The sequence below is a fragment of the Sapajus apella genome, unplaced genomic scaffold, assembly GCF_009761245.1.
Source record: "Sapajus apella isolate SASKATOON/1434 unplaced genomic scaffold, GSC_monkey_1.0 scaffold103, whole genome shotgun sequence".
NCBI classification, from domain to species: Eukaryota; Metazoa; Chordata; class Mammalia; order Primates; family Cebidae; genus Sapajus; species Sapajus apella.
Window position 1 is genome coordinate 5,104,398 of NW_022437043.1, and position 141,573 is coordinate 5,245,970.

Sequence of the window (141,573 nt, forward strand, 5' to 3'; positions counted from 1 at the left end):
GGGCAGATTAGGTGCAGTGGCTCACACCTGTAATCCCAGCACTTTGGGAAGCTGAGGAGGGCGGATCACTTGAGGCCAGGAGTTCAAGACCAGCCTGGCAGACATAGCAAAACCTTGTCTCTATTTTTTTTTAATTTAACTTAAAAAAAAAAGACACCAGGGCAAAGATGTACTTTTAAATAACTGGATAGACATTTAGAAAAAAGATTAAATTGGATCTATACCTCACATCATACATGAAAATTGTAAGAGCCCAATAATAGACCCCAGGTAGATCCTAACTTTTGTCTTAAACTAAAACTGAAAAGTGTGTGGTGAAGGAAGGAGGGGAGTTTATGAGATAAAACACCCTCTGATTTTTTTCGGTTGGGAACTGGCCTTCTCCTGACAGCTTGGCCTTGATGTTCTGCTGTTGAACATAAACAATTTCCCAGCACAAGAGATAAAAACAGGACCACCCTGTCATCACAGTGGACCACAGACAAAACAAAAAGGAACTCCAGATGTGCTGGCTCTAAGTCTCTCGTTTCTTTACAACTTAGGGAGTATCTGGAACAATGTCACCTTTTGCTCAGCAAGTCACTCATTTTAGATCAGGGGCTCCCTGCTGTGGAGCAGTTTGAATAAAGCATTTCTTATACTTTTCAGCTCAGTTTCAAATTTGAAAGATTTTAGACAGGATAAATTGTAAATGGATGAGAGCTCTACATGTAAAAATAATGAAATCATACAGGTACTGGAAGATAATATATGTGAATTCCTTTCTAACAGGTGTGCAGAAAGCCCTTCTAAATGACCCCAATCCAGATATCTCATAGATTCGATGTGAGAAAAAAAACTGAATTAATACACATAAAGCACTTGGAAGTGAGTTAGTAAGTGCCCCATGAATGGTACAACTGATCCTTCGTGCCAGAGTTTTTGTTTCTTTTGTTTTTTGAGACAGGGTCTTGCTCTCTTACCTGGGCTGCTGTGCAGTGGGATGATCATGGTTTACTGCAGTTTCGACCTCCAGGGCTCAAGAAATCTTCCTGCCTCAGCCTCCTGAGGAGCTGGGACCACAGGTGCATACCAGAACACCCAGCTAATTGATTTTGATTTTTTGTAGAAATGAGGGCTCACTATGTTGCCCAGGCTGACTCCTGGGTTTAAGTGATTCTTGAACTCTTGGGTTTAAGCGATTCTCTGGCCTTGGCCTTCTGAAGTGTTGGAATTACAGGTGTGAGCCACCATGCCTTGCCTGTTTTGTTTTTGTTTTCTTGTGTTGTCATTTTTGCGTGCTGATTAGTTTCCAACATCTACAAGAACAGAATCCAAAGCAAAATAGAGACTAAGAAAACATCAGTTGTCCATACTCGATATTAATGATAATTGCTTCTATTTTCCTGTGGAGGTTGGGGTGTGCTCTGATGGCTATTAATGAGGGGCTTTTAGAACTCTGCCTCCGTTTGCCACCAGTACAGTTGGAGGGGGCTGTGCTGTCAAAATATCTTCTTCCCCTTTTCCCCAGTATTCTCCTCCAGGAACAGTATGTAATATACTGACAATTCCCCCAGCGTTATCTCCTAGGCTCTCTTTCCCGTCTCTTTCCCTTCCTCTTCTTAGAGGACACCTTGACACCATGCTATGCACTGAGGGGCACCTCTGCTTCTCTGAATATTGCAGTAAGCTCTCAGGACCAGCTCCAAAGACACTTCCCTCCAGAAAACCTGTCCAGAGGAGGACCCCACACTTGCTGCCTGCTGCTCTGGTATAAGTTCACAACTCTGCTCTGTGAGGCAGGAGGTGCCTTTGTCTTCTGTATGGAGTGGACACCTTCCCCAGATAATGATGCCCACACTGAAGGGGCAAGTGAGCACAGCCATATTCCCTGCCCTACAACACTGAAGACACATTTTCATTTCTATTGCAGTGGTGAAAGTTGCCAAAACAATGCTGAGTAATGGTGTTTATGGAGCCTGTCTTATTGGTTTCTTCGGTGGAGATGTCTTCAGTGTTTTTTTTTCAATTCAGTGTTATGTTTCTTGATGACTTTTAGTACATTATCTTTGCTGTATTTAAGGTTTAAATATTCTTGCTTTGGTTTGAATTTTGATTGAGAACGACTGCCAATTTGTGTCCAATGCCTACTGTATATCCATTGATATAATCATGTGTTCCCCTAGGGATCATGTATACTTGATGTAGTACTGTAGGTTCCTTTCTCCTTGGGACCAACCTCTTTTTCAGTTAATGTGTTCTGGGTCTGAAAGTGGCTCAGGTCTGGAAACTCGCCTCTGTTGCATTGCAGTCCTATCACCCTCAAAGCAGTCAGTTAGAAAAAGTCTGTAACAGCGTTTCTATTGCCAGCCCGGGCCTAAGAAGGAGAAACACCACTAAACTTAGTGATGTTGGTATCCCTCTTACCTAAAAATTCTTAATGGCCTTTGTTAATAGCACTTCTTTGGAGTGTAATTATCCAGCTTCTGGCTGTACCTAGTGTATCCAGCAGGTCCACTTCCCTGAGACTTTTCATTCCTTCTCCCACTAACAGCCGTGGCAAATCTGGCATTTCAGCATCACTTAGCACAGACTATTGCTTTCCCCATATTGCTAGGAACCATCTCAGTGGTGAATTACATTGTTTCCTGAAGTCCTTGCCAAGATGTTAAATCCCGTGTTTCTCTTTTACTCATTCTTGTGTTCTTCCCATCCACCACCTCTTGATCCAAAGCCCTCAGAATTCCTCTTGATCAAGTACCCTCAAAATTCTGCCCCATATGCACTGCTCCAGCTCTTGTTGGTACATGCAGCCCAGGTCTTGCATCTCCCTTGCAGAATTGTTTCTTTCGTCCCTTATCACGCCCAGCACATATCTGGCTGGGTTATGCCGTGGCTTAACCTTATTTATAGGTATAGTGGCAAAGAGGGGAAGTGAGGATAGATCCTGATGGGGGCACAGTCGATGGGCTGCACTGTAGTTCAGCATAGGGTGTGATAGTCCTTAACAGGGAGGGATGGGCCACTGTTGCAGGCTTACAGTGTTCAGAGATATGGTAACCAGCATCCAAGTGGATCCTAATAACACTTGCCTTCTGATATTCATGCCCTCGTACACTGGTTAAGGACTTAGTCCTGTATAACCAACTGAGTACACTGGAAGTGATGCATATGACTTCTGAGTCTACATCACAGAAACCACTGCAGCTGTTTCCTTGACCTCTCAGATCATTCACTCTGGGGGAAGCCAGAGAACAGCCCTGTGGAGAGAGCCATATGGGGAAGAACCGAGGCTCCTGGCCAATAAATAATCTGTACCAACTTGCTAGCCATGTGAGTGAGCTAACTTGGAAGTGGACACTCCAGGACCAGATGGCCTTATAGATGACTTTAGCCTCAGCCAATATGTAATGCAACCACAAGAGAAACCCTAAGCAAGAACTGCCAAGGCAAGTCCTTGAATTTTTGACCCACAGAATCTGTAAGCATAGCAAATGGTTGTTTTATATAACTAAGTTTTGCAGAAATTTGAAACATAGCCATAGTAACTGGAATAAAAGGAATCTGGAGATTCGGGATTTTGGAGGTCATCAACCCAGATGTACCCTGTGTCAAGGTTGCTTTCTTTCCCAGTCAGAGCCCTGACCTTGGCATAGAAGATGTGCCTTGGTTGGGAGTTTAGCTTTCCTTGTACTCTGCTGCTTTGACCAAGTCCTGAGACTTGTCCTTAGGGTCCTTCGCCCTTCCACTTCAGAACGTGAGAGCTTCTTCATATGCTGCTGCCAAGGAAGCCCCTTGAGGCTTTTACACTTTGGTTTCATTGCTTGTAACCACTCTCTGCCTTTTATTGTCATCTTCTAGATTGTCAATTGAGCTCAGCAAAGGCACCCAATACTTTTAGCCTGATTGTTACTGTTTCCCCCATGTGCATCCCTCTCCACCAGTAGCCAGCCCAGCTCACCACCTGTGAAAGTTTTAACAATCGATTCCTTTCTTTATTCCAGGAGCTGTTTGCACTCCACCTCCTACTAATAATGATGTCTTCTTTCTCCGGCAGTGAGTGATGCAGTTCCAGAACTCCGTTTCATCCACAGCTTGCATTCTCACAGCACTTCTGATCCTAATTGTTATGTACTGAGTTCCCTAGGAAGCAGACTCTGAGAAAGAGTTTAGAGTTTAGAGTACAGGATGTTTAATAGGCAGGGCCCTTGGGAGAGACACCTGCGGGAAAGAGTGGAAGGAAGCTGGAGTGAACAGAAGCTGAGCTGTGCTGCAGACCAAATGACAGCCTTAGCCAATCCTGCAGGGAGCTTTGGAGCTAGAATGGCTCTTTGCTGTGCTGAGATTTTATTCCCTAGACTTGATCAGCTATTGGATGGGGACTGCCCCAGGAAAGGGCATGATCTTGCTCTGTGCAGCTCAGGCAATTCCTGAAGGGATTTATAGTCCTGAATACCATCAGCTGATAACTGGGAAACCATCTTTCCTTGAAGCGAGATCTGGGTGGTATGTCACAGTGACCATGGGTGTTGTGTTCAACAGACGTTGGGCTGGAAGCACATGGGGTATCATGATGTTACAGGAATCCCTGCTTACTGGACCTCTGATTTAATAAAATATGACTAGACTGAGTCCATTTTGAAGTGAGTAACTAGGCACTCACAAGGCACCTATAGAGTTAATACTTATGATCTGAAAATAGCCACATTCCAAACTGACCACCAATTATAAATACAGAATATTTACTGCCATACAGAGCATCTCCCACCAAGCCTGCAGAATGTCCAGATGTCCTAAGCATGCAGCTCACTTTGCTTAAAGATAACACTAATGAGCAAGGTTAGTTTGAAGGATCAATGGTCATTAATAACACCAATTACTTCTACCTGTAGTGAACACATCTGCACTTTCCAAGTTTAATTCTAGCTCCTTATAGTTTCTTATAAGTAGAGACACTAACAAAGGACAGTGCTTTCCTCTGCTTGCTTTCTGAGGACACCCTACTCTGTAACAGAGTAGTTTCCAGTAAGCTCGCTTCTTTCACTGTGCTCTGTGAATTGCTTCTAATTCTTTCCCGTGCAAGATCCAAGAACCTGCTCTTGAGATCTGGATCAGGACCCTCTTTTCTAACACGAGGCCCAATGAAAGGACCTCATGAGGTTTTCCACAAACACCACAATGGAGGCAAACAGGAAGTTCAGCAAATAGTGTACTGAAGGTAATAGCGGGAGAGAAGACTGCTGGGAGAAAATGGGTACACAATAGGTGCTGTTCAGGGGACAATAGGGATTTGAGGACACTATATGTTCTCCCAACATCCTCTGCGTCCCTTCACTTTTCCCCCAACAAAACCCCTGAAACACTTTGGTTTCATTGCCTGTTAACAACTCTATGCCTTTTATTATCATTTTCTAGATTGTCAGTTGAGCTCAGCAGATGCACCCAATACTTCCAGCCTTATTGTTACAGAATAATAGTGTGACGGAGGCTAATGATGAACTCATTGACACAGGAATTTTCTCTCAGCCCCTTTGCCAGACTTGCAGCAAGGGCATGCTCTCTACTCAGCCCATGGCACTCAACCCTTTGTGGTAGGGAGCACAAGAGCAAGCGAGTGTGGGATAAGCTCTTTTAGTTCTTGCTGCCCAGCAGCATGTTAGAAGCTCAGTTGGCTCCAGCCCCATCGTGTAGGGTGGCTGCCCTCTGCTGGCGAGGGCAAAGAGGCAGTGCAATAGCCTTTATGGGTACCTGCACTAGATGGATCTTGAGCTCTTATTCAGCATCCAAGAAGAATATGGATGCGCTATCAAAGAGTGAGAAAGGCGGGGAGTTTTACTGAGGGATAAGTGGCGAAAGCTTTCTGTGGAGAGGGGACGTGGGGTGGTCCCCCTACCTGAAGGCAGGAAAGCACACCCCCACCACACTCTGCTGCAATATGTCTGGCTTTTATGGGTTCAGAATAGGGGAGGGCAGGTAAACAGGAGCAGAAGTTTTCACTCTGGTCTGAGGTTTTACCTGAGACTGTCCTCAGCTTGAAGGTGGGGTCTCACCAGGGACCCAGCCCTATCTTCCTAGGCACTTGGCTGCCTCCTGTTGCTGTCATCATCAGCCTCCATCACACTATGATTCTGTGACTCCCTGCTAGACCCCAGCACAGTATCTGGGAATCACCAACAGCGCCCAGGGCAACACCTACGGACTCCATCAGCACCCCCTAGAACAGCATTTTCTACTCTACGTGGCCCTGATCAGTGTCTTCTGACATCCACATAGCCTGAATCACAGTGTCCAGTGACTTCACTAGGCCACAGCTCAGTCACAGCTGTTCCACTTTGAGTTTCGATCTTCTTTTTTGGCAGGCACTCTCTGTAACCCAGGGTCCCTGGGTTTTGGAGTATGCAACTGAATTCAGGCCAGGGCCACTCATTATTTGAAAGCCAAAAGCTCAAAAGATGAGCTTTGGTAAAAGGAAAGTTAACTTTATTTGAGAAGCCAGCAACCCAGGGAGGCAGTGAACTAGCATTCAAAGACTACCTCATTGAGTCGCGTCTCTGGATCAAGGACGTTTAAGGGAAATTAGGGGAAATGATCAAAACATTTTTGTGAAACATACACAGTCTCAGGTGGGCTGTTAATCATTGCTTTCTTGGTCAATGTTTTGTGGCCTTCTGCAGGCGCTGTTCTTATCAGGCTGGTCAGATTGTTCCCAGAGTTGTTGGTTGTTTTCTTTTATCTCTGTTGAAGGTCATGTTTCCTGAGGCTGTTTTTCATGAATAATCTGCAAACTCAAGCAAACTAGTAATTACAGTCAAACAAATAAGCTTTTGGCTAACATGGAGTCAGTACTGTGAAAAAGTCTTCATTTGCAACTGTTACACCTTGAGTTCTTATTTCAAAAAGTTCCAGGAAGCTCAGCCCCAGCAAAACAAAAAACCAGTTGGATCCAGAGATGCCTGAGTTAGACATGATTTTGGCAACTCTCCTCATTATCATACTGAAAACCCTGCGCAGGGAGGAGCTTAGTTGCCACCTTCTATGTGGAAGCATGTTCATGACTGCACCTGTGCTGCCCTTACTCCACCTCTACATACAATGACTCAGCTAACCAGCCCCACCAAAGCCCTTGTTTTCATCTTCATTCCAGGAGGTGCTGCTTTGAGGAATTATCCCCAGTGTCCTTGCTGCAAGCAAGAAAATCCTCTTGTTAAATTCTCTTTGGTTGTGGTCATTGGACTGTCACTGCCAAGCAATCAAACCCACTCATGTGGGTAACACCTTGTTGAGATGTAGCACAAGGATTAGTTGGGTATGTACTCTTAGCTTCCTACTGGTTCCGGCCTTCACCACCTTGGCAAACAGATGTGCCAATGCACAGAAATACAGCTTCACCTTGACTCTGGGGACACTTGCACTGCCTCATTGAGTACATGTCAACGTATAAGGTCATCTCCACCATGAGCCTTGCTGATGCGAGGAAGAGGAAAAGTAGGGTCTGACATAATGCCTGTTGCTTCAGGGTGGGAACAGAAGCTCAGCTCTCTATTAGGCCTTGCTGATGGCAAGGGTGGAGGAAAACAGGGCATCCTCTAGCTGTTTCCCCCCACCTCATTCTGCCTCATTGATGCCATGTGGGGCTTGAGGTTCAACTTCTAACAGGGATCCACTGACACCCAAGTGGTGGCCTTGTTCAGTCTCATTCTTTCTAGATGGGCCCCACTGGGCCCTACTGACCCCAGGGGTGGGAGGAAAGTGGAGTTCTGACTGACCCTGACTTTTGCTGCATTGTTCAGTCTTTTCGATACCAGGTAGAGTGGAGGCCAGCTCACACTGGACCTCCTTGATACTACTACCATTGTGGAAGAATTGGAGGACTGCCTGCTTTTTCCAGGCAGGGGAATGTAAGATCAGATCTGTACCCCACTTTGGCAACACTAATCTGTCAGGAGAGTCAGAGTGCCACACGCTTCCACTGGGCAGAGGATGAAATATTAACTCCCTGCTCTGTCCCATTGACTCTACCCCAGCAGGGGATGAGAGCGCTGCCTTGTGCTTTCTGCAAGGTGGTGGGGTGGGGATCAGGTCCCCACTCATCTCACTGAAATGGTTAGGGGCAGGCTTTTCTATTGGTGTTTGGCTGGAGTAGGATGGATCCTGCCAAAAACGTTTTTATGTTTTTGCCTTTTTACTGCTTGTATAGTAACCACATAGCTCTGCTTAATGTTTAGGTTTGTTCTCTCACCCTTCTGTATTCCTTTGCCTTTGGACTCCTCTGAATTTTGCTTACCATGTTATCTGTTTATATCCCCATTTGTTATGACCTCATTAAGCCCTCAACCCAAATAACTGCTCTTGCTGGCAATAGCAACATCAGGGCCAGGACTCTTCTTTTTTTTTTTTTTTTTTTTTGACACAAGGTCTCGCTCTGTCACCCAGGCTGGAGTGCAGTGGCACAATCACAGCTCACTGCACCCTCAATCTCCTGGGCACGAGCGATCCTCCCATCTCAACCTCTCCAGTATCTGGGACTACAGGCATGCACCATGATGCCCAGCTAATATTTTTATTTTTATTTTTTGTAGAGACGAAGTCTCACTATGTTGCCCAGGCTGGTCTTGCACTCCTGGGCCCAAGTGATCCTCCCGCCAGGCCTCTCAAAGTGCTGGGATTGTAGACATGAGTCCCATGAGGACTCTTTTCTGATTTGTCACAAGAATTGAACTACTCCACTGCATAATATGTGTTCGTTTTGGGTTTGGCTGCCTGACACTGGAGTTTGGCAGGGCGATTTAAAATCCCACCAGACTCCATGCAGGGCTTGCATTGTCTCTTCTACCATAGGGTTGTGTAACCATTCAGTCATAGTTAGACTCCTGATTAGGTGATGGCTTCTGCTACCTAAATCCACGTCTCCACAGAGTAGAGTGACAGTGAAATATCCCTGCTGAGGACCAGACTGGGATTTTTGTAAAAAAAGAAGCTATCTCTTTAAGCAAAAACAAAGACAAAGTCACCGTGCAACCCCCAAAATACTAAATATCCCCCTTTTCTTGGCTAAAATGAATGACTTGCACTTTTTTTTTGAGACGGAGTTTCACTCTTGTTGCCCAGGCTGGAGTGCAATGCTGCGATCTTGGCTCACCACAACCTCCGCCTCCCAGGTTCAAGTGATTCTCCTGCCTTAGCCTCCCGAGTAGCTGGGATTACAGGCATGTGGCACCATGTCCGGCTAATTTTGTATGTTTAGTAGAGACAGGGTTTCTCCATGTTGGTCAGGCTGTTCTCGAACTCCCAACCTGAGGTGATCCACCCGCCTTGGCCTCCCAAAGTGCTGGGATTACAGGTGTGAGCCACTGCGCTCGGCAGCTTCTGCTCCTTTACTAATTTCAGCTTTATCTTCACTCTATCTAGTTTGTCTTCTCTGTAGAAAGATTTGTTGAGATACTCAATCATAAAATTGTTCTACTTTCCAACAACTCCTAATTAGAGCTGGTCTCCGCTTCCTTGAGCCATCCAGAAAATTGCCCAAACAAAGCTCAAGTTCTATAATATGTCCTTTTAATATCTTCTTATTGAGATGCTCCATGGTTCCCCAGGATGTGCACTCTCCCCTGCTACAATGAGTAATAACCTAGCTTGCTCAAGTATAGCTGTGTTCTTGGTGATCTTTGATTGGAGGGCATTGACATCTTGTAACTCTTTGGTTAAAAATTCTTGCTTTTCCTGAATTTTCTATTGGTTTTCTCATCTGGGATTTAATAATGGCATTGCAAGAAGCAAAGTAGATAGTCTGGCATATTCCCCTCAAGAAACTCGGCAAGTCAAACAACATGGATGGGAAAAAGTAGGTTGAACCACTGAGAAACAGCTGGTTGTGCCTATGAGATGGGAAGATTCGCAGCATTGTATTTCTGTGGGAGGGAAGATTGTTGCAAATTACTTCAGAATTAATTGGTCTCTGTCGAGAGGTAGATATGAGGGGGAAATTGGCTTAGTACTCTGCAACATGTACCTTCCTCTTATCCTTAGAAACACTATGAACAACAAAGACAGGTAATGTCGATTATTTTCTGACGTTGACTCATTTGCAAACTAATCTGCTATTCCCCTCACTGGAAAAGGGGCTGCAGGTGAGCAACCACTCTTTCCTCTATAGCATCTACCTTCTCTTCATCAGTCTGAACTCACTCCTTAACTTGGCCTGAAATAGCCCACATCCCTTACATTTTATTAATTCTCTTTCCTGGACTTGACTCCAGAAAGTACCTAAGAGGGTGAATACTATGCCAGACACTGTGAGTAGAAATTTAGACTCTCCACCTCCACTTCTTGTTCCCAGCATACCCATTTAACTAAGTGCCCTGGGAACACTGTTAATAAATCTCTGTCCCATCATATGGACATCCTGTATTGTGCCAATAAAGACCCTGGTTAGGGGGCACATTCTTTCCCTTTCAGGCAATCCCAGAATGATTTTACTCTTACCTCGATCATCCCATCTCTTCCACATAGCAAGCCACACTGCAAGATCAATTGGAAATTCTGCATCAAAGTATTATAAGATATTAACATAATTTGAAAACTTTCTGTAATATGTGGTTTATTCAACATAAAATTATGGAAAAACATTGAAGAGGATCAATCAGAATTCCAGTGATACTGTTGATCTCCATGAAGAGCTGCTCTTCTTATTTTCCCAGCCACAAATTAATTTCCTTAAGTGTCCCAAGCAGAAGTTTCACTGGAGAAGATTTCTTAAAGCCCTGGCTAGGTTTTGTCAACTAACAAGTGCATGTATACTTGTGTTACTCCATTTGCATTGCTATAAAAGAATATCTCAGGCTGGGCAATTTACAAAGAAAAGAGATTTAATGGGCTTAGAGCTCTTCAGGGTGTACAGGAAGCATGGTGCCAGCATCTGCTCCTGCTGAGGGCCTCAGGAAGCTTCCAATTATAGCAGAAGGCAAAAGGGGAGCAAGCGCATCACATGATGAGAGCAGGAGCAGGAAAGGGGGAGGATGGGAGTGCCATACTCTTTTACAACCAGGTCTCGCATGAACTCAGAGTGAGAACTTACTCTACCAATGAGGAGAGCACCAAACCATTCATGAGGAATCCACCTCTGTGACCCGAACTCCTCCCACCAGGTCCCACCTCCAACATTGGAGGTCATATTTCAGCATGAGATTTGGAGAAGATAAATATTCAAACATATCAGTACTAGTACAAATTATGTCATATTGTCATGTGCATCTAACAATGATTCAGCTCTGAGAAGGCACTGTAATACATATAATATGTTTGATTACTGTGCAGCTATTCTGTACTATAGTTCTAAGACTTCAGATGACCACTGGAAGCAGACTTCTCTGGTGGCCATACTAGGCATCACTACTACAGATATATAATTCCACTTTTCTCCCTTTCACACACTGACACATTTACATTATAGACACACATATACAATATCATGTCATCAGGGCTTTCACTTTGAATGAGGAAGCTGCGATATTAATCTGGAATGCGGCTTTAAATTTTCTGCAGTCAGTTTGCCTAGGAAGAAATCTCTTAATTTAAAGATTAATAGGCCAGGCACGGTGGCTCATGCCTATAATCCCAGCACTTTGGGAGCCTGAGGCCGACAGATCACAAGGTCAGAAGATTGAGACCATCCTGGCCAACATGGCGAAACCCCGTCTCTACTAAAAATACGAAAAACATTAGCAGGGCATTGTGGCATGTGCCTGTAATCCCGGCTACTCAGGAGGCTGAGGCAGGAGAATCGCTTGAACCTGGGAGGTGGAGGTTGCAGTGAGCCGAGATCGCGCCACTACACTCCAGCCTGGTGACAGAGCAAGACTCCGTTTCAAAAAAAAAAAGGATAAAGATTAATAATGATGATGACGATAATTGTTCCTGGCCCATAAGGATATTACAAAATAAAATAATGGAAAAAAGAAAAAATGTATCTCACACACACACACACACACACACACACACACACACACACACACAGTCAGATCCTGGCTTTTGGATTGAGGTACATAAATTTTTAAATGTTAAGAAAGTATCCATCAATTCCACTTTTCTTGAAGGTTTTTAAATGTTCATACGGTAAAATTGACCTTTTTTGGGTCTGCATCACAGTAAGGATAAAGAACAGTTTCATAACCTCTAAAAGATCCTTCATGCTACCTCTTTGTAGCCAAATTCTTCCTCTTCACCAGTTCCTATAATGACTGATCTGTCCTTGTCCCTACAGTTTTGTCATTTCCACAATGTTATATAAATGAGATCATATGGTATGTAATCGATCATGAATGGATGTTGAATTGTATAAAAATCTTTTTAGCATGTATGGAAATAATCATACAAGTTTTCTTTAGACTCATGAAAAATAGCAAATTATATTAATATGACAACTCAAATTTTAATCACACCCCCAGAATTTACCAGCTATATAACATTAGACCATTTACTTGTTCTATGTTCCTCAATGAAGATGAAATGAGTTAATGCATGTAGAGTACTTAGACATGCCTGGAACATAAATATTATATGGACATTTGCAAGTATAATTGCTTACGTTATTACCTAATACATTTGAGATTACAGAGAGGAGGTTTACACACTTGGAAAGTACCTCAGTTATTTGTTGCTACAAAACAAATTACTCCAAAACTTAGTGGCTAAAAACAACAACCATTTATTTGTTCATGATTGTATAGGACAGCAGCTTTAACTTGGCTCATTTGGAGGGCAGAGTGGTTCTGCTAGTCTTGTCTAATGTCATTAGTGGGGCTGCAGTCATCTGGCAGCTTGACTGGGACTAAATGTTTTCAGATGGGCTCACTCACATGTCTGGGGGCTTGATGCGGACAGCTGGAAAGCTGATACTTCTCTACGCTTGATCTTGCCTCATTCAATAGTCTTGCCCAGATTTCCTCTCATAGTAGTCTCAAAGCAGCAAAAAGATGAAAACCGAAGCTGCAAAGCCACTTGAAGCTCAGGCTCTGGAACTGACACAATATTTCCACTCTATTCTATTGGTTAAACTAAGTCACAAGGACAGCCAGATACAAGGGATAGGGAAATTGATTCCATCTCTTGACGGGAAGAATTGCAACATAATGCAGCCATATATGTCAATGTATCAGAGGGGAAATTTGGAGATGGAGTAATAATAAACATATAGAAAATTAAATAAACAACTAAACCACACAGTTGTTAGTGCCAGAGAAGACAAAGAAACAGAAAAGGAATAGTAATCACAGTATCTATATTATTCAACTCAACTGTGACTACAGTTTACAAAGCCATAATGATAATAATCACTGGCCCTAAGTCTGACCACAATCATGATGCATCTATATTAGGAGGATGGAGGCAGAATTATGTATGTATGCGAGTGATGTGCATATGGGATGAGACAGACAACTACATCTTTTTCCAGTAGGAATTCAGTCAGTAGAAAATCTTTAATATTGAAAAATCAGGGGCTGGGCACGGTGGCTCGCACCTGTAATTCTGGCTCTTTGGGAGGCTGAGGCGGGTGGATCACGAGGTCAGGAGTTTGGGACCAGCCTGGACAGCATGGTGAAACCCTGTCTCTACTGACAATACAAAAAATTAGCCTAGCATGGCAGTGCAGGCCTGTAGTCCTAGCTACTTGGGAGGCTGAGGCAGGAGAACTGCTTGAACCTGGGAGGTGGAGGTTGCAGTGAGCCGAGATCATGCCACTGCACTCTAGCCTGGGCAACAGAGTGAGACTCCATCTCAGAAAAAAAAAAAAAAAAAAAAAAAAGAAAGATAGAAACAAAAATCAAGAAGAAGCAATCTGTTTCTGACAATTATGAAGGTAAATACCAACAGAATCCATGAAAAGGGTAAAATGTGATTGCTTCTGGGATAAGAGAATGGGATGAGAGGTGGGGCAGAGCAGAAGACAACTATTTTTCATAGCAATTCTTGTAAAACCACTTGATTATTTTTAGTATACACACATATAATTTCGATAAATCTACAATTAAAAAAAAAAAAACTCTACCTTAATTAAAATGCAAATGATGGCCAGGCACAGCGGCTCATGCCTGTAATTCCAGCACTTTGGGAGGCCAAGGAGGGTGGATTATTTGAGGTCAGGAGTTCAAGACCAGCCTGGCCAATATGGTGAAACACTGTCTCTACCAAAAATAAAAAAATTATCTGGGTGTGGTGGCACACACCTGTAATCCCAGCTACTTGGAAGGCTGAGGCAGGAAAATCACTTAAACCCAGCAGATGGAGACTGCAGTGAGCTGAGATCTTGCCACTGCACTCCAGCCTGGGCAACAGAGTGAGACTCTGTCTCAAAAAAAAAAAAAAAATGCAAATCACCAAGAAGCAAGAAATAGTCACAAATTTATATATAAGAGAAACTATTATCAAGGTTCTTATCCTTAATATATAAAAAGCTCTTTAAAAATAGATAAGCTAAGTCAATCAACAGAAAAATCATCAAGGTAAAGGAAAATAAATTTTCTAAAAATAATGAAAAATGTAAGTTTTAAAGGTATCTTGAATTTTAAAAAGTAGTGGAAATTTAATAAAAATGGGATACTATCTAACATGGATCAAATTAAGAAAGGTAAAACCTAATAACATCTAAGGTTGGTTAGAGTGTGGGCTAATGGGTACTGCTTATAGTAGCATACAACAGTGTAGGGGCAATTTGGGAAAGAATATAAAAAAGCGTAATAATGGGTTATGCTCTTTTCTCAAAAGTTATAATCTAAAAATATATGCTAAGGAAATAACCAAAGAGGGTAATTTAAAAATCACCTGTGGGAGGCTGAGGCGGGTGGATCACGAGGTCAAGAGATCGAGACCATCCTGGTCAACATGGTGAAACCCCGTCTCTACTAAAAATACAAAACATTAGCTGGGCATGGTGGCGCGTGCCTGTAATCCCAGCTACTCAGGAGGCTGAGGCAGGAGAATTGCCTGAACCCAGGAGGCGGAGGTTGCGGCGAGCCGAGATCGCGCCATTGCACTCCAGCCTGGGTAACAAGAGCGAAACTCCGTCTCAAATTAAAAAAAAAAAAAAAAAATCACAAGCAGAGTCAGCACAATTCTGTTAAGCAAGGCAGGAAATGAAGAAAAACTTAAATAACCAACAGTAAGATCTTGGTTAAAATAAAATATGTAATATTTACAGGCCAGAAGCAGTGGCTCATGCCTGTAATCCCAGAACTTTGGGAGGCTGAGGCAAGTAGATCACCTGAGATCAGGAGTTTGGGATCAGCCTGGCCAGCATGGTGAAACCCCATCTCACTAAAAATACAAAAATTTGCTAGGCATGGTGGCACACGCCTGTAATCCCAGCTACTCAGGAGGCTGAGGCAGGAGAATCGCTTGAACCTGGGAAGTGGAGGTTGCAGTGAGCTGAGATCATGCTATTGCACTCTAGCCTGGGCAACAGAGCAAGACTCAGTCTCAAACAAAAAAATCTATGTAGTGGAATACCATTGAAATAGCGGACACAGAATCATTTCTATTGACATAAAATATTCAATATGAAAATTATTTTTAAGTAATCAAAAAAGATTTCAAACCTTTACATACAGTATAAATTAATATTTGTAAAATATATCTACCTTTCCATCTATAAACACACAGAAATATTATATGTAGATGATAAAATTACTGGTAATTTATTTTTGCTCCTCTTTTAAAAGATATTTATGGAGGGACGGTGGGGAGTGGGGAGCTGGGGAGAGATAGCAAGGGGAGAAATGCCAGATGTAGGTGATGGGGAGGAAGGCAGCAAATCACACTGCCACGTGTGTACCTATGCAACAATCTTGCATGTTCTTCACATGTACCCCAAAACCTAAAATGCAATAAAATAAATAAATGGGGAAAAAAAAAAAGAAAAAAAAAGATATTTATAGAACACACATATTTTCCTTGTTTAATTAGAAAAAAACTAAAAACATAATAAAGATATTCTATAAAAAATTATTGCTGAAGGATATCTACAAAATTGCTAAGATTTTTTTGAAATATATTACTCCCCCACAAATCCCTTTTATCCCCCCATGCCTCAGGTCATCCGTGCTAAACCCTTCCAACCTTGGATATCTTCCATGCAGTAGCACTAACTCCTGCACTAAAAGCCACTGTTACTTTGGGTGCTCACCCCTAGCACCACAGCTTCTGAAGCTGTGGTTTTGCAAATACTTAGGAACATTGACACCACAGTTGGCCAACAGTCAAAATGGTACAGATAGTCTGTGTTTGGTCTCCATAAGTGGTGTTTTCAGGCAGGGAACATGGTACAGTTTATGGTGAACTTCCCCATGGGGGCTGCCCTCTTGGAAAAGTATACATTACATACAGAGAAGGAAGGGGCCTTGCTTGTTTTAACAAAGTGGTCAGGGATTAGAGGTGTTGGTCTTCTCTAGGCAGGATTCTTAGAGTAGCGGTGTTTGGATCTGAGCTACAGGGATCTGTGGTATTTATAGAAGCTGAAGTGTCCCTTCAATTTATGGCATGGGGCAAGGCAGAGAAATGATCTCCTAAGTGATACAACTGTGGGACAGAGGTAAAAATTCAGGATAGAGTCATCCTCTTCCGAAAGATACCACTGGAAGAAATGGGGAAGTCATGGAGGTACAGTAAACTACTGGGAAATACCACTGGAGAAGACGGGGAAGATGTCAGTGTGATATATATCCCTCTAGGTAAATAATCCTCGTGGTTGTGAGTGAGTTCAGGGTAATACAGTCTCCATGTGGGTGTTACCACTGAGGGAGAGAGAAGAGAAGTCAAGGTGGTAAAGTTCCACCCTGAGTGCTACAATAGGGAGATGGAAAGAGAAGTCACGATGAAGGAGAAGCAAACAACCTCTGAGAATCTTAAGGACATGTCCACTATTCATCAAGCATTGACTGATTGCATGCATTCTTCCAAATGCTTTACATCTATTAACCAATTTATTTCTCTGAGATATCTGAACTTTAAGGCGCAGCTAATCTGGGCTAGAAATGAATATACCCAAGTTTTCTTCTAATACTTGTATATTATTTCATTTTTACATTTAAATCTCTGATCCATATGGAGTTTGCTCTCATGTATGGTGTAAGGTATGTATCAAATTTAATATGTTTCTAAATGGCCATGTCTAATGGATTGTTGTCTCCCCAAAAGTTGTGTCCCCAGAACCTGGGTAAAGGATCTTTGCAAATGTAATGAAGTTAAGGATCTTGAGATGAGATCGTCCTGGATTAAGCCAGTGGGCCCTAAATCCAATGACAAGTGTCCTTATAACAGACAGAAGAGGAAAAAGAAACAGAGAAGGTGATGTAAAGACAGAGGCAGAAATTGGAGTGATGCATCTACAAATCAAGGAATTCCAAAGATCACTGGAACTACCAGAAGCTAGGAGAGGCATAGAACAGATTCTCCCCCAGAACCTCTAGAAGGAATCAGCTCTGATGACATCTTGATTTTTGACTTCTAGCCTCCAGAACTGTAAGAGAAAAAATTTCTGTTGTTTTAAGCCACACAGTTTGTCGTAATTTGTTACTGTAATCCTAGGAAACAACACTATTTATGTAAAAGTTCATCTTTGCCTCTTATGATTTGAGATGCCATTTCAATCATATATAAAAATTTATTCTGTATTTGGATCTATTTCTAGACCTTATATTCCATTTCACTGGTTTATGTACTCGTGTGACATTACCACATAGTTTTAATTATAAAGGCTTTACAGTATGTTCTAATACCTGGTGAGGTTAATCACTATCATTATGTTTTTTTTTGGGGGGGTGGCTTATAGTTATAAATCTTTATATTTCTTTATAAATCTTAGGCAATTTGGTTTCTGAGTTGATGCATTTAACTATTATGCTATACTAACTTTCTGGGATATTTATTAGAAAAAAGTCAGGGAAAGGGGTGAGTGACCATTCATTGAGCTTTAAGATATTGAATGATTGGTCCCAATTTTTCCCTCCTCCCTGTATCCGTACTCTCTCCCCCTTGACTTTGTGCTTGTCCACGTGATTTGCTTTGCTTAATTGCATATGAGTAGAAGTAATATGTAATTTCTGAGACGATGCCTTACAAGGCTTTGCCTGTACTGGCTTGCCCTCTTGCCCCTTTGCACCACTATAAGAAGAAATATAGGTAATTGCTGCTTCCCAGTCTCAGCTCCAGAATGGTAGACATGTAAAGCACAGTTGCCCCAGTTGTAGTGCCAACAGTGGGGCCCAGCTTAGATTAGACAAACCTCAGTCAGTTCTCTAGATACTGGAGAATAAATTTGGCACTTACCCAAAGGATAAATAGTTGCAGGGAATGGAAAAAATTCTACCACGGTGGAGTTTTATGTCACTATTTTAAAAGTATTATAGAGCGAAAAAATCAAGTTGTAGAGAATTGAGCATAATATAATGTCACTTTTGTAAAACATCCAAAAAGAATGTATGTGTGTAATATAGAAGTGTGTGTATATTCATGTGTGTATTACAAATATGAAAATAAGAGTGAAACGGTTCAAACATGACGGTTTGCACTGGGGTCTGTAGGGAGGATTGCAGGTATAAGTGGAGGTAGAATAAAAGGATGAGGAAGTTGAGCAAATAAAAAGATTAAAAGTACTACATATTAAAATCTAATAAGAATGATAGTATTGTGGAATACTATTCAGCCATAAAAGAATAAAATGCTGTCATTTACAGCAACATGAATGGAACTGGAGGTCATTATGTTAAATGAAATAAGCCAGGCACAGAAAGACAAATACCCTGTGTTCAGACTCATGTGGTAGCTAAAACAGTTGATTTCCTAGAGGTAGAGAGGAGAATTACAGATACCAGAGGCAGGGAAGGATAAAGCGGATAAATAGAGGCTGGTTAATGGGTACAAACACACAGCTAAATAGAAAGAGTAAGTTCTAGTGTTCAATAGCACAATAAAATGACTATAGTTAATAATTTACTTTATATTTCAAAATATCTAGAAGAAAATGAAAGACTTGCAAGATTCCAAACACAAAAAAAAGATAAATGTTTGAGGTGATGGATATGCCAATTACCCTGATTTGATCATTACACTTACACGTTGTATGCATGTATCTTAAATATCACATGTACTCCATAAGTGTATACAATTATTATTTACTAGTAATGAGAAAGAATAATAGCATTGTGTTTAGGAATTCACATGAATGTCTACAGAAAGAAGAGAAAAAGTACTGTGAAGTAAAAGCTAGTATGATAAGATTGTATTTACACATTTACATAAAAACAGAATCCTATATATATAAGGGAATCAAAATCATGGTTTTATTGTGGAATCTCTTGCTAGAAATACACACTAGGTAACATATTTCATAGGCACAATTATATCATATTTCAAAAATATTTAAAACACATACTATACCTTCTGTTTTGCAGTGTATTACAAAACATAGCCTCTTGAATTCAGGGTATGTCTATATCAGATATACTAGTTAGTTGTCCTATAACTTAGTTTGTTGACACTATAAAATATTTGAAATTTCACAGAAAACAGGAAAAGCATTTACATTATTTTCCATATTCCTTTTTTTATAAAGAGTTTGGTATCGATTTATGTTATAATGCTTTTTGTGGTAAGTCTTTTCCCAAAGGATTAAATTTTAACAATTTCTTCTCTGTTGGGTTTATGAATTCTATGATACTGTCTTAGGTCAGATTCCCTCATATACACAGAGGCTATCTGGAAGCATATGATTTATGTGTTCTTCATGGCGAACCTGTAAGGGAATAAGAGAAAGTTAGAGAAGGAGAAGGAGTCATCACAAGGATGTGGTTTCATGTAGAGTCAAGCCTTGGCTCCATGCAGGGCAGAGGTGTGTGGGGAGGGGGAGGCGCCTCTGGATTGTAAATTACACTGCTAAGTTGTTCTGCCTTGAGGGAGGAACTTGGGCTCTTGTATCCTTGTATAAATCACTCATTGGCTAATCCCCTAGGAGGGTAGTATAACCATCTCCAGGAATGCTGGCACTATGGAAAGCCAAAGGCAATGCTCTGGAAAAAGCTACAGGTATAAGCTGTTTGCTGCAGCACTTGCAGCAGCTGGAAAATGGGTGCCCTGGCCAGTCAAAGGGATCAGGGTGAGGCACCAACAGTGTATACTCCACATAGTGAGGTCGTGCAAATATGGAAAGATGCTGCTCTGATGAATTCTTAGGGCTTCTCTTCTTAAATTCTCTCATGAATATACTCACATGGTTTTTCTGGTGCATGCATTCTATAGCATACACTTAGATCTGACTTCTCTGAGAAGCCTTTCTCATATTCAAGAAACATACAGATTTTCTTTTAGGTAGGGATATTTGGATGCATATTGAAAGCTGATCTGTGGGTGTAGCCTTTCCCACAGTCACTTCATTTATAAGGTTTAGCTGGAGAATGAGTAATCTGGTGCTTATACAAACTTGACTTGTTGGTGAAGGCCTTGTCATACTCAGTACATACACAGGGCTTCTTTCCTGTGTGAATTTGCTGCTGCTGCAGCTAGTTGTGTGTGTGTGTGTGTGTGTGTGTGTGTGTGTGTGTGTGTGTGTATGTGTATGTGTGTGAAGGCTTTCCCACAGTCGCCACACTGACAAGGCTTCTCTCCAGTGTAAATTCTCTTTGATCTGTAATCAAAACTGACTTGCATGGAAAGGTCTTCTCACACTCAGGACATACAGATATGGAATGTATTAGTTTATTCTCTCACTGCCATAAAGAAATACATGAGACTGGGTATTTTATAAAGAAAAGAGATTTAATTGGCTCACAGTTCTGCAGGCTGTACAGGAAGCATAATTCTGGCATCAACTCAGCTTCTAAGGAGGCCTCAGGAAACTTTTAATCATGGTGGAAGGTGAAGGGGAAGCAGGCATGTCTTACATGGTCAGAGCAGGAGGAAGAAAGAACAAGTGGAGAGGTCCCACACACTTTTAAATAACCAGATCTCATGAGAACTCACTCACTAGACAGTACCCAGCAGAGATGGTGCTAAACTATTCATGAGAACTCTGTCCCCAATGATCTAATCACCTCCTGCCAGGCCCCTCCTCCAACAATGGGGATTACAATTCAACATGAGATTTGGGTGGGGACACAAATCCAAACCATATCACGGGATTTCAAGATAATATGAGTTTTCTGATGTGCAAGGAGATGTGATTTTTTGGTGAAGGCCTTCCCATACTTAGTGCATGGATAGGGTCTCTCTCCTACATGACTTTGTTGATTCTCATGGGGCTGTGACTTCAAAGAAAACAATCACTGCATTCATTGAGTTTTTCCCTAACATGAACTTTTTAATGTGTGACTAAATTTGACTTATAGTTGAAGGCTTTTTCACATTCAGTACATACATTGGGTTTCTCTCCAGTATGAACATTCAGATGTATGTTGAGGTGAGACTTCTGGGTAGAGGTTTTCCCACAGTTGCCATATTCATAAGGTTTCTCACCAGTGGGAATTCTCTGATGTGTAATCAAGACCAATTTGTAAGTAAAGGCCTTTCCACATTCAGTACAGACATAAGCTCTCTCTCCAGAATGAAAAGTCTGACGTGTGAAGATGTGTGACTTCTGAACGAAGACTTTTCCACAGTTGGTGCATACATAGGCTATCCTCCCCGTGAGAAATTTTGGATGAAGAATGTGTTCATTCTTCATCCAAATTTGTCACTGAGGACTTTTCTACATTGATTAGGTTCACAACTCACCTTTATGAGAATTAACATAGTATAAGAATCTATAAGTAAAATTTGACTGTAACTAATAATCTCAAGGTTCTTCTTGCATTGCTTCTATTAGGACTTGTAAGTTTTAATTATGTTTAAAATTCTTTTGAAATGAAGCATATTTAAGGAATGGCTTCTGTGAACTAATTAGATGTGGGCTTATGTGAATTGTTTTTCCAATGTACTTAGATTCATAATCTTTTTCCTTATTCAATATGTTACGGTTGATGAAAGCAAATGACTCAAAGGTCTATTTTGGTTTTCGTTACATCTCTTATCTCTTCATGATCTTGCCACAGTTTTTATTAAAAATGGAACCAATGAATTGTTCCTCTTGAATTCACCTACTATCTTATTGTGAAATAAAGCTTTTTATAGAAATTTACTATTATAGGATTTCAATCCCACATTTCCCCCCAAAAGGAGAAAAAGAAGGTGAAATTGAAACACAGAACAGTTAGATTAGTATAGAGAAGCCACATGCAACTTATCCATACTGAAGACAAAGAAATCAGATGATGATGATAATGATGATTCTTATTATATGCTGTAAACTTATACAGCACTTAGGACATGCCAGATACTGTTCTAAGTGATGTATAAGTATTAACACATAATACATGTATTTAAACTCATTTAATTTTCATGGCAACTCTCTGAGGTAGATATTATTATACATGCTTTCGGAAGAAACAGCTGAAGCTCAAAATGGGTAAATAATTTGCTCAAGATTACATGGGTCCTGTGTCAAGCTGGATTTAAACCAAGCCAGCCTGTCTCCATTTACATGGGCTGTCTAGTACCCAGTTAGTTCTTATAGCAGCTCAGTTTTACCCTAAGTAATAAATAAACCAACTTACCCATAAGGGAAAATCACTAATATTTCCATTATTTTTACAGAAGATAAAATATAGCAGGTTTTCAATATTTATAAAATGCATAAATTACATCAGCAGTCCTCAACCCTTTTGGCCCCAGGGACTGGTTTTACGGAAGACAATTTTTCCATATGAACCAAGGATAGGGGATGGTTTCGGGATGATTTGAGTGGATTACATTTATTGTGCACTTTATTACTATTCTATTATTATTACACTGTCATATATAATTAAATAATTACACAATTCACCATAATGTAGAATCAGTGGGAGCCCTGAGCTTATTTTCCTGCAAGTAGATGGTTCCATCTGGGGGTGATGGGAGACAGTGACAGATCATCAGGCATTAGATTCTCGTAAGGAGTGCACAACCAGATCCCTCACATTTGCAGTTCATAACAGGGTTTGCACTTCTATGAGAATCTAATACCCGCCCCCCCCATCTGACAGGAGGCGGAGCTCAGGCGATAATGTGAGTGATAGGGAGCAGCTGTAAACACAGATGAAGCTTCTGGCCCCACTGCTCACCTCCTGCTGTGCTGCCTGGTTCCTCGCAGGCCACGGACTGTCTTCTACTGGTACAAGTCTGTGGCCTGGAGGTTGGGACCCCCTGAATTACACCATTATTCTATTCTACCAAGTTTGAAGATACTGAGTGTGATCTGATCATAAAACCCACTTGTTTTCCTCTTGTAGCTAGGCTAAAATACTGGCATCCAGAACCTTGTCCCCCAAACTCCACTATACTTTCACTCTTATGCTATTGGATATACTTTTATATCCATAAACCTCCTTTCATTTACTCTTACGCATGTCAATTCATAGGCATGGATGGGTAACTTTTTTGAACTTTGTACTTTATTTAGCATACACACACAAACACACATACATACATGCACACACACACACAAACCTTTTACTGGAGCCAAAAATATTTAGTTACAGCTACCATTCTTCAATGTAAAAAGTTCATACCTGTGCTGAAAATGTTATCTTTAACACTCCTGAGTCCACCAACTTCATAGGCCATACATACAGTCATCAGGTCTGAGAAAATATCTAGTATATGTGAGTTTGTATTCCATTAGTAAATATTTACTAAAAAATCCAGTGTATTCCTAAATCCAATCATTATTCACATATTCTTCTCTCATTAAGCTTGCTTTTTCTGCTTTGTGGCAATGCAAAATGTGTATGTGATTCACAGATCAGAGTCCTATACTATGAAAATTAATCTTCACATTTCTAAGGAGACATGGTTTTCTTTGAATTTTAAGAGCAGACACTATCTATGTTACCCATTTTTATGCTTTTTAAATATAGTTGTCCACATTACTAGAATGATTAATGAACAAAGGCTGAATTCTTTTTTTTTCAAACCATGTTTTCCCTTCCTAATAACAATCTGCCTTTGATTTCTTTTCAACACACTGAAAACAATCCTACTGAAACAAAACACCTTGGTTTACCTATCTCCACAAAACCAAAAATTTCAGTACTTGAACTGGCTTATCCTTTTTTTCACTAAAAAATTAAGAAAAAAATATTGCTATTACTCTTATTCTTAAGTATTTTAGAAAAGCTCTAGAGAAAAACCATCCTCTGTCATACAATTTGAAAATATATAATTTGCATATAAATATTTCTGGGGCTGGGCACAGTAGCTCACACCTCTAATCTCAGCACTTTGGGAGGCCGAGGCGGGCAGATCACAACGTCAGGAGTTTGAGACCAGCCTGACCAACATGGTGAAACCTCGTCTCTACTAAAAAAATACAAAAATTAGCTGGGTGTGGTGGCATACACCTGTAACCCCAGCTACTTAGGAGGCTATGGCAGGAGAATTGCCTGAACCCCCAAGGCGGAGGTTGCAGTGGGCCAAGGTTGCGCCACTGCACTCCAGTCTGGCGCCTGGTGAGGGAGTGAGACTGTCTCAAAAAAAAAAAAACAAACAAAAACCCAGGAAGTTCACACAGCAGCTGGGCAGAGCCTGAGGCAGCTCAGCAATGCCTCTGCAGGCAGACTGTGATTAGACTCCCTCCTTACTGGGCAGGGCATCTCTGAAAAAAGGCAGCAGCCTGCAAGGGATTTATAAATAAAGCCCCACCTTCCCGGGACGGAGCACCTGGGAAAAGGGGCAGTTGTGAGTTCCACTGTAGCAGACTTAAAACATCCCTTCCCAGCAGCTCTGAAGGAAGCAACGGAGCTCCCAGCACAGCACTTGAACTCTGATATGAGACAAACTGCCTCCTCAAGCGGCTTTCTGACCCTCATATATCCGAAGAGACACCTTATGCAGGAGAGCTCTGGCTGACATCTGGCGGATACCATTCTGGGACAAAGCTACCAGAGGAAGGAACAGGCAGCAATCCTTGCTGTTCTGCAGCCCCCACGGGTGATTCCCAGGCAAGCAGTGTCTGGAGCGGACCTCCAGCAGTCCTGCAGCAGAGGAGCCTGACTGTTAGAAGGAACATTTAAAAACACAAAGAAATAGCTTCAACATGAACAAAAAGGACATCCACTCAGAGACCCCATCCGAAAGTCACCAACTTCAAAGACTAAAGGTAGATAAATCCATGAAGATGGGAAAAAAATCAGTGCAAAAGGGATGAAATCACCAAAAACCAGAACGCCTCTCCTCCTCCAAGGGATCACAATTCCTCATTAGCAAGGGAACAAACATGGATGGTGAATGAATTTGACGAATTGACAGAAGCAGGCTTCAGAAGGCGGGTAATAACAAACTTCTCTAAGCTAAAGGAACATGTTCTAATCCAATGCAAAGAAATTGAGAACCTTTAAAAAAGGTTGGACAAAATGCTAATTAGAATAACCAGCTTAGAGAACATAAATGACTTGATGGAGCTGAAAAACACAGCATGAGAACTTCGTGAAGCATACACAAGTTAATTGAAAGTAAATCACTCCTAAGCAAATGCAAAAGAATGAAAATCATAACAAACAGTCTCCCAGACCACAGTGCAATCAGATTAGAACTCAGGATTGAGAAACTCACTCAAAACTGCACAACAACATGGAAACTGAACAACCTGCTCCTGAATGACTACTGGATAAATAATGAAATGAAGGCAGTAATAAAGATGTTCTTTGAAACCAATGAGAACAAAGACACAACATACCAGAATCTCTGGGACACATTTAAAGCAGTGTCTAGAGGGAAATTTACAGTGCTAAATGCCCATATAAGAAGCGAGGAAAGATCTAAAATCGAAACCCTGTCATCACAATTAAAAGAACTAGAGGAGCAAGATCAAATAAATTCAAAAGCTCGCAGAAGACAAGAAATAACTAAGATCAGAGCAGAACTGAAGGAGATAGAGACACAAAAAAAAACTTCAAAAAATCAATGAATCCAGGAGGTGGTTTTTTGAAAAGATCAACAAAATAGATAGACTGCTATCAAGACTAATAAAAAAGAAAAGAGACACGAATTGAATAGATGCAATAAAAAATGATAAAGGGGATATCACCACTGATTCCACAGAAATACAAACTGCCATCAGAGATTACTACAAACAACTCTATGTACATAAACCAGTGAATCTAGAGGAAATGGATACATTCCTGGACACTTACACCCTCCCAAGACTAAACCAGGAAGAAGTTGAATCCCTGAATAGACCAATAACAAAGTCTGAAATTGAGGCAGCAATTAATAGCCTACTAACCAAAAAAAGTCCAGGTCCAGATGGGTTCACAGCTGAATTCTACCAGACGTACAAAGAGGAGCTGGTGCCATTCTTTCTGAAACTATCCCAAACAATAGAAAAAAAAGGAATCCTCCCTGACACGTTTTATGAGACCAACATCATCCTGATACCAACATCTGGTAGAGACACAACTAAAAAAGAAAATTTCAGGCCAATATCCATGATGAACATTGATGCAAAAATCTTCAATAAAATACTGGCAAATCGAATGCAACAGTACATCAAAAAGCTTGTCCATCATGATGAAGTACGCTTCATCCCAGGGATACAAGGCTGGTTCAACATACGCAAGTCTATAAACATAATTCATCACATAAACAGAACCAAAGACAAAAACCACATGATTATCTGAATAGATGCAGAGAAGGCCTTTGACAAAATTCAACAGCCTTTTATGCTAAAAACTCTCAATAAACTAGGTATCAATGGAATGTATCTCAAAATAATAAAAGCTATTTATGACAAACCCACAGCCAATATCATACTGAATGGATAAAAACTGGAAGCATTCCCTTTGAAAACTGGCACTAGACAAGGATGCCCTCTCTCACCTCTCCTATTCAACATAATATTGGAAATTCTAGTCAGAGCAATCAGGCAAGAAAAAGAAATAAAGGGTATTCAATTAGGAAAGGAGGAAGTCAAATTGTCTCTATCTGCAGATGACATGATTGCATATTTAGAAGACCCCATCGTCTCAGCCCAAAATTTCCTTAAGCTGATAAGCAACTTCAGCAAAGCCTCAGGATACAAAATCAATGTGCAAAAATCACAAGCATTCCCATACACAAATAACAGACAAACAGAGAGCCAAATCATGAGCAAACTCCCATTCACAATTGCTGCAAAGAGAATAAAATACCTAGGAATTCAACTAATAAAGGATGTGAAGAACTACAAACCACTGCTCAAGGAAATAAGAGAGGACACAAACAGCTGGGAAAACAATCCATGCTCATGGTTAGGAAGAATCAATATCATGAAAATGGCCATACTGCTCGAAGTAATTTATAGATTCACTGCTATCTTTATCAAGCTATCATTGACCTTCACAGAACTGGAAAAAAAAATACCTTAAACTTCATATGGAATCAAAAAAGAGCCCACATAGCCAAGACAATCCTAAGCAAAAAGAACAAAGCTGGAGGCATCACACTACCTGACTTCAAACTATACTACAAAGCTACAGTAATCAAAACAGCATGGTATTGGTACCAAAACAGAGACATAGACCAATGGAACAGAACAGAGGCCTTGGAAGTAACGCCACACATCTACAACCATCTGATCTTTGACAAACCTGACAAAAACAAGCAATGGGAAAAGCATTTCCTGTTTAATAAACAGTGTTGGGGATTCTTCCAAGATGGCCATTTAGGAACAGCTCAGGATTGCAGCTCCCAGTGAAAGCACAGAGGGTGAGTGGACGCCGCATATTTATTGCCCACAGACTAGGAAATTCCCAGGCAGAGGAGCTCCACAGGTCACCAGCGCTGCTGCTTCGGCCAGCAAGGCTGTGCCGGCCAGCACCGCTGCTTTGCCGCAGGGCTGCTTTGTCAGCGCCCCGGAGCAGCGGTTCTCCGTACAAAATACACCGGTCCGGGTGCCCCTTTGGCTGGCGATTGGAGCCACAGGAAGTCGCCCATTCGTCTGTTTACAAAGGGGACTGAGCAGGGAACCAGGACAGTAGATTCCAGGGCAAAAAAAAAAAGCGCCACAAACCTCAGTGCCGCTGTTTAAGCCAGCGCAGTGAGTGGCCGCAGGGGAAAACAAACAGACCCCGGCGCCTCTTCAACAGGCGACTGGAACACCAACTTAAAAAAGGCCCTGAGGCAGGGAGCCAGGCGATCAGGTTCGGCTGGTCCCACCCCCACAAAAGAACAGCAATCAGAAACTCTGGATTGAGAGTTTCACAGCAAGCGCAGCTGAACCCAGGACGGTCCAGCTCTCTGGGGGAGGGGCGTCCGCCATTACCGAGGCAGCCCGCCATTGCCAAGGCAACCCGCCATTGCTGAGGCAGCCCGCCGTTGCCAAGGCAACCCGCCACAGCAGAGACTCCACCCCAACAGAGGCGGGCCACCATCCCCAAAGCAGTTCTAACTACACCCATATAAACAGGACTGCAGGGAAGTTCACTCGGCAGCTGGGCGGAGCCCACAGCAGCTCAGCAAACCCTCTACAGTCTGACAGTGACTAGGCTGCCTCCTTGCTGGGCAGGGCAGGTCTGAAGGAAAAAAAAAAGAAGGCAGCAGCATAACGGAAACTCATAAATAAAGCCCTAAATCCCTGGGACAGAGCACCTAGGAACAAAAAGCAGTTTATGAGTTCTGCTGCAGCAGACCTAAAAGTACCTGCCCAGCAGCTCTGAATGAACAACAGAGCTCACAGCTCACCATTTGAGCTCCTATAAAGAAGACACCATCTCCTCAAGCAGCTCCCTGACCCCTATATATCCAAAGAGACACCTCATAAAGGAGAGATCAGATTGACACTAGGTGGGTATCCTTCTGGGACAAAGATAGCAGAAGAAGAAAACTGGTAACAACGCTTACTGTTCAGCAGCTGCTGCAGGTGAACCCCAGGCAAGCAGGGCCTGGAGTGGACCTCAGCAGACCTACAGCAGAGGGGCCAGACTGTCAGAAGGAAAACCAAGAAACAGAAATAACCTCATCATCAACATCAGAACGTCAATCTGAAAGATTTGAGACTCAATCTGAAAGCCAGCAACTACAAAGTCGACAGGTGGATAAATCCTTAAAGATGGGAAGAAACCAGCACAAAAAGGATGAAAACACCCGAAACCAGAACACCTCTCCGCCTACAAGGGATCACAACTCCTCACCAGCAAGGGAACAAGGTTGGATGGAGAACGAGTGTGATGAAATGACAGAATCAGACTTCAGAAGGTGGGTAGTAAGAAACTTCTGTGAACTTAAAGAACATGTTCTAACCAAATGCAAAGAAACTAAGAACCTTGAAAAAAGATTTGACGAAATGCTAACGAGAATGGACAAAATAGAAAGGAATATAAGTGTATTGATGGAGCTGAAAAACGCAACACGAGAACTTCGTGAAGCATGCACAAGTATCAACAGCCGAATTGACCAAGCAGAAGAAAGGATATCAGAGGTCGAAGATCAACTCAATGAAATAAAACGGGAAGGCAAGACTGGAGACAAAAGGGTAAAAAGGAATGAACAAAGTCTCCAAGAAATGTGGGACTATGTGAAAAGACCTAATCTACGTTTGATAGGCGTACCTGAATGTGACGAAGAGAATGCATCCAAGCTGGAAAATACTCTTCAGGATATTATCCAGGAAAACTTCCCCAACCTAGCAAGGCAGGCAAACATTCAAGTCCAGGAAATACAGAGAACACCACAAAGATATTTGTCAAGAAGAGCAACCCCAAGGCACATAATCGTCAGATTCACCAGGGTTGAAATGAAGGAGAAAATACTAAGGGCAGTCAGAGAGAAAGGTCGGGTTACCCACAAAGGGAAGCCCATCAGACTCACAGCAGATCTCTCGGCAGAAACTCTACAAGCCAGAAGAGAGTGGGGGCCAATATTCAACATCCTTAAAGAAAAGAACTTTCAACCCAGAATCTCCTATCCAGCCAAACTAAGTTTCATAAGTGAAGGAAAAATAAAATCCTTTGGGAACATGCAAGTACTCAGAGATTTCGTCACCACCAGGCCAGCTCTACAAGAGCTCCTGAAAGAGGCTCTACACATATAAAGGAACAAGAAGTACCAGCTCAAGTAAAGGGCAAAACACCCAGCTAGCACCAAACGGGCAGTATCAAATTCGCACATAACAATATTCACCCTAAATGTAAATGGACTAAATGCCCCAATCAAAAGACACAGACTGGCAAATTGGATAAAAAGCCAAAACCCATCGGTGTGCTGTATCCAGGAAACCCATCTCACATGCAAGGATACACATAGGCTCAAAATAAAGGGATGGAGGAAGATTTACCAAGCAAATGGAGAGCAAAAAAAAGCAGGAGTTGCAATTCTCATCTCTGATAAATTAGACTTTAAAGCAACAAAGATCATAAGAGACAAAGAGGGACATTACATAATGATAAAAGGATCAATGCAACAAGAAGAGCTAACGATCCTAAATATATACGCACCCAATACAGGAGCACCCAGATACATAAGGCAAGTTCTTAATGACTTACAAAGAGACTTAGACTCCCACACAATAATAGTGGGAGACTTTAACACCCCATTGTCAATATTAGACAGATCAACCAGACAGAAAATTAACAAGGATATCCAGGACTTGAACTCAGACCTGGACCAAGCAAACCTAATAGATATTTACAGAACTCTCCACCTCAAATCCACAGAATATATATTCTTCTCAGCACCACATCACACCTACTCTAAAATTGACCACATAATTGGGAGTAAATCACTCCTCAGCAAATGCAAAAGAACGGAAATCATAACAAACAGTCTCTCAGACCACAGTGCAATCAAGTTAGAACTCAGAATTCAAAAACTAACCCAGAACCGCACAGCTTCATGGAAACTGAACAACTTGCTCTTGAATGTTGACTGGATAAACAATGAAATGAAGACAGAAATAAAGATGTTCTTCGAAACCAACGAGAATGAAGACACAACATATCAGAATCTCTGGGACACATTTAAAGCAGTCTCTAGAGGAAAATATATAGCAATAAGTGCCCACATGAGAAGCAAGTAGAGATCAAAAATTGACACCCTATCGTCAAAACTGAAAGAGCTAGAGGAGCAAGATCAAAAAAACTCAAAGTCTAGCAGAAGACAAGAAATAGCTAAGATCAGAGCAGAACTGAAGGAGATAGAGACACAAAAAACCCTTCAAAAAATCAATAAATCCAGGAGCTGGTTTTTTGAAAAGATCAACAAAATAGACAGACCACTAGCCAGATTAATAAAAAAGAAAAGAGAGAATAACCAAATTGATGCAATAAAAAACAATAAAGGGGATATCACCACAGATTCCACAGAAATTCAAACCATCATCAGAGATTATTACAAACAACTCTATGCACATAAACTAATAAACCTGGAAGAAATAGATAAATTCCTGGACACTTGCCTCCTCCCAAGCCTAAACCAGGAAGAATCCGAAACCCTGAACAGACCCATAACAAGGTCTGAAGTTGAGGCAGCAATTAAGAGCTTACCACCCAGAAAAAGCCCAGGGCCAGACGGGTTCACAGCCGAATTCTACCAAACATACAAAGAGGAGTTGGTACCATTCCTTCTGAAACTATTCCAAACAATACAAAAAGAGGGAATTCTTCCCAAATCATTTTATGAGACCAACATCATCCTGATTCCAAAACCCGGCAGAGACTCAACAAGAAAAGAAAACTTCAGGCCAATATCCATGATGAACATAGATGCAAAAATCTTCAATAAAATACTGACAAGCCCATTGCAACAGCACATCAAAAAGCTTATCCACCATGATCAAGTAGGCTTCATCCCGGGGATGCAAGGCTGGTTCAACATACACAAGTCTATAAACATAATTCACCACATAAACAGAACCAAAGACAAAAACCACATGATTATCTCAACTGATGCAGAGAATGCCTTTGACAGAATTCAACAGCCCTTTATGCTAAAAACCCTCAATATGCTAGGTATTGATGGAACGTATCTCAAAATAATAAAAGCTATTTATGACAAACCAACAGCCAATATCATACTGAATGGACAAAAACTGGAAGCATTCCCCTTGAAATGTGGCACCAGACAAGGATGCCCTCTCTCACCACTGCTATTCAATATAGTATTAGAAGTTCTAGCCAGAGCGACCAGGCAAGAAAAAGAAATAAAGGGCATTCAAATAGGAAAGGAGGAAGTCAAATTGTCTCTATTTGCAGACGACATGATTGTATATCTACAAGACCCCATCGTCTCAGCCCAAAATCTCCTGAAACTGATAAGCAAGTTCAGCAAAGTCTCAGGATACAAAATCAATGTGCAAAAATCACATGCATTCCTATACACCAATAACAGACTTAAAGAGAGCCACATCAAGAACGAACTGCCATTCACAATTGCCACAAAGAGAATAAAATACCTAGGAATACAACTAACAAGGAACGTAAAGGACCTCTTCAAGGAGAACTACAAGCCACTGCTCAACGAAATAAGAGAGGACACAAACAGATGGAGAAACATTCCATGTTCATGGTTAGGAAGAATCAATATCGTGAAAATGGCCATACTGCCCAAAGTAATTTACAGATTCAATGCTATCCCCATCAAGCTACCAATGACCTTCTTCACAGAACTGGAAAAAACCACCTTAAACTTCATATGGAACCAAAAGAGAGCCCGCATAGCCAAGTCAATTCTAAGCAAAAAGAACAAAGTGGGAGACATCACACTACCGGACTTCAAACTATACTACAGGGCTACAGTAATCAAAACAGCATGGTACTGGTACCAAAACAGAGATATAGACCAATGGAACAGAACAGAGGCCTCAGAGGCAACACAACATATCTACAACCATCTGATCTTTGACAAACCAGACAAAAACAAGCAATGGGGAAAGGATTCCCTGTTCAATAAATGGTGTTGGGAAAGCTGGCTAGCCATGTGCAGAAAGCAGAAACTGGACCCCTTCCTGACACCTTACACTAAAATTAACTCCAGATGGATTAAAGACTTAAACATAAGACCTAACACCATAAAAACCCTAGAAGAAAATCTAGGTAAAACCATTCAGGACGTAGGTGTAGGCAAGGACTTCATGACCAAAACACCAAAAGCATTGACAACAAAAGCCAAAATAGACAAATGGGACCTAATCAAACTCCACAGCTTCTGCACAGCAAAAGAAACAATCATTAGAGTGAATCGGCAACCAACAGATTGGGAAAAAATTTTTGCAGTTTACCCATCTGACAAAGGGCTGATATCCAAAATTTACAAAGAGCTAAAGCAGATTTACAAGAAAAAAACTAACAAGCCCATTCAAAAGTGGGCAAAGGATATGAACAGACACTTTACAAAAGAAGACATACGTGAGGCCAACAAACATATGAAAAAATGCTCATCATCACTGGTCATCAGAGAAATGCAAATCAAAGCTACATTGAGATACCATCTCACGCCAGTTAGAATGGCGATCATTAAAAAATCTGGAGACAACAGATGCTGGAGAGGATGTGGAGAAATAGGAACACTTTTGCACTGTTGGTGGGAGTGTAAATTAGTTCAACCATTGTGGAAGACAGTGTGGCGATTCCTCAAGGACCTAGAAATAGAAATTCCATTTGACCCAGCAATCCCATTACTGGGTATATATCCAAAGGATTACAAATCGTTCTACTATAAGGACACGTGCACACGAATGTTCATTGCAGCACTGTTTACAATAGCAAAGACCTGGAACCAACCCAAATGCCCTTCGATGATAGACTGGATAGGGAAAATGTGGCACATATACACCATGGAATATTATGCAGCCATCAAAAACGATGAGTTTGGGTCCTTTGTAGGGACGTGGATGAGCCTGGAAACCATCATTCTCAGCAAACTGACAGGAGAGCAGAAGATCAAACACCGCATGTTCTCACTCATAGGCGGGTGTTGAACAATGAGAACACGTGGTCACAGGGAGGGGAGCACTACACACTGGGGTCAGTTGGGGGAAATAGGGGAGGGAGGGTGGGGGGTGGGAAGCTGGGGAGAGATAGCAAGGGGAGAAATGCCAGATGTAGGTGATGGGGAGGAAGGCAGCAAATCACACTGCCACGTGTGTACCTATGCAACAATTTTGCGTGTTCTTCACATGTACCCCAAAACCTAAAATGCAATAAAATAAATAAATGGGAAAAAAAAAGAATGCTAAAAAATAAAAAATAAAAAAATAAAAAAATAAATAAACAGTGTTGGAAAAACTGGCTAGCCATGTGCCAAAAGCTGAAACTGGACCCCTTCCTGACACCTTATACAAAAATTAACTTGAGATGGATTAAAGATTTAAACATAAGAACTAACACCATAAAAACCCTAGAAGAAAACCTAGGCAAAACCATTCAGGACATAGGCACAGGCAAGGACTTCATGACTAAAACATCAAAAGCAATGGCACCAAAGGCAAAATAGACAAATGGAATCTAATTAAACTTAAGAGCTTCTGCACAGCAAAAGAAACAATCATTCAAGCGAACCGGCAACCAACAGAATGGGAAAAAATTTTTGCAAGCTACTCATCTGACAAAGGGCTTATATGCAGAACCTACAAAGAACTTAAACAAATTTACAAGAAAAAAACAAACAATCCCATCAAAAAGTGGGCAAAGGATATGAACAGGCACTTTTCAAAAGAAGACATTTATGCAGCCAACAAACATATGAAAAAATGCCCATCATCACTGGTCATTAGAGAAATGCAAATCAAAACCACATTGAGATACACTCTCATACAAGTTAGAATGGTGATCATTAAAAAATCTGGAGACAGCAGATGCTGGAGAGGATGTGGAGAAATAGGAACACTTTTACACTGTTGGTGGGAATGTAAATTAGTGCAACCATTGTGGAAGACAGTGTGGCGATTCCTCAAGGATCTAGAAATAGAAATAACATTTGACCGAGCAATCCCATTACTGGGTATATACCCAAAGGATAATAAATCATTGTATTATAAGGACACATGCACACGAATGTTCGTTGCAGCACTGCTTACAATAGCAAAGACTTGGAACCAACCCAAATGCCCATCAAGGATAGACTGGATAAAGAAAATGTGGCACATATACACCATGGAATACTATGCAGCCATAAAAAAGGATGAGTTCATGTCCTTTGCAAGGACATGGATGAAGCTGGAAACCATCATTCTTAGCAAACTGACACAAGAACAGAAAACCAAACACCACATATTCTCACTCATAAGTGGGTGTTGGACAATGAGAACACATGGACACAGGGAAGGGAACATTACACACTGGGGTCTGTTGGGGGATGGGGGGCTAGGGGAGGGATAGCAAGGAGTGGAGAGATTGGGGAGGGTAAGATTAGGAGAAATACCTAATGTAGGTGATGGGGGGATGGAGGCAGCAAATCACCATAGCATGTGTATACCTATGTAACAATCCTGTAAGATCTGCACATGTACCCCAGAACTTAAAGCATAATAAAAAAAGATGTATAATTGATATGCTAAGAGAGGAGAGAAAATGGAATCATATAAAATGATTCATTAAAACCAAAGAAGGCAGAAAAAAGGGGAAGATTAAAAAAGGAAAAAGCACAAGTACAATAAATAGAAAATAATTTAAAAAATGGTAGATAATTAAACTACACCAATCATCACCTTAAATGTTGTATTAGTCTGTTTTCACACTGTTATAAAGAACTGCCTGATGCTGTGTAATTTATAAAGGAAAGAGTTTTAATTGATTTGCAGTTCAGCATGGTGGGGAAGGCCTCAGGAAACTTAAAATCATGGCAGAAGGTGAAGGGGAAAGCAAGGCACCTTCTTCACAAGGAGGCAGGAAGGATAATGAACACAGGAGGAACTACCACACACTTATAAAACCATCAAATCATGTGAGAAATCACTCACTGACACGAGAGCAGAATGGGGGACACCACCCCTATGATTCGATTACCTCCACCTGGTCTCTCCCTTGACATGTGGGGATTATGAGGACTACAATTCAAGATGAGATTTTGGGTGGGGGACACAGCCAAACCATATCAAATGTGAATCATATAAATACACCAATTAAAAACCAGGGACTGTCAGAATGCATTAAAAAACCAAGATCCAACTACGCCATCTATAAGAAGCCCACTTTACATATAAATATACAGAAAGTTTAAAAGTAAGGGAATAAAGAAAGATATATCATGCTAACGCTAAGTTTAGAGCATTCTAATTTAGGAACATTAAACAAAAACATTCCTAAATGAAACGTAAGCAAATAGAATCCAGGAGTATATTAAAAGAATAACATATCTGCACATCTATTATGTATCAATAATTTATTTATTTATTTTTATTATTTATTTTTTCTTTTTTTATGTATCAATAATTTTTTTAAAGAACAATACATCATAACTAAGTAGGACTATGTTAGGGTTAAAGGGAAGTTTTAAAATTTGGCAGTATATTAATGTCCTATTAACTGAATTAAACATAGGCAAAATTCATTGAGAGAAAAACCAATACACAGGATTTTAATAATATGAAAGCATGCTCAACCACCCTCATACTAAGACAAAAGTAAATTAAAACTACACTTGAGATAGCATTTCCCACCTCCCAGATTGGCAAAATCTAAAACCTTAACAATCCATTCTTTTGGTGAGGTTATGAGAAAACTAACACTCTCATCTATTGCTGGAGTAAGTCAAAACAATACAATCCTATGGAGATGAATATGGCAATATTCAGTAGTCCAGGTGTTTCTCAGCAAAGCTCAAATAAATCCATGAAATCAAGTCATCAGCATGATTCCGGTCACTAGAATCAAGAAGCATGAAGATACTAGATTAGAAGTAAGAAAAAAATCTGGTTTCAGAGCCAAGACAAAGATCTGAGAACCAGTATATCTGACATGCTGCAAATGGGGAAGAAAACTGGAATTGATGAGTACAGATTATGTGTCTAGGAGTTCTAGTAGAATATTATGGCACAACTTATCATTTATTCATTGCACTGATATTTCTTATGCACTAATTGTGTGTTATGCAATGTATCTGCAATCAGAAAAGCAATAAATCCGATGCTGGGATATGACTATAATTATTCTCAAAAAAAATCCCCTACATGCACAGGGAGGGAAAGCTCTTTAACAAAGAATGCCAGATAATAAATACAGCAAAATAATAGAATTAGAAAATCACATTTTGCAACCCTAAAGTTAATAATTATTTTAGGCAAAGATCATCAATGGATCCAAATTAAGGCTGTTGAGGTAGAAATAATTTGGAAAAGGTTTACTGGAAACCAAATGTGAGGATCAACCCACAAAGACACACCAACAAAGTTGAACATGTTCAAGTTTGCTATAGGCTGAAGGGCTTTTATGGAAAAAATTTAGAAGACGGGAGAAGGACTCTTCAGGTCAGAGTTGTCTTTTTTATTGGAGGGTATAATATAGAGGTTATAATCGTTGATTATAGATTATGACACACAGGGTAAAATGTTCTACATGTAAGACAATCAGTAAAACTTTGACTTAGCAAAAAATTTGTAAAACATCATGATTTAGAAATAAATTAGTGTCCTTTTTAGTGTCAGTAGGTTATGTATTAATCAGTTTGTCAATAGTTTGAGGAACTCATGATAAGATCTTTTACTCAGGGACAAGAAGTAAGCCATGAATTCTAAGACTTCCCTAGGTGGGTTAATTTGGAAGCCTGCTAAATGTGATCTGTCGGTTGTAAGTGCTAAATCCATTTTGTGAATGCTTCTTGGGGAACAGATTATTCACAGGGTCCCCAAAGAATGACCCCACAGATACATACAAAAGGCAGAGGTGGCTTTTTTTGCAATGGAGAGATTTGGTGGACCATCCCTTAACCAAGAAGTCAAACTTAGTGTAGTATTACCAACAAAGTGAACCGATAGGTGCCTCCATGTATGGGTTACCGAGAGGGACACACCACCCATGTAGTTTTTTTTCCCAAGTTGTTTGGCCTGAATCTGTTTTTGAGAAAACAGTTAGAAATGCAGAACCATCTGTAACAGAATTGACATAAGCCCTTCAAAAATATTAACATCATGACAGACAAAAAAGGCTAGGAAACTATTATACGTTAAGACTAAAGAAGAGAGTAGAGACTAAGGAGATACGACAACCAAATGCAATGCATGAACCCTGTTTGGATATGGATTTATTTTAAGTTGTAAAAAAAAATTGGAGCTGACTAGAAAAAACTGGAATTTGGTCTGCATAATATTATTGTATCATTGTTAAATTTCTTAGGTGTGACAAGATTTTTTGGCTGGGGGGAGGTGTCATGGAACTGTTCTGTATGCTGATGGTGGTGGTGGTTACACAAATCTATACACGAATTAAAATTTATGAAACTGGGCTGGGTGTGGTGGCTCATGCCTGTAATCCCAGCAGTTTAGGAGGCCAAGGCATGAGGATTGTTTGAGGCCGGGAGTTTGAGGCTGCAGTGAGCCACGATCACACCACCGCACTCCAGTCTGGGCAACAGAGCAAGACCTCCACTCAAAAGTAAACTAATTAGGCCAGGCACGGTGGTTCACACCTGTAATCCCAGCACTTTGGGAGGCTGAGGTGGGCAGATCACTTGAGGTTAGAAGTTCAAGACCAGCCCGGCCAACATGGTGAAACTCCATCTCTACTAAAAAAATACAAAAATTAGCTGAGCGTGGTGACAGGCGCCTGTAATACCAGCTACTCAGGAGGCTGAGGCAGGAGAATTGCTTGAACCCGGGAGGCAGAGGTTACAGTGGGCTGAGGTCAGGCCACTGCAGTCCAGCCTTGGTGGCACAGAGAGACCCCATCTCAAAAATAAATAAATAAGGTAATTAATTAATTAAACTGTACACCAAAAAGTCCATTTTACTGTATGATAATTTAAAAATAAAATTTTAAATTGTTTAAAAAACTCAAATTCCTTCAGGGTGAGAATGGGCTTGTGGCTATGCAAGAAAATGTCCTTGTTCTCAGGAGAATGGAAATATACACGGATAATCCAAATGAGAAAAAGCAGAGACTTTTCAAATCTTACTATAGTAAGGTTTGGGCCACTATCACTTGGCATTTGTCAAAGACTCAATGGCAGGCAGGTGGGAAAGCTTTATACGTAGTAGAAAAAGGGGAAGGCTGCAAGCGTGTCCTGACTGGAGGGTGTTGGAGCGGACAAGCTGGAGGCGGACTAACTGAAGAGGGGCTTCCTATGCAGTTGATTTGGGAAGTAGATTTGGCTTTTTCTGGTTCATCCTGAGTTGCAAATTGGGTTAAAAAAAATGGAGAAGCTGGATTTCATCAGCCAAATACTGACCATCTGGGCTGACCGCTACTGAGGTTTTGCTTTGGCTTCCCAGGCTTATTGCTGCAGAGGTTTTGTGGGTCAGGATTCTATTGTTATATGTGGTCTGGCCATTGCCAGTTTGTATATTCAGTCCCTCAGGAGATACATGCTGAGTATATATCCTTGAAAGAGCACAATATCTGCAGCTTACTATGCAAAGGTATTGTAAAAGAAACACGGTACAGTCCTCAGTTTCTCTGTTGCCTTCTACCTTGCCCCTTACGAAGAAAGGTGCTCTCTCTCCCCTGCCCCCATGACATCCGACTAGGAGATAATCCACAATGTTTGCAAAAACAATCCTCTGAAAATACTGTTCTGAAGGGTTCTGATTGAGCAAGGGGCACAAAAACAGGAACGACCCTGCCACCATCTACAAGTTGTCCTGGGCTCAAGGGATCCTCCCACCTCAGCTTCCCAAGTAACTGGGATTACAGGTACACACCACCACACCTGGCTAATTTTTAAAATTTTTGTAGGGACCAGGATCTCACTTTGTTGCCCAGGGTGGTCTTGAACTCCTCGCTTCAAGAGATCATCCCACCTCGACCTCCCAAAGTGCTGGGATTACAGGCATGAGCCATTGTGCCCAGCCTATATTAGTAGCTTTTAAGTTTATAAAAAGTGTGTTATGCTTTACATAATCTTGTGGGATTATAGTTCCTCCCCCTTAACATTCATCCATACTGTTGGGTGTTGTTCTAGTTCATTCATTATGACTCCTGTTGATGAGCATCCATTTATGTTTCCAGGTTTTGCTGTTGTGAACAGGATGCCATGCTGGTATGGTTTGAATATTTGTCTCCTCCAAAACTCATGTTGAAATTTAATTCCCAATGTAGCAGTATTGAGAGGTGGGGCCTTTAAGAGGTGAGTAGGTGTTGAGGTCTCTGCCCTGCCCTCATGAATGGATTAATTCACTAATGGGTTAGTAGATTAATGAGTTAATTGATTAATGGGTTATCATGGGAGTGGAACTAGTGGCTTTATAAAAACAGGAAAAGATACCTGAGCTAGCATGCTCAGTCCCTTCACTGTGTGATACCCTGTGCTACCTTGGGACTCTGTAGGGAGTCCCTACCAGCAACAAGGCCCTCACCAGTTGCAGTCCTTCAACCTTGGACTTCTCAGCCTCCATAACTGTAAGAAATAAATTGTTTTTCTTTAGAAATTACCCAGTTTCAGGTATTCTGTTGTAAGCAACAGAAAACAGACTAAGAAACAGGCATATCCTAGGTTTCTTGTGCCAGTGTTTTTCTTGGCTACATTCATGAGAGTGGACTCACTGGATTGTAAGATATGTATGTATTCACTGTAGGAGAAAATGCAAAAATATTTTCTAAAGTGTTTGCAATGATTTACATTCCTTCAACAGGGCAAGAAGATCCTGTTGGCCCACATACTCTCCAGCTGTTGGTACTGTCAGACTTTTACGTTTTTGCAATTTGAATGGGTATAAAATGTTATTTTATTATGTCTTGACTTGTATTTTCCTAATGACTTTGAACATCTCTTTATATGTTTGCTGGCTCTATATTTCCTTCTTCTCTGAAGTGGTCTAACAGAGCTTTTTTTTTTTTTTTTTTTTTTTCTTGGTACTATTATCCAAGGAAACTAACAATGATTCTTGGCACTGTATTAGAAGTGTAGGCATGCCAAATATGTTTCCACTGATTCCATTTCTTCTTTCATTTATTCATTCAACAAACACTTGCCCAGACCAGGGATGCAGGGGCAGAATGACAAGCTGGGATAATCAAAGTTCAACTGCCATGATTCGAATGTTTGTATTCCTCTGAAGCTCACATTGAAATTGCCATTGTAACAGTATTAGGAGGTGGGGCCTTTAAAAAGTGAATAGGCCATGGAGGCTCCACTCTCATAAACTGATTAATGCTGTCATTGAGGGAGTGAGTTAGTTACCAAGAGTAACTAACTCAAGAGCGGGTTGTTATAAAGTGAGCCCAGGCCCTCATGCTCTGTGTTCATATGCTTGCTTGCCCTCTCGTCCTCTGCCATGGAATAATGCAGCAAGAAGGATGCTGGCACCATGCTGGACTTCCCAATCTCCAGAACTATGAGCCAAATAGGCTGCTTTTCTTCATAAATTACCCAGTCTGTGGTATTCTGTTATAGCAGCAGAAAATGGACGAAGACACCAATTCTCTAAGAAAATAAAAATGAAATCAGACTATAAAAATGTGCCTTGCCATTCATCAGAATGGAAGAACAGACCCATATAAAGCCAAATGCAAAATTCACAGGAAACATTATTTCTTCTAAGGACACGCTGCAGTTTTAATGCCATAAAGAACCCCTACTTTAAGTGACTATTGCTTCCTTAGTCATGGAGACATTTTGTTCTCTACAATCATAGACTATCAGAAATTGCTGTTTGAAATTACATCAGTAAGAGTGAAACATCAGACTCATATAGGAGATTCCAAGTCACTTCCAGAGAAGCAACACTCAATTTTCAACCCAGGTGCAGAGCTTTAGGCAAGGGTTATCTGGGGACACAAAATTCTACAACTAGATTGTTTCCAAGGAAACAACACTCTGGGTTCACTTCACAGTCCAGACCTGACATTGACCCTTTACATACAGCCCTGCTTTGAGCCCACTAAAACACTGCTTCATTTCAATTTCATCTCAACTCCACTATTCCTCAAAATCATGTAAGAACTCTATCTTTTCCTTTGCTTAGTGAGCTGCCCATGGTGCCCCTGGTATGCAGTCTCCCTTATTGATTGATGGATCTGTCAGACTAAGAATTAGTTTGAGGCTAATTGGACTAGGACACCTCTAACCTTCGAGATTGTTTAACCGAGGACCAGAGGGGATAAGACTGTATTGAGAACCCCTAGCAAGTCCACACTTCAGCCTACACCAGGTCCTCTCAAAAGATTTTTCTCACCTGAGGACTCAGAAAGGCTTTCAGCAGGGCACACAGGCTTCTAGCTCTGTCAGGAGGATTCCCTGGAGAGGAGATACTTGGTTTTGAAGGATGAATAGGCATTCTTAGGTGAAGGACTGCATGACTTCTTCCCCTTCTGCTCCAGTGACATCTCCCACAGGGGAGGGGCATCTCCAGAACTTATACATTGGAGGTCATAAGAGGCAGCAAGCTGGTGGAAGGGTAGAAGCAGAGCCTTGTATTAAAGCTACATTTTCAAAGCAAGGGCATCATGACTATATAGACTGGACAGGGAAAATGTGGCACATATACACCATGGAATATTATGCAGCCATCAAAAACGATGAGTTCGTGTCCTTTGTAGGGACATGGATGAACCTGGAAACCATCATTCTCAGCAAACTAACACAAGAGCAGAAAATCAAACACTGCATGTTCTCACTCATAGGCGGGTGTTGAACAATGAGAACACATGGACATAGGGCGGGGAGCACTACACACTGGGATCTGTTGGGGGTGAATAGGGGAGGGTCAGCGGGGGGTGGGGAGTTGGGGAGAGATAGCATGGGGAGAAATGTCAGATATAGGTGAAGGGGAGGAAGGCAGCAAATCACACTGCCATGTGTGTACCTATGCAACAATCTTGCATGTTCTTCACATGTACCCCAAAACCTAAAATGCAATAAAAATAATAATAATAACTTTTCCTAAAGATTTTTATTGACATACTGCTTTAGACTAAGGACATATTCAAAATTATTAGTACTGGTACACAGTCCCTTTTTAATTGGGGTAGATGGAATGGGAGATCAGGTAGGTTGTTGGAGCATTAAAACCCCGCATCCAAGCCCCACATGCACAGCAGGAGGGAGAACCCAGCGCTCTGAGTTCTCCCCTTTTCCCACCTCATGGCATATCCTAGGAAGGCTTGCACAACTCTGATTTCTCCTCCTCCTTCCCTTGTGGTATGTCCTAGGAGAAGCCTGTCATCAGCCTGACATCTCCCCGCTCCTCATCCTGTGGTATCTGCCAGGAGATAGCCGCGGCCGCCCCTGATTCTTTCCAAGAGGACCTTCAGTTTCTCTGAACGGTTATGAATGGACCCATAGACTACAGATCCAAAGACCCCTCCCCCAGTAAGCCCGCCCAGAGAAACGTCCCCACCCTTGCTTCCCGCCACCAGCGGGACAGCTCCACCTCCCTGCTCTGTGAGTTTAGAGGTGTCCTCATCCTCAATACGGAATGGACACTCCTCCAACATGGTGTACCCCATGGGGAAGCGCGACTTGGGCGCGGCCATGTTCCCCACCTGACCATGTCGCGGAGGGGCACTGAACATCCCAAAGCCTTCACTTCCGTAATTTCTCCATGTTAACTCCTGGCGAATAGCGGCTTCAAAGGTGGTTTTGCGCACGCGCAGACCCCCCTTTCCCTCACTCATGGGAAGTCCCAAACCCCGAAAAAGGGCGGTGCTAGGGGTAGTGACCGGAAGCGGCTGCGGTTCTCGCCGGTTCTCAGCCGGGGTTACATAGTTGTCAGGAGGATTCGACGTTCAGTGCCCAGGGATGTGGAGGTGATGGGGGACCGGGGTGGGTGAGTGCTAGGGGATTCTGTGTGATCAGTGATGGAATCGTTTGTCTAACTTGAGTTGGATGATTCGCTCATCATTTTTCAGGCTTTTCTCTTTTCTAATGTTACCCTTAAGGTCTTAAAGTTCATTCTAAGCCCCATTGGGTTTGGAGCATTATGTTTTTTAAGAGTGTTAACTCGTATTCATTTGTTTTTTACTGAGGAGTTATTCAAAAGTGGGGTTTCAGTGTGCAAAAGTTTATCTTTGTAATGGATCTGTAACCTTAGTTTTCTGTGTTAGAAAAACACCTACGTGGAGCTCATTCCTTGAAATACAAGGAGACTTACGGCCTAGTGCATTTTTAGAAACGTTCTGTATATAACTTGAAAATAGTATTTAATTATTTAGTCGTCAATTGTGTCATATAAAATCTGTCTTTTTTGTCTATTTCTTCTTTTACTTCAGGAGAGAGAAATTCTCCACTGTGATGGTAATTTGTCCGTGACTCCTTACTGCTGTCTGTGATCCACTGTGAGTTACTTTTTGTATAAAGTATGAGACTTAGGTCGAGGTGCATTAACTTGCTTATGGATGTCCAGACTCAAGCACCATTTGTTGAAAAGATTATCTTTCCTCCATTGACTTGTCTTTCACCGCTGTCAAAAATAAGTTGGCCATACTTACGTGCGGGCTTTTTCTGGGTTTGTGTTTCAGTTCCATTGTCTATGTGTCTGTCTCTCTGCCAGTACTACCATGCTGTCTTGAATTGGATAGAGTGATTCCTCGCACTTTATTCTTTTTCAAAAGTGTTTTAATGCCTCTGTTTCCTTTGCCTTTCCCATATACATTTTAGAAAATCTTGTCTCTATCTACAAAGCATCTTGCTTGGATTTTGATAGGAATTACATTAAACTTGTTTACCAAGTCGGGAAGAAGTTAAGTTTTAACTGTGCCAAATCTTCCAATCCATGTATATAATATGTCTCTCTGTTTATTTAAATCTTTTAAAATTTCTGTCAATGGTACATTGTAATTTTTATCATGCAAGTTCTGTACACATCTTATTTAAATTTATACCTAAGGGTTTAATTTTTTTGGAGTGGTCGTAAATGGTATTATCTTTTAAATTGCTGCTTATATATAGGAATACAATTGAGTTTTGTCTGTTGGTCTTGTATCCTGCAGTCTTGCTAAGCTCAGTTATTAGGTTTTACACCTTTTTTGATAGATTCCTTTGGTTTTCTCCATGAGCAATTGTGTCATATACAAACAGGGATAGTTTTATTTCTTTCTTTCCAATCTTTATACCTCTGCCTTTCTTCCTTTATTACACTGGCAAGAAGTTCCAGTACTATGTTGAATAAGAGTGGTGAAAGTGGACATCTTTGCATTGTTTTCAGTCTTAGGGGGAACATATTCAGCCTTTTACCATTAAGTATAATTTTAGCTGTAGGGCTTTCTTTTTTTGGACCCTCTTTTTTATTTGAGGAAGTTCCCCTCTATTCCTAATTTGCCAGTAGTTTTTATCATGAATGGGTGTTGAATTTCATCAACATCATATGAATCTTTATGATCTTGTGATTTTTTTTTTCTTTTTTAGCTTGCCAGTATGGAGGGTTACACTGATTGATTTTTGAATATTGAACTAGCCTTACATTCCTGAAATAAACCCTACTTGGTTGTAATATATAATTCTTCGGATATATTGCAGGAATTGATTAGCTAATGCTTTTTTTTTTTTTTTTTTTTTAGCATTTTTGCATCTAAGTTCATGGGAAATATTAGTCTATAGTTTTCTTTTTTATACTATCTTCATCTGGTTTTATTTTGTATTTTTTGAGGCAGAATCTCACTCTGTTGCTCAGGCTGGAGTGCAATGGTGTGATCACAGCTCACTGCCAGGCTCAAGTGATCCTTACACCTCAGCCTCCTGAGTAGCTGGGACTGCAGGCACACACCACTACACCCAGCTAATTTTATTATTTTTTGTAAACAGGGTCACACTATGTTGCCCAGGCTGGTCTCAATCTCTTGGGCTCAAGCAGTCCTCCTGCCTCAGCCTCCCAAAGTGCTGAGATTACAGGTGTTAGCCACTGCTCTTGGCCTTGTTTGGCTTTAGTTTTAGGGTAACACTGGCCTCACTGGATGAGTTGGGGACTATTTTCTCCTCTTCTACTTTTTTTTTTTTTTTTTTTTGAGACGGAGTCTCGCTCTGTCACCAGGCTGGAGTGTGGTGGTGCAGTCTCAGCTCACTGCAACCTCTCCTCCCAGGCTCAAGTGATTCTCCTGTTTCAGCCTCCCGAGTAGCTGGGACTACAGGTGCACACCACCACGCCCAGCTAATTTTTGTATTTTTCGTATAGACGGGGTTTTACCAGTTGGCCAGTATGGTCTCTATCTCTTTACCTCGTGATCCACCCTACTTGACCTCCCAAAGTGCTGGGATTACAGGCGTGAGCCACTGTACCTGGCCTTCTCTTCTGTTTTCTGGAAGAGATTGTATAGAATAAGTACTGATTTTTATTTAAATGCTTAAATGTTTGGTAGACTTCTCCATTGAAGCCATCTGGGCCTGAAAACTTTCGTTTGGAAGCTTTTTGATCATGGCTTCAATATCTGTAATAGTTATGTAACTATTCAGATGATCTATTTAATACCATTTTAGACTCTTATATATATTATATATATTTAGACTAGTAATTTTATTGTTATAATAGTAATAAAATTTATTATTTAGTAATAATAGTAATAAAATTTATTATTTAGTAATAATACTTAGTAATAAAATTAATTATTTAGTAATAATATTCTATTGTATATATGGCAAATTTTGTTTATCCATCAGTTAATGGACATATGGATTATTTCCACTTTTTGGCTATTATGAATAATGCTGGTGTGAATATTTGTGTATAAGTTTTGGAATGGACGTATGTTTTCATTTCTCTTGCATGGACATGGTCTCCTAATCAAATGGAAGATTTGGGTTTTGATTTGTATTTTCCTAATGACTAATGTTGATGATAATTATGTTATTCCTAATCTACACACACACACACACACACACACGCGCGCGCGTGCACGTGCGCACACTCTCTCTCTCTCTCCCTCCCTCTCTCATATATGCACACATACTTGACTCCTTTATCTGATTTGCTAGAGAGTTTTTTATGACATTGGTCATTTCCATTTATTTATTTATTTTTGAGACAGGATCTCACTCTGTCATCCAGGCTGGAGTGCAGTGGTACAATTATGGCTCACTGCAGCCTCAACTTCCCAGGCTCAAGCAATCCTCCCACCTCAGTCCTCCTGAGTAGCTGGTACTACAGGTACACACAACCATGCCTAATTTTTGTATTTTTTGTAGAGATAAGGTTTCACTGTGTTACCCAGGTTGGACTCAAACTCCTGGGCTAAAGTGATCCTCTCACCTTGGCCTCCCAATGTGCTGCAATTATAGGTATGAGCCATTGTGGCTAGCTACATTGATCATATCAAATGACCAGCTCTTTTTTCTTTAAGCGTCCTATTATATTTATTTGATTTAGCAAAGGTTTTATTTTTATTAATTACTTCCTGGTTTTAGTTTTTGTTTTGCTTAATTTTGTTTTTTTTTACTTCTAATGTTTTCGGTTGAAGACATAGCTCATTTTGGGATTGTATTTATTTTTAATTAAGACCAAAGCTGTTTAAAACAGTAAATTTCACTCTAAATAATGCTGTACTTCATAACTTCTGGTAAATTTGTATTGATTTCCCATTTGGATCCTGGGTTATTTAGGAAGAAGTTTCTTTTCTTTCCCTTTTTAAAAATAAGATTTATTTAGGTTTATTCCAATACCATAAAATTCACCCACTTAAAGTATGCAGCTCGATGGTTTTTAGTATATTAACAGAATTGTGCAGCCATCACCATAATCTAACTTTAGAACCTTTTCAACACCCCCAAAAGAAATGCTGTCCTCATTAGGAGACATTCACCATTCATGCCACCTCATACCCCCAGTCCTAGGCAACCACTCTTTTATTTCTGTCTCTGTGGATTTGCCTATTCTGGATATTTCACATGAATGGATACAAAATATGTGGTCTTTTGTGACTGGCTTCTTTCACTTAGAGTAGCATTTTCAAGGTTCATCCATGTTGTAGTAGGTATCAGTACTTCTTTTGTATTACCAAATGTTGTAATATTCCATTGGTGTGTGTGTGTATATATATATATATATATATATATATGCCAAATTTTGTTTATCCATTCATCAGTTGACATTAAACATTTGGATTGTTTCTCCTTTTTGGCTGCTATGAATAATGCTGCTGTGAATATTTGTGTGCAAGTTTTGGAATGGACATGGGTTTTTTTATTTCTCTTGCAGAGGTACCTATGAGAGATATTTCTGTGTTTTATGGTGACTCTATGGTTGATATTTTGAGAAACTGACAAATTGTTTTTCAGAATGAGTGCACCATTTTACAATCCAAACAGCAATGTATGAGAGCTCCAATTTCTTCATATCTCACCAACACTTGTTATTGTCTTTTCTTCTTCTTAGGCATTTTAGTGGATGTGAGATGGTCTCCTAATACATGAAAGATTATGGTTTTGATTTGCATTTTCCTAATGACTGATGTTGTTGAACATTTTATGTTAATGATCAGAGAATGTAAGCCTGTCAATTCCCAACATGAAAACATTTATCAGATTTTTTGGTAGCCAAGTTATTTGAAAGAATTTGTAAAAGTTCCATGACTATAAGAGAAGAAAGCATATTTTCTCTCTTGCTTTGATATAACATCCTTTTAGTGTTTTTAAAATTTAACTTGCTCATGCCTTTTATTTTACTCTTTATTTATTTTACTTTATTTTTTCCTCTTCATCTCATTCTTACTTCTTGTCTTAAGTTCCTCTTCTTTTTAAGTAGATATTTTCCCTTTCCTAACAAGAATGACTAAATCTACAGTGCCTCTAATAATTGATCAGAATGAAATTGTACCTCAACTTAGACACAGAGACACTCTCTCTTCTCTAGCTAGTTCCCTCAGTGGGGAAACAGTTTTACCTCTGGATATTTTTGAGTTAATTAAAAAACTTTAGTCCCAGGCTGTTACTATTTCCCCTGTAGCATGTCTCTTCTGTTTCAAGAAATTTTACTTAACTTTTTTATTCTGAATTTAGGGTCATATTTTCACTGTCTGTCAAACAGAACCACATTTATTTTGAGCCTACCATGGAAAAGGTATCATATGATACAGCTTTGACAACGTGAACTTTGGAGCCAGGTAGACTGCGTTTGACTTAACACCACTAAACCTCTAATTCTGTATGCATAAAATGGAATAATAATGATCATGACAACACATAGAAGAAAGGATTGTTGTGTAAATTACCTGTTTCTGCACATTACATGGTTCCTTATAACAACAATACTTGCTATCATGTACTAAGTATTTACCTGGGGCCAGTTCAGTGCTAAGTGTCATTGAAACATAATCTCATCTAATTTTCACCTCCACTTGAGATAAATATTTCAAATTCATTTTGAAAAATAAGCCTCAAGAAGCTTTTTCATGTTCTCCTAGCTAAGATTTGGCAGAGCTGGAATTTAAACCTTTATTAATTTTAGTCCAAATCTCATGGTCTTGCTCATATTCTAATTAATAACCAGAATATGTGTTTCCTGGACCTGATCTACCCCACAGTGCCCAGTGCAGTGAACTGTACTTTGGTTCCCCCAGGGAACCAAATGTTCTGTGTGGTGAGTGCTACCTGCCTCTGATCATATGGACACTGTTTTTCCAGGGTTCTTGGAGTCTCTGCAGAGTCCCTGGGCGAGATCTCATAGTGAAGGTTGCAGTATCTTCCTTCTGATCCCAGCAGTTCCCGTTGAGTCCACTGATCCCACTGGAATTCTAGAGTTGTCTGCAAGAAAGCCCGGGGGCTGAAGTCCAAGTCCGTCGGGAACATGCCAGCTGACGAGGACACTCCCCAGCCAGGGGGACATGGCAGTGCCTGTGAGGTGAGGAGGAGGAAGAGGTGCCCAGGGGTTGGAATTCATCCAGAGTCCTGTAGGAAAGATACGATCTCATAGTTTTCATTTGTAGTACTTTTTTACCAGGCAGGCATATTTCCTCACGTCCCCATTATTATTGGTCATTTATTTCCATTTTGTAAATTTCCTTCTCCTGTCCATTGCTGATTTATTTACCTTAGCTTGTGGATTTTAAAAGAGGTTCTTGAAAATATTCAGGTTAATAGCCCGTTATCATTCTTGCATATTTTTATGAATATCTGTTGCCCTTTCATAATTTGGAATTAGCTCTTAGTTTCATTTGCAAGTGGTAAAAGGTATCAAATAGTTCTCTCTCTCTTTTTTTTTTTAAATCTCTTCCATGCTTTGTTTTCCCCAGATTCCAGCCTCCCAGAAGCAAACACCCTTACTCTTTTTAATAGTTTTAAAGAATGTTTTGGGTTTTACCTATTGGCTTTCCACTATGGAAGACAGAGATTGAGCTTTCCTTTACACCCTCACTCACATACACATTTCCTAACCCACCTTGCTAAGATAGGTATATCATTGTTTCGGTGAGATTCATGGTCAGTGTTGATCATTGAATCCCATGGTATCCACGCTGTGATGACTATTTCTGCACAACTTTTTTCTTTTCCCTGGAATTAACAATTTTCTGTCGCAGTCATTTGTTTGTGTTACTATATACGTATCAATCATTCAACTCCAAATTCTTCCCTGGTGTTTAGATATCTTTTCTATATGTTCAAACACATTAGGTGATAATCACAGTGATAATAATTAAAAGCAGCCACACAACGTTTACTGCATGCCAAGCACTGTTACACGAACTCTACATGTGTCCACTCATCTTCACAACAACCTCATGAAGTAGGTGCCATTACTATTACTGTTGTTAGGCACAGGATCTCACTCTGTTGCCCAGACTGAAGTGCAGTGGCACCATCATAGCTCACTGCAGCCTCAAACTCCTGGGCTCAAGTGATCCTCCTATGTCAGCCTCCCAAGTAGCTGGGACTACAGGTCCAAGCCACTGTGCCTGGCTAGTAGGTGCCATTATTATTATTATTATTATTTGAGATGGAGTTTTCTTCTTGTCACCCAACTGGAGTGCAATGGCACGATCTCGGCTCACTGCAACCTCTACCTCCCAGGTTCAACCGATTTCCGACCTCAGCCTCCTCAGCAGCTAGGATTACAGGAATGTGCTACCATGCCTGGCTAATTTTTGTACATTTAGTAGAGATGGGGTTTCACCATGTTGGCCAGGCTACTCTCAAACTGCTGACCTCAGGTGATCCACCCATCTCTGCCTCCCAAAGTGCTGGGATTACAGGCGTGAGCCACCGCATCTGGCCTTAGGTGCCGTTATTATCACCATTTCATAGAAGGGAAAACTGGGGCTTAGAGAAAAACCGTTTGGCCCAGTTTTACACAGTAAATAGCCAGTAATAGGTGGGGCTGCTCTCATTTCTGGGCATCATTGTCTTCTCTTTGAAGAAATCTCTCCTGGAGCTTGACTTGCTAAAGTCTAGGCTGGTGGCTTCCTCAGTTTGACACAGAGCTGTTACTTTGGTGTCTTCCCTTCACCATCTCCCAGGAAATCCCCTTGACTTTTCTCTTGGGTCAGATCTCCTATTTCCTGGAGCTTGTGTCTTCCTCTTTCTTGGCATACCCCTTCATTTTGTGGGGAGCACATCCTCCAGGATATCCTTCAAAATGGATGCATGACAGATACATTTTATGAAACTTTGCATGTCTGAAAATGTCATGCAGAAATGTATTTACTGAATACATATAACTGTATAAATATATGTGTAGAAATGTAAACATGAATGCCATGGAAAATACCTATTTCATTCTGACACTAAATTTGTCTTTTTAGCTGAGAATAGAATTCTAGATTAGAAATCATTTTTATGCCCAATTTGGAAGCCTGTTTCCAAGTTCTTCCTAGGCCTTTTCTACTCACATGTACATTTTCTCTGCTTTTCAAAAACTCTTCTTATTTGGTTGTTGATGCTCCTTTGTAAAAATTATTTTCTTTACTGATTTCCATTCCTGTCTCTTTTGCTCTCTCTTCTAGTAGTACTTTTTAAAAAACTTTATCTTCTAAATCTTCTTTTATATCTCTCATTCATGCTGTTATTTTTTTTAAGTAGCTCTTTTTGTCTTCAGAATATTCCTGTGCTATTTTTGTTTTATGGATGCAGCATCATCATATCATTCTAAAGATATTAGTAGTAGTTTTTATTAAACTTAATTTTTTTGAATAAAGCATAGAAAAATGGCTCAAAAAATTAAAGACATATAAAAAGCTATACAGGTTGAGTACCTCTAATCCAAAAATCCAAAATCCGAAATGCTCCAAAATCTAAAGCTTTTTGAGCACTGACATGACATTCAAAGAAAATGCTCATTTGAATTTTGGATTTTCAGATTAGGGATGCCCAGCTTAAGAATAATGCAGATATTCTAAAATCTGAAAAAAAAAAAAAAATCCCAAACACTTCTAATCCCAAGCATTTCAGATAAGGGGTACTCAGGCTCTATGGTCTAAATTCTCTTACCCATCTTTCTCCTGTCTGCTCAGCTCTCTCTAATACACATAACCAGGTTAATTACTTTTTCTCTGTATGATTAGGATTTCTTTATGCAAATAACAGCAGCTGAGAACACGTTCTTATTTTCTCCTTTTTATGTCACAGAAGGTAGCCTACTAAAGAAATTTTTATCAATTTTTGTTGATTTAAAATATTTCAGTGAACTATAATACGAATTATAAGCAATGCTGCTGGGAACGTTCTTCATGTCTCCTCATGCACGTGTGTACATCCTCTCTTAAGTATATGTGGGGGGGTGAAGTTTTTTTTTTCGAGATGGATTTCTTGCTCTGTCACCAGGCTGGAGTGCAATGGCACAATCTTGGCTCACTACAACCTCTGCCTCCTGGGTTCAACTGATTCTCCTGCCTCAGCCTTCTGAGTAGCTGGGACTACAGGCGCCCGCCACCACGCCTGGCTAATTTTTATATTTTTAGTAGAGACAGGATTTCAGCATGTTGGCTAGGCTGGTCTCGAACTCCAGATCTTGTGATCCACCCACCTTGACTTCCCAAAGTGTTGGGATTACAGGTGTGAGCCATTGCACCCAGCCAAGGGAGGTGAAGTTAATGGGTCGTAGTTATGTCTTTTAAAAACTTTTTTATTGAGAAATGTAACATACATACAGGAAAGCATACAAAACAGACATGCATGGCTGAGTGAGTTATCCTTCCATAGGCCTAGAAAGAGTCCATAGTTAGCATTCCACAATCCCTCTATTCCCAGAGCTACTACCCTGACTTTTATGATAATCACTTCTTTAAGAAGAAAATCGCAGCCAGGCACGGTGGCTCACACCTGTAATCCCAGCACTTTGGGAGGCTGAGGCGGGTGGATCACCTGAGGTCAGTCAGGAGTTCGAGACCAGCCTGAACAACATGGTGAAACCCTGTCTCTACTAAAAATACAAAAATTAGCCAGGCATGGTGGCAGGCACCTGTAATCCCAGCTACTTGGGAGGCTAAGGCAGGAGAATTGCTTGAACCTGGGAGGCGGAGGTTGCAGTGAGCCTAGATCATGCCACTGCACTCCAGTCTGGGTGACAAGAGCAAGACTCCATCTCAAAAAAATAAAAAAAGAAAATTGCAATCCACAGAGTGGAAGAAGGTATACACAACAGAGAACTTATACCCAGAACATATAAAGAACAAGAAAAAGCAGAATATCCAGTAGTCAGAAGCCTTCTTGGACAGATACGTAACAGATCGAGATATTCAGATGGCTAATAGACACGTGAGACAGTGTGCAATCTCATTATTCGTCAGGGAAATGCAAATTTAAAGCACAGCGTAATACAACTACCCCTCACCACTGCCACCAGAATGGCTATGATTTAGAACACTGACAATGACAAGTGTTAGTGAGGAGGAGGAAGAGCACTGCTGATGAGAATGTAAATCAGTACAATCTCTGGAGGACATTTTAGCCTTATTCAGCCATACATATGTAGACCATATGAGGAAACAGTTCTCCTAGAAAAACACCCAGCAGAAATCCTTGGCTGATGTACCAGGACACATGTATAAATGCTCACTGTAGCATTACTTGTAACAGCCATAAACTGGAAATAATGCAAATGTCCCTCAATAATAGAGTGGGCCCTGGTGTGGCAGCTCATACTCGTAATCCCAACACTTTGAGAGGCTGAGGCAGGAAGATCGTTAGAGGCCAGGAGTTTGAGACCAGCCTGGGCAACATAGTGAGACCCCATCTCTACAAAAAAAATTAAAATTAAAAAAACAGAATGGATAAATACATTGAACATAATATTGAGTGAAAGATAGCAGACACCAAAGAATTTGTTGTGTTTATTTCAATTTATATGAAGTTTTAAGACAGGAAAAGCAAGAGCATATAGTATAGGGGGTACATTTGTAGGTGATAAAACTTGAAGGCAAAGCGAGGACGTGCTTACCATCTGAGGCAGAATAGTGACTTCCTTGACCAGGGGCATTGCAGGGAGGGAGCGAAAGAGGCATGAGAAAGGCTTCCAGCAAAGGAGGTGGCCATGTTCTGTTGGTAATTAGGTTGGTATTTGCTTTGAATGATTAGTTGAGTATTTGTTTCATATGTTTTTCTGCATGAATATTATATTTAATAATAATAATCTTTTGAAAAGAAAAAAATGTACCCTCCAATTCTGACCCGAGTAGCCCATATATTCTTTCCTAAGGCAGCTACAGATAGTCTGTCCATACAAACACGTGCACTCAGGCACAGGCACACACATGTGTGCACACACACACACACACACACACCCCAACACCCCTATATCCATTTTTAAACTGAAATATTAGCATACAAAATTTCTAGCACTTGCTTTTCTCCCTTAACAATAAAGCTTGGTGATTATTCAGTGTTACTACATGTAATGAGTTACCTCATTCATTTACAAGGCTAAGTCTTATTCTGTTATATGAATATATCAAAATATGCTAAGCAGTTTTCTATTAATAGACATTTAAAACGTTTCTAATCTTTTGCAATTGTACACAACACTGCAATACTACCCTTATACAAATCTCAGTTAACACAAGACAGAATAGTTTAAAGAGAAATTTCTCCAAGTGGAATTCCCAGGACGGATGATACATACATTTTTACTCTCTTGTTTTGTTTTCACATTTTTATTCTTTTTTTTTTTTTTTTTTTTGAAACGGAGTTTCGCTCTTGTTACCCAGGCTGGAGTGCAATGGCTCGATCTCGGCTCACCGCAACCTCAGCCTCCTGGGTTCAGGCAATTCTCCTGCCTCAGCCTCCTGAGTAGCTGGGATTACAGGCACGCGCCACCATGTCCAGCTAATTTTTTTGTAGTTTTAGTAGAGATGGGGTTTCACCATGTTGACCATGATGGTCTCGATCTCTTGACCTCGTAATCCAACCGCCTCGGCCTCCCAAAGTGCTGGGATTACAGGCTTGAGCCACCGCGCCCGGCCGAAAAATTGCCTGCCTTGTGGGTTGTGTCAGTTGTATGAGTGTCTGTATTCACCATACCGAAGCAACACAGTGTCTTATTTGTTTTTTCTTTTTGGCCGGTGTGATAGCTTACAACACAGTATCTCAGTATAGATTTAATTTGCATTTCTCTTATGGCCAGGGTGGAATATATGTGACTGTGTTTAAAGAGCCATTTATATGATTTTTTTCTGAGACATTTTAAATTTCCTTTTCCCATTTTTCTATTAGGTTTTTGCTATTTACGGAAGGATGTTATATGTGTCCCAATTATTTTTCTCAACTTCCCATTTGTCTTTTAAATGAAAACGTGTTTTCTCTGTGCATTGAGTTTATGAATCTTTTCTGTTCTCCAAGTTTTGTGTCATAACTAGAAAAGCCCTCCTCAGTGCTCAGCTGTATTTGGGGGGAAAAAAACCCCAAAATTCTTGTATTTTCTATTTAATACCTAATTGTTTTTATTTTTTACTTTTACTGCTGTGACTAGCTCGCTGGATTCTTTTTACTATTCTTGTAAAGCCTTAGCCAGGGATCTATCTTAATTTTTCTTCAGGATGTATACACGTTTGTCCCAACCACTTGGTGAATAATCTATATTTCCCCGCTAACATGCAATACTACATTAGCATATAAAGGCATACCTTGCAGGTTCGATTCCAGACCACTGCAATAAAGCCAGTATGTCAGTAAAGTGAGTCATACAAATTTTGTGGTTTCCCACATAAAAGTTATGTTTATAGTATGCTATAGTCTATTAAGTGTGCAATAGTGTTATGTCTAAAAACAGTGTACATACTTTAATTTTAAAATACTACTACAAAATGCTAATGATCATGTGAGCCTTTGGTGGGTCATAATCTTTTTGCTGGTGGAAGGTCTTGCCTTGATACTGATGGCTGCTGACTGATCAGGGTGGTGGTTGTAGAACATTGGGGTGGCTATAGGAAAATTTTTTTTTTTGAGACGGAGTTTTGCTCTTGTGAGTCGCGATCTCGGCTCACTGCAACCTCCGCCTCCCGGATTCAAGCAATTCTCCTGCCTCAGCCTCCCGAGTGGCTGGGATTACAGGCATGTGCCACCACGCCCAGCTAATTTTGTATTTTTAGTGGAGACGGTGTTCCTCCTTGTTGGTCAGCCTGGTCTCGAACTCCCGACCTCATGTGATCCACCTGCCTTGGCCTCCAAAAGTGCCGGGATTACAGGCATGAGTCACCGCGCCTGGCCACAATTTTTAAAAATAAGACAAGTTTGCCATGTCAATTAACACTTGATTTCTCTGTAGTGTACAACCCTATTTGATAGCATTTTATCCACAGTAGAAATCCTTTCAAAATTGGAGACAATCCTCTCAAACCCTGCCCCTGCTTTCTTTAAGTTTATGTCATATTCTAAATCACTTGCTTTCATTTCAATACTGTCCACAGCATCTTCACCAGGAGTAGATTCTATCTCAAGAAATCACATTCTTTGCTCATTCATAAGAAGCAACTCCTCATCCATTAAAGCTTTATCATGAAATTGCAGCAATTCGGTCACGTCTTCAGGCTTCACTTCTAGTTCTCTCGCTATTTCCACCATCTCTGTAGTTACTTCCTCTACTGACGTTTTGAACCCCTGAAAGTCATCCACGAGGGTTGGAATCAAGTCTTCCCAGACTTTCATTAATGCTGATATTTTGACCTCCTCCCATGAATCATGAGTGTTCTTAATGGCTTCTAGAATGGTGAACCCTTTACAAGACGTTTTCAATTTACTTTGTCCAGATTCATCCAAGGAATCACCAGCTATGGCGGCTACAGTCTTACAAAATGTATTTCTTAAATGATAAGACTTGAAATTACTCTTTGATCTGCGGGCCGCAGAATCATGTTGTGTTAGCAGGCATGAAAACATTATGAATCTCCTTGTACATCTCCATCAGAGCTCATTGGTGACCAGGTACATTTGAGCAATGATATTTTGTAAAAAAAATCTTTTTTTTCTAGCAATAGGTGTCAACAGTGGTCTTAAAATACTCAGTAAACCATGCTGTAAACAGATGTGCTGTCATCCAGGCTTTGCTGTTGCATTTATAGAGCACAGAGTTGATTTGGCATCATTCTTAAGGATCTGAGGATTTACAGAATGGTAAATGAGCATTGGCTTCACCTTTTTTGTTGTTGTTGTTTGGTTGAGACAGGGTCTCACTCTGTCACTCAGGCTAGAGTGCAGTGACATTATCATAGCTCACTGTAACCATGAGCCCCTGGGCTCAAGCAATCTTTCTGCCTCAGCCTCCTGAGTAGCTGGGACTACAGGCATGTGCCACCATGCCTGGCTAATTTTCAAAATTGTTTTTTGGTGATAGGGTTTTGCTGTGTTGCCAGGACTGATCTCAAACTCCTGGCCTCAAGCAGTCCTCATGCCTCAGCCTCCCAAAATGCTGGGATTACAGGTGTGAGCCACCATGGCTGGTCAGCTTCAGTTTAAAATCACCAGCTGCATTAATCCCTAACAAGAGAGTGAGCCTATTCTTTGAAGCTTTGAAGCCAGGCATTTACTTCTCCTCTGTAGCTATGGAAGTCCCAGCTTGCATGTTCTTCCAATATAAGGCTGTTTAATCTACATTGAAAATCTTGTTTAGTGTAACCACCTCATCAATGCTCTTAGCTAGATCTTCTGGAGAACTTGCTGCATAACCTGAGCACTTGCTACTTCACCTTGTGCTTTTTATGTTATGGAGATGCCTTCTTTCCTTAAGCCTCATGAACCAACCTTTGCTAGCTTCAGATTTTTCTTCAGCAGCTTCCTCACCTCTCTCAGCCCTCACATAATTGAAGAGAGTTCAGGCCTTGCTCTGGAGTAGATTTTGGCTTAAGGGAATGTTGTGACTGGTTTGATCTTCTATCCAGACCACTCAAACTTTCTCCATATCAGCACTAAGCCTATTTCACCTTCTTATCTTTCATGTGTTCACTGGAATAGGACTTTCAATTTCCTTCAAGAATTTTTCCTTTGCATTCACAACTTGTCTGACTGGTACAAGAAGCCCAGCTTTTCAGCCTAACTTGGCTTTCAACATGCCTTCCTCAATAAGCTCAATCATGTCTAGCTTTTGATTTAAAGAGAGAGACATGCGACTCTTCCTTTCATTTGAACACTTAGCTACCATTGAGGGTTATTCATTAGCCTAATTTCAATATTGCTGTGTCTCAGGGAATAGGGAGGCCCGAGGAGAGGGAGAGAGACAGGGAAAGGGTCAGTAGGTGGAGCAGTCAGAACACACACAGCATTTATCAATTAAGCTCACCATCTTCTATGGGCATGGTTCGTGGTGACCCGAAACAATTACAATAGTAACATCAAAGCTCACTGATCACAGATTACCATAACAGATATAATAATAATGAAAATGTTTGCAGTATTGTGAGGATTACCAAAATCTGACACAGAGACATGAAGTGAGCACATGCTGTTTGTACAAATGGTCCCAATAGACTTGCTCTATCAGGATTGCCACAAACCTGCAATTTACAAATAACACAATATCTCTGAAGTGCAGTAAAGTGCAATGAAACCATGTTTGCCTATACATACATTCCAAGATATAACTCTGGAATATTGGGTGTATTTCTGGACCTTATCCTGTTCCATTGAGCTGTCTAATAGTCATAACCTTTATTCTAATTCCTCTATATTTGTAATTTCTTCTAATAGATGGTAGGGCTGTCTCTGATTACCCTTTTCTTCAGGAATTTACTGTTTTCTTTTTTGTACACAATTTATAATTCACTTACCAAATTTAAAAATAATTCTATTGCCATTGTCAATGAACTTGCATTAAATTTGTATCTAAGATAGGGCCATTTGCTTCTTTATGATAATTCAGATTTCCTACTAAAGAATTGAGTTTGGGCTGGGTATGGTGGCTCACACCTATAATCCCAGCACTTAGGGAAGCCAAGGCAGGTGGATCACTTGAGGCCAGGAGTTTGAGATGAGCGTGGCCAACACAGTGAAACTGTGTCTCTACTAAAAATACAAAAATTAGCCAGGCATGATGGTGCACACCTATAATCCTAGCTACCCAGGAGTCAGGCGCAAGAATTGCTTGAATCCAGGAGGTGGAGGTTGCGGTAAGCCAAGATCACGCCACTGCACTCCAGCCTGGGCGACATAGTGAGACTCCGTCTGAGAAAAAAAATAAATAAATAAAATTGAGTATGTCTGCTTTTTTTCAAGTAATCTTTGCATTTCCCATTCATGTGTTAACATTTTCTTCAAATATGTTTTGACATCAGTTTTTGTTTCTATTTTCTAAATGGAAAAGCAAACAATACAAATATATATGAGTGTATATCATTATAAATGGAAACTAAAATTACAATTACTCCCACACAAGAGGTAGTTGAAAGAAAGTAAATGAAAGGAAAAGCAAATAATCTTATGATTCTCATATTCTTTTTCAGAAGAATATAGATATTGATAGACTTTGTGAGAGAAATGTGCATATAATTATGGCCTTATGTTGGGATGAGTGTTAAGAAGACAAAAAGTAGAATGAATAGTAATTTTCAAACGAGCATTAAGGGGGAAAACACTAAAAATTTGATGTGCCAAGGAAATTAAAGGAAACCAGAAGAAATATTTAAATAGCAGAAATCCATCCTGGTGTTCCAATAATTACATATGGGTTGAAATCATTCATTAAAAGAAAAACATTGTGAGCAGATATGAAAAACAACTGAAAATTCTCCAAGGTCCATCATTATTTTATAAATGTGAGTTACATTTAACATTAAAAGACCCAGCTGGCTGTGGTGGCTCATGCCTCTAATCTCAGCACTTTGGGAAGCCAAGGCAGGCAGATCACCTGAGGTCAGGAGTTCTAGACCAGCCTGGCCAACATGGCAAAGCCCCATCTTTACTAAAAATACAAAAATTAGCCGGGCATGGTGGCGCTTACCTGTAATCCCAGATGCTCGGGGGCTGAGGCAGGAGAGTTGCTTGAACCTGGGAGGCAGAGGTTACAGTGAGCCGAGATCATGCCACTGCACTCCAGCATGGGTGACAGAGACTCCTTCTTGAAAAAAAGAAAAAATTAAAACACCCAGAAAATATGAAAATGAAGGGATGGAAAATTATACACTTGGCCAAAAAACACCAGTAGAAGGCTGTGGCTGCAATTTTAATACCTGAGCAGAGGGAATATAAGGTGAAAAACATTGCAAGGTATGAAAGTAGATGGTTCTTCAAACTGTGAAATACCAAAAATTATAACATTTATCAACACATATATAGCGAATGATATATTCTTAAACTATGTAAAATTAAAAGTAGGAGAAATAGTTAATTCTACCATTAGCCACTTAACCCACCCTTTTCAGAAACTAGATGATGAGGCAAAGAAAAAAAATTTTAAAGCTTTGCTGTAATATGGATTATCACACAGAGCATGAAAGAATGAAATTAAAAAGTAAACAGCCAGTGAAAACTAAATATTCTCTACACACATTAAAATACTTTACATAAATATGTTTAAAGAGAAAGCATAAGTCATCTTACAAAATACATACAAGTAAACATCAAGAGGCACATTTCAAGGTTTATGCAGTAAAGCTAAATTTACAGGTAGATGGACAATTATAGACTTGAATGTCCATTTATTCCTTTCCTATACCCATGAACTTTCCTTCCTGTTAGAAAGAAATGATCTCTCCACTGAACCCTTTCTCCTCCCTTCCAGTTATCTCCCCTCTTTCCTATCATGTCACTTTTCCCTTTCTATGCTGAGCCATTCCACAAGCATGCAACATGCAGAAATATTTTCCATCTGAAAAAATCTGCCCTTGACCCCTCATCCACTCCCAGCCAAGGTGTTTCACCAGAAGAATAAATAATTCCTGCGAGTTCACTGACAAAACTTGTGGCTTGCAAAAAAAGTTTAATGTCTTCTCCTGTTAGGTGGGTTTTGGACCAGGGGACGTGCCTCCTCAAACTGGGGCAAGGCCTGGGATTACTCCCTTATAATCTCTCTGGTACACTTTGTAGGTCCTGGGAATCATAATTATGCTAACCCCCAACCCTTAATTCTTCCCCTTTTATTCTGTAAGCTGCCATTCTCACTACCAAGGGTCCCTCATACTTTTTGCCTAATGTGATATAACAGCCTGCCAAAGAGAACATCAACAATTACAAATCAGCCTCACTCATGAATAGTGATGGAGCAGTTATAAATGAAATATCACCAACCAGAACCCACCAATTCCTTTAAAAGTTACCTAAAATGCAATAAAATAAATAAATAGGAAAAAAAATAAAAAATAAAATAAAAATTTCCTTGGGGGGGGGGAAAAGTTACTCATTCTGACCACGTGGTCCAATATTATAAAATCTATAAGCCACCATATTAACATGTCATCAGAGAAAAGCAATGTCACAAAATTCAACATCCATTCTTGATTTTATAAAGTATCAAGTTCGAGCATCCCACACTTCCAGTTTCTTCCCCAAACTCACCACAGGGATTGTCACTGAAGCAGTGAAGGCTGATTAACAACATTCAGAATTGGTCATTTGGGATTGAGTCCTTTATAAGTTGTCTTCTTTTGCCTTGTCTTATACTTTTCTAGAATTCTTCTCTGATTGATTTAGATGGAGACCACGCCTCCTTTCTGTTGGGACTTCCTTATACATTAGTGATGTTCAGAATCCTTTATTTTAGATTGAGTCCTTTATCTTTATAAAGTATCTTCCTTCGTCTTGTTTCATTCTTTTGCCCCAGAATTCTACTCTGGTTGATATTAAGATGGAGGCCTTGCTTCTCTTCTTTTGGACACCTTTACTTATCCTTTTACCATCATTCTGAATCTTTGTTCATTTTTTCTATATAATATGTGAAAGATGTGTTTTATATTATATTTTCTAATTTTAATGTTTCTTTTAAATATGTTTCACTATATGCTCTATTTTTCTTTGTTTCGTGTTCCTTCTAATAATTTGAAAGAGTTGGCCGGGCACAGTGGTTCATGCCTGCAATCCCAGCACTTTGGGAGGCTGAGGCAGGCAGATCACCTGAGGTTCAGAGTTCAAAATCAGGCTGACCAACATGGTGAAACCCCATCTCTACTACAAATACAAAATTAGCTGGGCATGGTGGTACATGCCTGTAATCCCAGCTACTGAGGAGCCTGAGGCAGGAGAATTGCTTGAACCCGGGAGGCAGAGGTTGCGGTGAGCTGAGATCACGCCATTGCACTCCAGCCTGGGCCACAAGAGAGAAGCTCTGTCTCAAAAAAAAAAGAAGAAGAAGAAAGGGTTAAATTCTTTTTTTGATTCTTTAAGTGGTTAACTTTATAACATTAATTTTATAAATTATAATTAATATTCTAATTATTATAACAGTATCTATTAACTGTCCACCTTGAGTAGTGACAAGATTTGTATATATTATTTCAAGAATTCTTTTATTAGTTTTCCTTCAACCTTGTATTTGAAGGCTTATCAGTTCAACTTGCCTGGGTCAACTTTTTAAGAACAAATTATATACCAATTTTCCTCTCTTCCATATTTCTGTCATTGTCATTTTTTCCTATTTTAAAGTCTGTTGATTTCCGCTTCATTTTGTTTACTGGCCATAATTCTTTATTTGTTCCTATCTGTTTTGACAGGACCTGTTATAGACTTTCATATCTGTATTGATTTTTTTGTTTTTATCACCTCAAATGGTCATGTCAATGTCTTTTCAAAGCTGATGTCTTCAAATCGGAATCCAAATAAGGTCCACACATTTGTTCCTATGTCTCTGTCAAGAACTGTGAAGAGTTTGAGATTTTACCCTACTTGTGAGCTAATACGTTAGCCTGCCACAGTGTCTTGGATGCTGGCAAAAGAGATATGAAACTCTGGGCTAGAGAAAAGGACTTTATTACTCATGGCAGTCTCGGTAGCTGGAATCTTAACATTTGTGCCAGCTCCCCAAGTCCCGATTCCTACAGGGTGACATGAAGAGAGCCAGGTGATGCACAGTGGGTCGCTTAGATATCCTGAATCTTTTATGCTGAGTAGTAAGCAAACTTGTCCTTTGCTCTAGAGGGAGACACAATATATATTTCCAAGGCTGTTTGCTATGCAAACATCCTTGAAAAGGTGGTCTGGAACAAAAGGCAGTGTGGCATAATAAAAAATATATATTTGGCCTCTGCCACTGGTTCCTGGCACAGAGCTCCGAAAACTCTTGTAATTTCCTGAGTGGATAGGGATGTTAGGAACATCTGTTGTTCTAATATTTGGCCTTTGGCCCTGGTTTTGACACAGAGCTCCTAATCCGATGCAATCTCCTGGGTGATAGGAGCATCTTTTGTTCTAATGAGATGACTCTTGATGGGCTCCTGGATAGCTTTAGGAGCGGGGCTGATCACCAGAAAGACTAAGCCATGATTAGAAGGTTGGAACTTTCAGCCTCACTCTCATCCTCTGGGGAGGGAAGAGAGGCTGCAGATTGAGATAATTGTCATGCCTAAGTGATGACATATCCATAAAGATCCCTATAAAACAACCCCTGATTTATAGCCAGTTGGCCAGAAGTATGGAGACCTGAACTTGTGATTGGTGTCTGAAGTGGGACAGCCTTGCGGGACTGAGCCTTAACTTGTGGGTGTATGTGGGGCACGTTGGGAGCCAGATGTATGGCTGAGTGCCCCACAGGGTCATGGGGTGAGCCTTATGCTGTGCTGAGGCGCAGGATCCGAGAAACAAAGAGACAGGACACAGAAGTACAAAGAAAATGCAGCTGGGCTCAGGGAGCCACGCCACCTATAAGCGGAGTCAGGCGAGGCTGGCGAGGTGAGGCGAGGCTCCGAATGTCCAGAAGCATGAGTATTCATCGTGTATAGGTTAGGGGACAGGGCAGTGAGTGAAATCATCTTTAAGGATAGTGATAGGGTCGTGAGCAATAAAACATAGAGTCCACTCCCATTAGGTCACCTAGGCCAGGAGGCAGGCAGTGCGCAGCAAGGGGCCGTTCCCACGAAGGCAAGGGCCGTGTGCAGTAAGGGGTCCACCCCCATTAGGTCACCGAGGCTTGAAGGTGGGCCATGCACAGTGAAGAGGGTGCAGTGTGCAATACTTCTATCTATGGGAAAACTACTTCTAAGAAGATTTATAGGAGGATGCTTTAAGTCACATAGCAGTGACAGAGCTGTCAAGGTTACCGCCACCTTCAGGCAACTTCCAATGGATTCTATGGGAAGATGCTTTTCAAGCAGCACAGTAGCAAGAGCTGATAAAGTTCACAGTCACCAAGGTGGATTGCCGTTCTAAGGGCAGCCTTCCACAAGAACTGGAGCAAGGCCCTACAACTCCTTTATCAGGAGGCGTGGCTGTCGCCCCAAGCCTGCCATACAGCGGGTATGTTTACGATACTGAACGCTGCTGCCTGGGCCATGGATTCTTGTCCTGGTATAATTGTTTTTCCCTTAATTCATGCTCTGCGCTGTGTCTGCTCTAGGCATTCCTCCGATTATAAGCTACTTATCCTTTAATTCATGCTCTGTACTGTGTCCACTCTAGGCATTCCTCCGATTATGAACTAAGATATAATTATAGGTATATATGTAGGGAAATATTCTTTAGGCACTCATACTATCAACTATTATATGATTATATAGAGAGGATTATATAAAGGGAGCCTTCAAGCCCTATTTCTATAAACTAATATATGGTTATGTAAAGGATTATATAAAAGGAAATAGCTGAGTAGTAACACTATAAAGTGAGATATTCCTCAAGCCCTAACTGTGCCAGGGCTCTGCTTAGCTCTCATTCCTCGGTACCTATGTGGGGGGTTGCCCACAGGTGTATTAAACTGTAGAACACCTGTTCGAGTCTGCAAAAGATGTGGTTTGGAGAGCTTCTGGGTTGGTGAACACATGGAAGTGTTGGGTGGGTGGCACGCCCAGAGAGGCCTTAGAAACTCCGTGCTCCTTCCCACATATGTTGCCCTATATGTGTGGATGGGGTGCCAGGAACATCTACTGATCTAATATTTGGTTTTTGACCCTGGTTCTTGACACAGAGCTCCTAATCCCAGGCAGTTTCCTGGGTGTTAGGAGCATCTTCTGGTCTAATCAGGCTGTTTATCTGGCTGTTCATTTGTGTCCTTTGTAATATTCTTTATAATAAACCCGTAAATGTAAATAAGTGTTTTACTGAGTTCTATAAGCTGTTCTAGTAGTTATTGAACCCGAGGAGGAGTTTGTGGGAATCTCCAATTTATAGCCAGTTAGTGGGAAATATAGGAGACCTAGACTTGTGATTGGTGTCTGAAGTGGGGACAGTCTTGTGGGACTGAGCCTTAACCTGTGGACATCTGTTCTAACACTGGGTAGTTAGTTCAGTATTAAAGTGTAGAACACCTGTTAGACTCTGCAAAGAATTGCTTGGTGTGGAAAACCCCACACTTTTGGTGTCAGAAATGTTCTGTGTGAATGTATCCACCTATCCACATACATAGGACAAGGTATGTGGGAAGGAGCACGCAGCTTCTAAATCCTCTCCAGGCGTGCCACCCGTCCAACACTTCCATGTGTTCACCAACCCAGAAGCTCTCCAAACTACATCTTTTGCAGACTCCAACAGGTGTTCTACAATTTAATGCACCCACAAGTTAAGGCTCAGTCCCACAAGACTGTCCCACTTTAGACACCAATCACAAGTCCAGTTTTTTGTTTTTTGTTTTGTTTTTTTTTTACCTTTTTCAGGCAGTGAGTGCCTGTCCTCACAAGATCTGCAGAAATGTGAGAGCCCATAGAGAACTGTCTTGTAATATCTCCCCCTCGTTTCTACACTGTCTTGGATTCTGCACATTTCCTGAGTACGCTACTGCATTGGCTACTTTAATTATTCTGATTGTCAGAGGCTAGGGCCAAATCTGTGCAGTTTGTCTCATGCAGCACTGAATTAAGGATTTATCAGCAGTGCTCCAAGCAACAGTCTGGCCCATACTGGGCCAATGCCAGCAATACTGGGCCAATCCCCAGTATTTTCTTCAACCATAACAGTTATGGTTATGGCCCAACCAGCTGAACAAATCCCATAAACCATAGGTCTGTCTCCCTGATAAAACCAGGTGTTTTTCTCCATAATTTTCTAGCTTGACCTTTCTACCTGGCCTCAGGCACTAATCCAGGTAACAGGATGTATTATTCTTAGCAGTTGCACAAATTCTATCTTGGCCCCAGAGGGCAATTTCATCATCCATAACGACCTTGGACAGCAAGCTGAAGCCGACCAGAATGTTTCCAGGGATAAGGTAGCATTATTAATCACCTTGGCTAAAATCAGGGACAGATTTGCTACCACCTTTTCTAACTGGATGATTCCTGTCATGGGAATAACTGCTCGCAGGGTGCACATAAATAACAAGCCAGTTTATCCCTCTAGGAAGTTCTTCCTAGCAACCACAGGTAGCCTTGTTTTGGCGAGGTCTCAAGAGTCATTTGAGGGTTACGTGAACCCCTGGTAGTGATTCCTTACACACTTGCAGGTCTCTAATTATCCCCACTCAAGGTGCAAATCACCATATTTTGGAAGGGAACAAGTTAATGTCTGACTTCCATACAAAGAGTACAATCTCAGGGTGACTCTGGGAAGAAAGTGTTGTTTACAACTGGGGTGGAGGGCTCACTAAGTAGGAGCCACAGCAGTCCAAGCACACAGGGTGAGAGTACCTACAATGTGATCTCTCAGCCCACTGGTAGTCTTTAATTATTTAAGACAAAATCAAAGCAATGCAAGAAATTGACTGTATTCAAGCTACTGCAGTAGGGAGAGTGCCTGAGATCTGGAGATCAGAGTTTCTGGGAGGGGTGGTTTTGAATTTTATAGGGAAGAGTAGACAGGTTTGTGTGGGGAGATTTCCAGTATTGAGGTGGGTTTTTGTTTTTGCAATCAGGGGAAGTCCTAGTTAGCTGAGCAGGGAAATGTTCATCTTTATGGCTAGCTAGTTTCAGGAAAACAAGCTTCCAGTCTCAGTTAATCATTCATGAGACTCAGAACAGGATGTTAGAGGGTCTGTCTCAGGGATTTTGGCAGGTTCAGGTAAAAGGAGAGTGGTCTGTTTGGCTTTTTCACGGGTAAACCTGGGAGTCATGAGAAAGAGTGGACAGCAAGCCTTATCCAAGCCACGTGGGGGAGACGGGTCCTTTGTAGTCAGTGTTTCCAGAACATGAACGGGGAGGTGTGGTTCTTAACTGTTGCTGTTTTCAGGGCTCAGGTGGAATTCATTGTCAGACCCCTTCTTGTTCAAGGCAGCTATAGGGTTGTCCCTGAACAACTCTCTGGACATGATGCTACTAGGGATACCAGGTCTACACCATTGTCAGTCTAGATTTGATCTCCACATGTGACTTTGTTGGCTCATATTTGGCCTCTGGGCACAAAGTCAGTTGGCAGTCTCAGATCTGCTGGATTGTGATATGTTGAATCATTTGCCAAGACTGGCTGCAGAGTGGCACTAAGACTCTGAGCAGGCTGCATCCCCAATAGCAAAGTGTAAGATTATACACAAGAGAAGGATTAGTAATCCCTGCCATCTACCTCAAAGCTAAGATCTTCTACTTCCAAATTCTGGCCAGGAGAACATGCCCCATAGGCTGTCCATATGAACCTTAGAGAGGCAAGTAGTCTTTCCTGGAGTTTAATGATTGGCTGTTCTACATGCCTGTGATGTTCGTCCAGGACAGCTCCTTGAACAGCTAGGAGGAAGTCAAGAGCTGCATGATTGTACTAATTTGGGCCAGTGAGTTTCAACTTATTTGCTATGTTTGTAGGGTACAGGTGGCATCATATCATTTATTACTTCTTCAAGGGCTTAGGAGAGATTTGGAGTTACTTTTTCTAATTGCATAATTCCTTGAATGGGTAAAATGATCCTCGTAGTGTGCATAAAGAGAAAATTGCTGATTCTCCTGGGGGGTTCTCCTGAATACCCTTTAGTTGCATCATTTTGGGATGATTAAGTCTCCAGAGGGACATGTGGTTGACAGGTGAGGTGGTGGTTTTCAATATTCGGAGGTCCTGGACAAGGATTCCAGACACTGAAAAGATTAATGTGGGGAAGGCAGGTGTAGACTGGCTGACCACATAAAAAGTAGTACTGTAGGGGTCACAGACAGTGTTTATGGTTTAGGAATTCTTCATAATGGTCTCAGTTAGTCAAGGGGTGGACCCCTCAGGAGGGCAGAGTCTCTGTGTAAAATTGAACAAAGTCTATGAGGCTGATTGAAAACTGGTAGAGAGAAAATGATGGATAAAAGCTCTGCTATGTTTTTTTTTTTCCTTTGATTCTGAGGAAGTAGAGTCCATTATAAATAATACACTGGGATATTTTGTCTTTTCCTCTGTCTTATTTCATTACAAATTATTGCTGGAGATTTCAAGAGAAGCATTAATTATGTTGGAAGATATGGTGTCACTAGTATGTGCTGAAAGGTTGGGGTTGGTGAGGTGGGATGGTTTAAATACCCATATGAACCATTAAGGGGAAATGGGATGTGCTGAGGGGAATGGCAATTAGATGTTGGTGCTGAAAGTCAAGTGAGGGTTGACACGTCCAACAATTGGCAAGACTGTGAGTGGTAGCAATAGTTGAAAACCAAACAAGGGGCTGGGCACAGTGGCTCACACCTATAATCCCAGCACTTTGAGAGTCTGAGGCAGGAAGATTACTTGAGGTCAGGAGTTCGAGACCAGCCTGGCCACCATGGTGAAACCCCCTCTCTACTAAGAAAATACAAAAAGTAGCTGGGTGCCGTGGTGCACACCTGTAATCCCAGCTACTGGGGAGGCTGAGGCAGGAGAATCACTTGAACCTGGGAGGTGGAGGTTACAGTGAACCGATATCGTGACATTGCACTCCAGCCTGGGTGACAGGGTGAGACTCTGGCTCAAAAAAAAGAAAAGAAAAAAGAAAACCAAACAAGGAAATTTTGTGCCCCTCTTTGTTTGTACAGTCAGAATATAAAGGAGGGAGAGGACAGAAGGCACTGTGAAGGGCAAAGCCACCTTAGAATAAAGGATCATAGGAGATGGTTGGGTCAGAGGTCAATGGAAAAGAAGGAAAAATATGACGAAGAGCAGACAAACAAGCAAGATGGCAGGGGCTAAATAATTTTAACAGAGCAAAAATCAAATTCTAGTTTTATATCAGTATAATATTCGATACTAAAACTCATTTTGAAAATCTTACAAATAAATTCATTAAACCTTAGCAAAGTTTGTCCACAACAAATAAAATTCTTTCTGTGGCCCTTCTACAACTTTCTATATTCATTCAAGTTTTGCCCTATGTTTTTCTCTTTCTCATTCTGGAACAACCAGTCATTTTACTTTAGGGCAAAACTACTCACTTTTTCCTCAACAAAAACATATCCTGTGTAGCTCACATACAGAGTTCTTCCTTGCTGCTACTGTTGCTTCTAGTAATCTCATTCACATATATAGATTGCAACTTTTAACCACAGTAACTTCTGTTTCACAGAGAAAACTATGAATTGTGAATGAATGTGAATTGTCTGTCATACACCAGCATTTTGTAGCAGACTAGCAGAGCTTATGAATATACATCTCCCAAGTTTTTATAGCCATACACATCCTTTATAGTATAACTTATCAAAATGACAAAACTGAAGATGTTCATTAACAGACCCAAATATGTATAGCCTCTCTGTATCATGTAAAAATAAGACACAGGGTGGGCACGGTGGCTCATACCTGTAATCCCAGCACTTTGGGAGGCTAAGGTGGGCAGATCACAAGGTCAGGAGTTCGAGACCAGTCTGGCCAACATAGTGAAATCCGATCTCTACTAAAAATACGAAATATTAGTCGGGTGTGGTGGTGTGCACCTGCAATCCCAGCTACTCAGGAGGCTGAGGCAGGAGAATTGCATGAACTCAGGAGGCAGAGGTTGCAGTGATCTGAGATCACACCACTGCACTCCAGCCTGGGTGACAATGCAAGACTTGGTGTAAAAAAATATATATATAGACACAAAGGATATATAAACTTAAAATTATGCTTAATGTTTTAGTTTTGTTTCTTACTTAAAAATAACTAGGTATCTGGTGAATAATGATTTATTAACTTAATCTGACATAAATTCAAGTCTTAAAGTTACCTAAAAATTTTGGCACCTGTCTTCAAACTGACATACTGACGTATAATTACTATAGAAATAAAGTTTGTCAGAATAATGATTTGACAGAATATTTGGTCAAATATACATTTACTTTTTTATAATTTTGAACATCTAGTAGATCTAATGATAGCATATTCAACCAGTAAATCTGCATAAATGTAGAAATATGTCCAACTGCAATAGAAATGTATGTTTCTGTTCAGTTTCAATTTTTGATGTAGAAGATCATCCTAAAGGAAGTTTTTAGATCACTTATGGATTTCAGTCTTTTATGCTACAGCCCTGTCTACTCTTACCTGGAATAATCAAGAATTGGTTAGCCTCCAGGGGAATGCAGTGAAGTCAGTAATCTAGTAATTGATGGTATTTTGGAATAAAAAGCAAGATGGTTATTGTCTTTGAAGCACTAACGTGATGAACAGCTCCCTACTATGCTGCTTGATTAATGGAGGAAGATGCTGACTTTGTAGGCTTCAACCAGACATTCTGAATTCTTCAGGCAAATATTTTATCTAATGGAAAATGACATTGCAGCCTGTTGCTATGCTTGTCCTTTAAGGTAAGCTAGCAAATAGAGCAGAGGCTTTCAAACATCTTTTTTAAAGTACCATTGAATTTTTTTCCAAACGTATTGTACTGTGATGCACAGTGAGAAGTACATTTTCCATGGTGATCTGTATGTATGTATACAAACACACACACACACCCCTACACATCGTATATATCATATATATAAAATATATATGTACACGCATGTATATGATGTGTGTGTGTGTATGTGTGTATAAAATCTCTGTACTGTGCATTCACATTTGCAGGCAGATGCACACACACACACACACACACACACACACACATGCACACACACAGACACACACAAATGCAATAGCAACAAAAATTTTAGAAGCAATACTCTTCACAAATAATGTACTGGGATATTTTCTATTTTCCTCTACCCTATTTTGTTACAAATGTATGCTGGCTGCAAAAAAAAAAAATGCTTGTATTATTCTTGATACTAATAATGCAAAAGACATGGCTATTTTTATTAAATAACAACTTTAAACTAGTCTTGTTTGGCAAAGATTTACCTCAATTATGTGAACTTGAATTCTGAAAACATTTGAGTTAGTCTCAGAATACAGTAGTGCCCACTTATCTGCAGTTTTGCTTTCTGCAGTTTTAGTTACCCACAGTGAACCAGGACCTGAAAATATTAAATGGAAAGTTCCAGAAATAAACAATTTCTGTTTTAAATTGCATGCTGTTCTGAGTAGCATGTTGAAGTCTCATGCCATCCCATTCTATCCCACCTGGGATGTGAGTTATCCCTCTGTCCAGCACTTCCATGCTGCCTGCTTTCCCACTTGTTAGTCCCTTAGCAGCCATTTTGGTTTTCAGATGGAAAAAACTTAGTTCATACAGTGTTTGGTAGTGTCTACAATTTCAGGCATCTACGGAAGGTCTTTCTTGGAACATATCTCCCGTGGATAAGGGGGAACTGCTGTACTTTTAAAAAACATATTAAGAACAGGTGTGGTGGATTACACCTGTAGTCCCAGCACTTTGGGAGACCAAGGCAGGCAGATCATGAGGTCAGGAGTTCGAGACCAGTGTGGCCAACATGGTGAAAACCCATCTCTACTAAAAATACAAAAATTAGCTGGGCATGGTGGTGCGCTCCTATAATCCCAGCTACTCAGGAGGCTGAGGCAGGAGAAGTGCTTGAACCCAGGAGGCTGAGGTTGCAGTGAGCCAAGATCATGCCACTGCACTCCAGCCTGGGCAACAAAGCAAGACTCCATCTCAAGAAAAAAAAAAAAAAGCATATTAAAAGTATTAGGAGTTTAAGGGGGCGAATTTTAGGAATATTCATTTTTTTCCCAGAGGTAGGAAAATATTACTTACTCACAGACACAGAAACATAGAGAGACACAAGTAGAGAGCTTATAGCTCACTTGTTCATGTAAAAGAGCTGTTCTCTTCCCAGTGGGCTTACTGGGGCAGTGGAGCTGAGCAGAAAGCTCTGCAGGGTTTGAGAGATCCCAGTGAGACAGAAAGAGGCCTAGAGGAAGGCAGGTCACGTAGTACATTATCAAATTCCAACGCAGGTTGGTTTGTATGCTCTGAGGAAGGATGGTGGGAAAATAAGAGGCATTAATGGTGGAAAGTGTTAGCCTCGTGTCCGCTGGGAAGGTGGTAGGATGTCCATGGCTGGGGATGATTTTCTCCCCTTGCAAACTGAGTCAGTTGTGGGCACGAGGGGGAGGATCCCTCCAAGGAAAGTCACTGGGGATATGGGTTTTTGGATTCTTCTTCCCTTTTATGGTTTAGAGCTTGGAATTCCAAGTCCAGTGTCCCCACCCTATCTGAGGGGGTTGTGGGGAGAGCTGCTTGTTCCCTTCTTAATGTTCAAATCATAAAGCCATGGGTTTGTATTGTGTTGATTTGGACTTTTCTGTAGTGAAGTCCTTACGGTGTTGAACTAGTGTGTGTATTTAGGAGAGAAGAGTATTTCACCAATTTACATTATGTTTTTAAATCATGTGTCTAATTTCTGGTTGTAAGCTATTAAAGAAGTTAATGACCAAGGCAAATGTGATTTCATCTTCAAGAACAACACCAGAGTTGTCCTTCCAAACACGTTCTAATCTCTGTCTGTAGTTAGAGATGTATTTATCTCTTTGTTTTGTACAATCTTGTGTCTTTAACAAATTTCTGAGAGGGAAGACAGTGGGAGTGGATTCTAAAAGCCTCTCCCCTATGGTTTTAACTTGCATGTCAGCCTCAGGGTATTTTCCCATCCAAGTACTAACCAGGCCTGGCCCTCCTTAGTTTCTGAGATCAGATGAGACAGGGTGTGCAGGGAGGTATGGCTATAGATTGCTTCAAGGTGTACTGATTTCTTTGAAAGTCCACCTCTAGGGCCACTAGCAGTAGCACAAGTTGATAGGAGTCAGAGAGCCCAGGAAAATATGCCCTGAGGAACACTCTGAATTGATTACAGAATTCTTCTCCATTCTTATAGGGGTTTGGAAAGTCTTTAACAATAGCATGTAAATATGAGCAAGACCAAGGCCAAAAGAATACTTGGTTCACGTGGGGGCTCAGGTCATTGACCTTCCATCACAGGTGGAGAAAGGCCAATAATACAGGTTGGGAATGGGGCCTTGGTAGCAGGTGAGTTTAATAGAGCCAGAGAGGCGGAGTAGGGGGAATCCACAGGAGTAGGGAAAGGGCTTGGTGGCACACATGGAGGGTTGCAGATTAGAAAAGGGTTTTGAGGTTTAGTTGGAGGTGAAGGAGGAGCAAGAGGAGTGGGCTGGTGGTAAAGAGACAGTTCTTAAGGGATTATACAGTTTGAGATAGACTGAAGACATTTTCTTAGTTTTCAGCCTCCTCATACAAAACAAAACAAGCTGACCATTGGTGAAAAGAGAGTGTAGAGCTCCAAGGTTTGGGGGCATTTCACAAATAAATAAGTTTAGGGAGATCCTGAGGGCCTCAAAGGACCATCGGAGTTCTAAGTTATCCTTAGTAAAATTATGGCATTTTTGGAGATCATGAACTGAATTGTTGCCGTAGTAGCGAAGCGTTCAATCACGAAGAGTGTTTTGAAGTGGTTGAGAATTGGATCAAGAGTTTCCAATGAGTACCAAGGTTAAACAAAAGCTAGCAATAAAACAAAACCAAAAGAGTGCCCAAAGAATGAAAACCACATGCTTACTGGGCTACCATAGACAGTGTGGCCAGAGCACAGGGATCAGGGTGTAGATTTACCCAGATCCCCGAATCACCAGTCAGGGAGGAGCACAGTGGGCTGGAGCCCTCGGTACCTGGGTGGCTTCAAGTCAGGGCACCAAACTGTCCAAGACAAAAACCAAGCAAGTAAGAAAATGGATTTGATTCAAGCTATTGCAATAGGGAGAGCAACTTAGATACAAATAGTAGAGTCTCAGCAGGGTGGTTTTGCCTTATACTTTTGTATGGAGGATAGACAAGTTGTTAAGTGGAGAGATTTCCAGGGGAGATTGTTTTTGCCATGAGGGGAAGTCTCAGTCAGCCAGCTGACCAGGGAATGTTGATCTTTGTGTCTAGCTAGTTTCAGAAGGATAACAATTTGGTTGATCATTCATGAGAAAAGAAGGGGAGTAGAGGGACCGTGTCAGGGTTTGTCTGCAGGTTCAAGCAAAAGGGGAAAGGTGTGTGTTTGGCCTTGTCACAAGTAAAATATGGAGTTGGCCAGGCGCAGTGGCTCACGCCTGTAATCCCAGCACTTTGGGAGGCCAAGACGGGTGGATCACGAGGTAAGGAGTTCGAGACCAGCCTGACCAACATGGTGAAACCCTGTCTCTACTAAAAATACAAAAATTAACCAGGCGTGGTGGCACGCGCCTGTAATCACAGCTACTCAGGAGGCCGATGCAGGAGAATCGCTTGAACCTGGGAGGCGGAGGTTGCAGTGAGCTGAGATTGTGCCACTGCACTCCAGCCTGGGGAAACAGCGAGACTCTGTCTCAAAAAAAAAAAAAAAAAAAATGGAGTCATCTGCAAGTCTTATAGGAGTCATGACAGAGAGTGGAGAGCAAGCTTTAGCTCAGGTATATAGGGAAGAATGGCTTTTTGTGGTAAGTCATTTCTCAAGAAGGAACATAAACAGGTGGGGTGATTTCTTAACTGTCTCTGTTTTCAGGGCTCACGTGAAGTTCAGTGTTGTTGAGTGTTCTCAGTTACGTTTGAAAATTCGAGTCCAGTTCTTGTTATTGGATAGACTGCCTGAGGGCAGTCATCCTTACTGGTTCTACATGCCCATGCCACCAGCCCCATGGCATTCTTCTGTCCCACACAATGACTTAGTGGCAGCTGGGGAAAGGGCTTGGGGACAACATTTGGAGGTGTTGATAGTTGTTCTACATGTGAGATGCAGGAGCTGGGTGGAGGAAGGGTGGGAATTGGCCTCAGTTGACAGTTATTTTTTTCATTTTTAAAAAGTGTTTAAAATTTTTTGAGATAGCATCTCGCTCTGTTGCCCAGGCTGGAGTGCAGTGGTGTGATCACAGTTCATTGCAGCCTTGACGTCCTGGGCTCAAGTGATCATCCCACCTCAACCTCCCGAGTAACTGGAATTACAGGCATGTGCCACCACACCTGGCTAATTTTTATATTTTTGTAGAAACTAGGTTTTACCATGTTGCCCAGGCTGGTCTTGAACTCCTGGACTAAAGTGATCCACCCACCTCAGTCTCCAAAAGTGCTGGGATTACAGGTGGGAGCTACGGCGCCCGGCCAGCAGTCAATTAAACTGAAGGCTCTTGCAGCAGTTTGGGAGAGATTTATGAGGGCATTTTCCTTTTTGAGGAAGGCTATAGGGGTGGTCCAAAAGACAAAGATCATTACAGTTCCTCCCTCTCCTGTGCCTCATGGGGCTGAAGGTGTTTCCTCTTCAGATGCTGAGTTTTTGCTCTCCCTCTACTGATGCAAAATCTTTGTGACCCTTTCTTGTAGCTATCAATCATTCCCTAATAGTTCCTAGACCTTTTATCTGAATGGATCAGGTGCAGGAGGGACAAGGACATTTTTTAAATTTACAGAGATCCATTACGTTCTTCCCTTTGATCCATGTGGATTACTGTAGGGGGACACAGTGAGCAGTGTACTGAACTAATGGTACCTATCCTTATGATCTAAGACAATGTCAGTCCAACCAGAGGATCCAGGTGGCTGAACCAGAATTAAACTTAAATCCCTTCAGTTCCTTCTGGCTAGGCTGCCACGCAGCATGTTACCAAACACCCTAGTCTGGGGTTGCTGTTAAGGGAAAGATAGAAAGATTATGCTCAGGAATGTTCAAGACAGAATCTCAGATTTTTCAAACATGTCCATATGACCCTCAATACTTTTTGTTCTGATCATTACCTAGGGAGAAGCTGAAAGAAAATGATCTCTTTCTGAGGTCAGGCATATTCATTGACCAAACTGCCTTACTAAGGTTTGTGGACCAGGAAGAGGCAAGGGAGGTAGAATCTGAAGTCATTTTGAGTCAGTTTTTGAGGAGGCTTTTCCAATGCTTAACGATACCAGATGCCTGTGGACATAGAGAATATGGAAGTCCATTGAGTACCCTGACATCAGCCCATTGTCACATGGCTTTTGCAATAAAAGGTATACCATTTTCAGGCTGCAAATAGTCCAGAAAACTGAAAATAGCCACAATTATGAGGCCAGAATTGGCTGAGAAGATTGAAATATACACCACTTTAACCTGAGAAGACATCAACAGTGGTGCAACCTCAGTGAAAGCTCTTAGAACGGGCTTGAGTAATGATGCCACCAATTTGCCAGGAGTAAGCAGGGCCGCACCTTGTGTGATGTGACCCTTCTCACCACAACAGGTAATCTTTTAGAATGAGTCACAAGTTTGGCATGCAGTGATAGCTTCTGCATCAGAAACTTAAGAATCCTGTAATTTGTGTCCAGTCTGTGACAATGGATGCATTGCCATGACCAATGGATGATGGATCCAGGCAGCAGTGTCAGTGGTATGCTTAGTATGAAATCAGCAGCTTGATTTCACTCAGTTTCATCAGAGAGTAGATGCTTACCATAGGTATTTATGGGGGTGACCCAGACCATTCAACTAATAGCTACGATTTGTTTCCACAGTCCATGATTCCAAAGAAAGCTGACTGATCTTAGTCTATAGTCTCCCAAGTGGGAGACTGAACAGCTATGCCATTGGCAATAGCTGAAGAGTTAAGAAATATCAAAGAGAATATTGAGCAGAATTATGACAGTGGCCTTGCATTCTGCCTGCTGAGCAGAGCACCCACATTCATTCTCAGTTTTGGCGAGGTTGAACAGCCACACGGCCCGGTGGAAACCATCAGGTTTCCGCTTATCCAGACATTAGCAGATCAGGTCCAGGCTTTTAGGGGAACCTTTGCGAACTGAGGGCCCATTAAGCCCAGTAGCCTTGCTCTAGTTGGTGGAGTGAGAAATAAATTTACCCCCAAAGGGATAGTTGGCCCATTTTCATATAAAACTGAGATGCCACTAGGGACAGGCCAGTTGTACTCTTGAATATACAATTTCCTTCTGACATGTGAGGCTTGCTGGACCCTTCCTACCTTGTTAGTCATCAAGTCTGAATCAACCAACCCCAAAGTGGGAATGTCAGTCAGGCTGGAGAGTCACAAGGCCTCCATTGGTCAGGTGTTCAGTTTCAACAAGGGCTCAGTAGCAAGTTAATAGTTATCTTTCATAAGGGATGTTGCTGGTGACTCTGTAAGGACGATGAAAAATCCAGAACCCCAAAGGGCTCTTCTGGGTATAGGTTGCCTCAATTTGTTAGAGATCCCATTAGGCAAAATCATCCGTTACAAAGACAAGTAGCTCAACAAGGTCACTTAGGGTTTGGGGACCCTGAGGGTAAAGAGCAGAGAATGTGCCACAGCTTGCTGGGCAGCATCCTCCACTGCCTGTTGGGTTGGGTCCCACTCAAAGGACATTGGTTTGCAGTTATCCAATATAAAGGATCTAGTAGAATGTCCAGGTGAGGCACATAATGTCTCCCGTACCCAAAGCATCCAGAATGGTCTCTTTTTGGGCTTCCTTTTAGGTGTGAGTTTCAAAGAGACAGAAATTTTTCCTTGACTGAAAGAGGGACAGAGCATTGTGAATCCACCCAGAGGTCCCAGAATGCTTTACTTGATGAGCAGGCCCCTGAATTTCATCAGAATTTACCAGCCACCTCTGATGGCAAAGGCGTGCTAATACCACAGTCAGAGCTATTGAAATGGAAGCTTCTGACTTGGCAACCAAGAGGACTGATCTCTATAGTGAAAATTATGTACGTCAGAGGGCAGAAGTGGTCACAACTAAAGCCTGACCTACTCACTGGTATTAAATGACAAGATACTCATTGCCCCTAGGAGAGTACTGCAAAACCTGTATTGCAAGATCAGTTTGCAAGAGCCAAATTGAGCTTGGTCCTTGGTGTCAAGACCTGAGATTTTACCCTATAAGCTAATAATTTTACTTATAAGCTAATAATCAGGCTTGCCACTGTTGCAAGAGTGCTGGCAGAAGTCATCAGACTCCTGAGTCAGTGATAAAGGGCCATTACTCAGAGAAAAAGACGTAGCCAGTCAGCTTGGCTGCATGTTGGAGAAAAGATTAAAAATAAAGTCTCCTGGCAACCCAGTAAATCTCTCCACAAATAAAGAATAGAAAGAAGAGTGTTTTTGAATATGCACTAAACCACACTGCAGTATGCATCACAAGAAATCTGCTAATGAAACTGCAGACAGAAGGAAATCTCACCCTTGTATGTAGCCAAGCAGATTCGCGTTCTCAAGATAAATAACTTGTCTTCATGTAAACAGAACTGATGGCACCATTTGCTGTACATTCTTTCGTAATTCATCCTAAGTTTACCTGGTAATTGGAGCAGCCATCTGCGCTAATTAATTGCCTTTGTCCAAAGGCAAAAATCAAACTTCTATCTATGACATGCAGGCAGTTACAGACTAGAGCCAGGCACCTAGGCTAAACTCCCAGGGTGACAGACAGATAGGATTCTTGATGTTTTATATATCAAAGAGATGGCTCCTAAGTTCTTAAGAGAAACATTCTTGGTACATGCACATGTATGTTCATTGCAGCACTATTCACAACAGCAAAGACAGGAATCAACCCAAGGGACCATCAATGATAGACTAGATAAAGAAAACGTGGTGCATATACATCATGGAATACTGTGCAGCCATAAAAAGGAACATGATCATGTCCTTTGCAGGGACCTGGATGGAGCTGGAAGCCATTATCCTCAGCAAACTAACACAGGAACAGAAAACCAAACACTGCATATTCTTATTTATAAGTGGGAGCTGAACAGTGAGAACACATGGACATAGGGAGGGAAACAACACACACTGGGGCCTGTGGAGGAGAAGGGGAAGGGACAGAATCAGGATAAACAGCTAATGCATGCTGGGCTTAATACCTAGGTGATTGGTTGTTAGGTGCAGCAAACCATTATGGCACACATTTCCTATGTAACAAACCTGCACATCCTGCGCATGTATGCTAGAACTTAAAAACATTCTTGGATTGTAATACAGGCAGAAGACTTGTTTAGCTTTTAAAAATTCATATACATATCAAAGGGGCAGAGGAAAGATTTACAAATACAAGTTTTTTTCAGGAAATGCCCTAAGAAAATGGAAGAGGGAAGAAGGTCTCTTTTCCTTTTGGCAATAAGGAAAATTTAATTTTTTTTCTTTATGATTTTCCCTTATTTTATAATACTACTACGGTTTTCTGATTTTCTCCATCACTACCGTTCTCTGGGCAGTTAGACTTCTAAAGATCCAGCAAATCCCTAGTAAAATGCAAAACAAAACAATTACGAAAATTACCATAGGATGAATTTAAAATGTCAGTGTAATATTTGCATTGGGGGGAAATCCTTTGAGTATGTCTTACCAGTGATGAGTTGTTAAAGCACATTCTTGATTAGCAATGTGCCAAAATTCTCATTTCCTGATATATTGCTTTTACAGATTGCTGGTGTTGTCCTTACTGCTTGCTCTTTAAGTACTGTTTTGTAGTTCCTTAGGAAGTCTTACCCAATCCAAGCCTAAGGAGTAGCTTTCCAGGGATGTGATATTCTAATTTTTAATTAAGAGTTTTATAAGACCCAATAAATTTCTCCTGAGTTCTTGTCAATCAATAAGTAACACCACATTTACAAAACATAGCCCTGTACTACTTGCTCTTTCTTCCCAAATAATATATCCAAGATGCAAAACACAAAGATACCCCAGCCATTATCGAGTATATTATTATGAGGCATTCTTTGAAGGGTACAGATTGAACTTCCAGTGTTTAATGTGCTTGGCTCTAATTGTTTTAAATCTTGAGGAAAATCCCAACTGGTGGGTCTCTGCTTGCATTAGTCTAAGTCAAGAGTGATACCAGGCTTGTCAGTCCCCATGAGTAACAGGCATCCACCTGTGTTTATCTGTCCCAGTTTCTCTCTGGGACTGGAGAGAATTTGCATCCTAAATTAATCCAGTGACATAAGACCTATTTTCTGCAGTCTCTATCTGTGAATGCCAGATTTGTTTGTCTATTAAGTAGATACTTTTTTATACTATTCGTCTGTCTCTTCTGGTATAGTCATAGTCTAATACCTATCTGTTTTCTTAAGATGAACAGCCCTGTGCTTCTGAACTAGTGATAGTATCTGGGACTATTTTATAACCAATTGCCTTGGACTATGCAAATGAGCCTCTGAGACCTTCGTGGTGATTTTTGGTTCCATCATTAAATTACTCCAAATAGTTCAATTCTATACTGTTCTCCATTTCCATTCCTATTGAGCTCCCATTGTTTTAAAATGTCTTACATGATGTGATTTATCCAGTTTGTGATTGTATTATATGTTTTTCTTGTTGTCCCAAAGCACTCCGTTTATTATTCAAAGTCTCAATCTCAAAAGAGTTAGGTATATCTGTGCTTGTCCCTGTTCCTCCCAGGATTGTATTCTAATAAGTCTCCTTTTGTCCTTGGATGTCCCCAAACAGGCTCCTTAATAAATTTTATATTGGCAAGGCTGAAGGGATACATGTCTAGCTGTGAAGACTGATAACCGCCTTGGTTATTTAAGAAAAACCATTCACCTATAATCCTGGGGGCTATTAAAATAGGCTCAGGACATTGCCATGTTCCAAACATAGTTGGGGGGAATCTCTATGATATACATCTTTAGGAGTTTGTTGAAAGGATTCCCACCAGTATGGATGTAATTTACCATCGCTGTCTTTACAACTATCAGCAGTTTTATTGAACCAAACCTCTACCATAGCAAAGGTGACAGAATAAATCACAAGGCTTACTCCTATAGGTATTTTGATTGTCGTATAGTTAACAGATTCCTTTTTTTCTGTAAAGATCCTTCCAATCAAACCAGTTAACAAAACATTTTTGTATCACATTTAGGGCTTGAGTATCTGGATGCATATAAGTTATTTTAGTATTATCAAATAGTAATCTAGTGAAGATGGTTCTGCTTTTACTCTCCCGATAATTGGATTGCTGGACTTAAAAGTCCAGATCATGTGTATTCTGAGGATATCATATGGAGTTCATCAGGAAAAACAGGACATGGCATGGGCACAGGACATGGTCTGTATAATTGTGGAGACCATTACTGGGAGTACCAAAAAAGCAGTATAATAAATAACAGATTTGTTTTCTAGTAAAATGTGATTCTTAAGTAATCAAAATAAGCCTATTACAAACAGGACAGCAAGGTAGTCTCTGAAGATAGTAGAAATACATTTTCCAGAATACCTCTTTTCAGTCGAATCTCAATACCAGTATAAGTTACTTGCTAACGCTTTAAGTTTCACGTCTTTTGTCAGTGCTGGCTTCACAAGGAATGCATGGATCCAACTGCATTTTTCTTTTTTTTTTTTTCCTTTTTTGAGACAGAGTCTTACTCTGTCGCCCAGGCTGAAATGCAGTAGTGCAATCTCGTCTCACTGCAACCTCTGCCTCCCAGGTTCAAGCGATTCTTGTGCCTCAGTCTCCTGAGTAGCTGGGATTATGGATGTGCACCACCGCACCCGGCTAATTTTTGTATTTTTAATAGAGACGGGTTTTGCCATGTTGGCCAGGCTGGTCTGAAACTCTTGGACTCAAGTGATTGCCTGCCTCGGCCTCCCAAAGTGCTGGGATTACAGGTGTGAGCTACCACACCCAGACTAACTACGTTTTTCTTTTACTTTGCTAACAGAGTAGGTGATCAGCAGCGCTTTAAAAGGTCAGCGACAGCCCGTCTTTTCCCAGGAACACTTTCATGTAGGTGAAATCTCCTGGTTGATAGCGGTGGCAGACTTCTTCCAGCGGGTCCATGCAGGTCCTTATGACTTTATATCTTAGGGTTCCTAAGGAAGAGAGAAACTCTTTTAAATATTGATTATGATTATAAGAGGATTCAGTTAAGTGAGGCACAGGACATGGTCTGAGACCCACATCATAGGCCTGCCAAGAATAAATTCAAAGGGAGTGATACCATGCTTGCTAGCAGGGGTTGCTCTGATTTTTAACAAGACTAGTAGTAAAGGCATCGGCCGTTTTAATCCAGAAAGTCAGAGAATCTTGGCCAACGAGATTTTTTAGACTTTGATTCATTTGTTCCACTTGTCCAGAGGACTGAAGATGATTGATAGAGCATATAATAGTTTATAGGATTCTGCAAACATTTGCATAATTCTCCTGAACAACAGAAAATAAAAGGTCTTACTCTGATTCAATCTGCTTTTGTTGTTCTGCGCTATGCGGTCTCTACAGTGGGTTATTGCTATCTCACTCAGCAGTTGTGAAGCCTCTAACAACTCAGATATTAATTTACATGAGATATTTTGGTTCCCATGAAGTCAAGAATGCCCTATTTTTTTCAAATTTTCCCTATGATATGACAGACAGCAAACACATATTTGTTGTCAGTATATAGATTCACGTTAATTCCCAAACCAAGAATTGTAGATCACTAGTAGCTGCTATTAGCTTGGCTGCTTGTGCTGATTTAATTCCAGGCAAGACATAAGTGTTCTAGATTTCCTGAGCAGTTGCCACAGCGTTAGATGCCTGAAGGTGGACCTTCTCATCCCAGGTATATGCCCCTCAGAAAACCTTATCAAATATGCATTTTGAACAGGAATATCAGAAAACTCAGGTTGCTTGCTATTACTTCTATTACTGTTGTACACCCGTGATCATCTATTTGACCAGGATCTGGTAAAACAGTAGCAGGTTTTCAGAGATTGCATCTTCCAAGCACAAGATTAGGATTGGGTAATAATGCTGATACATAATTAATCAGATGGTGCACCGATAAATGCTGGGTATTATGCACTTGTAAGATAGTTCCTTTTTTGTTGCTGAGTATTCCACTGTATGAAGACACTACAATCTGTGTAGACATTAATGTGTTGATGAACATTTGTGGAATGTGTCTAGTTTTTTATTATCATGAATCAAGCCTGCTATGGGCATTCTTATAGAAGTTTTCTGAGTATGTATGTTTTCATTTCTTTTTATTAACTACCAAGAAATGGAATTGCTAGATTATATGGTGGATATATGTTTAACTTTATTAGAAACTGTAAAACGAGTTCGGGCTCAGGCCTGTAATCCCAGCACTTTGGGAGGCTGAAGTGGACAGATCACTTGAGGCCAGGAGTTCAAGACCAGCCTGGCCAACATGGTGAAACTCTGTCTCTGCTAAAAATACAAAAATTAGCCAGGTATGGTGGCACATGCCTGTAATCCCAGATACTAGGGAGGCTGAAGCACAAGAATCGCTCGAACCCAGAAGGCGGATGTTGCAGTGAGCTAAGATCACACCACTGTCTCCACCCTGGGTGACAGAGTAAGACTCTGCCTCAAAAAAAGAAGAAAGAAAAAAAGAAAAGTTCAAATAGCATCTCAGTTGAAAAAATTTCTTTAGCTTTTCCTCAAGCATTTCCTGCTAATGCAGAAACATCTTCTAAATCTAAGTGAAAAGAAAAAAAAAAAAAAAGAAAAGAAATTGTTAAACAATTTTCCAAAGTGATGACTTGGTTTTACATTCCTACCAGCAATTTTTGAGTGTCTTTTTAATTTTAGCTTTTCTAGTGAGTGTCTAGTGCTTTCTCAATATAGCTTAAATTGCATTTCCCTTATAACCAATGATGGTGAATATCTTTTCATGTGCTTTATTGGCCATTTGTGTATCTTTTTTGTGTCTGATCAAGTATTTTTCCCATTAAAAAAATTGGGCTATGTGTCTTTTTCTTATTACTTTCTAGGAGTTCTTTCTACATTCTTAATTATGGGTGTTTTGTGTATGTATTGTAAATATTTTCTCCCAGTCTGTGGCTTGACTTTTCATTTTCTCAATAGTGTCTTTTGATGAGCAGAAGTTTTAATTTTGATAAGATCCAGTTTTTGAAGATTTTCTCTTATGGTTGGGGCTTTTTGTACTATGTTAAGAAATCTATGCTTATGTCAAGGTTGCAAAGATATCCTCTTATATTTCCTTCTAGGGTATTTTTAGTTTCAGCTTCTATGTTGAGGTCTATAATCTAGCTCAAGTTAATTTTTTGTTAACTTTTTCTATGGTTTGTTTTCTATTTCTGTTCTTTAGTTCCTTTCTTTTACTTCCTTTAGGTTTACTTGGTCCTTCATTTTCTATTAGCTAATGGCTCCTTGAGGGTAAATTTTAGGACACTGATTTAAACTTTTCTAATATGACTGTATGAAGCTATAAATTTTCTTCTAAATTTGTCTCTTATCTGCTTCTCACAAATTTTGATACATTGTAGTAAGCAGCCTTCTAAAATGGCTCTCAGTGATCCCCACTACTCAGTATTCATGACCTCATGTAATCCACTTCACTTTGTGTGTGGGCTGGACCTAGTGACTTGCTTCTAATAAATAGAATATGGCAAAAGTGATGGGATAGCCCTTCTGATGTTAGGTTATAAGAGACTGTAAGATGGCTTGCCAGCACACTCTCTGGCTCTTCTTGCTTGCTCTGATGAAGCAAGCTGCCATGTTGTGAGCTGCCCTCATCTATTACCTCACAGTTTCTGTGAGTCAGGAATCTAGGTGTGGCTTACATGGGTCCCCTCACTCACGGTCTCTCACAAGGCTGTAGTCCATGGTGTTGGCTGGGGCTACATTCATCTTGAAGATTGCCTAGGGAAGGATCCACTTCCAAGCTTACTCAAAGTGATTGTTGGTAAGATTCAGTTTCTTACAGGCTGTTGTGCTGAGTGACTCAGTTGTTTTAACTTACTAAGTTTTAGAGTGATTTTCTATGCATCAAATAGATAAGTAACACAAATTTTGGCACTGGGAATAGGGCACCCTGAAAATGTGGGAGTGTCCTTCAAACTGAGAAGTTGGTGGAGGCTGGAAAAGATTTTAAGGAGAATGTTAGAGAAATCCTAAATTTCAGACAGATCTATGGGTATAGCTTTTGTCTAATGAAGTAAACCCAGTGAGATTCACAGAAGATAAAATATTACAGCAAACTATATTAGCAGAAATACTACCACTTTGGACTGAAAGGGATATAAACAATAAAAAATGGAAAAATCCGTTAGCCCCAAAAATTCTTCTGGCAGGAAGCAGGCTGAGCAAACTCTTTTGTTGCCTTTCATGAAAAAGGAAGGATGACTCAGATGGTGATGCCAAGAACCCAGTGTGTGGTGCAAAGAGCCATGAAGAATTATTCCTAGGCCTTCAGAACTCCTAACATTTAACCAGAGCTGTGAGAAATAAATTCTAATCAAAGAACTCCTAACATTTAACCAGCCAGATAATACTTTATTTTCTTCAGCATTTTAAAAGTATCATCCAACTGTATTGTAGCCTCCATTTCTTCTGTTGAGCAATAAGTGGTCACTTGAATCACCATTTCTCTATATGTAATATTTGTTGGGGGGCGGTGTTTGTTTTTTGCTGTTCTAGCTGCTTGTAAAATCTTGTCTTCTTTGGTTCTCAATAGTTTGACTATGATGTTCCTAGGAATGGCTTTATGCGGATTATTCTGTTTGAAATGTGCAAAACTTATTGAATCTGTAAATGTATGTCTTTTACCAAATTTGAGGAGTTTCTGCACATTATTATTTTATTTTTATTATACTTTAAGTTCTGGGGTACATGTGCAGAACATGCAGGTTTGTTACATGGTTATACACGTGTCTTGGTGGTTTGCTGCATCCATCACCCCATCATCTACATTAGGTATTTCTCCTAGTGCTATCCCTTCCCTAGCCCCCTGCCCCCCAACAGGCCCCGGTGTGTGATGTTCCCCTCCCTGTGTCCATGTGTTCTCATTGTTCAACTCCCACTTATGGGTGAAAACATGTGGTGTTTGGTTTTCTGTTCTTATGTTAGTTTGCTGAGAATGATGGTTTCCAGCTTTATCCATGTCCTTGTAAAGAACATGAACTCATCCTTTTTTATGGCTACATAGTATTCCATGGTATATATGTCTGCACATTATATTTAAAAATATCTTTTCTGCTCTTCTTTCCTTCTGGGTCTTAAATTACATGTATGTTAGATGTTTTGATTTTTGTCTTACTCATCTGTCTTAGTCTGTTTGTCCTGCTGTAACAACATCCCTGAGATTGGGTATGTTATAAACAATAGAAATTTATTTCTCACAGTTCTGGAGGCTGAGAAGTGCAAGATAAACGCACCAGCAACTTAGGTATCCAGTGAAGGCTGCTGTCTGCTTCCAAGATGGCACCTTGTTGCTGTGTCCTCCAGAAGGGGTGAATTCTGTGTCCTCACATGGTGGAAAGGGTGGAAGGTCAAAAAGGAAGGACATAGCTAGTTCCCTCCAGCCCTTTTAAAAGAACACTCCTAATCCATTCATGAGCCCTCATGACCTAAATACCTCCCAAAGGCCATACCTCTTAATATTGTTGCATTAGGATTTAGTTTAAACATGAATTTTGGAGGTATCACAAACATTCAAACCATAGCATCATCCTTGAGACTGTATTTGTTTTTATTTTCGATTTTATTTTCACTGTTTTTCAGATTGGATAATTTCTGTTGGTCTTTCTTTAAGTTAATTACCTCTTTCTTCAATTATCTCTATTCTTCTGTTAAGCCCATCCAGTGAACTTTTTAGTTTCAGATGGTATTTTTCAGTTTTTTTAAATAGTTTATATTTCTCAGTTGGCCTATCCTATTTATTCATTTATTATGAACATATTTATATGTTTTTGAGCATAATTATAACTAACTGATTTAAAGTGCTTTTCTGCTAATTCTAGCATTTAGATCACCTCTGGTCAGTCTCTGAGTTCATTTTCTCTTGAGCCTCTTCCCTTTCACGCCACACCTTTCTGTCTCTCTTTAAGTTGTTTTGGATTGTGTCTTTGTTGTGAAACATGTATTAGAGATGCTTGATTCTGTTTAATTCCTCTGAATAGTGCTGATTTTTTGTTTTGCTTTGTAAGAAGCACTTAACATGCCTGGATCAAACTAGGAACTAGTTTTCTCTGTGGTATGTGGTAGCTCAAGTTTCAGTTCATTTAGCTGGTCAACTAGAGATTTGGGCGGAGTTCATCCACAGAATTTCGGCACTCTTCTCTCTTTCAATGCCTTTCTGGAAACCCCACTACCTGGATTTTCCAGGGGTAGTGATGACTATAGAACTCCCCTTTGATTCTTCAAGGCAATAACACGTGGTTTTCATTTCTTCTCTGTCTCTTTTTTTTTTTTTTTGAGACAGGGTCTGGCTCTGTCACCCAGGCTGGGGTGCAGTGGCACAATGAGCTCACTGCAGCCTTGACCTCCCAGGTTTAATCAGTCCTTCCACCTCAGCCTCCCAAGTAGCCAGGACCATAGGCATGCACCACTTCTCTTGGAATTTTAGTTACCCCACATGGCACTGACTGGGCCTATTCACAAGCTAAAGTGCCAACCTCTCTTCTAAGTGTCAACTCTCCTTCAAGTACAGCCTGACTTGGATTGCTCCTTAGTATCTTTAGATAGTTTTTAAAATATTTTTTGCTCAGAGTTTATAGTTGTTATCTGTACGAAGGTTGGTCTGATAAAAGCAATGCAGTCATACTGAAACTTAATTTTCATTAATTTTTGTATATGGTGTGAGGTGTGGGTCAAGGTTTGTGGTTTTTTCCTGATACTGATATCTATCCGTTCCAGCACAATTTGTTTAAAAGACTTCCCTTTTGCTCATTGAATCTCATTGGCACCTTTGTCCAAAAAAAAATTGTCTGTATATGTGTGGTTTGTTTCTGCACTTTATTCTGTTCTAATGATATGTCTGTCTGTGCTTACATCATCCTATACTGCTTAAATTACTGTAGCTTTACAATATATCTTAACATTAAGGGGTATAAATCCTTCATACTTTTTCTTGATTTTGACTATTCTGGGTCCTTTGCATAGCCATATAAACATTAACATTTTATCAATTTTTACCAAAATCTTGACAAATAAGTGATTAAACCCGTAGAAAACAAATCAGTGATACAACAGGAAATTTCAACAACATTCAACCAACTTGATTTACATATTACAGAACACTACAGCCATCAATAGCCAAATATATATTCTTTTCAGGGAAACGTGGAAACATTCGCCTAGATAGACCATATGTTGAAATCACACAGAGTGTACTTTCTGACCACCACAGAATCAAATTAGAAATGACCAATAAAAAGGCATCAAGAAAAAAGACCATATTTTTGAAGAGTAAATGAAAACAACAGGAGAGGGAGCTATGTGAAATTTTTAAAAATTGGGATGGAGGGAATATATGTGCTTCCTTCTAAAAGTTATAGAGCACAAATTTCTCATAAAAATGAGCAACAAAATAGGATCAAGGTCAAATCCTTGCTAAAAATTATCATTTTTAATAAATGGAAGACTAAGTGTCATACATAATGAATAGCAGAAATTTATGATTAGATTTTTTATATTCTACATAATATTATATATGTGTGTATATTTAAACTAAGTATTTAATGGGCATACCATATGGTATATTATGATGAAAAAGTATTAAAAACAACTTCCTATCTGTCTTCTCCCCATCCTCCAGTACTGATCATGTTGCCTTGAACAAGACTGTGTTGTTACAGGTATCAGTGTCGTTTGAGGATGTGACTGTGGACTTCAGTAGAGAAGAGTGGCAGCAACTGGACTCTACTCAAAGACGCCTGTACCAGGATGTAATGTTGGAGAACTACAGCCACCTGCTGTCAGTGGGTAAGGACAACCATCCTATGAAGCTGTGAGTAGCCTGTTATGGGTTAAATTGTGTCCCCCAAATAAAATATGTTAAAGTCCTACTAACCCCCAGGCCCCCAGAAAGCACAACCTGGTTTCTCTTGGCTGCTTAAAGACCTTATTTGGAAATAGAGTCTTTAGGGTGGTCCTTAATCTAATATAATTGGTGTCCTTATAAAAAGGGGAAAACTGGGGACACACACACACACACACACACACACACACACACAGGGAAGGCAATATGAAGATACACAGGGAGAAGATGGAATGTGACTAGAATGATACATCTGTAAGCCAAGAAACACTTGAGGCCACCAGAGGCTAAGAGAGATCTGGAACAGTTCCTTCCCTAGCACCTTCAAAGAGAGTATGACCCTGCTAACACCTTGGGGTTTTGGAGTTCTGGCCCCAAAACTGTGAGACAATAAATTTCTGTTGTTTTGATTCCCCTAGTTTGTGGTACTTTGTTTTAACAGCCCTAGGAAACTAATACAGAGTTTTATACTTGAAAATGGGGTACTGCTGTGAGAAATACCTTAAAAATGTGAAAGTGGCTTTGGAATTGGGTAACAGGTAGAGGCTGGAGGAAGGGGCTAGGTTTTGATATGCTTGACAGAAAAAGCCTAGATTGCCTTAACCAGACTATTGGTAGAAACATGAATGTTAAAGGTACTTTTGATGAGATCTCAGATAGAAATAAGGAACATATTATTGCAAGCTGGGAGAACAGCAATCCTTGTTATAAAGTACCAGAGAATATGGCTAAATTGTGTTCTTGTTCTTTTTTTTTTTTTTTTTTTTTGCTTGATTTTTTCCTTTATTTATCCATTTTCAAAAATAATGAATTGGTGTCCTAACATGCTCAAAGACAATGTAATGAAATTTTCCTTTTCCCTCCCTCTCTCCTTCCCCCTCTTTTTTTCTCCTTCCTTCCTTCCTTCCTCCCTCCCTCCCCTTCCTTCGCCTTTCCTCTCCTCCCCTCCCCTTCCCTCTCCTCCCCTCTCCTTCCCTTCTCTCTCTCTTTATTGAAATATAAATTACATAACAGAAACTGCACATACTTAAAGTATACAATTTGATAATAAGTATCATAAAAAGATTGCTACTATTGTTACTGTCTTGACCCAAGGATGGCTCCATAATACCTACTTATTGTAAAAAACTGGTTGGGCGGGGTGGCTCACCCCTGTAATCCCAGCACTTTGGAAGGCTGAGGCGGGTGGATCATATGAGGTCAGGAGTTCGAGACCAGCCTGACCAACATGGTAAAACCCTGTCTGTACTAAATATAAAAAATAAGCTGGATGTGGTGTCACATGCCTGTAATCCCAGCTACTTGGGAGGCTGAGGCAGGAGAATCACTTGAATCCTAGGGGCAGAGGTTGCAGTGAGCCAAGATCATGCCATTGTACTCCAGGCTGGGCAACAAGAGAGAAACTCCATCTCAAAAAAAAAAAAAAAATTAAAAAAAAACAAGGAAAATATAGTAAATAAGTTGCCTGTAATTGACACATAATAGTTGCACATATTTATGGGGTACAGTATGATATTTCAGTACATGTGTACAATTTGTAATGATCAAATCAGGATCATTAGCAAATCTATAACCTCCCTTTTTTTGAGTATCATTATAAACTTAGGATTTTGAACCTATTTGTTTTTTAAATGTATATATATATATTTTTTAAATTGCATTTTAGGTTCTGGGGTACATGTGAAGAACATGCAGGATTGTTGCATAGGTACATACATGGCAATATGGTTTGCTGCCTCCATCCCCATCACCTATATCTGGCATTTCTCCCCATGTTATCCCTCCCCAACTCCCCACCCACCACTGTCCCTCCCCAACAGACCCCAGTGTGTGATGCTCCCCTCCCTGTGTCCATGTTTTCTCATTGTTCAACACCCACCTATGAGTGAGAACATGCAGTGCTTGATTCTCTGTTCCTGTGTCAGTTTGCTGAGAATGATGGTTTCCAGGTTCATTCATGTCCCTACAAAGGACACAAACTCATCGTTTTTTATGCTGCATAGTATTCCATGGTGTGTATGTGCCACATTTTCCCTGTCCAGTCTATCATCGATGGGCATTTGGGTTGGTTCCAGGTCTTTGCTATTGTAAACAGTGCTGCAATGAACATTCGTGTGCATGTGTCCTTATAGTAGAACAATTTATAATTCTTTGGATATATACCCAGTAATGGGATTTCTGGATCAAATGGAATTTCTATTTCTAGGTCCTTGAGGAATCGCGACACTGTCTTCCACAATGGTTGAACTAATTTACACTCTCACCAACAGTGTAAAAGTGTTCCTTTTTCTCCACATCCTCTCCAACATCTGTTATCTCCAGATTTTTTAATGATCACCATTCTAACTGGCGTGAGATGGTATCTCAATGTAGTTTTGATTTGCATTTCTCTAATGACCAGTGATGATGAGCATTTTTTCATATGTTTGTTGGCCTCATATATGTCTTCTTTTGAAAAGTGTCTGTTCATATCCTTTGCCCACTTTTGAATGTTTTTTTTTTTTTTCTTGTAAATCTGTTTTAGTTCTTTGTAGATTTTGGATATAAGTCCTTTGTCAGATGGGTAGATTGCAAAAATTTTTTCCCATTCTGTTGGTTGCCTGTTCACTCTAATGATTGTTTCTTTTGCTGTGCTGAAGCTTTGGAATTAATTAGATCCCATGTGTCTATTTTGGCTTCTGTTGCCAATGCTGTTGGTGTTTTAGTCATGAAGTCCTTGCCTACGCCTATGTCCTGAATGGTTTTGCCTAGGTTTTCTTCTAAGGTTTTTATGATGTTAGGTCTTATGCTTAAGTCTTTAATCCATCTGGAGTTAATTTTAGTGTCAGGTATTAGGGAGGGGTCCAGTTTCTGCTTTCTGCACATGGCTAGCCAGTTTTCCCAACACCGTTTATTAAACAAGGAATCCTTTCCCCATTCCTTGTTTTTGTCAGGTTTGTCAAAGATCAGATGGTTGTAGATGTGTGGCATTGCCTACAAGGCTTCTTTTCTGTTCCACTGGTCTATATCTCTGTTTTGGTACCAGTACCATGCTGTTTTGATTACTGTAGCCTTGTAGTATAGTTTGAAGTCAGATAGTGTGATGCCTCCAGCTTTGCTCTTTTTGCTTAGAATTGACTTGGCTATGTGGGCTCTCTTTTGGTTCCATATGAAGTTTAAGGTGGTTTTTTTCTAGTTCTGTGAAGAAGGTCATTGGTGGCTTGATGGGGATAGCGTTGAATCTATAAATTACTTTGAGCAGTATGGTCATTTTCACGATATTGATTCTTCCTAACCATGAACATGGAATGTTTCTCCATCTGTTTGTGTCCTCTCTTATTTCCTTGAGCAGTGGTTTGTAGTTCTCCTTGAAGAGGTCCTTTACATCCTTTGTTAGTTGTATTCCTAGGTATTTCATTCTCTTTGTAGCAATTGTGAATGGCAGTTCATTCTTGATTTGGCTCTCTTTAAGTCTGTTATTGGTGTATAGGAATGCATGTGATTTTTGCACATTGATTTTGTATCCTGAGACTTTGCTGAAGTTGCTTATCAGTTTCAGGAGATTTTGGGCTGAGACAATGGGGTCTTCTAAATATACAATCATGTCATCTGCAAATAGAGACAATTGGACTTCCTCCTTTCCTAATTGAATACCCTTTATTTCTTTTTCTTGCCTGATTACTCTGGCTAGAAATTCCAATACTGTATTGAATAGGAGTGGTGAGAGAGAGCATCCTTGTCTAGTGCCAGTTTTCAAAGGGAGTGCTTCTGGTTTTTGCCCATTCAGTATGATATTGGCTGTGGGTTTGTCATAAATAGCTTTTATTATTTTGAGATACGTTCCATTGATAACTAGTTTATTGAGAGTTTTTAGCATAAAGGGCTGTTGAATTTTGTCAAAGGCCTTCTCTGCATCAATTGAGATAATCATGTGGTTTTTGTCTTTGGTTCTGTTTATGTGGTGGATTATGTTTATAGACTTGTGTATGTTGAACCAGCCTTGCATCCCCGGGATGAAGCCTACTTGATTGTGATGGATAAGCTATTTGATGTGCTGTTGGATTCGATTTGCCAGCATTTTATTGAAGATTTTTGCATCAATGTTCATCATGGATGTTGACCCGAAGTTTTCTTTTCTTGTTGAGTCTCTGCTGGGTTTTGGTATCAGGATGATGTTGGTCTCTTAAAAAGATTTGGGGAGGATTCCCTCTTTTTGGATTGTTTGGAATAGTTTCAGAAGGAGTGGTACTGGCTCCTCTTTGTATGTCTGGTAGAATTTGGCTGTGAACCCGTCTGGACCTGGGCTTTTTTTGGTTGGTAAGCTATTAATTGCTGCCTCAACTTCAGCCCTTGTTATTGGTCTGTTCAGGATTTTGACTTCTTCCTGGTTTAGGCTTGGGAGGGTGTAAGTGTCCAGGAATTTATCCATTTCTTCCAGGTTTACTGGTTTATGTGCGTAGAGTTGTTTGTAGTAATCTCTGATGGTAGTTTGTATTTCTGTGGAATCTGTGGTGATATCCCCTTTATCGTTTTTTATTGCATCTATTTGATTCTTCTGTCTTTTCTTTTTTATTAATCTGGCTAGTGGTCTATTTTGTTGATCTTTTCAAAAAAAACCTACTCCTGGATTTATTGATTTTTTGAGGGTTTTTTTGTGTCTCTGTCTCCTTCAGTTCTGCTCTGATCTTAGTTATTTCTTGTCTTCTGCCAGGTTTTGAGTTTTCTTGATCTTGCTCCTCTAGCTCTTTCAATTTTGATGATAGGGTGTCGATTTTAGATCTTTCTTTGCTTCTCATGTGGGCATTTATTGCTATAAATTTTCCTCTAGACACTGCTTTAAATGTGTCCCAGTGATTCTGGTACGTTGCGTCTTCATTCTCGTTGGTTTCGAAGGACATCTTTATTTCTGCCTTCATTTCATTGTTTATTCAGTCAACATTCAAGAGCCAGTTGTTCAGTTTCCATGAAGCTGTGCGGTTCTGAGTTAGTTTCTGAATTTTGAGTTGTAATTTGATTGCACTATGGTCTGAGAGACTGTTTCTTATGATTTCCGTTCTTTTGCATTTGCTGAGGAGTGATTTACTTCCAATTATGTGGTCAGTTTTAGAGTAGGTGTGATGTGGTGCTGAGAAGAATGTATATTCTGTGGATTTTGGGTGGAGAGTTCTGTAAATGTCTATTAGGTTTGCTTGGTCCAGGTCTGAGTTCAAGTCCTGGATATCCTTGTTAATTTTCTGTCTCTTTAATCTGTCTAATATTGACAGTGGAGTGTTAAAGTCTCCCAGTATTATTGTGTGGGAATCTAAGTCTCTTTATAGGTCATTAAGAACTTGCTTTATGTATCTGGATGCTCCTGTATTGGGTGCATATATATTTAGGATCGTTAGCTCTTCTTGTTGCATTGATCCTTTTACCATTATGTAATGCCCTTCTTTGTCTCTTTTGATCTTTGTTGGTTTAAAGTCTGTTTTTTCAGAGAGTAGGATTGCAACTCCTGCTTTTTTTTTTTTTTTGCTCTCCATTTGCTTGATAGATCTTCCTCCATCCCTTTATTTTGAGCCTATGTGTATCCTTGCAGGTGAGATGGGTTTAATGGATACAGCACACCAATGGGTTTTGACGTTTTATCCAATTTGCCCGTCTGTGTCTTTTGATTGGGGCATTTAGCCCATTTACATTTAAGGTTAATATTGTTATGTGTGAATTTGATCCTACCATTTTGATGCTAGCTGGTTGTTTTGCCCATTAGTTGACACAGTTTCTTCATTGTGTTGATGCTCTTTACCATTTGGTATGTTTTTGGAGTGGCTAGTACTGGTTGTTCCTTTCTATGTTTAGTGCTTCTTTCAGGAGCTCTTGTAAGGCAGGCCTGGTGGTGTTGAAATCTCTGAGCAATTACTTGTTCATAAAGGATATTATTTCTCCTTTGCTTATAAAGCTTAGTTTGGCTGGATATGAAATTTAAGTTGAAAGTTCTTTTCTTTAAGGATGTTGAATATTGGCCCCCACTCTCTTCTAGCTTGTAGGGTTTTTGCTGAGAGCCGCTGTGAGTCTGATGGGCTTCCCTCTGTGGGTAACCCGACCTTTCTTTCTGGCTGCCCTTAGCATTTTTTCCTTCATTTCAACCCTGGTGAATCTGACAATTATGTGCCTTGGGGTTGCTCTTCTTGAGGAATATCTTTGTGGTGATCTCTGTATTTCTTAGACTTGAATGTTGGCCTACCTTGCTAGGTTGGGGAAGTTCTCCTGGATAATAACCCGAAGAGTGTTTTCCAGCTTGGATTCATTCTCTCCATCACATTCAGGTACACCTATCAAATGTAGATTAGATCTTTTCACATAATCCCATATTTCTTGGAGGCTTTGTTCATTTCTATTTACTCTTTTTCCTCTAATCTTGCCTTCTCATTTTATCTCATTGAGTTGATCTTCAGTCTCTGATATCCTTTCTTCTGCTTGGTCAATTTGGCTGTTGAAACTTGTGTATGCTTTGTAAAGTTCTCATGTTGTGTTTTTCAGCTCCATCAATTCATTTATATTCCTCTCTAAGCTGTTTATTATCATTAGCATTTCGTCAAACCTTTTTTCAAGGTTCTTAGTTTCTTTGCATTGGATTAGAACATGATCTTTTAGCTCAGAGAAGTTTGTTATTACCTACCTTCTGAAGCCTGTTTCTGTCAATTCATCAGGCTCATTCTCCATCCAGCCTTGTTCCCTTGCTGGTGAGGAGTTATGATCCCTTGGAGGAGGAGAGGCGTTCTGGTTTTGGGTATTTTCATCCTTTTTGTGCTGGTTTCTTCCCATCTTTGTGGATTTATCTACCTGTGGTCTTTGTGGTTGGTGACTTTCAGATGGCGTCTCTGAGTGGATGTCCTTTTTGTTGCTGATGAAGTTATTTCTTTCTGTTTCTTAGTTTTCCTTCTAACAGTCAGGCCCCTCTGCTGTAGGACTGCTGAGGTCCACTCCAGACCCTGCTTGCCTGGGGATCACCTGCAGTGGCTGCAGAACAGTAAGGCTTGCTGCCAGTTTCTTCTTCTGTTATCTTTGTCCCAGAAGGATACTCACCAGATGTCAGCCCTCCTTTATGAGGTGTCTCTTTTGTTATACAGGGGTCGGGGAGCTGCTTGAGGAGACAGTCTGTCTCTTATAGGAGCTCAAGTGCTGAGCTGTGAGCTCCATTGTTCTGTTCAGAGCTGCTGGGCAGGTACATTTAAGCCTGCTGCAGCGGAACTCATAACTGACTTTTTTCCCCAGGTGCTCTGTCCTAGGAAGGTGTGGCTTTATTTGTAAGTTCCTGTCATTCTGCTGCCTTTTTTCAGAGCTGCCCTGCCCAGCAAGGAGGTAGCCTAGTCACAGTCTGCCAGCAGAGGCGTTGCTGAGCTGCCATGGGCTCTGCCCAGCTGCTGTGTGAACTTCCTTGCAGTTTTGTTTATAGGGGTATAGCTAGAACTGCCTCAGTAATGGCGGTCTGCCTCAGTAATGGCCGACTGTCTCTGTAATGGCGGACTTCCTCAGTAATGGTGGATTGCCTTGGTAATGGTGGACTGTCTCGATAATGGTGGACTGCCTCAGTAATGGTGGACTGCCTCAGTAGTGGTGGACTGCCTCAGTAATGGCGGACACCCTTTTCCCCCACAGAGCTGGACTGTCCCAGGTCCAGCTGTGCTTGCTATGAAACTCTCAATCCAGAGCATTTCAGATTGTTGGTCTTTGTGGGGGTGGGACCAGCCAAACCAGATCACCTGGCTCCCTGCTTCAGCCCCCTTTTTTCAGTTGAATGGGCAACTCTGTCTCTCAGGCATTCCAGTCGCCAGTTGAAATGGCACCCGGATTTGTGTGAGTTTTTGTGTGGAGACCCACTGCACGACTAAAACAGCTGTGCTGGAGACTCGTGGTGCTTTTCCACCCGGGAATCTCCTGGTCTGTGGTCAGTAAAAATTCGTCTGGAAATACAGTGATCATTCACCCTCTGTGTTTTCGCTGGGAACTGCAATCCAGAGCTGTTTCTATTCGGCCATCTTGGATCCTCCTGAATTGTATTCTATTGGGCAAAAAGTAAAGCTTGTAAGTGATGAACTTGAATATTTAGCTGAGGAGATTTCCAAGCAGTGTTGAAAGCACAGCCTGGTTTCTCTTTGCTGCTTATAGTAAAATGTGAGAAGAAAGAGATAAATTAAAGAAAGAATTGTTAGGAAAAAGGTACCAGAACTTGAAGATGTAGAAAATGTTCAGCCTATCCATGTGGCAAAAATTTAGAAAGTGTACTCTGGAAAGAACACCAAGGGTGTGTCTGGACAACCAATTACTAAAGAGATTTGGTGTGTGACTTGTGGATCCAATCAACTGTCTCACTAGAAATGCTTCCAGGTTGGACTGAAGAGGACAGAGACAGGAGAAAATGAAGGAAAGCTGTTGGACTTCCGAGATTCTATAAGCAGGAAATGTGATGGTAAAGCTTGACTGTGAACATGTGTTATCCTTCATGAAAAGGGAAGAATGACTTTGAGGATGGTTCAGAGGCTAGTAGGGCTGTATCTGTCGCCACAGGCCCTGAAAGCACAGGCTGGGGAGATCGGGGGACCCATTGCCTCCTTAGTTTCAGAGAACAAGGCCATCTCTTTATTTTCAGGGCAGAGGGGGCAGGGTCAAGGTTGCAGGGTTGTCATGTCTGATCTGAGGTTACACCATTTATTAGTCCACTAGTTCTCACATTGCTATAAAGAAATACCTGAGACTGGGTAGTTTATAAAGAAAAGAGGTTTAATTGCTTCATGGTTCTGCAAGCTATAAAGGAAGCATAGTGGCTCCTGCTTCTGGGGAGGCCTCAGGAAGCTTCTAATCATGGCGAAAGGCAAAAGGGAAGCAAGCATATTACATGGTGGGAGCAAGAGCAAGAGCGAGCAGGGAGAAAAGCTGCACACTTTTGAACAACCAGATCTCATGAGAACTCACTCACTATCATGAGAACAGCACCAAGGGGATGGTGCTAAACCATTCATGAGAAATCCACCCCCATGATCCAGTCACTTCCCACCAGGCCCCATCTCCAACAATGGGGATTACAATTTGACATGAGATTTATAGGGGACACAGATCCAAATCATATCACACTTTTTAACAGTTTCACATGCTCTTAAACTTTCTCTTCAAAGCTCTTTTTAACTTTCCCTTATGGTTCTTGTTGACTATCAATTTTGTGCAGGTATTTAGCCTTAGATGGAGTTTACTACCACTTTGGGCTACATTCTCAAGCAACATGATCCCAATAACACCCAGGCCCAGTGCACCAGAGCCTGCTGCTGGCCTCATACCGTCAACAGGCTAGGCTGCAATCAGAAGGACTTGGGTGTTATGAGCAACAGTGGAGAGTGGGCCTTCTCTATGCCACATTTCCACCACCCCCACTGTGGGTCAGAGGTTCAGCACTGGGCTCTTCCATATTCACTTGCTGTTACTGAGGGAATCCTTGTTCAGTTTCTTCACCACTAACTTATATGCTTAAATTCAGTGGGTGAATAAATTCTGGCCCAATAGCAAGCCAAAAAGTATTTCTCAAAAGGAGAGTAGTTATCTACTACTAGAGTATGGCAGGACTTTGCTTCCAAATCCTAAAGATCTGCACTGCAATTCACCTATAGGGGATTGTCAGAGGCTCCAAGATTGTCAGAGGCTCCAAACAGCATACCTATCTGCACTGTCACTTCAAGCACCATTGGATCTGCTGGATCATGTGACCCAGGTGGCAGAGCAGCTTGCACAGCAGCCTGGATCTGTTGTAGAGTCTTCTCTTGTTCTGGGCCCCACTGAAAACTAGCTACTTTTTGGATAACTTGGTAAATGAGCCAGGGTAGCATTACCCACATGAGGAATGTGTTACCTCCGAAATCCAAAGAGGCCCAGTAGGCATTGTGCCTTTTTTTTTTTTTTTTTTTTTTTTTTTTTCACTTATAGGAGGGGCCAGGTACAATAACTTGTGCTTTGCCTTAGAAGGGATGTCTGAACATGCTCTATACCACTGGACCTCTAGAAATTTCCCTGAGGTGTAAGGCCCTTAAATTTTTTTCAGATTTATTTCCCACTCTCTGATATGTAAATATCTTACCCATAAGTCTAGTGTAGTTGCTGATTCTTGCTCACTAGGTCCAATCAGCATTATCTCATTAATGTCATGAACCAGTGTGATATCTTGTGGAAGGGAAAGGTGATCAAGATGCCTGCAGACTAAATGATTACGTAAGTCTGCAGAGTTGATATACCCCTGAGGTAGGAAAGTCCGGGTGTATAGCTGGCTTTGCCAGCTGCAAACAAACTGCTTCCAGCAGTCTTTACTAACAAGTATGTCTCTCTCTCTCTCTCTCTCTCTCTCTCTCACACACACACACACACACACACACACACCATTTGTTAGATCAATAGCTGCATACTGGGTACCAGGGATGAATGTGTTAATTTGCTCAAGCAATGAAACCACATCTAGAAGAGCAAGTATAATTAGAGTCACCACTTGGTGATGTTTACAGTAATCTACTGTCATTCTTCAAAATTCATCTGTTTTCTGCACAGGTCAAATAGGCAAGGTGAAGGAGGATGTAGTGGGAATCACCATCCCTGCATCCCTCATATCCCTGATGGTAGCACTGATTTCCACAGTCCCTCCAGGAATGCAGTATTGCTTTTGGTTTACTATTTTCCTAGGTAGAGGCAGCTCCAGTGACTTCCACTTGGCCTTCCCCACCATAGTAGCCCTCATTCCACAGGTCAGAGAATGAATGTGGGGATTCTGCCAGTTGCTGAATGTGTTCCTTCCAATTATGTATTCAGAAATTGGGGAAATAGCCACAGGATAGGTTCGGGGACCCACTGGATGCACTGTGAGATGGACCTCAACTAAAACTCCATTAACCACTACACTTCCGTAAGCTCCTACTACTGGTGGACCATAGTGGTGTTTGTGGTCTCCTGGAATTAGTGGCAGTTCAGAGCCAGTGTCCAGTAATTCCCAAAATGTCTAATTATTCCTTTTTCCCAGTACATAGTTATCTTGATAAAAGGCCACAGGTCCCTTTGGGGAACATTAGGAGAAAGATTTAAGAGTATAAGTTTTTGGCAGTGTACCAGGGTCTTTCCCTAAGGAAACCTGGTTTTCCCTTCATTCACGGGGTTCTGGGTCTGAGTCTGCAAAAAGGCTCAAGCCTGGGAATTGATTGAAGGGCTGCTTATATCAAGAGAGCCTAAAGGGAAGATCAAAGGTGGCAAAAGGAAGAAGGAGGAGCAGAAACAATGGGAAGGGAGAGGTCTTGGAGGAGACTGTTTGGGGAGAGGTAAAGTTTCCCAAGGAAGCCCTTGACGTTCCAAATTATCCTTAGTAATATCATGCCAACACGACAGGAAACGGGTAGAGTTGGTGGAGCATATAGCCAGCAGGGGTTCAAAAAGGAGTGTTTTGGTAGACTGAGAAGCTCCCATGTTTTTTGACTAATAGTACTTTTATGCTTATAAATAGAGAAACTTGGGACTGTGACCCAGCTTCTGTTCCTTACAGAACCCAGCCTCTTACAAAGAGAGAAGCCTAGGAAACTAACCCAGCCTTTCCTTGCATGGGACTCTAACTTAGCTTCTTATAAACAGCTGCTTACCTGGAACTCTAACCTACCTTCTAGCATGAGAATCACTTGAACCCAGGAGGCGAAAGTTGCAGTGAGCCGAGATGGTACCACTGCACTCCAGCCTGGGCAACAGAGTGAGACTCTGTCTCAAGAAAAAGAAAAACAATCAAAATCTGTCCTCACTTTGCTTCAGTGGCCTGTCACCCAGAGGACTAGCTCAGGAGTCAGACTCATCAATGGGTCTCCAATCAGTCGGGAGTGAAGACAAAGTCCAAAGGTGCATACTTGAGAGGTGAGAAGTCTGGGGTCCAGTGAGCAATCTGATCTTCCCCAAGTTGTGGATCTTATCTGAGTTGTGGATCTTATCCGAGTTGTGGATCTTATCTGAGTTGTGACACCAAAACTGTCAAAGAAAACCAGAGATGGCCAGTAGTTAAAGCAGTGAAAATAGATTTTATTCAGAACTATTACAGTAGGGGAAAAGCTATCTCGATATAGAACTGGGCTCAGTTGCAAATACAGCATGGACAAGTAGGGATTTATAAATATAACCCAGTAGCACAGTGGGGCCAGTAGATAGAAAATGACTAAGAGGAAACATCAGGGGAAAAGGGGGATTGTTACTAAACTGACCTAACAAGATTCTTGCTGAAGGCAGGCAAGGGTGATCAAATATTAATTGGGGGATAGTAGAGGATAAGAATTTGATCAGATATCGAGGGTGATCGGATATTGAGGTTAAGGGATTCTAGCTAAACTTATTTACAGAAATCTTACTAAAATTGGGCAATGCAAAGATTTGCCCTTGGTAATCATGATCTCCAGCCAAAACCATAGCTCCAGCCAAAACCATAGCTGTTTGCCAGTTGATTCAGGGGCATGAGGGACCCAAAGTGGTTGGGTGGGAGTTTGAACTTCTAGTTCAGTGGAACCATTGTGTGTCTCCTGGTGGAAGCATTTCTCCCTTTGGAATTAAGACCTCTAGAACAGCAGAGCATAAGGTCAGAGACAAGTAGCAAACATTTTGCTAGTGGACCATTAGGGGTAATAGTGAGGGGTGTCATTCTTGGCCCAGGGCTGCCTACCACCCAGTGGGCTCAGAGGACAGATCATGGAGCCCATGAGATTATTCACAAGGCTTAGAATCTAATCAAATTTTCCCTGCTAGGCTTCAGACTTGGGACCCATGATCTCTTTTTTCATTCTGGTTTCTCCCTTTTGGAATGGGAATATCTAACCTATGCCTGCCCCACCATTGTATTTTGGAAGCAGATAACTTGTGGTCTGGTTTCATAGGTTCACAGATAGAGAGGAATTTTTCCCCAGGATGAATTATACCCTGTCTCATCCATAACTGATTTAGATGAATTAGATGATGAGATGTAAGACTTTTAGTTGATGATGTTGAGATGTGATTTTTGACTTAAGAGTTGATGTTGGAATGATTAAGGCTTTGGAGGATGTTGGGATGGGGTGAATGTATTTTGTATGTGAGAAGGACATGAATTTTGGGGGACTAGAGGGCAGACATTTATGGGTACAATTTGTCTTCCCCAAAAGCTATGTGGAACTCCTACCTCTAAATAGTTCAGAATGGAAATAGAGTCTTTACAGAGGTAATCAAGTTAAAGTGAGGTCATTAGGGTGGGCCCCAATCTAATCTAACTGATGTCCTTATAAAAAGGGGAAAGTTGAACACAGACATGTGCACAGGGAGAACACCATATGAAGATGAAGGCAGAAATTGGGTTATTACCTGCTACAAGCATACATAGAGGGAAGACAGTGAGAAGAGACCCAGGTAGAAGACAGCCATGTCACTAGAGTGATGTATTCAAAAGCCAAGGAATGCCAAAGAGTGCCAGAAAACACTAGAGGCTAGAAGATGCTAGAAAGAGTTCTCTCCTAGATCCATTAGGGAGAGCATGACCCTGCTGGCACCTTGATTTCTAACCTCTAGACATAGGAGACAATACATTTCTGTTGTTGTAAGCCACTAGGTTTTGGTACTGTGTCATGGCAGCCTTAGGACACCAATACGGAGCCTCGTTGAGGGTGTTTCTCATCACCACCACTGAGCTATTTGGGACATCTGAACTGTGTGAAGGTGTCTCCCTTAATTTGTCTGAGATTCTTCAGTCCCTTTTCACTGCTGTGATTATTACTCAGTTCCTAATGAAATGTGGTTACTTCTCCAAAGAACAAATGGAAAGCAATTTGCTGGACCCAATTCTCTATCATGTCCTGTTAACAGGGTTCGAAGTTCCCAAACCAGAGGTCATCTTCAAGTTGGAGCAAGGAGAGGGGCCGTGGACATTGGAAGGGGAAACTCCACATCACAGCTGTTCAGGTGAGTGGATGTGACTCAGGCAGATGGGGACATGAAGTAATTTTTTTTTCCTAAGGAAGACTGATACCTTTAAAATGCTGTTATTGCTTAAAGGTCGGCAACTTTAGAAATTGCTTGAGGATAGGTAGCATTGGCCTCTCGGGTGCCAAATTGTTCTCTCCCTTTATATCTCTTACTGTTACCACCTGTCTTCTTTGTTTGGCTTTCTTCCAGGAGAATTGCCTCAATTCCTATACTCTGGATCATATGCCAGGCTTCCTCACTAGAGATCTTGCTTCCTTGGATATTCTTTCCTTCCATCCCATTTTTATGCATAATCCCTTAAACCACACCCCAGAGTCTTAGATTCTTATCACATACATTTCAGTTTTACTGGATTTGACTTTTTGAAAATCAGTTGGTTGCCTCGCTTCTGTTCTTCCTAGCACTCTTGTACTTTATTCTTTCTTTCGTTCTCATCTTCTCACTCTAAGGTACCAACAAACTCTCTTCTACAGCCAGCCTCACCTCCCATTGCCTTTGTGAGTATCACCTTCAGATTCCTCACTCCTCTCCACCTTCCCATGGCCTTGTGCCTCTCTCCCGTAATCTGACTTTATGGTCACTGTCGCTTAGCATTTCTCCTTTTAAAATCCATTTAATTAATGGATTTTCATAAAATGTGTACAGAATGAAGTGTATTTTAAGTGGGCAGTTTGATAAGTTTTGATAAGGGTATACGCTGGTATAACCACCACCTCTATCATGATATATAACATTCCTTCACACAGAATGCTTCCTTATGCCCCTTGTAGTCAGTACACACAGCCCCAGGCAACCACTGACATGCTTTTTGTCACTCTGGATTAGATTTGTCTTTATTAGGGTTTTATATAAATGGAATAAAACCTTATATACTCTTTTGGATCTGGCTTCATTTGCTCACCATAATCATTTTGCAATTCATCCATGTTATTAAGTATATCTCTGGTTTATTCCTTTTGAATGAGGAATAGTATTTCATGGAATGAATATATTACTATTTGTTAATCTCTACACCTATTGATGGATAGGTGGTTAATATTTGGTTATTGTGAATGAAGTTGCAATGAACATTCTGATATGTCTTTGTGTGAACATATGTTTACCTTTTTCTTGGGTAAATGCCTAAGATTAGAACTGCCAGGTCATGTAATCAATGTATACTTACCTTTATAAGAAATTGCCAAACTGCCTTCCAAATTGGCTGTACCATTTTACATTCCCAGTAGCAATACGTAAGGATTCCTGTTGCTCCACATCCTTGTCAACACTTAACATCAAACTTTTATTTTTGCTATTGTAATGGATGTTATGATTTCAAGTTGCATTTCTCTTAGGAGAATAATGATGATCTTAAGCATCTTTTTATGTGCTTATTGACCATTTGTACATTTTTGGTGTGAAATACCTACTCAGATATCTTTCTCATTTTTTATTGGGTTGTTTGTCTTCTTATTAGTGAGTTTTAATAATATTTACTGGATACAACTCCCTTGCCAGAAATACGTATTGCTAATATTTTGTTCCAATCTGTGGCTTAAAATTTCATTTTCTTGTTGGTGCCCATCAAAGAGCAAACATTTTAATTTCAATGAAGTCCAATTTATCATCTGTTTTACTGTTAGTACCTTTTGTGATCTGTTTAAGAAATCTTTGCCTATCACAAGGCACAAAGATTTTCTCATGCTTTCTTCTATAAGTTTTATCATTTTAACTTTTTCAGTTAGGTCTGTAATTCATTTTTCAATACTGATGTCTAATTGTTCCAGAAACATTTGTTGAAAAGGCTTTCTTTTTCCTGTTGAATTCCCTTGGTATGTTTGTCAAAATCAATTGACTTTATGTGTATGAGCCTGTAATCAGGTCTCTCTTTTCTGTTCAATTAGTCTATTTGTCTGTCTGCTTTAAAGTATAGATTTTATTATTATTTAGATATGATGAAGCCAACAGATCAGCAGACAACTGCCATTGGAAAGATAGTTTTTTACAGTTCCCAAGAGGCAAGGGCATACCACACCATGCAGGGCCACACATACCACACATGTGGAAGCACCAGTGTCAGTTGGAACCTAGAAGGAGTTAGGGGAAAGCATGGGCCAGAATCTTTATTTAGGTTTTGTGGGAAGGAATAAACTAGGCAGGGTCAACACGCTAGGCAGATTTAAAATTGGCTAGTTTGAATAATTCCATTGGGCTCTAGGGTATAGGGACTGTCCATAGTTGCTTGGTACCTGTCCCTGGGGTGATTAGAGCAGGGGGATAGTGGCTCAACCTGTGAGAGCTCAATAAAAGATGTAGTTGTGGGTTTGGGATATGTGTTGGCTGGTTTGCATATGAAATGCATCTTCAAGGTCAAGTTATTTCCTAATCTGTAGAATTAGCTATCCTTGGGAGGGGCAGTCTCTCCAGGATCAGTTAAGCCCCAGATGCCAGAATATCAAGGATACAGAAAATAAGAAAATATAGTTAATAGATTATCCTTTTAGCGAACCCGTACTATCTTTATCACCATAGTTTTTACAGTAAATCTTCAATCAGATAGTATAAGTCCTTCAACTTTGCTTTTTAAAAATTACTTTGCTCTTCTAGGTCATTTGCATTTTTATATACATTTTATAGTCAGTTTGTAATTTTTACAAAAAAGCCTACTAGGATTTTGTTTGGAGTTCAGTTGACTCTGTAGATCAATTTTAGGAAAATTGACATCTTAACAATATTGAGCCTTCTAACCCATGAACGTGGTATATTTCTGAAATTATTTAGATCTTTAATTCCATTTAGCAGAATTGTATTGTTTTCAACATAGAGATCATAGGAATCCTTCCTTAAGTTTATCCCTAAGTACTTGATATTTTTGATCCTGTTTTACATGGCATTATTTTAGTTTTAGTTTTTTATTTTCATTGCTAATATAAAGTTTTTTTAATTTTATTTTTAGATTGTTTATTGCTAGTATAAGTCACTAGTGATTGATTTTTGTGCATTAACTGTATCCTGAGGCACTGTTAAATCTACCTATTAGTTTTCTTGTAAGTTCCTCAGGGTTTTTCATATAAGTAATCATTATCTCCTAAAAATAGGGACACTTTTACATTTTCCTTTCCAAATTCACACTTTTAATTTATTTTCCTTATTTTAATATCTTTCAGTTCAATGTTGAATGGAAGGGGTGAGTGTGGGCATGTTTGCCTTGGTTCTGATATTGTGGGTAAAAAATTTAGTCTTTCACCATTAAGTTAGATACTAGCTGTAGGTTTTCTGTACCTACCCTTTAACAGGTTGTGTAAGTCCCTTTCTTATCCTAGCTTGTTTCAGAGGGTTTTTTTTTTAATCATGATTGAGTGTTGAATTTTGTCAGATGCTTTTTCTGCATGTATTAGAGTAATATTATATGAGCATTTTTGTTCTGTTACTATGGTGAATTCATTAATTTTTAAGTGTTGAATTAACCTTGCATTTCTGAGATAAATACTAGTTGATTACGATGCGTTAGCTTTATTATATATTTTTGGATTCTACTTACTGATATTTGGCTTAAAAGTTTGCATTTTTCACGAGTGATTTGGTTTATGGATTTCTTTTCTTTCAGTGTCTTTGTCATGTTTTGATATTACGGTTACACTGGCTAGTAAAATGAGTTATGAAGTGTTACCTTCTCTATTTTCTGAAATACTTTGTATGAGATTGTTATTTCTTTTAATGTTTCATGGAATTAACCAAGAAAGCCATTTGGACCTGGAGTTTTCTTGACAGGAAGGATTTAATGACAAGCCCAATTTTTTAAATAGACATAGGGCTATTCAGACTTTTTGTTTCATGTTTTGCCAGATATAGTAAGTTGTACTTTTCAGGGTATTTTGTCTGTTTCCTCTATGTTGTCCAATTTAATCCTGTTGTGGTCTGAGAGCATACCCTTTATGATTTCAGCATATGATCTATCTAGGGTAATGTTTTGTGTGTCCCTGCAAAGAATGTATATTCAGCTGTTGATGGGTGCAGTGTTCTATAATCTATAACTCAAGCTGGTTCCATGTTGTTAAGGTCTTTTAATAATGTGTTACCGATTTGTCTTCTACTTGTTCACTCAATTATTTGTAATTTGGGTGGGTTAAAAATGACAAAGAGATTTTAAAATTTATATGGATATGCAAAAGACCTAGAATGGAAAACACAGTCTTGAGGAAAAAGAAAAAGTATGGAGGATTGACACTACCAAATGTTAAGATTTACTATAAAGCTATAGCAATCTGGACAGTATAGTATTGGTGTAAAGACAGACTAATGTATAAATGGAACAGAAAGGAGAGACTAAAAATAGGCCCATTAATATACAGACAACTGATTTTTGACAAAAGTGCCAATATAATTTGAAGGGAGAAATCTTTTCAAATTGTGCTGAAACAAATGGATGTCATTATTAGGGGGAAAAATCATACTTTGACCCCATACCTCACATCCCTATACAAAAATTAATTCAAGTTCTAGTCTTATAGAATTGTTTATATTGAAATAATCTGCCAGACAGATAAAAAAATTGTTAACCCTGGAAAACATATTTTTAAAACTAACTACTGAAGAGTGTTATGGTAAAATGGTATTCTGTTATATTGTTCTGAAGAATGTCAGTGTTCTTATCACAGCAGGCAATTAACTAGGTTAGACTGACAATGGAAATGCTGTGTCACCTAAGGCAAGTGGCAACTCAGGTCGCAGTTCAGCCCTGCTTTCAGTTTTCTCTAGCCATGCAAGGTTGAGGGGTCAGCCAGAGACTTAGCAGATTTTATACAGAGAATTAGGAATTTGCTTTTTTTTTTATTCTTTCTTTTTGCGTTGACCCCTTAACCTCTAGTGGCCCTGGGTATCCAGGCCTTCTTCCCCTAATTCCTCTCACAAAAGGATGACAAGCTTTAATGGGAATTTTAGCTGCTCCACATTGCTGCTAAGAGTGCAGCTACTCTCAACAGAAACCCAAGAAAAGAGGGAACTCACTACATGCTAGTCACTTCCTCTAACTTTTGACTCACCTCCAAACAATGCCTGCTTTTGTTTGATTTTCTTTTTGTTTAGTTTTGTTTTGTTTGTTTTTCCAGAGATTATATTTACTATCGGTAGAAGAGTCGTTTTTAGAAGCTTACTTCTCCATACTGGAAGTGAACTACTCTTACCATTGATCCTTGTACATTGACCTTGTATTCCGAGACGTTGCTAAATTTTGCTTGTTAATTCTAGCGGGTCTTTTTGTGAACAAATACTGTAAAACTATCTGCATACATTATCATACCTTTCTGTCATTTCCTTTTTAGTCTATATCCTCTTTATTTTTATTTTATCTTGCTCCCAATCTGAAGGCAAAAACTTCCCATCTTTCACCATTAGGTATATTAGCTGTGATTCTTCTTAGATGCCCTTTATTAATTTGTGGCAATTTCTTTCTATTCCTAGTTTGATGAGAGTCTTAAACATGAATTGATGTTGAATTTTCTAAATGCCAAATGCTCTTTATGTATTTATTGAAATATGCATTTTGTTCTACTGATATGGTGAATTTTATTGATTTTTAGATGTCAAACTAAGCTTGCAACACACATCCAAATATCCTGTAAGTCAAAAAAGATATCACAATGAAAATATATTGAGTGAAATGATAGTGAAAATAGGACACATCAGAACTTGTGGAGCCGGGTGCAGTGGCTCATGCCTGTAATCGTAGCACTTTGGGGAGGCTGAGGTGGGCAGATCACCTGAGGTCAGGAGTTCAAGACCAGCCTGGCCAACATGGGGAACTCCATCTCTACTAAAAATACAAAAATCAGATGGGTGTGGTGGCAGGTACCTGTAATCCTAGCTATTCGGAAGGCTGAGGCAGGGGAATCACTTGAATCCGGGAAGCAGAGGTTGCAGTGAGCCAAGATGGCACCACTGCACTCCAGCCTGGGCAACAGAGTGAGATTCCAACTCAAAAAAAAAGAACTTGTGAGATGAAACTGAAGCACTATGATGAAAGTTTCTTATTTTATATATATATATATATATCTCTACCAGAAAATTAAAAAGATTAAAAATTGGCTATCTAAGTGTGCACGTCAGGACATACAATAGTGAAAAATAACAAAGCCAAAATTTGCTTCTTTGAAAGATTAATACAGTTGATAAATTTAGCAAGATCAGTCAGGGAGAAGAAAGAGAAAACACAGATTATCAATGCCATGAATGAGGAAAAAAATCATTGCAAATCTTACAAGCCTTAAAAAGATATTAAGAAGATATTATAACCAACTTTACCCCCCAAAATTTGATAACCGAAATGAAATGGACAGTCATAGAAAAATAGAAATTATAAGAAATGTCACAAGAAAAAAGATCAAAATCTTAGTAGTATTTTTATCTATTAAAGAAATTGAACTTATAATTTAAAACCTATCCACAAACAAAGCTCCCAACCCACATGGCTTCACTGGTGCTCTCGGTCATCTAGAGAAGAAATAATAGCAATATTACTCATGTTCTTTTGGAGGAAAGAAAGAGAGAACACTTCATATCTCATTTGATAGTAAATGGAACTTAATGTTTTTCCATGTTATATAACACATCACCAATAACTTTCCCCTCAGTGCCATCTGTAAGGTTACCAATGTTTCCAGTTTCAAATTTTATCTGTACAATTTCCTTTAGCTATGCCTACTTCAAATTGTTTGCCTTGTTTTTAATGCCTGCCATAAATGAAACATGTCTGTGTATCTCGGCTTTTTATTATTTTGTGCTCTGCCTGTCCAGGTAATATACATTTTCCTTTTGTGTTCAGGCTTCCATCTATTCCATGAAATGGTCCTTACTTACTTCAGATTTATGACTCCATTTTTTTCAAAGACAGAGTCTTGCTTTGTCTCTAGGCTGGAGTGTAGTGGCACAATCTCGGCTCACTGCAACCTCCGCTTCCTAGGTCCAAGCAATTCTCGTGCCTCAGCCTCCCTAGTAGCAGGGATTACAGGCATGCACCACTACACCCAGCTAATTTTTGTATTTTTAGTAGAGACAGTGTTTCACCATGTTGGCCAGGATGATCTCAATCTCCTGACCTCATGATCTGCCCGCCTTGGACTCCCAAAGTGCTGGGATTACAGGCCTGAGCCACTGCACCCAGCCTATTACTCCATTATTTATAACTCTTCCCCATTTCTGTTTCCCCATGTCCCAGATGCCTTTGCCACCATTAAATTTCGAAATGAGACCTTGTGTCTTATTTTCATTATTCAAATGCTAAGCATGAAGAAAATACTTACTGATATTAACTAATTGAATTTGTGGCAGATAAGAATAGAATTTTGCTGTGTTTTAGAAGCATTTAAAAATTCTACTGAGTGGAATTCAACACAGATTGTTATTGGAAAGTAAACACAATGGCACCAAATATTTAAAAGTTTACCCTCTTCTGCATTGTTTCTGTTATAATTAGAAGTCTATTACAGTGGTTAGCAAAATGAATAGCATAGAGAGTGCCTGCTTTTGACATTCAGAAGAAAAACATCTTACTAGCAATATAAGTAGATTAATTTTCCAAGTAAAAAATTCTTAAACTGCTTTCTGAAGCACATATACCTTTTTTAATGGCATAAAAGAAAATGCTAAGCAGACTTAATGGGGAAAGAGGACATGTCCTTTGATTTGAAAATAAACTGGACTCTTTTTTGAGGCATCTTTATGCGTGACAAGTAGAATGTAACCTTGCGTGAGCAGCTCTTTTTTCTAGACTGATGACTCTTCACTTATGTACTGTTCATAGAATCTGGGGTTCAGGAGAGGTGTAAAGAAGCTTTTTATTGCAGGAGCAAATTTTTTACAATGAACATTGGTACTAGTGATGTAATAAATAATTGTCTGGTACAGCAAGGGATTTATAATTTAAATAAAGTGAAAAGCAGAACCACTTCTCAAACCATGCCTAGGGATCCAGTCCTTAATATATGTCCAGAATAAATTAAAGCCAGATGTGTGAGAATGAAAATGCAACCTAAGAATAGGAGAATGAGATTTGGGATGGAACATGTGGCTGAAGTACAGTATCAAACCAACTAAAAGGGGACAAGTGAATTTGATGACTCAGAGCATTCTCAATATCTAAAATCTCTTACTGAAAAAGTCAGTGGTATAATTTTCTCAGGTTAAAATTATTTACCAATAATCTAATACATCTCATGCACTGTACTAGGAATAGAAACATCCATAATTCCCACTCTGGGCAATAATAATGTGTGAATTATGCTAATGCTAATTTCTAGCAATAGATTGACAAATACAGTGACTAAAATAGTAAATAATTGTATTTCCCTCTTATGGGAAACCTCATTGCTCATGATTGTTCAGGAATCCAAGCTCCATCCAACACACCTTACTCCAACATCTCAGGTTTTTTGTGGCATCTGCGTGCTTGAATCTGTGTTTCTGCCAACTCCAGGTTTAGTAAGCAAGATGGTAGAAGCAAATATGGAGAAAACATGCCGATGGTCTCAGTGCTCCCATTTGAAAGTGGCAGCATCGTTTTCTCTCACATTCTTTTTTTGAGAACACTGTCACATGGCCACACCAATTTCAAAGGAGGCTGAGAAATGCTCTATGACTGGACATCCATATGCCCAGATGCTACTCTGTTAAATGCAAAAGAACAGGGAAACTGATTCTAGTGGATAGCTTTCAGTCTCTACCACAGATGACTTGTCTTCTCTGTTATTTTTTGTTAGATATATATAATGCAAGTCCAAGAAAACAATTAAACCTGGATGGAGAGTTGGAGTATAGACATCTATTTACTGTTTGTATAGGTTAGGATGGCTATGACTACAATATTTTCATAGACATGAATAAATTATTTTTATCACATATATTTTGTATTTTTGCTGGTAAGCAAGATTAGTGAGGATTTAGAATTGAAAGCTAATGAAGACTTAAACTCCAAGCCAAGGCTCTCCTAGATCTTTCCCCTGAAAACTCTTGTATTGTCAATCTTCTGTCTACCCTACCTAATATCCAAGCTTCCTACCAAAATAGAAATAGACTGCTTATGTTGAACACCAGATCTAACACTTCATAACCGTGTTTTATGGCAGATTATGTAACTGTCATGACCTTCACTTTTCTTATCTACAAAAGGTAGATAGTAATAGTAGATAACTCATAGGACCTCTGAAAGGATTAAATGAGTTCTTATGTACAGTCATGTACCACATAATGACATCGAGTGTCTTAAGATTGTAATGAAATTGGAAAATGTCTATCACCAAGTTACATCATGGCCATTTCTGGGTTGTAGTGCAATGCATTCCCTTTTCTATGTTTAGATATGTTTAAATACACAGATACTTACTATTGTATTATAGTTGCCTACAGGATTCAGTACATTCACATACTGTATGGATTTGTAACCTAGGAGCTTCATCCAGAAGGCACACTTGATTGCACATCAAACAATTCATACTGGAGAGATGCCTTATGAATGCAGTGACTGTGGGAAATCTTTCCCTTCTAAGTCAGAACTCTAGATGCATAAGCGAATTCACACAGGAGAGAAACCCTGTACCTACTATACATCTAGGCTATATCATGTAGCCTAGATGTGTAGTAGTTTATACCATCTGGGTTTGTACAAGTACTGTACACTCTATGATGTTTGCGCAAGAATAAAATTGCCTAATAACAGCCCTCTCAGACTGTATCCTTGTTGTCAAGCTTCGTGTGATGGCATATATTTCTTAGAACAGTGCCTGGAATATTGTAAGTGTCATGTAAGAGTTTGGCACATAAAAGTGCTATATACGTATTTCTTGTCATCATTGTCTTATTAGATTTACTGATTTTAGTAAATACAAACTGTTCAGTAATACTGTGTTCAGTTTGTATTAGCTTACGTGTAACTTTTCATCTCTTGCGGTCTGTTGTTTGTATCAATTTTTCTTTTTCTTTCTCTTTTTAGATGGGAAATTTGGAATTAAGCCTTCCCAGAAAAGAATTTCTGGAAAATCTACATTTCATAGTGAAATGGAGGGTGAAGATACACAAGATGATTCATTGTATTCTATTTTAGAAGAATTGTGGCAAGATGCTGAACAGATAAAGAGATGTCAGGAAAAACAAAACAAACTTCTGAGTCACACTACTTTCCTCAGTAAGAAAATATTGAATACAGAGTGGGATTATGAATATAAAGACATTGGAAAATTTGTCCATTCAAGCCCAAATCCCATTCTTTCACAGAAAAGACCCCATAAACGTGATTCATTTGGGAAGAGTTTTAAGCATAATTTAGACTCACACATTCATAATAAAAGCAATGCAGCAAAGAACCTGGATAAAACTATTGGGCATGGTCAGGTTTTCACCCGGAGCTCTTCCTATAATCACCACGAAAGTACACATGCAGGCGTGAAGTTCTGTGAACGTAATCAGTGTGGAAAAATCCTCAGCCTCAAACATTCACTCAGTCAAAATGTGAAATTTCCCATTGGAGAGAAAGCAAACACATGTACTGAATTTGGGAAGATCTTTACCCAGAGGTCACACTTCTTTGCTCCTCAGAGAATTCATACTGTGGAAAAACCTCATGAGCTTAGCAAATGTGTAAATGTTTTTACACAGAAGCCACTACTCAGTATATATCTGAGAGTTCATAGAGATGAAAAACTCTACATATGTACTAAATGTGGGAAGGCCTTCATCCAGAATTCAGAATTAATTGTGCATGAGAAAACTCATACTAGAGAGAAACCCTTTAAATGCAATGAATGTGGGAAATCATTTTTCCAGGTATCATCTCTACTCAGGCATCAGACAACTCATACTGGAGAAAAACTCTTTGAATGCAGTGAATGTGGTAAAGGGTTCTCCCTGAACTCAGCCCTCAATATACATCAGAAAATTCATACTGGAGAGAGACATCACAAATGCAGTGAGTGTGGGAAAGCCTTTACCCAAAAATCAACACTCAGGATGCATCAGAGAATTCATACAGGAGAGAGGTCTTATATCTGTACTCAGTGCGGGCAGGCCTTCATCCAGAAGGCACACTTGATTGCACATCAAAGAATTCATACTGGAGAGAAGCCTTATGAATGCAGTGACTGTGGGAAATCTTTCCCTTCTAAGTCACAACTCCAGATGCATAAGCGAATTCACACCGGCGAGAAACCCTATATATGCACTGAATGTGGGAAGGCTTTCACCAACAGGTCAAATCTCAATACTCACCAGAAGTCTCATACTGGAGAAAAGTCTTACATATGTGCTGAATGTGGTAAGGCCTTCACTGACAGGTCAAATTTCAATAAACACCAGACCATTCATACTGGAGAGAAACCCTATGTTTGTGCTGATTGTGGGAGGGCCTTCATCCAGAAGTCAGAGTTGATTACACATCAGAGAATTCATACTACAGAGAAGCCTTATAAATGTCCTGACTGTGAGAAATCCTTCTCCAAGAAACCACATCTCAAAGTACATCAACGAATTCACACAGGGGAGAAACCATATATATGTGCAGAATGTGGGAAAGCCTTCACTGATAGGTCAAATTTCAATAAACATCAAACAATTCATACTGGAGATAAACCCTATAAATGCAGTGACTGTGGAAAGGGCTTCACCCAGAAATCAGTTCTCAGTATGCATCGCAATATTCATACATGAAAGTAACCCTGTTTCTTGAAAATGAGAGCCTTATCACAAAAGTCAGGTCTAACTATATATTATAAAATTCATCCAAGACAGATCCTATATGAATATGTTATCTCACTTGAGATGGAAAAAAATTATTCAGAAGAAACACTCTTAAGAATGCACTGAAGGAGGGAGAATTTCTATATTTGCACAGCCTCATGAAATATAGTAGAAGTCATTGGGAAAAACGTTGTCAGTTTGGTGTGGTAGGAAAAGCCTTCCTATAGAAAGTATTATAAGTCAAATTGTTACCAAATTCTTCATAGGAAGGAGAGTGCAAATTATGTAAATGATGGTCATGTTTACTGTGTTACATTAAGCAATTTAAAGTGATAACAAAATGAAAGGTAGTGCAGCAAAATAATATAACTGATGAGTAGACCTGTCAGTTCTATAGGGCATTTGTGGCAGAACACAGTACATAACAGGAGGAATATTAATTTTTTTTCAAATTTAGAATATGTTCATCAAATGTTTCTTACTGAATATGTCTATCAAATATGTTTCTTACTGAATATTTCTATCAAGTGAATCCACAGTTTAAAAGTCACTTTGGTTTTATATATACACACATCTGCAGATATAATTTTATATGAACACACAAATACAGTCCTATCATTCATACTGGTTTCCATGACATAGTATCCATGACATGTTTTCTTTGTGGTACAATGCAGAGTAGCCACAGATTCCTCCCATCCCAAGTAGCATCTCTTTGTCTACTACTTGACTTTGAACTTGGCCATGTGACTTCCTTTGGCCAATGAACATTAGCAAAGAGAATCAATAAGAAGCTTGAGAAGTGTGCAAAGCCTGCCTTGAAGCTTAACCTCTCTTGCTGCTCTTTGCAAACTTGAGAAATCTCCAATTGCCCTACTGGGGGATGAAAAACCACCACATGGAGCAGTGGTGAGCCAGCCCTGCTGAGGCCCCTTAGACCAAGTAGCCTGCCAATTGTCAGAATTAGGAGTGAGGTTTTCCCAGACCTCTACCCCAGCTGAGCCAGCCTAGCTCAGAAGAGCCATACCAGTTATTCCAGCCAATTTACAGAATTGTGAGATAAATAAAATTATTATAGTTTTAATCAACATAAGTTTTAGGGGTAGTTTGTTGTACAGAAAATGCTAAGTAATATTTGAAAGTATATGATTGGGGGAGGGGGCATAGTGGACCAAAACATGACATGTGGCATTGGCTTTGGGTCTGAGTGGCAGGTAGAAACTGGAAAAACAGTGAGGAAATCTGTTAACAAAGGTTGGATAGATGGCAACCCATGTTATTTAGTAGGGAAAAATATAGAAAAGCAATTGTCATCATACTCTGTGGGAAGATAGAGAATGGATCAAATGAACTTATGGATCTGGCTAAGGAGATTTGCAGCAGTATATGGGAAGTATCAGATTGCTTCTTTTAGCTGCATATGATAAGATACAGAAAGAGAGAAATGAACTAAAGAAATAACTTATCCATTGGCAAACAGAATTCAGAAGACATACAGAAAAGCCAAGGATTGCTGGGTTGGAAAATAACAGTTTCACATCGCTAGTCTCTCCAGCAATCAAAAAATATTCTCAAGGTAAAACATGGCCTCAGGGTAAAGATCAAATCATGGTTGTGTCTATAAGACTCTGTATTACAATGTGTGAAATAGTTAAGTTGGTGCTTAGGAGACCATCTCAGCTAAACTTAAGGGCTTCTAAAAAATCTTCATGACATTGTCCCGTAGAAGCCTGACATACTACTCAAAGCGGAGAAAGATCTATCTTTGAAACAATTTCTGATGTTGCATTTGGGGAAAGGAGTAGATCCAAACCAGATTCATAGGAAACAAAGTTTTTAATAGAGTTTTACTAGTAATACTACCTCCAGGTTGGACTTCCAGGGACCCAAACAGTTCAAAATGAAAAGTGGCCCCTGGATTCCCCTCCCTAACTTCTATGAATAGGATACAAGCTGAGAAAGTTACTCAGTTGCAAGCATGGTCCATTTCTTATGGGAAATGAAGGGCATCTCAGAGGGAAGACCCAAGAACAATATATTAAAATGGACTGAGGAGCCATTCCCAGTGAGAACTGTGCCCTAATCAAGAAACATTATCTGCCCCTGGAGCCAGGGGAACTGACATTTGCTCTGTGGGATTTCAGAATTGTTATGGAACAGTGACTTATATGTGTCTCTTGGTCCTCTTTTTGAATGGGAGTGTCTAACACAGTTATCCTGTACCTATCCCACCATTGTATATATTGGGTATGTGTTGGGGGCATATAACTTGTCATTTAGCTCACAGGTGTCTGGATCAAGAAACTGAAAAACTGTACCCAGGGAACCTCAGCCACAACTGAACCTGATACAGAAGACTTGAGATCCTGGATTGGAACGTGACACCACAATTTTGGATGAGAAATTTGGACATCCTGGAACAGGGGTGAACATATTTTGCATGATGGGTGGTAATGTGAATAATTTGTGACCAGAAGACATACTGTGTTAGATAGAAAAATGCTACAGATGTCTTCATCCCTATCTATGTGCCCTTTTTCAGTCTTTATATCTCTGTGTTTCAGTTAGAATAATTTCTGTTGATCTATCTTCAAGTTCACTGATTTTTTTTTCCCTTACCCTGGCTCTGTCAAGTCTGCTGATGAAACTATTGAAGGCATTCTTCAACTCAGTTAGATTTTATTTTTATTTCTAATATTTCCATTTGATTCTTACAGTTTTCATATTTCTGCTGAAATTCCCCATCTTCTCATGCATGTTCATGTTTTCCCCTATACCCTTTGTCTTAGTTTGGGCTGCTGTGACAAAGCACCGCAGATTTGATGGCTTATAAACAATGGAAATTTATTTCTCACAGTTCTAGAGCCTGAAAATCTGAGATCAGAATCCAGCATGGTTGGGTCTTGGTGACGGCCCTCTTCAAGGTTGCAAACTGCTGACGTCATATTTTCCCATGTCTACAGATAGAGAGCTCTTTGGGATCCCTTTTATAAGGGCACCAGTCCCATTCATGAGGTCTCCACCCACATTAACTAGCTACATCCCAAAGGCTCTACCTCCTAATACCATCACATTGAGGATTAGGATTTTAACATATGAATTTGTGGGGGGATGCAAATGTTCAGCCCATAGTACCCTCTAACATATTAATCATAGTTATTTAAACTCCCTGTCTGATAGTTCCAACTAGCAGGTCAACTCAGTCTAGATCTGTTGATTGCTTTGTCTCTTAGTGGTGAGTTGTCTTCTCTTGCTCTTTTGCATCTAATAATTTTTGGCTGAATGTCAGATGTTGTATGTAGGGTAGTAGAAACTGAGATAAATAGCAATTATTCCTGGAAATAGCCATGGTTGCCCTTTTGATAGGCCATTAGCATGGGGGGATTGAATCCATCTAGTCAGGAGTTAGGCTGAGTTTGTGCTTCTTTGTTGCCAGTGTTACCTTTGCTGTACCATAGACTTAAAATTCCTCTAATGTTATCTTGTGCTTGAGGTAGTCTCTGGTTTGCCCAGAGAATTCTTATTATTCCCAGACCACACTTGCCTTTAGGCCTGTAGGCCTTTCCTGTGTGCTAGCATCTCAGGGAGGGCCACTCTCCATGTTATTGCCTCTATATTTGTAGTAGACAAACTGTTATTACTTGGTTCTGGCTGACCTGGTGAGTCGGGGGCGGGGGTTGTCCTGGGCCAGCCTCAGTTTTTGTCAGGCCCTGCATCCCTGGGTCTTGAGGGTGAGGTTTTTCGGTAATCCTACCCTCTCCCACTGGTAGAAGGCCTTTAATGATCTGGGCCCTGAATGGTCTCCTGCCCTTTTACCATGGGTGGAATTTTTTTTTCAATTTCCCTCACTCAAGTCACAGTGAGGGAAATTGAAACTTTCCTGTGTCCTGAGGGCAACAAGGTTGCTGAACTTCTAGTGGCTTAAGGATTTTGTTCTGTAAGGGAGTAGGGTCCCACTGGGGCTTTGTGCCATTTCTATATTAGCAGCAGTCCCCTTGCAGTCCTACCCCACGGAGGTAGGCTTTCTCCAGTCTTCTTCCTTGCCCCTGTGTTTCTTGTGAGCATTCAGTGGATGTCTATGGAGAAGAGCCTGTAAGTAGAGGCCAACTACCCTTAGGTCTACAGCTCTCACGAGTCTCCCACACTCAACTTTTAGCAATTCATTAAAAATTCTTGTTGAATTCTTACTGCTTATATGGTGGCCTCATCTTCTTCCTTCCTGCTTTCAAGCTAGTTGGTTGCTCTATAATCTTAGCTCTCTGAAGTGTTCAAGAAAAATAATGTTTTTGCAGATTACCCAGCTTTATTCTTGTTATAAATGTGGGAGCAGTGTTCTTTCCAGATGTCTGCATCCTAGGCAGAAACTAGAAATCTGGACAGTCTCTACTGTCTCCTACTGTCAGAATATATGCCCCTTTTCAGTGTGACTTTGCCACTTCACCCATCAAGAGGTAGGATCTATTTCTTCACCCCTGAAACTGGGCTTGACCATTTGTTGGCCAATGGGACATCAACAAATATTATACAAGCAGAGGCTTGAGAAGTGCCTGCACAATGAGGCTTACCTGCTTTTGCAGCTCTTTGGAATCCTGAACCTGTGTGTGAAAAAGCCTGAACTGTGCTGTTGGAAAATGAGAGAGATCACATGCAGCAGTAAGATCACATGGAGCAAAGACCAGCCATCCCAGTTGAACCACCCTACACCAACACCACATGTCACAACTATCTGACAGGAATAATGCATCTATAAACCAATTAACAGCTGAGGCTCCCTAGCACCTTCAGAGGGAGCATGGCCCTGCTGATACCATGATTCAGATCTCTAGCCTCTGGAACTATAAGACAATTTCTGCTGTTTTAGGCTGCCTAATTTGTCGTAGTTTGTTATAGCAGCCCTAGGAATCAAATATGCTTCTTAGTTAAATCTATGATAGGTACTAGTGTATGAAGCCATACTAGGCATCCAGTCTTGGTCAACACAACTTTGGTTGGCAGCCTCTGACATAACTCTGAATGATCCCCACCTCTTGGTATTTGTGCTCTTATATAATGCCCTCCTCTTGAGCTTAGACTGGAATTAGTGACTTGGTTCTAGTGAAAAGAATGAGGCAGAGGTAATGGGATTTCATGTCCAAGATTAGTTACAAAAAGACTGTGGCTTCCATTTTGGGTGCTTGCTTACTTTCTCAGATGGCTCATCATAGGGGAAACCTGCCACATCATGAGATAGCCCTGTGGAAAGAACCACATGAGTGAACTTAGAATCATATCCTCCCCAAGTTTAGCCTTCAGATGAGGACCACAGCCAGATAGCTTGACTCATGAGAGACCTTCAGCCAGAGGCATCTTTTGAGCCACACTTGAATTCGTGACCCACAGAAACTGTGAGATAATAAATGTTGTTTTAAGCTGCTAAATTTCAGTGTAATTCGTTACACAGTAATAGTTTAATAATATACTGGCCCAGATTAGGAAGGTTCTGCCATCCATCCCAGCCATCCCAAACAATTACCAGAATAATGGATTAAAACATTAATTAAGTCACTAAGTTTTGGGTGGCATGATACCAACCCAGAAAAAGCTAACTGATATATTTATTATTTGTTGCATTTCTTCCTCCACTGTTCTTCCCTAACAGATAACCAATACTAATCAACTACTGAGAACGCTTTTATGTTTTCATCTCTGCTCATAATTATATATAGACATACATATGTTCCCATGCCTGTAATCAGATAGAAGTTATATAAGGATTATTTCCTTCTTTGATTTTCAAAAATGGGATCATAAATACAACCACCTCTGTAGCTTGCTTTATTATTCAACAATATTTCTTTTGAATGGTTGCATGATAGTTCATGGGGTGGATATACAATAATCTAGTATTAAACCATTTGCATTTTTAAAATTTATTCACTCCCATTTTCAACCTGTTTGTCACTGGGAACAATGCTGTTCAAAATATTAAAAGATAGTTTGCATAGTAGTTAGGTAGATAAGCTCAGGAACCCATCTGCCAGGGTTTCAATCCTGGCTCTACTAGCTTATATGACCTTGGGAAGGTTAGTTAACCTCCCTGGTCCTGATGGTTTTCATCTGTAGGTACCAGTGCAATCACACTAGTACCTATCAATGGATTTGACTAAGAAGCACATTTGTTTCCTAGGGCTGCTATAACAAAGTACCACAAATTGGGCGGCCTAAAACAGCAGAAATTGTCTCATAGTTCTGGAGGCTAGCGATCCGAATCACAGTGTCAGCAGGAACATGCTCCCTCTGAAGGTGCTAGGGAAGGAGCTCTTCCATGCCTCTCTCCTAGCTTTTGAGAGCGTCATTTGTTGTTTGGCTTATAGATGCATTATTCCTGTCAGGTGGCTGTTTTCTCCCTGTGTTTCTTCATATCTTCCCTCTGTGTGTCTGTTTCCAAATTTCCCCTTTTATAAGGACACCAGTTATATTGGATTGGAGTTCACCTTAATGGCCCCATTTTAACTTCATTACCTCTGTAAAGATTCTATTTCCAAATAAAGCTATATTCTGAAGTTCTGGGGATTAGGATTTCCACACATCGTTTTTGCAGGTAGACATTTCAACCCATTAACAAGTTAATGCATGTTGTGTAGAGCTCTTAGAACTATGCATGGAGAGAATTTCTTAATGGTTATTAGATACACCTCACTTCCGGAGCCTGCATAGGTCCCCCTACAACTCTCTGTGCTTGGGATACTGAGGTAGAATTTGAGAGCTTGTTTCTGGCATCTTAGTGTCATCCAGCGATCTAAAGAAAATATAGGTAGTAACAGGAAAAGCAGGCCTAAGACCAAAGCTTGTGCTTTGGGTCAAGAAGGATATATCTATAGAAGATAATGAGAAGGAGCAACCAGAGAGGTAAAAACATACCAGGTGAGCAAGAGGGCTCATAGAAGACAGTGTTTCCAAGCAGTGTTTTAATGGAGGACTTGTTCAAATTGCACATCAGTTCATATGAGGATGGAAAATTTGTTCTTGATTTTGTGACACAGAGGTTGCTGTTGGCTTTGATGAATGCTATTTTGGAAGTAAATTTAACTAAACAAAGCAATTGAGCAAATTCAGAGGAATTTCTGAATTCAGGTAGTGTTACTTCACCATAAAGCATTTTTTGTCATAGAAAAATATCAGGCCATGGACTGGATTACTCTGTCGTTTGGTAATCTGTTGATTACTCTGTCGTCTCATTTCTTATACTGAGAAATGAGAGTTGGCTAAAAGTGGAAATTACATGAGATTTGGAAGGCCAAAGGCAAGGAGCAACTATTGCTCAAATTGTCACTGTATCTAATCTCAAAGACTACTGTATTTGAGATTAGATACAGTGAAGGACAGATGCAGAGGTACCCAGCAGGTTCCAGTTTTTCCTATCTTCCACTCTGTATCCACCCCTTCTTTCCAGCTTCCAGTCCTGCTGACCAACAGTAGCGCTAGGTCTACCACCAGATGCTTGGCTGCAGGCTGACAAAGGCTTCTCATGGACTTCTCCATCAGCTTCTCTTTGCAGTCCCACGTCAGCAGCTACATGTGCCTGGCTTCTCAGATTTTCCTGAAAGCTCTGATTTATCCACCCATGCCAATGTCTGAAAAGGGCTGGTTTAGTGATTTCTCTAGTCTTCTAACTTCCCCTTCCAAACCTTCCCCTATACATTGTGCATGCATCCCTTATTCCATAATACTCATAGTTACTATGCTTCCCTGATTGACACATTTATACTTTATTTTCCTGTGCATTTGGTAGATTGTGCTCTTCTAAAATTAAGTGATGTTATTGAGAAGTCTTAGACAAAATTGCTCTCTTTTTTCTTGCATATAATGTGCCTTTCTGCCATATGATTCTTTTTTTATTCTTGAAGTTAAGGATCTATGGAAGCATATGTCTTGGTCCTGATTTTTGTGTATTAATTTTACCTGAGTTATAGTGAGCCATTCCAATCATTCATTTCAGGGAAGTTTGATGTTGCTTACCATTTTTTCTGATCCATTTCCTCTCTTCTTCAGGGACATCAATTATGCATATGTAAGATGTCTTTGTAATCTACATTCATTTTCTACCAATCAACATTCATTTCACATTATTTTTTTTTTTTTTGGTTTTGTATGATTGACTCTAGCCTTCTCTTCAGAGACAGTTCTCCTTGAATCTCATGTTTCTTCATGTTTAGACATTAACAAGCAACTTGCTCAGTTTTATTTACATTCCAGGATAGTAAAGACGAGAATGTCTCCCTCCCTGGAGACATTCCCAGAGAAGATTTGGTTACACTCCAGGTTAATAAAGATTACATATATATCTCCAAAGAAGAGGACGGGCAATAAAACAATATAACAAGATTTCCCCAACATCTTAATTATGTATATTTTAATCACATAGAAATATTGAAAACATACTACAATAAACACCCATATAACATCCATCTAGATTTAACAATTTATATGTAATTTTTCCTGAAATATCAGTGGTAAGTTATAGACATAACATTACACCCATAAATAATTGTGCATTCATCTCCTAAAAATAAGGACATTCTCCCACAGACCTGAAATATCATTATCAATCTAACTCTATGATATCTTATATCCAGCCCATTTCCAAATTTCTCCCATTGTCCCCAAAACATATTTTACAGTTTTATAAGGTAGAATTGGCATACAATAGATGGAACTTGTTTAAAGTCTACAATTTGATAAGATTTGCACCTTTCCAACCATCACTACAATACAAATAATGAGCATATGCATCACTCCAAAAAAGTTTCCTTATGCCTCTTTGTCATCCACCCTCTTTCCCCACATCCTTCCCCCATCCACAGGCAGTCACTTATCTGTTTTCTATTGTTATAGATTAGTTTGCATTTCCTACAATTTTATACACATGGAATAATACTATAGGCTCCTTCCATTCAGCGTAATTAGTTTGAGATTCATTTATGTTGTTATATGCATCTGTATTCATTCCTTTTTATTGCTAAGTGTTATTTCATTATATGGACTATCAGAATTTGTTTGCCCATTCATATTTTGATGGAAATTTGTACTTCTAGCTTTTGGCTATTACAAATAAAACTGATGTGAACATTTGTTTACAAGTCTGTGTGGACATAATTTTCATTTCTCTTGAATAAATGCCTAGGAGTGAATAGCTTGGTCATATGGTAAGTATATACTTAACTATTTAAGAAATTGTCAAACTGCTTTCCAAAGTGGTTGTGCTATGTTACCTTTTTAACAGCAGTATATAAGTGCTGCAGTTGCTTCATTTGGTATGATTATTATTTTTAATTTTAGTAATTTAACGGGGGTATAATGGTATTTCACTGTGGTTTTAATTTACACTTCCCTAGTAAGTAATGCTGTTGAGCATCTTTTCTTGTGTTTATTTACCATCTGTATACCATCTTGGTTGATGTATCTTTTTAAACATTTTTCCCATTTGTAAATTCAGTTATTTGTGTTGTTATTGAGTTGGAAGTTTTCTTATATATCCCAGATATATGTCCTTTTTTGGATGTGTATTTTGCAAACAGTTTCTTCTAGGCTTGCTTTTTCATTTAAAAAACAGAAGACCAAAAGTTTTTAATGTTAATAAATTCAGTTCATTTTTGTTTTCTTTTATAGTTCATGCTTTATTGGTCATGGTTAAGAAATTTTTGCCAAGCTCAAGGTTATTAAGATAAAAGTTTAAAAAAGATTTATCTTATGCTTTCTTCTAGAAGTTTTATAATATTGGCTCATATTTGGTTACCTGATCCATTTTTATTTAATTTTGTATATCGTGTAAATCCTTCCCAAAGATAAAGATTTAGGTTGATTTTGTTTTGTATTTGGCTGTCCAGTTGTTCCAGAACCATTTGTTGAAAATAATAATGCACTGGATTGCCTTGATATTTTTATTTAAAAATTAATTGGCTGGTTCTGTTTTAGTTTTCTGTTATGCCAGTACCACTACTGCCAGTACTACACCATTACTGTAGCTTCTGTACTACTGTAGCATTACTCTTTGCTGTAGCTTCATAAGTCTTGAAGTAAGATAATGTAAATCCTCTAACTTTATTCCTCTTTTTCTCAGATGTTTTGGCTATTCTAGTTTTTCTTTGAATTTCCGTATAAATTTTAGAATCAACTTGTCAGTTACTACTAAAAGCCTGCTGGGATTTTGAGTTTTAATTGAATTAATAGATCTATGTGAAGAGAATTGACATCTTAATGATATTGAGTTTTCATATCCATAAACAGGATATATTGTTCTATTTACTTAGGTCTTTAATTTTTCTTAGAAGTGCTTTTTCAAGTGTACAAGTCCTACACATATTTTGTCAAATTCATCTCTAAATAGTTCATGTCTATGCTATTTTGAGTGGTACTAGTTATTTTTAAATTTCAATTTCCAATACTTCTTTGCAAGTATATAGAAATATAATTGACTTCTACGTGTTGATCTTGTATACAATAACCTTGCTAAACTCACTTACTACTTCTGGTAATTTTGTAGATCCCGTAAGCTTTCCTACACAGACAATCGTGTCATCTGTGAAGCATGATAGTTTCACTTCTTCCTTTACACTATAGGTGCTCTTTTTTTTTTTTTTTTTTTTGGTCTTATTGCATTGACTAAAACCTACAGTATAATGTTGAATAGAAGTTGTCAGAGCGTATATCTTTGCCTTTTTCTTGATCTTCAGAAGAAAACATTTAGTCTTTCACTATTGAGTATGATATTAGCTATATGTTTTTCATACATGATTTTTATCAGCTTGATGAAGTTGCCTGTATTCCTAGTTTATCAGGAATAGGTGTTAAATTTTGTCAAATGTTTTTTCTCCATCAAGATAATCATATAGTTTTTCTTTTTTAGTTGGTGAATTTTTTGAATTACATTGATTATTGATAGTTAAACAAATCTAGTATTCCTGGAATTAAACTCTTCTTGGTCATGATGTACTGCCATTTTTATATTTCACTAGATTCACTTGGATAAAAGTTTTGTTAAGTACTTTTGCATTTATGTTTATGTGAGACACTGGTCTATAGTTTTCTTCTCTTGTATTTTCTTTGTCTACTTTTGGTATCAGGGTAATGCTGGGCTCCCAGAATGAATTGGGAAGTGGTACCTCCTCTGAAAGAGTTAGTGTGGAAATTATATCTCCTTTTAATGTTTGATACAATTTTCCATTTGGTCCTAGAATTCTTTTGTGAAAAGGCTTTTAACTACAAATTAATTTCCTTAATAGTTAGGAAACTATTCAGGTTGTCATATTCTTCTTCATTAAGCTTTGTTTGTATCTTTCAAAGGACTTCTCTATTTTACTTAAGTTATCTAATTTAGGAACATGAAGTTGTTTGTCACATCCCCTTTTTATCTGTAAAATTGGAAGTGACGTCTCTTCTCTCATTCTTGATATCAGTAATTTGTGCCTTCTCTTTTTTTCTCCTGATCAGTCTGGCTAGCAGTTTCTCAATTTATTGATTTTCTCAAGAAGTTATTAGTGTCCTTTATTTTCTCTACTGTTTTTCTATTTTGGATTTTATTGATTTATGCTTTTACTATTTCCTTTTTCTGCTTATTTGACTTAAATGTGCTCATCTTCTAGTTTCTGTAGTTGAAGCTGAGGTCACTGATTTGAGATAGTCTTTCTTTTGTAGTATAAAGCTTTAGTGATATACATTATCCTCTAAGTACTAATTTAGTAGCATCTCACATATTTTGATGTTTTTATATTTTTACATTGATACTGTATTGTAATGATATTTTTACATTGTTTTTACATTTTCATTAATTCAAAATACTTCCTAACTTACCTTAGGATTTCTTCTTTGTCCCATAGGTTATTTAGATGTTTATTATTCAGTATGCAAATATTTGAGAATTTTTTACTTATCTTTTCTTATTATTTATAATTTGATTCCATTGTGGTCAGAGAACATACTTTATAGGACTTGAATACTTACAAATTAACTGAGACTTCCTCTGTGGCCCTGAATATGGTCTGTATTGTTAAAAAGGTCCATGCATACTTGTAAAGAATATGTATTCTACTATCGTATAACATTATCTATAAATGTGAATTAAGTCAAGATTTTTGTTAGTGTGGTTCAAGCCTTCTGTAGACTTACAGATTTTCCTATACAGTAGTCCCCCTCTTATCCATGGGGATATGTTTCAAGGCTCCGAGTGGATGCCTGAAACCATGGACAGTACTGAACCCTATATACTATGTTTTTCTAATCTGATAATCAAGATGGCTACTAAGTGACTAGCAAGTGGATAGCATATGCAGCATGGAGATGCTGGAAAAATGGAGGATTCACTTGCAGGCAGGACAGAGTGGGACGGTGTAAGATTTTATGCTACTCAGAACTGTGAACAACTTAAAACTTATGAATTTTTAATTTCTGGAAATTCCCCTTTGTTATTTGTGGACTGCAATTGACTGTGGGTAACTGAAACTATGGAAAGCAAAATCACAGATAAGGGGGGACTACTATATTTATTCTATCAATTATTGAGGGAAGGGTATTGAAATCTCTAACTAAAATTGCATTTTTTCTATTCCTCCTTTTAGTTATACCAGTTTATACTTTGCCTATTTTGCAGCTCTGTTATCAAGTACACAAGCATTTAAGATTGTTAAGTCCTATTGTTCAAAGAACAATTTTATCGGGCAGCCCCCTGGCACCAAGCAGCCTGAAAGTGCCCCAGCCCAGAAGCTAAGCAAAGAACAATTTTATTCCTGCCTTCATTTCATTATCCAGTAGTCATTCAGGAGCAGGTTGTTCAGTTTCCATGTAATTGTGCGGTTTTGAGTGAGTTTCTTAATCCTGAGTTCTAATTTGATTACCCTGTGGTCTGAGAGACTGGTTGTTATGATTTCTTTTGCATTTGCTGAGGAGTGATTTACTTCCAATTATGTGGTCAGTTTTAGAGTAGGTGTCGTGGTGCTGAGAAGAATGTATATTCTGTGGGTTTGGGGTGGAGAGTTCTGTAGATGTCTGTTAGGCCTGGTTGGTCCAGATTTGAGTTCAAGTCCTGGATATCCTTGTTAATTGTCTGTCTCTTTGATCTGTCTAGTATTGACAGTGGGGTGTTAAAGTCTCCCACTATTATTGTGTGGGAGTCTAAGTCTCTTTGTGGGTTGTTAAGAACTTGCTTTATGTATCTGGATGCTCCTCTATTGGATGCACATATATTTAGGATCATTAGCTCTTCTTGTTGCATTGATCCCTTTACCATTATGTAATGCCCTTCTTTGTCTCTTTTGATCATTGTTGGTTTAAAGTCTCTTATCAGAGACTAGGATTGCAACTCCTTTTTTTTTTTTTTTTTTTTCCTCTCCATTTGCTTGGTAGATCTTTCTCCATCCCTTTATTTTGAGCCTATGTGTATCGTTGCATGTGAGATGGGTTTCCTGAATACAGCACACTGATGGGTCTTGACTCTTTATCCAATTTGCCAGTCTGTGTCTTTTGATTGTGACATTTAGCCCATTTACATTTAAGGTTAATATTGTTATGTGTGAATTTGATCCTGCCATTTCAATACTAGCTGGTTGTTTTGTCCATTAGTTGATGCAGTTTCTTCATTGTGTCGATGGTCTTTACCATTTGGTGCATTTTTGCAGTGTCTGGTACTGGTTGTTCCTTTCCAGCCAACACTGGTTGTTTTTTTTTTTTTTTTTTTCTTTTCTGCATTTTTATTTTTCAAATTCTCTTATCAAAAACATTAAACTCCTTTTCTAAGATTTGCCACGTGATCTCAAAGTTCAGAAAAGTGTTTTCCAAACTGTACTATGACACTATTTCTGGTATAAAGCAATTTTATTTTTTAGAATGTCCACAAGCTTTGTTAAAATATGTTCTCTTTTTACTAGTTGTTTAGTACTTCCTTCAAGAGCTCTTGTAAGGCAGGCCTGGGCTTTCACATTTGTTAATTGGGATTCTTCTGTAAGGAAGTTATGTCCTGTCTCCCCTGCTTATTTGTTTATTCAATCATTTACTTAATGTCAGTATGGATGAAGAGACATTTATTTTATTCTTTGTGTTATAATTGAATACTACATTATTCATTATGTGGCACAAGTTGTTACAGGTTAGGCTATTGTTAGATCTTTCAGATTGGTTCCTGTGTTCCTTTTACATGACCCCATTCTTTTATTGGTAATTGGTGGGGGGTACTTCCTTACTTCCTGGAACTATAAGGTGGTCCAGGTTTATCATGTATTTTCCTTGTCCCAGACAAAGAATCTGCTATTTTTTTCTCCAAGGAGATCTGGTTCCTTTTGCTGGAAAATGGCATTTAGAAATCAAGCTATTAAGATTAGGTATGTTCATTGTTACTGGTTTGTCACTGCTAGGAGTGTCATAGAGCTAGGAAATTCATGTATGTATTCTAATCCATGTGTGCATATATACCTATTTTTATTTCTTTATCTATCTGTATACACTGGATATAAACATAGCCAAGTGTGGTGGCTCATGCCTGCAATCCCAGCACTTTAGGAGGCCAAAATGGGCAGATCACCTGAGGTCAGAAGTTTGAGACCAGCCTTGCCACATGGTGAAACCCCATCTCTACTAAAAATACAAAATTTAGCCAGGCCTAGTGGCAGGTGCCTGTAATCCTAGCTACTCAGGAGGCTGAGGCAGGAGAATCGCCTGAACCCAGGAGGCAGAGGTTGCAGTGAGCCAAGATGACACCACTGCCCTCCAGCCTGAGTGACGGAGTGAGACTCCGTGTCAAAAAAATAAATTAAATAAATAAATAAAAACATTAAGTTCATACTGACATCTCCAACTCAAACCCAGCATTACAGGGTTCATTCTAGTCTTCCCCTGCCCTTGCTTATTTGTACTTCTTTCTTCATCAGTTTGGAAGGAAAAACAGTTGACTACATTTGTGTGGGCCTATTTAGGGTTTCTCTATTCTGTTCTGTTGATGTTTATTTCTGGTCTTTTGTCAATACCACACTGTCTTCATTACTGTAGCTCTATAGCAAGTCTTGAAATTGGGTAGTACAAGCTCTCCAACTTTGTTTTATTTTTCAGAATTGTTTTGGCTATTCTTCCTTCTTTATTTTATCATGTTAATTTTAAAATCAGCTTGTTGGTACCTCAAAAGGGCTTTCTGGGAATGTGATTGAGATTATGTTGCATCTATAGATAAATTAGGGAGAATTGCTATCTTAACTATATTGAGTCTAACCATCTATGAGCATGGTTTGTCTTTTCATTTATTTAGATCAGGGGTGTGCAATCTTTTGGCTTCTTTCAGCCACATTGGAAGAAGAATTATATTGGGCCACACATAAAATATGCTAACAACAATGATAGCTGATGAGCTAAAAAAAAAAAAGAAAAATCACAAAAACATCTCACAATGTTTTAAGAAAGTTTACGAATTTGTGTTGGGCTGCATTCAAAGCCATCCGGGGCTACATGTGGCCCACAGGCCATGGGCTGGACAAGCTGAATTTAGATAATCTTTTATTTCTTTCTTTTTTAAATTTTTCAGCATATAGAGCTCACATATATTTATGTATACACACACACCTAGGTACTTCATTTTTGGCAATATTGTGGAAGTTATATTTTAAAATTTCAAATTCTGATTGTTCATAGATAGTATATGGGATACAACTGACTTTTGTATATGACAATGTATCCTGTAACCTTGCTAAACTCACTTACTAGTTCTTGGTAATTTTTTGTAGATTTGTAATATTTTCTACATAGACAATAATGTCTGGAAATATTCTTTTCCAATCTGAATGCCCTTTATTTCCTTTCCTTATCTTATTGCACTGTCTAGAACTTGTAGCACAATAAGAATAAGAATGATCAAAGAGGACACCTCGCCTTGCTTCTGATCTTAGGAAGAATGCATGTAATTTCTCATTGTTCAGTATCATGTAACTTGTAGGTTTTTGTAGATGCCATTTATTGGGTTAAATAATTTTCATTCTATTCCTAGTTTGCTATGAGTTTTTAAAAATCACAAATGGATATTCAGTTTTGTCTAATGCTTTCTCTGCATCTACTGAGATAATTATATGATTTGTCATATTTAATAGTCTGTTAATATGGTGAATTACAATGATTGATTTTCAAATGCTGAAACGGCTTTGCATTCCTGGCATGAATGCCTCTGTTATGATATGTTTTTATATCTATATATAAAATCATATTTACATATATCTATATATATAAAACTAATGTTTTGGTGAAGAGTTTTATGTCATGCTCATGAGGGATATTAGTCTGCAGTTTTTTTTTTTCTGTCATATCTTTTTCTGGTTGTGGTATTTGGGCAATGCTGGCCTAATAAAATGAATTGGGAAGTGTTCCCTCCTCTTTCTTCTAGAAGAGTTTATGTATTGTGAAATGTTGGCAAGGATGTGGAGAAATTAGAACTCTCATGCATTGTTTGTGGGAATGTAAAATGGCATAGCCTCTGAAGAAAACACTTTGTTGGTTCCTCAATAAATTAAATGTGTAAAATTATCATTTGACCTATTAATTCTACGCCTAGCTATATGCCCAAAATACAGATTTTCCTTGATTTACGATGGGGTTATGTCCTGATAAGCCCACTATAAGTTGAAATATCACAAGTCAAAAATGCATTTGAACATTCCTAACCTACTGAACATCACAGCTTAGCCCAGCCTACCTTAAACACGCTCAGAACATTTACACTTGGGCAAAATTATCTGGTAACACAGAACACCATGGAGTACTAGTTGTATATGTTGGGTATTGTAAACCACAAAAGTAACCAAATTTCTTTGTCAATTGTGTTTCTAACTGTATCCAAACTGGACATTTTGTTATTTAAAGGCAGCAAATCACACTGCCACGTGTGTTCCTATGCAACAATTTTGCATGTTCTTCACATGTACCCCAAAATGTAAAATGCAATAAAATAAATAAATGGGAAAAAAAAATAAAGACAATTGTCATTTTGTTTTAATTCTCTTCAAAACATGGTTTATATTCAAGCTGTGTGACTTTAGCAGGTGCTTTCAAATGCAGGTTTTCAACACCACCACCACCAGACACACAAAAGAAGTACAGAACTTATAAAAGGCTAAACTCTTTATAAATATCAAGCAAAACAAAAGTTAATAAAAAGGAACTAAACTAATAAAAAAACAAAAACAAGTTTATACCTTTTGCTTAGAACACAACTAATCCTTATTTTATTTTTCAAAGTCAAGAAAACTTGTCAGAAGCTAGCTGCAGCCTTTAACAACTAAGTAAAGTATACTCTTATAAATAGCATTGAAAGGATGTTTGTTTTTCTCTGCCTAGTTCCTCTAGAGTTTGAAAACTAGTTATAAGTATTCTGAAACTACAACAATATAGTTGTTTGCATGAGTGCAATAAGAATCTATTTTCTTTTGTAACAGAACACAATTGGAAAAACTGGTTATTTTGCCAACGCCTTGACTGGAATGGTATGCTCTTCTTTAAGGAATCGAACTTGACTTATGGAGCCAATAAAACTCTTGGAAAACTGGCCTCATATTTTGTGTACACAGTCCCTGTACAGGGTTTCTGATCTGTGGTAAGAATGTCACTTTCTGACAGGCCAGGAACCCCAAGTTATCTTAAAACTTCAAGAGAAAAGGAATTTGCCCAACTCATAGGTATTTAATAGTACAAATCCATGGCTGGGCTTGGCTTTAAAAAGTCCTATCTCAAATTCCCTCTATGGAACAAAGTTCCATCAAAGCCAATTTAAAAGGCCTATGTAGCAAGTAATTATTCTTGCTGCACTGTATACAAATAATTAAGCCAAATATAATAAAACAAGCCAGTCCTACCATAATTTGTCTTTTAATAAAAATGGGAAACTAGAGAATGAAAATTATGTTTCAAAAACTGTAGCACACCTGTTGTTAAATTCTAGTCTTGCCTAATGGTTTTCAATATTTATTATTTGCTACAGTTTAAATTATATCCATCACAAAAATCAGCTACTGGTTATATCACACTCAACTCAAAACCCAAAAAGCTAAGGAAGCAAACCCTAGCAGCCCAGGAAAACATCCAAATATCAATGTAAAGAAATAAGAAATCTTAAGCTGGAAATCATAAAAAATAAGTAACTGAGTGAGAATTACTTATCTTACTCAGTTTCACCCCTACCTCTCCAAATACTTTTGTCTTTTCTACCTCTCCTTTTAAGCCAAATATTAAAACCTTTTTAATGGAAATTATTTACTACACCACCCTTGAGGGAATTGCTATACTCAGTCTACTATTTGCAGTAGGACTATATACTGTAGCACCCTCAGGGTGAAATATTGGACAGAAACTCTCAATTACTGTAGCATTTTGCTTAATTGTTAGCCTTATAGCAGGAATAACAGTTACTAACAAAAGTAACAAACGAGCCTCTCCAAACACTCGCCTCCACCTCTCATTGAGTAAGGAATGTTTCTATCTCAATCAGTTGGGCCTAGTAAAACATGCTGCTGAAAAACTAAAAAAAGAAAAAAATAATAAAACAGGGTTGGGGGGGAGGCTAAAGAGCCAAGGAAATATCAAAACAACCAAATAAAGTATTGGTTTAAAAACAAAATCACAGCATGGATCAATCCACTCCTGGGCCCTCTCCTAGTAATATGCCTAGGACTAATGTTCTTCCCCTGCCTAATTAACATTTGTCAAAGATTTTTAACTGACAAGATCATGGCCATTTCACAGGCAACTACCAAAAACATCTACAGACAGTGTTGCTCCTGCAGTCAATCTGAGACCAAGAAACTCTCCACCCTCCCCCAGCAGGAAGTAACCAGAAAGAACATGTTGCCCCTTGTCCTTTTATAACTATAGGGTCTGGAATGACAGAGCAGGAGCACTGTCATCTTGGACAAACACCGCCACTTTAAGTTCCAGCTCCCTTTCCAGCTTCGTGCATTTCAAGGAAATCTCTTAACTACAAGCAGCCAGAAGAGAGCAGACAGCAAAACACAGATAAGACAGCTCAGACACAGAGGAAAGCAGGGAGAAAGTCTCTTGGGTAACTGCCTTCAGCCTCGTACAGTGTGGCCCCAGTAAAACAGTGGGCCTTAATAGGCACATTCCTTTCCCTTCAGGTGCACTAAGATAAGGAAGCTAAAGGCAGACTCCGGAGATATGCCTGCAGCTGCAGGAAGATGTATGTGAACAGACACAACTCTCCCTCCCAGACAAGCACAACGAACAGACACAGAAGCAGTCCAAGCCTCTGATAAACTCTCCCACCCTGAATCCTTAAAAATTCTCTGACCTAACTCGGCCAGAAGCTCCTTTCAGGTGTATTTCTCTAAAATGAACCTGTCTTTGACTGTCGAGCCACCTTTCATGTTTCTTTCCTCTTTTTTTAATTCTTACAGTATACACTTGTGAACACATGGATGACTGGAAGCTGTGGCTCACTACCACTGCCCAGGATCGTGAGAAACTATCATACTACTTTCTACTTAATGTGTCATTTTTACATCACTGTAAACTTGAAAAGTTGTAAGTTGGGGACCATCTGCAACTGAAAACAGGTGTTCAAAGAAAAACTTGTACACTTACATTCGTAGAAGCACTAGTCACAATAACCAAAATATGAAAACTACCCAGTGTCCATCAACCAATGAATGGATAAACAAAACGTAGTATATCCATACAATGGAATATTAGTTATAAAAAGGATTGTGTCATGGATATATGCCGTGATACCGATGAACTTTAAAACTATGCTAAGTGAAAGAACCCAAACACAGAAGGCGACAGTATTTTATGATTTCATTTACATGGACTATCCAGAATAGACAAATATGTAGAAATAGAAAGCAGTAGTGGTTGCCAGGGGCTGAGGTGAGAGGGGAGTGGGAAGTGATTGCTTAGCGGATATGGAGTTTCCTTTATGTAGTGATGAAATATTCTGGAATTAGATAGTTGCTCAAATTTGTGAATATACCAAATGCCACTGAACTATACACCTTAAAATGGTTAGAATGGTGAATTTTATATGTATATTTGACCACAATAAAAAATGGATCATAGATCTAAATGTAAAACATGAAAGTTTAAAACTTCTAGAAGAAAACAAGGAAGAAAACCTCATGATCTTGAGTTAGCAAAGATTTCTTAGATATGACGTGGAAAAGCACAATCCATTAACAAGTATTGAAAATTTTGACTTTTAAATAAAAACGTTGTGCTGTATTAAAAGAAAACAAGCCAAAGACTAGGGTAAAATAATTACAAAACATAAATCTGATTTATATTAAGAATATGTAGATCAGGCATGGTGACTCATGCCTTTAATCCCAGCAGTTTGGGAGGCCAAAGCAGGAGGATTGCTTGAGCCAGGAGTTTGAGACCAGCCTGGGCAACAGAGTGAGACCTCATCTCTACAAAAATAAAAAACTAGGCTGGGTGTGGTGGTTCACACCTGTAATCCCAGCACTTTAGGAGGCTGAGGCGGGTGGATCGCAAGGTCAGGAGTTCAAGACCAGACTGGCCAATATGGTGAAAGCCCATCTCTACTAAAAATACAAAAATTAGCCAGGCATGGTGGCAGGCACCTGTAGTCCCAGCTACTCGGGAGGCTGAGGCAGGAGAATCTCTTGAACCTGGGAGGCAGAGGTTGCAGTGAGCCAAGATTGAGCCACTGCACTCCAGCCTCGGTGACAGAGTGAGACTCTGTCTCAAAAAAATAAATAAATAAAATAAAATAAAATAAAAATAAATAAAAAACTAGCCAGGCATTGTGGTGCATTTCTGTAGTCCTAACTACTGGAGAGGCTGAGGCAAGAGGATCTCCTTGAGCCCAGGACATCAAGGATACCCTAAACTATGATTCTGCCACTGCATTCCATCATGGGCAACACAGCAAGACCCTGTCTGAAAAAAAAAAAATATGTAAAACAACTCTCAAAATGCTGTATGTAAACAATCCATAAAATGAGCAAAAATCTTGAGCAGATGTTTTACCAAAAAATGACAAATAAGCACATGAAAATACGCTCAACATTATCTGCCATTAGGGAAATGCAAATTAAACCATGATGAAATACCCCTACACACCTCTTAGAATGGCTAAAATAAAAAAGCCTGATCATACCAAATGTTTCAAAGGATGTGGGCCAATTGGAGCCCTTATACATTACAGTTTCATATAAAATAAATCATACAACTCAGTAATCCCATCTTTAAGTATCCACCCAAGATAAATAAAAACTTATATACACACTAAAACCTGTGGATGAATGTTTTAAGCAGTCTTATTCACATTGTCAACCTGGAAAGAACTCATATGCCCTTCAACTGATATATCATGACTGTGATGATGGCTTCATGCATTTATCAAAACCCACAGAAATGTATACCACAAGAAGCAGTTTTTACTACATGGAAAATTTTTGGAAAGGATTTGGGGAAAACCCAAAGTGGAATACAAACTTTAAAAAATGAACACAACTATCTTTTGCTGGGCACAGTGACTCGCACCTGTAATCCCAGCTCTTTGGGAGGCCAAGGCAGGCAAATCACTTGAGGTCAGGGGTTCAAGACCAGCCTGGCCAACATGGTGAAACCTCATCTCTAAATACAAAAATTAGCCGGGTGTGGTGGCATTTGCCTGTAGTTCCAGCTACTGGGGAGGCTGAGATGGGAAAATCACTTGAACCTGGGAGATGGAAGTTGCAGTGAACTGAGATCGCACCACTGCACTCTAGCCTGGGTGACAGAGCGAGACTCCATCTCAAAAAAAAAAAAAAAAAAAAAAAAAAGAATCCAACTATCAATTACCTTATAAATCAATAACATTACACTGAAGGGGGTAGGGCAGAAAAGACAGAACTACATAACTTAGAAAATATTATTTTTACTGGATACTGTAAGGGTATAGACAAGAATAATTGCAATTATTTTAGCAATTCTGAAAGTTCTTTATGTTAATACCACAGTTGAACGAATAAGTAAATATATCACAGTTAATGAGAGCTAGATTTCTCACTGTTATAATTAAGGAAATGGAAAAGACTAGAATGAATCCTGTGATGTTGGATTGGAATCAGAGGCAGACAGAGAGAGAAAGAGAGAAAAAGAGAGAGAGAGAGAATGAGAATGAATATGTGTGCATGCATGGGTTAATATATATACATATATTTCCAAGCTTCCAAGTTAGCTGAGAGGGTCTAGAAGCAATAATAACTCAATACCAATAAGCATATATAGCAGTCAGATCTTGGTTTCTAAATACCATTCTCTAATAAAAGGAACCAGGATTCCATGAAAAAGTAGTTGACTTGGAGCACCTTGTAGAGTGAGGAGATAAGAAAGTGCTTTTTTTTAAAGAGATGGAGTCATATCAAAAGAGCACCATAAGCTAAACTAAAAGAGCTTGCAGTGGCCAAAGCTGGAATAATTTGAGACAGAAAATAAGTAATGATAGATTATAACCCATAGATTAAAATAAATATGTGTGAGTCCAAGTTGTTATAAATATACAACTGAATACATAAATAAATGGGGGTAAAAGGGACAACTCTTCCTTACTGAATAATTCTAATTAATAAATATAGAAAGAGTGAGGGAAGTAAAAAATAGCTATTAGAATACTACAGTAATAATTGTTGCAAGCAAGATCCACCCATGGGTGCTAAAATTAGTGGGTAAAACCTTGATGAGAAAGTGTATTTGCATAGTTTCAGAGTACCTTCCCAAGATATTTATTAATTACAAAGGAAAAAATAGTAACTTCATGGTGAAGGAACCTAGTAGATTCCACTAGGTTAATCAAGTGATCTAGGTTAATATCGCCAGTAAAATGATGTAGCCATATGTGACCCCTGATATAATGCACTGAGAAGGACACATTGCTTCTGTAGTATTCTTGCCAAAAATGTGTAACTTCAATCTAATAAGAAAAAGACAGGCCGGGAGTGGTGGCTCACACCTGTAATCCCAGCACTTTGGGTGGCTAAGGCAGGTGGATCACCTGAGGTCAGAAGTTCAAGACCATCCTGGCCAACATGGCAAAACCCTGTCTCTACTAAAAACACAATAATTAGCTGGATGTGGTGGCGTGTGCCTGTAATCCCAGCTACTCGAGAGGCTGAGGCGAGAGAATCGCTTGAACCCGGGAGGCAGAGGTTGCAGTGAGCCAAGATCACACCACTGCACTCCAGCCTGGGCAGCAAAAGAGAAACTCAGTCTCAAAATGAAAAGAAAAACAAGAAAAGACATAAGACAAACTCAAATTACAGGACATTCTGCAAAACAGCTGACCAGTACTCTTCAAAAGTGTCAAGGTCATGAAAGATAAAGAAAGATGAAGAGCCTGCCACAGATTGGTGGAGACTAAAGTGACATGAAAACTAAATTCCATGAAACATCTTGAATTGGATCCTGGAACTGAAAAGAGACATTAGTGGAAGAACTGGTGAAGTAGGAATAAAGTGTGTATAAGTCAGTTAATAATATTGTTCTAATATCAATTTCTATTTTTTATCATTATATCATAGTTATGAAACATGTTAACATGAAGGGAATCTTGATGACTACCTGGAGGAAGTGAGTCTGAAGCTGAGTTTCTTTGGTTTCTTGCAGCCTTCCAGAAAGGTAAGGGTGGCTGTAGTTTCCCTGGGGAAATCCAGATGAGGAGGAAGGAAGAGGTGGAACCTGGCCGCTTATATGTTTAGAAATCTTGATGAGGAGAGTATAAGAACTGTGTACTATTTTTTCTACTTTTCTGTAAGTCTAAAAGTATTTCAAAATAAATAAAAGTTCATTGTTGGAAATAAGGCTCAGAGTCACAAGAAAAACAAGCACTCAGACAAAGGATTTCTCAGCAAAGCAAATTTACTTCTGTGCAGAGGGGTGCTTCCCGTATCACCACGAGAGTAGCACAAAGAACAAAAGAGAATGCAAGTTTTTGTGCCTGATGAAAATGCTGCCCCTGTGCTCTTTCCCCATTGGCTGGGGTCAGACTGCACAATCTAAGCTATGCCTGATTGGCTAAACATTTAAACTTTTTCTCAGATAAGGTGAGCACGTAAGGGAGACAGGGGAGAGGGGGAAAGGGTTATCTGTAGCGAGCTGGAGGGCCAATCTCTTCCCAAATAAGGAAAGGAATGTGAGCTGGTGCTGATAATGCCACTGGTGCTGTGGCACACCTGGGCATGTAGTAAAAGCAGAAAGAAGGAAAGAAGAAGAAAGAGAAGTGGGGGAGGGTAACTGGGAATTAAAGGATCAGGCTGTTTGAAGAGAAACCTTGCCATATCTCACATTCATGAATGATCGTGATTTAAGAAATCTAGGTGTGGAATTGTTGGTCACATGGTAAGTATATGCTTAACTTTACAAGAAACAGTCGAACTATTGAACCATTGACATTTACAAGAAACTACTGAACTGAAATGGTTATACCATTTCACACTCCTACCAGGAATTTATGGGAGTTCCAGTTGCTGTACATCTTCACCAACATGTAGTAGATCAATGTTTATTATGGTATTCAGCTTCTAAGATGGCCACAATGATACCCACCTCCTCCTAGTCATTCTGTTGTGTAATCCCATCTCCCGAGTGTAGGCTGGACTTACTGATTCACTTTCAATGAAGAGAATACAGGAAAAGTGATGAGAAGATACAACCAAGATTAAGTTATGAAAAGATTGTGGCTTCTGTCTTGGGTACTCCCTCTAGCTGGCTGACTTGCACTGACAAAAGAAAGATCCCATGTTTTGAATGGCTGTATTGAGAGGCCCGCATAGTGTAGCAAACACCAAGGTCCTTAGCTCACCAGCCTACAAAGAATTGAGGCCCTCTGTTCAGGAGCCATGTGAATGAGCTTAAAAGTGTATCCTCCCCCCAGGTCCAGTCAATCGTTCAGATGACTGTATCCGCGGGTGACATCTTGACTGCAGGTTCGTGAGAAACCTTGAGTCAGAGGCACCCAGCTATACCACTCACAGATTCTTAACCCACAGAAACTGTGATATAATTACAATTTGTTATTTTAACTGCTAAGTTTGGGGGTAATTTGTTAGTTAAGCCACACTGAAGTATTATCCTTTACCTACGACATTGGAAAAAAAAAGAACACCCAGTCGAGGAGAGAGCGGGGACACGGGCACTCTCATACAGTGATGTTGGAAGCACAAAATAAAAACAGTGCAGCTCTTATGGGGCTAATTTGGTGCTTCTAACAAAATCAGAAAATTATTTACCTTTTACCAAGCACTCCCACTTCTGGAAATTTATCCCACAGGTGCACAATGTAAAAAAAAAAACAAAATGTGTCAAGAGAATAGAAAGACAAGCCACAGATTCGGAGAAAACATTTGCAAAAGATATGTTATTCAAATGATACAAAGAACTCTTAAAACTCAACAATGAAAAACAAACAACCCAATTTAAAAATAGGCAAAAGATCTCAATAGATACCTCACCAAAAAAGATATACAGATGGCAAATAAGCATATGAAAAGATGTTCATGCATGATATGCCACTAGGGAACTGCAAATTAAAACAAGAATGAGATGCCACCACACCTATTAGAAGGGCCAAAACCAGAACACTGATAACACCAAATGTTGGCAAGGACGTGGAGCAACAGGAGCTCTCATTCATTGCTTGTGGGACAGCAAAATGGTACAGTAACTTTGGAAGACAGTTTGGCAGTGTCTTATAACACTAAACACACTCTTATCATATTCAGCAATTGTGATCCTTAGTATTTACTCAAAGATTTGAAAATTTATGTCCACACAAAAACCTGCATATGGATGTTTGTAGCAGTTTTATTCATAATTCCCCAACTTGGAAGCAACTAAAATATCCTTTAGTAAGTGAATGAATAAATTGGGGTACATCCAGACAATGGAATATTATTCAGTGCTAAAAAGAAAGATGCTATTAAGGCCATGCAAATGCAAGGCTGAAACTTAAGTGTATATTACTAAGTGAAAAAAGCCAGTCTACAAGGGCTATATACTGTATGATCCAACTATATGACATTTTGGAAATGCGCAACTATGGAGACAGTAAAAAGATCAGATTGTCAGAGGTTGTAGAGAAGGAGGGATGAATAGGCAGAACACAGAGGATTTTTCGGTCAGTGAAACTACTCTGGATAATACTATAATAGTGCGTACATGTCATTTTACATTTGTCCAAACCCATAGAATGCACAACGCAAAGTGTGAATCCTAATGTAGATGATGCACTTTGATTCCAGGTCTGGGCAGCAAAGAGACATGGTAAAGTGGGAAACAGGAACAACAGAAAAAGAAGCTCTCAAATAGTAGTAAATTCATGTCAAACAGACTCAAAAGCCAATTCAAATATGTTCCCATCAGC

The 141,573-nt window shown here is 39.7% G+C and overlaps 1 protein-coding gene across 7 annotated transcripts; it reads left to right on the forward strand.

Annotated features, from left to right (window-relative positions):
• The first annotated feature begins 43,814 nt into the window (after nucleotides 1-43,814).
• Nucleotides 43,815-120,867, forward strand: ZNF81 (zinc finger protein 81). Of its 7 annotated transcripts, none has more exons than XM_032258480.1 (6): nucleotides 43,815-43,904; nucleotides 44,367-44,432; nucleotides 49,705-49,921; nucleotides 89,356-89,482; nucleotides 103,377-103,472; nucleotides 113,458-120,867. In XM_032258480.1, the coding sequence occupies exons 3-6, from the start codon at nucleotides 49,868-49,870 to the stop codon at nucleotides 115,164-115,166; spliced, it is 1,986 nt and encodes a 661-aa protein (XP_032114371.1). In that variant the 5' UTR covers nucleotides 43,815-43,904; nucleotides 44,367-44,432; nucleotides 49,705-49,867; the 3' UTR covers nucleotides 115,167-120,867. The 7 variants fall into 7 exon arrangements, with proteins under 7 accessions (XP_032114371.1, XP_032114374.1, XP_032114373.1 ...); XM_032258481.1 differs by having other exon boundaries at nucleotides 43,848-43,924; XM_032258483.1 differs by lacking the exon at nucleotides 44,367-44,432.
• Nucleotides 120,868-141,573: the final 20,706 nt, after the last annotated feature.

Coding starts and splice junctions, on each gene's coding strand:
- ZNF81 (XM_032258480.1), top strand. CDS start 49,868: ATGCCAGCTGACGAGGACACTCCCCAGCCAGGGGGACATGGCAGTGCC. Junction 89,483..103,376: donor CAGCCACCTGCTGTCAGTGG/GTAAGGACAACC, acceptor TCCTGTTAACAG/GGTTCGAAGTTCCCAAACCA. Junction 103,473..113,457: donor TCCACATCACAGCTGTTCAG/GTGAGTGGATGT, acceptor TTCTCTTTTTAG/ATGGGAAATTTGGAATTAAG.